This window comes from Gymnoscopelus microlampas (assembly GCF_963454915.1).
Source record: "Gymnoscopelus microlampas genome assembly, chromosome: 21".
Lineage (NCBI taxonomy): Eukaryota > Metazoa > Chordata > Actinopteri > Myctophiformes > Myctophidae > Gymnoscopelus > Gymnoscopelus microlampas.
The window spans coordinates 34,455,431-34,570,573 of record NC_139958.1 but is presented as its reverse complement, the minus strand read 5'-3'; the positions used below and the strand labels follow the sequence as shown (position 1 = coordinate 34,570,573).

General features: G+C 41.4%; 6 protein-coding genes across 7 annotated transcripts; 3 read left to right on the top strand and 3 right to left on the bottom strand.

The window, feature by feature from the left end:
• Positions 1-4,941: 4,941 nt before the first annotated feature.
• Positions 4,942-6,128, top strand: LOC311037569 (growth arrest and DNA damage-inducible protein GADD45 gamma-like). The gene is made up of 3 exons (XM_084046783.1): positions 4,942-5,195; positions 5,319-5,526; positions 5,737-6,128. Exons 1-3 carry the CDS (start codon positions 5,047-5,049, stop codon positions 5,848-5,850), a joined length of 471 nt encoding a protein of 156 aa, XP_083902909.1. The 5' UTR covers positions 4,942-5,046; the 3' UTR covers positions 5,851-6,128.
• A 2,233-nt stretch (positions 6,129-8,361) lies between these two features.
• Positions 8,362-11,307, bottom strand: nim1kb (NIM1 serine/threonine protein kinase; the record flags this gene model as incomplete). The annotated part of the gene is made up of 3 exons (XM_084046316.1): positions 8,362-9,120; positions 10,147-10,415; positions 11,043-11,307. The coding sequence occupies 3 exons, from the start codon at positions 11,305-11,307 to the stop codon at positions 8,362-8,364; spliced, it is 1,293 nt and encodes a 430-aa protein (XP_083902442.1).
• Positions 11,308-21,197: 9,890 nt separating this feature from the next.
• LOC311038070 (growth hormone receptor-like) lies at positions 21,198-49,461 on the bottom strand. Of its 2 annotated transcripts, XR_014600011.1 has the most exons (10): positions 49,306-49,461; positions 39,124-39,214; positions 31,095-31,230; positions 28,951-29,138; positions 27,629-27,807; positions 24,711-24,858; positions 23,799-23,889; positions 23,391-23,460; positions 21,415-23,189; positions 21,198-21,334 (listed from the first exon to the last, which is right to left on the bottom strand). XR_014600011.1 is itself a non-coding variant. In XM_084047381.1 (9 exons), exons 2-9 carry the CDS (start codon positions 39,212-39,214, stop codon positions 22,287-22,289), a joined length of 1,806 nt encoding a protein of 601 aa, XP_083903507.1. In that variant the 5' UTR covers positions 49,306-49,461; the 3' UTR covers positions 21,198-22,286. The 2 variants fall into 2 exon arrangements, 1 of the variants encoding a protein (XP_083903507.1); XM_084047381.1 differs by having other exon boundaries at positions 21,198-23,189.
• On the top strand, positions 48,315-76,166 carry LOC311037928 (complement component C7-like; the record flags this gene model as incomplete). The annotated part of the gene is made up of 19 exons (XM_084047224.1): positions 48,315-48,376; positions 51,189-51,234; positions 53,295-53,359; positions 53,619-53,694; positions 59,073-59,214; positions 59,685-59,829; positions 66,335-66,473; positions 67,527-67,655; positions 68,459-68,702; positions 69,564-69,677; positions 69,863-70,029; positions 70,780-71,008; positions 71,662-71,833; positions 72,075-72,162; positions 73,380-73,512; positions 73,769-73,960; positions 74,506-74,608; positions 75,244-75,422; positions 76,069-76,166. The coding sequence occupies 19 exons, from the start codon at positions 48,315-48,317 to the stop codon at positions 76,164-76,166; spliced, it is 2,523 nt and encodes an 840-aa protein (XP_083903350.1).
• On the bottom strand, positions 55,086-58,499 carry LOC311037273 (uncharacterized protein; the record flags this gene model as incomplete). Its single annotated transcript, XM_084046395.1, has 4 exons — positions 58,182-58,499; positions 56,494-56,607; positions 56,103-56,207; positions 55,086-55,774 (listed from the first exon to the last, which is right to left on the bottom strand). Exons 1-4 carry the CDS (start codon positions 58,384-58,386, stop codon positions 55,086-55,088), a joined length of 1,113 nt encoding a protein of 370 aa, XP_083902521.1. The 5' UTR covers positions 58,387-58,499.
• A 5,086-nt stretch (positions 76,167-81,252) lies between the features above and the next one.
• LOC311037927 (complement component C7-like) lies at positions 81,253-96,267 on the top strand (the record flags this gene model as incomplete). The annotated part of the gene is made up of 15 exons (XM_084047223.1): positions 81,253-81,277; positions 83,070-83,214; positions 87,484-87,622; positions 88,685-88,813; positions 89,271-89,514; positions 90,137-90,250; positions 90,436-90,602; positions 91,166-91,394; positions 92,040-92,211; positions 92,427-92,514; positions 93,617-93,749; positions 93,987-94,178; positions 94,635-94,737; positions 95,227-95,405; positions 96,008-96,267. 15 exons carry the CDS (start codon positions 81,253-81,255, stop codon positions 96,181-96,183), a joined length of 2,235 nt encoding a protein of 744 aa, XP_083903349.1. The 3' UTR covers positions 96,184-96,267.
• Positions 96,268-115,143: the final 18,876 nt, after the last annotated feature.

Here is a 115,143-nt window from a genome sequence, read left to right as displayed (position 1 = left end):
AGGATAGCACAAGTTGGCTCTGAATGCTCTCCAATGGGACTCAGCCGGTATTTATACGGAAGACCCGGCACGCGCGTTCTGTGATTGGCTGTCGTTCAGGGACAAAAGTGACCCCTCCCCCTCCCCCCACAAGCACACCTCCTAGGACGCGTGCCTATAGAGAAGCTGTCCGAGGGAAGGATGGGCCAGTTCTGACTGAATGGATAAGATGCTGAAACTCCGTGACCTTTAATTGATGCCCTCTCAACTTCAGGAATAATTAATCCCGACACTTGGCCCAGACTCGTGCCATCAAAAGTTCATGTAGATTCGCAAGTCTGCCTAATTATTCCACGGAAACTGCACACTTGTCACAGTAAAGTCCTCAGTGTTCACTTTAAATCCTAGACAGCAGCCATTATGGCAGTAGGTCTACGTGGTTCCCAAACTTTTTAGCTCAAGAACCAAGAGAGAAATTAGACGTTGGTACCCAAACTAGTGAAAATAGCACAAGTGCACAACGCCATGCTTTGCTGCCTTTTCAGCTTGCAGATCGGCTATTTTCGGCTAAATTTCATTTATTCATGAAATTCTTTGGAAAAATAATTTATTTATTATATAATTCATGAAAAATGTTGCTTTTTTTGGGATTATTTGTTTTTATTTTTATGTTTTTACATTTACTCCTGACCCATAAAAATGTGTATGCGACTCACAAATGGGTCCCGAACCAGTGTTTGGGAAACAGTGCATTATGGAACCAAATGAACCCGGAGGATTTGAGTAAGATGGGAAACGTACAGACATTTTGCAGCGCAATCCCACCTGAATCATGCACAATATATATCACAGTATGCACAAACAAACTGCTCTTTGACATGATACATTTGACTCCACTTATTATGGTTGGCGTAGACCTACCTATATATATTATTATTGTTCTTATACAAAATATGCTATAAGTGTCAAGGATATTCCTCTTCGTTGTGTTCAGGTTGAACTCTATGGAACAATGACGCTGAATCTTTACTCAAGTAGCCTGCTGTAGCTACTTAAGTAGAATTTTGAGGGATTTTTACTTAACTGGAGTATTTCCATGTGTCTATACTTTTCTATACGTTTACTTATAGTCCACTACATTTCAGAGAATTAATTGAAAACTTTAGTCACTAGTTGCTTTGTAGATTTATTACAATGCCTCTCAATGCCATGCATTGTGAGACTGTAGATCAGCAATTTTTGTTGCGAGCTTATTTTAAACATTTGATAACTTGTGAAACATTCTGCATAATCATTATGCAGATTTCAGAATGTTTCACAAGTTATCAAATGTCTAAAAGTAAAAGTCCGGAATTAAAAATGTACTTGAGTAAAAGTAGCCTACAACATTATTTGTATCAACATTTAGCTACTTAAAGTAGGCTACCGAAAGTAATAGTAGGCTTTAATGAGTAGCTTACTTTTGGTACTTTAAGTACATTTTGATACCAACACTTTTGTAAATTTTGAATTCCGGACTTTTACTTGTAATGAGTAGGCTATTTCTACATTGCAGTATTTCTACTTTTACTCAAGTAAAACATGCAAGTACTTCTTCCACCACTGCGCTGAATAGGGCAATTTTTATGCAACAGATTATAGATAGTGGCACGCGCCGCTACTTTGCATGCGTAAAGACAGGAGCCAGACCTCACTGGAGGAGGCGCGTGGCAGCTGGAGGCGCGTGCGTGTCCTCCTTATCTCTGTGCCTGCATCACACTCTTCCATAGCAACCCGTGGAAGATACCATCTGTCGCTGGAAGGGGGGACGGGGACGGGGGGACACAAAGGAAACTCATGCCTGAAGATAAGTCAGCACCTGCTGTGCGTAATGGCCGCAGGTGATGCAGCCTGCAGTCCAGACCACCTCAAATAAAATATGTTTCTCTCACTTCAACAGAATATTGATACAGACAAATGTGCACTTATACTTTTTGACTATATGTAGCCTATTGGGCCTTTGTTTCTCAAAGTGGGGACCCCAAGGGTCCTTAGGTGGGGTACCAGGGGTCCCAAAATGTGTTAATAAAGCGTCACAATCATTTTAACCCCTTTAACCATATTTCATACCGTGGCTATATTAAAAAAATAGCAGATATACAAGCTCATAGCGTGGCACCGAGTGCTGCACTATGAGCTTGTAGATCTGCTATTTTTTAAAAATCGTGAAAATGTGCTCAAATCTTTGAGTATTTATATATTTAACATTTGTAACTACAATCTTTGCTTCTGGGGGTCCCTGGAACAAAATATTTTGAGATGGGGGTCCCGCAGCCAAATATATATCCTTTTGGGTGTCCTTGACATGCAAACGTTTGAGAACCAGGCAGCTGTATTAAGCTACTTATATTTTCTTCACAAAACTAAAATCAAAGATCGCATTATCATCCAAAGTGCATAGTAGGACTACTATAGACTTTGTGTGCTTTTTTAGCCAACAATTTGTTGTAAACGCACACTGTCCTGTGGCAACCCTAGGCTGCATATGGACGCGCACGCGTGGCTTGCCATTACAAACGCACACTTGAAGAATGGGCTACGGCTTTTAACTAATTTGCATCTGCACAAAGCCTCAGTCTCAGCCCATAGTGTGCTGCAGGTCAGCCAGACAAAAAGAGGCACACTGCTCCACCAACACCTGTCGCACACCGCGGGGAGGTGGGGCTCCGTGCCGGCAGATGTGCCCTCAGCAACAATACGGCCGTATCGACTTGCACGCGCCCTGCCTGTTGCCATGCATGCTGATCGAGAGCCTATATCAGCTGTGATCAAAGTTTGATTCAAAGGTTCTTTAGACATGTGATGTGTGTGTGTGTGAGTGACTCACTCCTTGATGGCTCAATGTTTGCAAACTTTGCAGCATGCAGACGTGGAGACAGAGAAAGCACTATCAACTGTGCACAAGGAATATAATGACCCAAAAATAAACAAATAGACTATCAGTGATTCTATGTGCCTCCACAACACATCTTAAAGATAAGGGGGTTTCTGTTGCATAATGACACACTTCTTTGATTGTTAGTAAACGTGTTTACAAGTCAGACTGAGGTGATTTGTATCTCTCCCTCCTTTGCAAGTCTGCATATGCCTGCAGTGTGGCGTGTGTTTGAGATAAGACTTTGTAGCCAGAGAGATCACTTGCTCACTAATAGACCACACAGTAAAATCCTCAGTGATACTTTATCATTATGGAGTACAAATGTAACCCAGCGGACCCTTTACGGGTCCATTTGGGTTACGTTTGTACACTCTCGGGGTTAAATTAACACTCGGGATTCGTGCTGTGCTAATAAAGCCCTCTTCTTTGGCATTCAGATTGAATTAAAACGCAGACAACAGATGAGAGAATGTAGAGACACGTAGACAATGAAGCGGCGCGCCCTGTGGGTCGGGGTTGACCTGGGTTGGTTGGTGGTGGATCGGGAGGGGGGGGGGGGGGGGGGGGGTCATAGCGACAGTCCTCCATCTGTCCCTCTGCTTTCTACACAGAACAATGGTGCTGAATCAATCACCGCCAACCTGTGTTGCCCTGTCACACTCTGGCCCCCTTTAATTACGCAGCAGCAGCAGACCTGTTTGTTGTTATGCAACGATATATATATATATATATATATATATATATATATATATATATATATATATATATATATATATATATATATATATATATATATATATAATGCGTGCGTGCGTGCACAAAACTTAACAGAAAATAGGATTGTGTTGCCAAACATTTACTTTCAATTATTACACTTTTGTAACATATTTAAAAACAAAAATGTGTAACAACAGCATAATATTGGGTTGGGATGTGCAGGTGAGATTTAGAGTTTATAAAGTTAATCTCACCCGCACAACAAAATATACAAAAAAAAACAAAACAATAGATACATAGTAGCTTTGAAAGAGAAAAAAGAAATATAGCCCGAACATGGAGGATATAGATTAAGCGCAGTAGAGATCTGACCGACTAAAGAAGACCAAATGCAACCAAACTATAAAGGGTCTTGTGTTGCAACGCTGGGGAATCTCTGGAAGTTTTGTTGATGTTTTACCAAATTAGGTCCATGTGGCCCCTCTATAGTCTCTGGGGTAAATAAATAAACCCATTCGAGGACAGCTGATGGCCACGTGGTCAGCATGGGCCAGCAGTGCAGCTTGTGCGGCAGCACGCACAGCGTCCTGGCACGCGCTGGTCATTTGCATTTGTATGGGGACTGTGATAATGGGGGTCTCTGCGCGCACAATAGGGTCCGTTTTTAGCCAGGCCTCTAGTCCTACAGATGGCATCTTCCACCTGCCCTCTCTCTCCAGCATGGGGCTGGCTGCATGGGGGATGGGGCGCCTTCTGCAGTGTTTCTGCAAAAAGCACTTATACTTTCACCAACAACTTTTTGAGTTTTAGTTTCATCCTGAGATTAAATTAGATTTAATACTTTATTTGCAGTTTGCAAAAGCACAGCATGAAGGTCTGCAAGGATTTTATTTTGAGGTGATATATTTCTTCATGGGTCAAATTTGAAGCATATTCATAGGACTATTAGGGCTACAAATAAACATAATATGCTTGGGTCTCAAAAAAAAAGAAAAAGAAAGAAAGAAAAAAAATGCACTATTTCATGCATGTGTGTTGATAGAATCATAGCAAGAGACTGCATAAAAACAAAGCAGTGAATTCATATAATTTCTAGACGAAACTATATTCTTTTTAGTTGTGCAGAAGACCTATTATGCCAGAACGTGGCTCGGTGACCCCTATCAATCTGCCACGAGCCAAAGTGTGACAATGACATTAGCATACCAATACACCATTCAGGCTGACCAATCAGAGTGCAGCTTCTTTCATGGAGCCACACGAGAGCCAATGTATAAAAGCGCAACACACAGGGACTAGAGACACTGCTTTCTCGGATTTGCTTTCCGACAACACACACCATCTCTCTCTCTCTACAACTTCTTCCCTTGTGGAATACTTTTGAAACTCTCAACTTCTTCTTCCCTTTGTGGAATACTTTTTGACTGATCATCATGACTCTTGAGGAGGTTCTCATCCAGGCCACCGAAGCCGATCGTGCCCAGTGCAGCGGCCAAGCCCTGGAGGACGTTCTCGTCTCCGCCAAGGACAACGACTGCTTGACCGTCGGTGTCTACGAATCCGCCAAAATTATGAACACTATGTAAGTATGAGCTTCTCGAACACTATGCTATTGATGCACAGAAACAATGACCGTTTTCACGATTTCCTAATTCGAATCCCATTTGAATTTGTGCTCATTGCTTTTATTTTTTTGTCTCCACAGTGATCCGGACAACGTGTCTTTCTGTGTCCTGGCCATCGATGAGGAGTATGAGTGCGACATCGCCCTCCAGATCCACTTCACCCTCATCCAGTCCTTCTGCTTTGACAACGACATCAGCATCGTCAGAGTCAGCGACGTGCAGCGCCTGGTCGAGATCGTTGGCGACAAGGACAAACAGCTAGAAGATGCTCACTGTGTCCTTATCACGGTATGTGTTTGAACGACAAAGTATACTCGAATGTTTTACTTCAATATCTGTGCAGTAGAAGTATTGGAAAGACTCCAGTAAAGTAAAAGTACCTCAAAATTGTATTTAGTTACAGTAGGCTACTTGAGTAAATGTACTTAGTTACTTTACACCACTGCTCTTTGGAAGTGTTTTGTTGCTAACCAAGCTTTCCTCTTTTTCTTTCAACAGAACCCAGCTGATGGTTCTTGGGAGGACCCAGCCATGGAGAAGCTGCACCTGTTCTGTGAGGAGAGCCGCAGTCTGAACGACTGGGTGCCTGAGATCACCCTCCCTGAGCGCTGATCGGGGAGTTCACACTCTCTCTTCGTTTTAAAATGGAAATACTCATCCTACTGAGCAGGATGACACTGTTTTCTACACATCCCTGGATGGATACTCCTGAGGAGGATTCAAAATCCATGGGCAAAGCTGACCGGCGCCGGCCCCGAGGAGGGCCGCCCCGCTGGCAGCGAACCGTCGCCTCTTGTCCCGTCCATACCAAGATGACTCTCATTCTTTATGTGAATGAGGTCAGGTATGCCACGAGAGCGACACATCGACCCTCATTCTTTGTGTGGATGAGGTCTGGAGAGAAAGGAGAAAGTGATGAGCTCTGCGTCCCTGTGTGTCGTTCACACACAGAGCGGAGGCATCACACGCATATCTGACGCACGCGCAGCAGGAGAAGAAGCGGTGCTGAGAAAGAGACATTCTTTAAAAAGAGACTTTTTGAGATGTTCTCTCTCGCTGATCAACAACCATGCAGCGACATGTTTCCCACTTTCCAGAATTGTCTTAATTCTCTAAAGGTTTCACTTTAGAAATTTAATGATGACAAAATTAATGAAAATATTAAACTGAAGAAGAAAAAAAAAAGATTTAGCTCTAAAGGTTTCACTTTAGATGTCTAATGACTAATGTCCAATATCTTGAGAAAAAAAAAACGTTTAAAAAAAAGATAATTTATAATGCTCTAAAGGTTTAACTTTAGAAGGATTCACTGTACTTATAAAAAAAGAAAAAAAGCCAACTAATTTATATAAATTCTTGTACGAATTTGACATTGATTATTTTTGGAAAAATGTGACAAGCGACAAATGTATAACTTTTCACTTTAGAATTGTTGACATGTAATCGAATATCCAACAGAAATGAAAATGAATATTAATTCAATAATAAAACTACGAAAAGAAAAAAAAAGTTTTGTGTCATGTGTTGTGTTCAATGTTTGAGCGGACTGACTTATTAGTTGAAAAGGATTTCTCTTTTCTTTGGACAGTGTGTTTGGGGACCTGAGGCAGCAAATTTGCATTAAGGCAGCGCGCATGCGCTTCATGTGCAATGAAAACAGCCGATCGGCAAGCTCACAACGCCTTGCTTGGCAAGGCGTTGTGAGCTTGCAGATCGGCTGTTTTCCTAGCCCATGCAGCCAGCCAGCCAGCCAGCCAACACACTCATCTGCATGTGTATAGCCTAATTAAATCCTCTGTGTGTAGGGGCCATAGAACCACGGGCTGGCGGGGGCAGCACAATAGCAGCGCGCGTCCAGGCTGTCAAATGCAGCGGTCATCCGCACAGAGCGCCTATTGTCTGTCCCCACTCCCCCGGCAGATGTCTCCGTACCCACGCCGCACCATCTGCCACTTTCCTGCAGGTGGGGGTCGGGGGAGGGGAGGTCCTGGACTTTTTCAGTGCCAAAAGGGGGCCGGGGGTTGGGCTGGTTTGGTCCGGTTGTACTATAGAGAGGTCCCCGGGCCAGCTGCTGTTCTTCTCCCCCCTATTGTCTACTACTGGGACGGGGGTCTTGTCAGGCACTAGTGAAAAACCATGTGTTGCCATCTCGGCTTATTATAAGCGAATTTGGGTTTCTTTGACTGTGAAGCTGCTTGTACAAATTGGCAGTTGTGTTTCAAAAATATTCCAAATATTACACACCTTATTGCAAGAGTTTTTGAAAATAGCCAATGCATATATAGGTTTAAAGTGCTCATGAGGCCTAGCTGCTTCTTTTGGGCTTGTTTTCCTAGACCTGGTTGCTTATTTCTATCATACAATTTGGCAACACTGAGTGAAACTTTTAGTAAACAAATCCCCAGGGAGAGTCTGCTGCAGGCACAGTGCTGCCAAGTCAGCTCTGTTTGAGTGCAGACAGTATAGTAGTGCATGTTCATCATGAGTTAAACCATGAAGTTCTTACCAAAAAAATATGTAAAGTTAATGTTAAGTTTGAGCTTAAGGTTTTTTTTTCAGGGACCTGGCTTACTAATGACTAATTAGGCCTATCCACACCATGATAAAACATTAAAATACAGGTTTTGAGAAAAGCACATTTCATGCATATGCTTTCTAAAGGTAGCTACTTTACTTTGGTATGGAGTCCATAATGTGTCCAATCAATAGGCACGTTCTACCTCGCGCACACACACACACACACACACACACACACACACACACACACACACACACACACACACACACACACACACACACACACACACACACACACACACACACACACACACACACACACACACACACACACACACACACACACACAATTTGTGATACATTGATAGAAACATTGATAGAAACATTGCATAATTTATCAATTTATTTTTAATATAAAAAAATATGAAAATCATCACAAAATATTTGATAGGCTACTCAGATAATGATCACTTAATGCAGAATATAAAAAAGTATTTATTTTCATCAGCCAAGGTAGAATAATTTATTCTATAAGTATTAAAGCATAAAATACTTTAAAAAGTGCAATGCAAAGAAAGCTGTGATGGCGCCTCACTGAAGCGTCTCTCATGAAAGCACACACAACTTGGAGGAGTGTCTCAGCCCTCTGTAGGCCTTGAGGCTCTCCCTCTTGGGGTCTCGCACCATGCCTCGGACCACGGGGGTGGTCTCGCAGCCCCTCCTCTTCTGGGCCCGGTGCAGGAGGACGCGGTAGACCCCGGTCACGGGGCTCCGGCTGTTACCGGGGTCTTTGTCGCGCACGAGCTCCGCCGTCAGACCCAGCTCCTCCAGGCAGGCCCTCACCTCGTCGTCCAGCTCGCCGGGCTCCGAGTCCAGCAGGCGGCGGGGGCTCGGGGGGTCCGAAGAACCCTCCGGACCGCCCCACGACCAGGGGAACTCCACGGGCAGCAGCCACTCGCAGCCCAGCATCTGGTCCAGGGCGTAGCGGTCCGGCGGCGCCGGCCTCAGCGCCCCCTTGATCAGCCTCTGGCACGGGCCGGGCACCCAGGGCGGCACGGCGTAGTCGCCGTTGAGGATGCAGCGCCGCAGCGTGCCCATGGTGACGGCGCGGAACGGCATGGCCCCCGTCACCATGAAGAAGAGCAGGACGCCCATGGCCCACACGTCCACCGGCGGGCCCACGTAGGAGTCGTCCCGGAAGAGCTCCGGGGCGGCGTAAGGGGGCGAGCCGCAGAAGGTGTCCAGGATCTCGTCGCGGCGGGAGACGCGCGTGCTGAAGCCGAAGTCGGCCACCTTCACGCAGCCGGAGCTGGTGAAGAGGACGTTCTCCGCCTTCAGGTCCCGGTGGATGATGTGGTTGTTGTGCTGCACGCAGAAAAAAAAACATTTGGCTTGGTGTTTAATACGTGCCGAGGTAACTACAACTAAACAGATAACTCTTCAGAAACTTTATGTATTTCAAACATTTTAGTACTTTTACTTTTGGTACTTTAAGTATATTTCGATGCCAATACTTTTGTAATTTTACTCAACATTTTGAACACAGGCCTTTTACTTGTAACAGAGTAGTTTTTATATTGTGGTATTGCTACTTTTACATACAGTAGGTAAAGTACTTCTTCCACCACTGCAGTTAACACACATGAGGTGATGATTAGTCCTGAATAATGCATGCATAGAGATGTTAAGCGTACGATTTAGTATCCCATCCATAGAAATCACTCGTATATCTTTATATTTTTTAATTATGCTTTTCACAACAGAGTTAGCCCCCAAATCCAAATGGCAATGTAATGCTTGTTATGCCAAAATGCCTTCTCTACTAGCCTTTCTGCTTTGGGCCACATGAGAACCTAAGAGTGCAGAGTGAAGACGTCAAGATGGATTGCTGCTGACCCTGCCATTCCAGATGACCTACACTACTTCTACCAGTGATGGAAGAAGTACTCGAAGAAGTACTAGATTTGGGACTTCAGTAAAAGTAGCAATACCAGAGTGCAATAAAAATATGACTTAAGTAAAAGTACATGCAGAATGCCCATTTCAGAATAATATATTATGTCATGTTATTGGACACTAATTATTGATCTGTAATGCACTTAAGCCCTACGTTATACTTTGGTTGTTCGAGAATAGCCGATCTACAAGCTCACAATGCATTGCATCGTGACACATTGTGTAAATCTGCTATTTTAAATCATTTGATAAATTAATCAATAATCAAAATCTGCAAAGTAACTAGTAACTAAACCTGTAGTGGAGTAGAAGTAAAGTATCAACAAATGGAAATACTCAGGTAAAGTTGTACTTAAGTACAATACTTGAGTAAAGGTACAGTTACTATCCACCACTGACTACTACTTTTTTGCAACTTTTCTATTACACACTAACCAAATGCCTCATGGCACACAGGATCTGGGCGAAGACGATCTTGCAGTCGGTGTCGGACATCTTGCCCTCGTCGCAGATCCTGGTGTGGAGGTCCCCGCCTCCGGCGTACTCCATCACCAGGAAGAGGCGGGCGGGGGTCTCCACCACCTCGTACAGACGCACCACGTTGGGGTGCTGCAGGCTCTCCATGCTGCAGATCTCCCTCGGCAGCAGACGCTGGGCCTCCGGGTTCAACCCGGTCTTCTCCAGCACCTTCAGGGCCACCTTGTCTGATGCGACAAAAACGGCGACACATGCGGTAGAAGAAGAGTGCACGGTTTATGTGTCGTTTCGTTCATTATGCTCGTACAGTACACCGAACTCTCATTGACTTCAATGCATTCCGTCAAACTTCCAAGTTCTGGCTTCAGTTGTGCCTGGAACAGTGGTTCTCAAACTTTTTCATGCATGTCAAGGACCCCCAAAATGCTATGTATTTGGCCGCGGGACCCCCATCTCAAAATATTTTGTTCCAGGGACCCCCAGAAGCACAGATTTGAGCTACAAATGATCACTTTATAAATTAGTATATTCAAAGGTTTGCATAAACTTTCATGGTTTTTCAAAAATAGCAGATCTACATAATGCGCATTGTGAGCTTGTAGATCTGCTATTTTCAAAAGATTTGTATACATTTTAAAACTTGAAATGGGACATTCTGCATAATGAGTACTCTTACTTTTGGTACTTTAAGTACATTTTGATGCCAATGCTTTTGTACTTTTACTCAAGTACATTTTGAATTCCGGACTTTTACTTGTAACAGAGTATTTCTATATTGCAGTATTGATACTTGTAAAACATTTGAGTACTTTTTAAGTACAACAAGGATAACGTTCATGGTGATTATTAATTACCTCTGGTAAGGGCGTGGAATGCCAGTTTGACCTTGGAGAAGGTCCCATAGCCAATCTCCCCTCGCACCTTGTAGAAGCCCACCCTGCGGCCAATGATCAGCTCCTTGATGGTCTTCTGGTCTTTGCACATGTCTGTGGTGAGCTTCTGCAGGGGAGTGAGCTTCACCGTCTGCTCTGCCTCCTCATCCTCGATGGAGCTGTCACTCAGACTGTAGAGGCTGTGGCGCCTCCTCCTGGTCATTACCTGGTACTCCTTCCCAGGCATTTTTCTCCCTTCTTCTATTTACAGCAGTGGAGCGACCAGGGCATCCTAAAACAGAGGTTTGACAGGTTGTTATATTCAGTGGTGGAAAAACGTACTCAAATGTTTTACTTACAATGGGGGAAATAAGTATTGAACGCGTCATCTTTTTTCTCAGTATGTATTACCAAAGATTCAATTCATAGGATATTTCTACCAGACATTAACTCAAGTAATCCACACATGAAAAGAAATCACAACATACAAGTCCATAAATAATAATTATGTGTAATTAAGTGCCATAACACCGGAAAAAAGGATTGAACACGCTAACTGAAATTAATGTAATACTTGTGGAGAAGCCTTTGTTTGTAATGACAGCTTCAAGACACTTCTTGTATGTAGTAACTAATCGCCCACACTGCTCAGGTGTGATTTTGGCCCATTCCGCCACACAGATTGTCTTTAAATCTCAGAGATTATTTAGTGCCATCTGGTGAAAAAAAAAATCTGGCTGCGAATGTCTTGAGAGACCTATTTGCTTTTATCCATCATCAGATGTTTCTTGTGTGACTGCTTGTCACACAAGAAACAAAACAACCTTTTATAGCCCATCAATTTGCACTAACCCAGCTAATGTGTTTTTCTTGCACAAATTGGAGGTAGAAATACTAATTACTTATGGAAATTAGATGGCCAATTGCCTTTCGTTGCCTAAGTATACTGCTTTTTTGTGGTGTGTTCAACACTTTTTTCATGTGCCATTCCACTTTATGCCACATACAATTATTTGTGGACTTTACTTTTGTAATGTTTTTACATGTGTGGAATTCTTGAGTTCATACCAATGTCTGGTAAAACAAATGATGTGAATAGTGTCATTGGAAATATATTTACTGGGAAAAAAGTTGATGCGTTCAATACTTCATTTACCCATTGTAAGTAAAAGTATCAATACTGCAAATAAACAAGTATAATACTGTTACAAGTAAAAGTCCGGAATTCAACATTTACTTGAGTGAAAGTACAAAAGTATTGGTATCAAAATGCACTTAAAGCACCAAAAGTAGGAAGTACTCTTTATGCAGAATGTCCCATTTCACAAGTTATCAATTTGATTAAAATCCTTTGAAAATAGCAGATCTACAAGCTCACAATGCATCGCATGAGTTAAATTTTTTATGACCTACTCTGTAAATCACTTTGAGCTGCATTCATGTCATGAAAGGTGCTATATAAATAAAGTTTATTATTATTATTATTATGGAAACAGTAGAGGTTAGAGGTACAGTCATAGCTTTACCTGAAAAGTCAGATATGATGTAAACATTATAAAGATACATGCTCTGAGAATGCAAGAAAAATAAATGCTCGCAAGAATACCAAATAAGTACTATTACATCTATAAACAAAAACAACATGCATGAGATTTGTTTGTGAAACTCAAAATAATACACAGTAATAAGTGTACAAAGTTACCATACACGGTCATATTGTACACTGCATTTTACTTTAATGCCTAAACCTTATGTGAAGTATAATTTAAGCAAAAGACAACGATCTTTCTGTGCACAAATACGGTCAGGAACATTACCATTAGCTCTGGAGACTGGCAGGTTTAATGCCACTCCAGAGGAAGAGAGATACTGTTTGTTTTGTGAACTTGGTGAAATTGAAAATGAGTTTTTTTTCAAGCATAAAACCGGAAGGGTCGAAACGTTGTATACTACCTGTTTGTAATAAATAAATAACCTTTGGAGCATAAAAAAGTGAGATGCGAGCCCCGCTTTGTTCTCACTTTGTGTGCAGGACACGGAAATAAAATGATCTATCTACTGCATGTACAGTATTTTTATTTTTTTTACTTTAATTTTTTATCCCACGATTTTGTAACCCCATTTTTTACACCCAGTGCCAATTGTCTATGTAATCCTGGGCACTACCTTCCCTCTGCCAACCTAGGGAGGCCAGGGCCGAGCTCATGCCTCCTTCAATGCATGAGAGCCAACTGACCTTCTTATCACCCGACAGGGGAGAGTTTCCCTGGTTGGACATAGCGCGTGGAAGGAACACGTTATTCCAACCAGTTCCTTTCCCCTCCATCAGGCGCCCCGGCTGGCCAGGGGGAGGCAGTATAGTGACCAGGATTACTGCATGTTTTTGTGAGGGTATCTACCCTAGGAGACACGGGGAGAACTGCATACAGTATTTTCTAACTAAACTTATTTTTCTGGGTATTCTGCAGAAATAGGCAAACATTTAATGAAAATAGACGAAAATTCAGCAAAAATAGCAGATCCACAAGCTCACGCGTAGTGAGCTTGTAGATCGTCTCTTTTCTCTATTTGATGTACAACAAAGTATATAGGCTTTAGGTCTCACCAAGGCTCCACAGTTGTTGCATCCAAACACATCCGTAGTATCCATGGCAACAAAAAGGCTCAGTACATCCCTTGACTCAGTAGGACATTGAAAATGACATCCATCAACCCTGGCTCCTCTTCTTCGATGACATGCTGATGCCCAGAATCCATTTGCGTTACTATTCTCTGATTATGTGAGAACGCTGTATTCCAGAGAGAAGTAACGTATTGTTATGTTTTCAGCCCCAGATCTCCTCTTGTTACTCCACACACACACACACTGGCTGGCAGGCAGGCATCACCCGGTCCTCTCTCTATGCCTTCACCTGAGACAAGGCAGACACTCACCAGTCAACTCTATCTCTGTGCAGTAGGCCTCCTCCTCCACCTCCGTCAGATTAGGGATTAAAGGTGGTTTCATGAATTCTAATCCTGGCTTTATTTAGGTCTTCCCCCGATCCCTTTAAATGGCTAACGTTTGGTGCCGAGAGCTTGAGAACAAATGTGCTCACACACAAACTAATTGTCTTGCTGTTCAACGTGGCTCAATAGAATAGAATAGAAATATTTAGTCGATTGGTGGTATGGTAGATGCCACCGTAATGGCGTGGGTACTCTGACAACGGGTGGGTACTTCTGCCTTCCTCAGTAGCTGCATTCATGCAGGCATTGAGTACATGGGGCAAAACATGTGATATACAGTATAACACACATATGCGGGTGGTTGATGATACTTTACATTTGATGATCTTTTATATTTATTGTAGTTTATGATGCACAAGGGGAAATAACTACTAACTATATAACTAAAAGTGCTGCTCCTATGTAGCGCGAAATCCACGTTCCTAGAATCAGGATGACCTCTTGGTTGATATGGTCAGAGATCAGTCCTTATGCAATAGCATTACCTGATGTACCCAGAGAGAGAGAGATTAGCTTGTCTGCCCGCTAGACACACTTGGAGCAGCAGAAATAAAAGGATTATGGAGCGGGAGCAGCAATCCTACAAACTGTCACTCCTATTCAGGTGTGCTTTCCTTATAAGCTTAGGAAACTAAGTAAGCCTTGCCGAGCCATGCGGGCCCATACATACGGCACATCTATCTCCTGTTTCTGTAGCGTGAGGTGGCTTGATGTACAAGTACACCCCCTGGACATGGCGCTAGTGTGTCGCGGCGATTTATCCCAAATCCAACCCTTGACGCAGAGTGCCAAGCAGGAAAGCATTGGGTACCATTTTTTATAGTCTTTGGTATGACACGGCCGGGGAATCAAACCCGACCTCCCAATCTCAGGGCGGACCATGAATAGGAATACACATAGAAAAGTGGTTTTAAAAGTGAGGTCCGGGGACCCCCAAGGTAACTGAGGAGGTACCAATATCAACGCTAGGAATCTATTTATCATTTACGATTGTGACGTTTGCAGAAACATCAGGGACCCAATAGGACAGAAGTGTACTGGGATATTCTTCTAAGCAGGGACAACCCAGTTAGTACCTTTCTACACCTGACAGATTGAAAGTACATGCCTCATTTACTCAAAGTTATTATCATCAAGGAAAAATGGTTGATCAATAAAATGATAGAGGTAAAGGAACAAAGTGTGCTAATTTGACACAGACTTCATGATAGCAATTGCTGTATTATACACACCAAACGTATTTTGGCATTGCCTTTGTGAAAATATCTCACAACCGACTGAAAGTATCACTTGTGGTGCAGGACCGTATATAAAGCCTGTAGGCCTACATATTATTTTTTACATAACCACTTTTAAAAACAAAAAAGTCACATAGTCGACGAACATTCCTCAAACGTTGTGCAAGTACAATTAAAGGAGCACTTTCAAAATTATTTAAATATTCATTTACTAATGATGCAAGAATGGGTTCTATTTCTCCTGGAATCCCCACCTATGATGTCATAGGCAGGTTTCAGAACTGTCCACAGCCCACTTCTGAGATGCAGAGGAAGGAGGCAGAAAATGGTGCCGTCATGAACAGTGAGGACCAATTATATAAGATACGGTTGAAAATGGGTGAAGCACTCGTTTAACTGTACAGATGATTAAATCACAACTGCTACAGTTAATTCAGCTTCCTCTCCAAAAGAATAAACTATGGGATGTTCTGGCCGCACATATGAACACAGTAAAATCCTGATAGTGTGTACACAATAACTGGTCCATTTGGTTACATTTGATTCCCTGAAAATGTAATGAGGATTTTACATTATTCTACCTCAACTAATTTTAAGACGCAGCGTCACTGTGTCTCTCAATTGCACTGTAAGTCGCTTATAATTCATTAACTGTCAATCGGGACAGGTTAAATAGATTTAATTGAATGAGTTGATCTTGCGCTGCCTCAAGCTGCTGTCTGGCCTCAGTGGCCTGTCATGCCTCACAGCGCCCTGTAAGTGGAAAATCAGTCTGAGCTCATTGGATTAAAAGTCCTCCAGCAGGAACATTGGGTGAAGCGCCTGCATGACTCTGCTGTAATCTGTACACTAGTCACCTGCAGCAGTCCCCAGATCTCCTATCCACGGCGCGTGACACGGGCAAGTGTTACACGTTATTGCAGTAATAATGTATTATTTAAAGCTACAATCTATTTGTTTTGTGTCCTCAAAACGTATAGATTGAGGTAATTGCAACTCTATCACCCAGGAATGAAAAAAATCAAACAAACATCTACCTCTCATTCAAGATGAATCCCTGTTGGCCAGCTGGGCCCAGGGGAGACATTTGACTAAGGAGCTTCATGCACAGTAGTTGGTGTCCTACCTGACCACTGCAGATGTGCTAATTATATTGTGTTAGCATACTCTACAACAGTGGTTCTCAAACCGTTTCATGCCAGGGACCCCCAAATTGATATATATTTGGCCACGGACCCCCATCTGAAAATATGTTGTGCCAGGGACTCCCAGATGCAAAGATCTGTGTTAAAATGTTCGCTTTAAAAGAAATACATTCAAAGATTTGCACAAATCTTCAAGATTTTTCAAAAATAGCAGATCTAAGCTTGTATATCTGCTATTTTTGAATAGCCAAAGTATAAAAGGTTAAAATTATTGTGACGCTATACTAACACATTTTGCTGGGGACCCTCTGGAACCCCCCCAAGGACCCCTGGGGGTCCCCGGACCCCACTTTGAGAACCAATGCTCTACAATGCATATTGATTAAAATAACGTTTCATTCATTCAAATAGGTTCTGGAGTGACGGCGACGCCACGTATTATAAAATACATTGCGTGTGAACGCCTGTTAACTATAAGAACAACAAAACAACAACACATCTCACACCTCAACAGCCATTATCACTGCATAATGCAAACAAACACAGAACAAGTTCATCAGAACCAACAATTAACAAACCAAAAGAATGACACACTCACACTGGCCTACAAAGACTAATTCATATGTTCTCAAACGAAAACAACGCAACACATTTTTGTTTTCAGAATCCATTGCCGTTGTACCAGACACGGCCACTCGATTAAGTATTTAATTAGCCCAAAGGATGACATTAGCTACTAAGACCAGGAGAGGCTGAATTACAGCTAAATCTTATATCCTCTTAAAATGGTTGTCATTGAATGCCCTGGCACACTGGTATGTCCCAATCTCCCAGTTCTCCTCTAGTAAGCACTGTAGTATCTGAGGACACACATGGCGTGCATCTCAGATCCTTAAATCAAATCCTCATTTCCTACACTTGCATCCTTTCCTTGCGTGTTAGTCCCTCCCACTAAGGAAGCATGTAGGAAATAAGAAGAGGAGAGGGGAAAGGAGGACATTTTGTTTAGAGAAGTGGGACGTAAATTCCACTGAAATGTCAGTTCCTTGTTGCTTGACTACTAGTGATGTTTCCTATTAATCCTATTTCCTATGTCCTATGTCCTATGTCCTTCGAGCAGGAATAAAAGACTTGACAAAATGGCCGAATGACTTCAACTTAGTGTAGGAGCTAGGATGTAGGAGATAGGACAGATCAGAATAAGGAACTGAGATGCACCCATGCAGTTAATCCATTCATGGCATGCACAATGCGTGCATGTGTATTGCCCCAGACAAGACACAGCCCCAACAGCTCTGCCAGTAGAGCTTAGCTCTATTGGCACGGTGAGTTGGGCGTCGGGTTGCCGAGTGGGAGACTGCATGGGGCTTGATCCCAGCTCGGTGCAAATCTCCACACACACACACACAGACACACACACACACACACACACACACACACACACACACACACACACACACACACACAATCTCCAACTGATACTGCTAAAAGAGTAGCATGTTCAATCAAGCTGTCGTACCTTTTTGAGGTTTGGCACTATTGTAATGAATGGATAGCATTCTAATGACATATACGCAAGCTTTGGGTCACATGTAAGCCTGCCTCCGTGCAGACGTGAGAAAAAGTATAAGTCTGTCACAATCCACAGTGTCAAATTTCTTTTGATGAATCAGAATCTTAACGTGGAAAGGTGCATAAATGCCGGAAAGTACAAAATATGTGTGGATCTTAGTGAATGAGGCCAGTGTAGCTAGCCGCCTCTTTTCACCTGACAGTGAGGAGTTTCCCTGGGTGGGCGCAATTCATGCAGAGGAACACACTATTCCTTCCAGTTCACCAGCCTGTAGGAGTCACTATAGTCGGCTTCTCACTGCACACATGGTCAACTGCCCCAGTCTCCAATATGGTTTTCGCCATTTTGTTTAAATATTTTCTTTTTTTATTGTAACCATGCGTCACTTTGAGAGACATTTTACATGTGAAATGTGCTTTCTTTGGGAAATGCAGCTCTCTAGTTATTATGACTATTATTATCTTGTGATGTGAATCTCTTGATTACTGAATCACATCACAATATAATGACAGTAAGAACAATAAGAATGGATGTAAAACCTTTACCTATAACTGCAGTTTCAGGTGTTCACTCTGACTCTCCTTCTCTTGACTTCAGCTCTTCCATGTCCGTCACCATAATCTCCATTTCCTGTAGCTCTGCCACAGCAGAGAACAAACAACAGTTAAATCCTTGACAGTAGCTGGTAAGGCCTGTGTTTACCAGGAACTAAAAAGACAGTTGAAGGTTATTATATAACAGCCTAGGATAGGCTATTATAAATAACTAACTCTAACCCTAAATAAAATAAAAGTTAGCTTCTTAATCTCTACTGTCAATAGGCTTTCAATAGGATCTTTTTATTTTTCATTTGCATTAATGTAAGCATCACAGTCATCGAATGTGAGCTGTCAACCACAATTTCCAACTCTATTTACTGATGTCTTCCCATAGATGGAAATACTTATGCAATGCAATATAGTCCTGCCCATCCATGCCCCAATAATGCATATTCTTTTCATAATTCAACAACTTTTTCTCTTGCCATTTTGATTAAAAATGGGGGTCAACTAGGCTTGCGCAGCATTTAAAGCCTACATGCCACAGAGCAAGAAGAATGTGATTTGCCTACTTGTATTGTGCAGTCCAGAGTTATTCAGGTTTGTCCTTTAATTTGTCAATGTATCACCTAAACTAACTCCAATCAGACCTAACCCTAACCCAGGATTAACAATGTGATTCCTCTTTAATAAGTGATTTAAAAGAATTCCTCCATACTGAGCACAGTCAAACCACACAAAGCCAATGGTCCTGCAGGGTGACTCTAAAATCATTTCATAGTGATCACCTCTCTCTCCTCCAGCATGGTGTCAGAGAGATTGGATCCACTCCAGTTTGCATAAGGCAATACTTTTCCGCTTAATCAAATAATTGCAAAGTGTTTTACAAAATATATCAACGAATAGATGCAACATTTGAATTGATTTTTATAATTGACTAAATCGATTAGGCCTACCACATGTCAGTGAAGTTAGCCCCCCATATGATGAAAACTTGAATAAAAATGGTGTCATTCTTTAGTGCTGGATTTGTGCTGAATTGTGCCGTAAATTTTAGAATGTGTGCTTATTTCCGATGTTATACTTACAAAAATAGTTAAAGTAGCCGATCTACAAGCTCGTCATAACACGTCAAGGCTTTGAGCTTGTAGATCTGCTATTTTAACTATTTTGGCGTAAATCAGACTATCATAGTCTGTTGTCCATTCTTAGATTGAATAAAGACATATAAACACTTTAGACTAAACAAACAAAAAACAAACAAACCCTGCAGCGTCTGACGTCACGTGACCCTGCTGCTTTCTTCCATTGAGCTATTTCTTCTATTATGCTTTCTTGAACAGCTGTCTGAGGGCGTCCAGCTCCCCCTAGTGTCTCCTGTGTTCCTCTGCTCTCATCTCAGCAACCAGCTTTAAGCCACTTTAGCCCTGTTTTATACATAGGCTATTTGAAAATAGCAGATCTGCAAGCTCACAAAGGCAATTAAGTGATTTTAAGTGAAAGGTGAACTTGAGTTATAGCCTCAGGGTTAAAATGCAGTCAAATATACTCACAGGGATCAATAAAGATTAGACTACTAGCTTTGGTGGATGACCTGTATCCTTTACCAGATACAGATAGGCCTGCTCTGGTTGCAACCCAACTTGTTTAAATATATTCTTTATTTGTGGGGAATAGTTAAAGGGGCTGGTGTATGTGTTGTAAGTGTAATACTCATAAATGACCACAAGAGGGCGTCCAAGACCCAGACAAATAGTACGATGGCGTCACTCAGGCAATACAAAATAAGTATAAGCCTACTGACTAAAAATGAGGAAAAAGTCGTTAGATTAAGACAAATTAATTAGGAAACTTAAAAAGGATGAAGATGGTTCAATTAGGAAACTCAAAAGGATGTTGTAATAATTCGGGACTGGAAAAAAGTAAAACAGGACTGGAAATCCTGACAATTTTATAATTTAAATTATGTATTGTTAACCAGAATTTAAACGATAAATACATTTTAAATATGGATTCATAATTTAAATACTAGTTAAAAGAAGAAAAAAAGTTGTGTGACCTCAAACGATTCTACAAGCTCACAACACATCACGCGTTGTGAACTTGTAGATCAGCTATTTCTGAAAATGTCTGAAAACGTGCCCAAAATAGCTCCACCATGCATGGGGTTAATGTGGTTAATTTGCCTATTTTAATCGCTCATCTTTTCCAACTTCCAACAAGTTCAGCTGATATGCTCTCGATGGTCTGTGTGCAAACAGGAGTTTGCACACAGACTCCTGTTTGCACACAGACCCATTAAGGGGTCCAGCCCAGGGGGTCCCCAGTAAATGGCTGATAGGTAATCATCAACATTATGTATGTAGCCTAAGTAAATAGCTACATGAATGGTTATTTTGATCAAATTGCACTGTTAATATCTATACATACAGTATAAAGACCAAATGACAGACCATATCAGACCAAGTCAAGAAATAAAAAATGTGGAGAATAAAAGGACTTAAACACCTAGAAAATGAATCGTTTGGTGTGCAATCAGCACAATGTGTCATTGCTGGACACTACTCATGTATTTTAAATAGTTTAGTGCTGATTCATTACACAGGGGATAGACATTAAGTATGAAAGTGGTTTATTTGTAACACAATATTGTAATACAAAGACTGTACAAATTCAATATTCACCTCTCAGGCAAGTTTTAAGCGTATTATATACATTGCATGCACCATTAGCTTGAAGAAAAAGAAAAGGTTATTGGCTTTGTATCGGCCTACACACACACACACACACACACACACACACACACACACACACACACACACACACACACACACACACACACACACACACACACACACACACACACACACACACACACACACACACAGATAACATTCACTAAGCATTCAAATACCAGTTCTGCGACATTGCAGAGTCAACACACATTTATTTGTCAAAGTCAGCTCTGTAACCTCACAGTTGAGAACAATGATGTAAACAACACAGTGCTAAATAGCACCAAGTAAGACACGCCCCATACTGAATAGGCTACACTAAGTTCCTCTCACACGCCCAAACATGCTTTATTTGACCAAAAACCCAGCTATAAACAACCACAACACTTAATATACGCTCCATAACAGGTTACTGTGTAAAAGGGCTCCGCTTCAAATCTAGCGTGATCTGTTGTTACCAAAATAACGTTTGGTATCAATATTGCCTTTTTTTCTTTTTCTTTTTAAACATGAAATTGTCACAGTGGGATACGCTGTCAGCTTGTAGATCATTAAGTGAGCTTATCTCTCTTTTGGCACTAGGAGAAGAGCCTCATACCTCGTCTCTCCCTTCTTGTCCATCTTTCTGTAAGCTATCCGTCCGGCTAGCAGCGGAGGTGACGGTCAGGGGAGGTAGAGAGGTGGTGGGAGGTCGCCCTGCGGAGAGGGTCCTCCTCTATTTTAAGAGGGATGACATTCGACACTTCATGTCACAAACCGCCTACCATGTCACTCTCGGTCTCACTCGGTTTCCCTATTCCAGTGGTTTTCAAAGTGGGGTCCAGGGGACCCCAAAATGAACCCTTACAGCTCTGTAACTCTGAGAGTTATGGGGGGGGGGGGGGGTCCTTGAAATTAAAAGGTTTGAGAACCACTGCCCTATTCTACTCCCCCCCCCCTCGAACAATCCTCGAAGCAACGTGGACTATCCACGTTGCGTCACTGGCCCTACGGTGTTACGTTTCCCAAAAGGTCAGGCGTCAGGTAACCCTCCGGTGTGGGCATGGCTTTCGGCGCGACTCGCTGCGGGCCGGGGGTCAGGTTGGGTGTCAGCAGGAGACTGTTCTGCGTGTTCACGCCCTCCACCACGGTGTAGACGGGGGCCGGGGGGAGCGGGGGCACGGAGGAGGCCGAACCCGATTCGAGATAAGGAGGCTGGTAGTCCCCAAAGGCTCGCGACGCCGCCAAACTCGCGTCTTCCCTCCGAAAGGGTTCGCCGGTGTCCCCCGCGGACAGCCTGGCGTTCATCTTCCCCGCGTCCAGCTCCGAGGTGTAACCCGACGCGTTCGCGTTGACCCGCCGGAACTCTTTCTTGACGCGCTCTTTCTCCGTCTCCGTCTTGATTTTCCCGCCAGAGACTTTGCCGGCGGCGTCGTCCGCCGCCGCCTCGCTCTCTTCCTCGTGCGCGAGCAGCAGCTCGCCGGACGGCTTCACCTCGCTCACCTGGGTGTACAGCTCCTCTCTGCCGGGAACGGCGACCAGAGGGCGCTCCCCAGAGGCAGGGTTCTGGGCCGGGGAGCTCGGGACCGCGACGAGGCCAGAGGGCTCTTGGCTGGACCTGCGGTTGGAGAGAAGCGAGTGAAAGGGCAACGTCTCCGCGTCACAGGAGATGTCCGGGTCACAGCAGCTGGCGCGGCCCGAGTCGTCGTCCCTGAACCCGACAGACAGGGGTGAGCAGTCGGAGGGCGGCGAGCGGTCCATGAGACAGTCGGTGTCCATGTCTGTGAGCTGGTCGTTTGGCTCCTCCATGTCCAGCTCGATGAACTCCACCCAGTAGTCGTTGTTGTATAACTCCGGCCTCAGGTCGGGGTGGTCGCCCAAGATCGAGGTCAAGTCTACCAACTTGCCTTTCTGTAAGATAAAAAGAAAAACATTTTCTTTTTTTTACAATTATTCTCTCTGAAATGGGCCATGTTTGTGCTCAAATGACCAGTGCAAAAATGATCACATTTGTAAATGCCTCATTCATACATACAGACATATTATACATATACATGTATACACAGATACAGTAAATCCATGGAATTTATAAATAGATAGTCTGTAAAATACCTTGAGCAGTTCTGGGTCAATTCCTCTGATTTTAGGTCCAGGAATCGGAGGCAAAAGAATAACCATCAACCTGTGGAGACAGTTATATCTATACATTTATACTTTGTCCCATCAACACGTTTTCGTTGTACGACATTGTTGTGCGTCAAAGTATGCCTTTAATCACTTTACAAAGCAAATAAACCAACATTAATGGAATATGTCTAAGACAACAAAGCTAATGGTGACGCATCTCTTCTTTGAAAATAATATTGATCTTTTACCAAGGCTATGCCAACTATATGGGATATTAACATTACTAATTAAAGAAGCACACAAAGCGAAGAAGCAATATTGTCAGACTCCCTTTCTGTCCTTATCAGTACTTGCACAGAGGTACGTTGTGCGTCAACAATAGAAGTGTCTTACTTTCGTTGCTGGGAGACAACAATCAGCATTAGGATGGCCACTAAACACAAGGCAGCAAAGACCAGCAAGATCGCCACCGGAAATCTAGACACTGGGGTTAGACACACACACACACACACACACACACACACACACACACACACACACACACACACACACACACACACACACACACACACACACACACACACACACACACACACACACACACACACACACACACACACACACACACACACACACACACACACACACACACACACACACACACACACACACACACGTGTTGACAAGGGTTTTCACGTTTCCTAGCAACATGTAGAATTTTGAAACCACCTACAACACATTATCAGACAATCCTGAAAGAAACACAGTAAAATCCTCAGTGCTGATTTATAACTCTGACAGTGTACAAATGGACACTCTCAGTGTTAAGAGCTACTGTAAGGGATATGTTTTTGTAAAAAAAAATAAAGTTAAAGCTCTATTTTGAAAGCAATCACTGCTGAGTGTTTGTTTACACACCTCTTTAGGAAACAGAAAATACATGTTCAGTGAGGGATACCACTTTTATCCATTCAGGAAAGAGAACGCCACAAAGATAATTTATCAGCTTCAAAGTTATAGTGTTCCACTTTCCATTTTGTCTACTCCGATTCTTTTTGTTTCGTCACTTCCAATTTCACTTGTTTATCCTGTATCTGTAAGTTCTCTCTCCTGATTGGATCAAACTGGTATCCTGACATGAAAATGTAGTTCCTGATATATTAAAGAGCTGGCGAGAAAGAGAGACTCCTGTTGCTGAACAAACATATAGATCGATTTAACACTCATTTTAACACTAATTTGTCACTTGCACCTTTAAATGAACACTGAGGATTTTGCTGTGATGTGATATGCTGTGTAGTTCACCTCTAGAAGGGACGGTGATGAATACGGACTCGCAGAAAGCTCCAAAGTATTTGCCCGCCAGCATCTTGCATCTCACCCTGACCTCGTGGCTTACATTGGTCTCAAGGCCATAAATCGAACGCTCTGTCGTTTTGTCAAGGTCTGGGACCTGGGGAGTAGAAAATAGAGTTCTCATATCACTCTGAGAAGTCCTTGACACTCGGATTACCAACAACAAAGACAGCAAGCAGTGGTGGAAAGTAACTAAGTACATTTACTTAAGTACTGTACTTAAGTGCAATTTTGAGGTATTTGTACTTTACTTGAGTATTTCCAATTTCCAATACTTTATACTTCTACTCCACTACATCTCAGAGGCAAATATTGTGCTTTTACTCCACTACAATTATTTGAAAACTTTAGTTACTTTTCAGATATAAATTATGATATAATGAAACACACATTAGCCACTTTAGCCCTATTTTATACTTAGGCTATTTGGAAATAGCCGATCTACAAGCTCACAACGCGTCGGATCGCGACACGTTGTGAGCTTGTAGATCTGCTATTTTCAAATATTTTAGTACTTTTACTTTTTGTACTTTAAGTACATCCTAATGCCAATACAATCTGTATGATACAATAATGTAAGTAAATCGAGTGAATGACGCCTTGTATAATACACCAGGTTAGAATAAAAAAGAAGAAAGAAAACAACTCAAACAAACAAACAAGGATTTCTGTTGAAATTGATGTAAGTTAATAAGAATAAGAATTCTTCTATCGAATTTACCTTACCTTACCTATTTAACCAGGTTAAAGTTATCTTTACTTTGCACTGAAAAAGAAAAGCAAACAACCTTTATCTTTACCTGGAAAAAGATGAACAAAAGCAAATAAAAGCAAAGCTGTAGTAATGCAGACCTGGGGGTTATGTAGGTGTTCTTTGAGGTTTACCTTATTGATATTGATGTATTAGGTCGTATAATGTTTGTTAACCCATTAAGACCTGGAACTGTGTCATTTTTAGATTTGAGCTAAAAAGCATTATTTTACACTTTGGGCTATTCAAAAATAGCAGATCTACAAGCTCACAGCGCGGCACCGAGTGCCGCGCTATGAGCTTGTAGATCTGCTATTTTTGAAACATCGTGAAAATGTGTGCAAATCTTTGAATATACATATATTTTTTAAGTGAACATTTTTAACTCAAATCTGTGCTTCTGGGGGGTCCCTGGAACAAAATATTTTGATGGGGGTCTGCGGCCAAATACATATAATTTTGGGGGTCCTTGACATGAAAAAGATTGAGCACCACTGATATAGAAACATACGTTTTTCAGAATACTGTTTAGGAGACATGTAGAATTGGCTTCAGGTCTCAATGGGTTAAATAAATATGTTTTAGTATGTTATTGTATTTCATGTGAAATTTCTTCAATGAATGAATTGCGATGATCTTACACAAAAAAAAATGTTGGAAAAGCTGTTAATTTAAAAAGGAAACTATGTGGATGCTTAGATGTTCTAACTTGATCTCTGCAATGTCTAATCATACTTTGAATGTTTAACGAACAGATTATGTTTCCTAGTTGCAGACTCTGGGAGTTGCTTTGGTAGAGAAGACACCAGAGTTTATCTGGGTGCAGAGGAACCAAAACACAGAGCAGAAACCGACCTTTTGCCGTTTCACAGAATGTGTGCGTATCAACAAATGATAAGCACGTCAGCCACACACACACACACACACGCACACGCACGGCGTTCTGAACCAACTCTCTACCCATGAAAAAATGTAATGGAGCACACAGGCAGTTAACCCATTAATACCTGAGGCGATTCTTTAAAAAAATCTAAATCTCAACAGTTTTTTGAAAAAAATCTGGAAAATATTTTTTCCATTTTTTTCAAAAATAGCAGATCTACAAGCTCATAGCGCGGCACTCGGTGCCGCGCTATGAGCTTGTAGATCTGCTATTTTTGAATAGCCCAAATAAATCTTAAAATGAGACGCAGATGCGTCCCCGGTCTTAATGGGTTAAAGCCTTTTTATTGCAGCTGCAGAACAACGCTTCAATTGTAAAAAACTTAATCAGAGTCAAAGAGACTCTGAAATGTATGATCTGCAAGCTGTACACGCGCATAACGCGTTGCATCGTAGATACTTATAGAGCTGCTATTTGTGTCGCATATATAATGTATAAAAATAATTTGAAAATAGCAGATCTACAAGCTCACAATGCGTCGCTGTGAGATTGTAGATCGGCTATTTTCAAATGGCCACAATGTATATATTAGGGCATTAACAGAATAATCGAATATTCGAATATTCGACTATCAAACCGACTATTCGACTATCAAACCACTATTCGATTATTCGATAAAAAAAAAAAAAAATTAAAAAAGTTTTTTTTTTTTTTTTTTTTAGATTTTATTTTTTTTAAGTGGCTTTTCTGCAGCAGACACGCAGCTGTGAGCTCTGGTGTGACGTCAACTCGCATTCCTTGAGTCCAGTCATCAATGTCATTGAAAAAAAAAAAAAAAAAAAAAACTTTTTATTTTTTTTATTTTTTATTTTTTTATTATTTTATTTTTTATAATCAAATCGATTAATCGAATATTCGAATACTTATAGGTCGAATAATTCGAATACTAAAAATCACTATTCGTGAATGCCCTAGTATATATATAGGGCTGAAGTGAGTAATGTATGTTTTGCAATAAAAATCGAAATCTACAAAGCAACTTGTAACTGAAGTCTTCCAATAATTGTAGTGGAGTAAAAGTACAATATTTGCCTCTGAGATGTAGTGGAGTAGAAGTAAAAGCACAGAAAAGTGGATAATACTCCAGTGAAGTAAAACAAAAATACCCAAAAACTCAAGTACAGTACTTGAGTAAATGTACTTGGTTACTTTACACATCTGAAAGTCACCCACCACTGTCCAGCGGGTGGCGTTGATCCCGCGGTGCTGGACCTCGTACTGCAGGGTCATCCAGCCCATCTGCACGTCTGCAGACTCTGGGGGCTTCCAGTTCACCATGATGTCAAAGTGAGAGCCAGTCAGACCCACGTTCAGCAAGGTCCAGTTCAAACCCGTAGGAGGGTCCGGCTGCACTAGAAGGACCAACAGATAAAAAACAAGATAATTAAAAAAACATTATATCAGGTTGCTTATTTCTCTCACTAAACATGGCAACGTTTTTAGATCGCATATGGTTGCTTATCTCTCTCACAAAACATGGCAACGTTGAAAGGCCAAATGAGGAATAGCACCACAGTTCATAGAGATACATACAGTGGCCGAACACAGTATTGCGGGTTGTCTTTAGATCCCATATTCTGAGAGGACATTGAGCCCTCATTTGCTGAGGGACCAGCCAATGAGGAAAAAGTCACTACTAGCAAAGAAAGTCAGGACTAGCGAGTGTAGATGTAGACTAGGTTTGCAACCTGGTAACATTATACTGGTAACTCAGTATAATGATGATGGATTTAGTGATTTTCAAACGGTGGGCCCGGAGGCCAGTTAACCCATTAAGACCTGAGGCAGATTCTACAAATCTCTTCTAAATCCTAACAGTTTTCCGAAACACTTATGTTGCTATAATGTCAGTGGTTCTCAAAACTTTTCATGTCAAGGACCCCCCAAATGATATGTTTTTGGCCAAGGACCCCCATCTCAAAATATTTAGTTCCAGGGACCTCCCAGAAGCAAAGATTTGAGTTACAAATGTTCACTTTAAAAATACATATACAGTATATTCAAAGATTTGCATGATGAGCTTGTATTTCTGCTATTTTTGAATTAACCACTTAAGCCCTATATACTTCATTATACGACGAATAGCGTAAATCTACAATCTCTCAAGATCTACAAGCTGACAAAGTTTCAATGTGTTGTGAGCTTGCAGATTTAATATTTTCATTATATTTGTTGACATTGTTTGCCCAAAATAGAGAAGCCAGGGAACAACAACAAGCAAAGTAGTAATCAAAATTGTTTGCATTCCAGGTGAACTTCCAGGGGTTTTGTGTTGTAAACGTATTCCTTGTCATGTGGTTCGAGGATATAAACAACTTTACAGTTAACAAACCGAGAAGTTACTGAGGTCGCTGGATCAAAATAACGGATGAAATTCGGTTCGCTGGGCAAGATTTACAGTGTTTGGTGGTTCGGGATATAAACAACTTTACAGTAACAAACCGAGCAGACTGTGGTCGCAGGATGAAAATAAACGCAACGTCACGCCTTCTCACCAATTTCCTCGACGTGGAAATAATCCTCGTCGTACAGGGTGGTCTCATCTTGTGAACGGAGCTGGACGCAGTATTTTGTCCAAACTTTTGTGCGGTTCTCATTGAAGAAGCACTCGTGTGGCCGTTCAGCAGTGTAGTGAGGACATTCAGACATTTCAGTCCATTCGATGGTACCATTAGATGGTATCCTGAAAGAGCAGGAAAGACAAACATGGTCTAAAACATTGGTTCTCAAAGTGGGGTCCGTGGCCAAATACATATCATTTTGGGGGTCGTTGACCACTTGTCCTTGAGAACCACTGGTCTAAAACAGTGGTCCTCAAACATTTTCATGTCAAGGGCGCCCACATTTTGATGTATTTGGCTGCAGATCTAAAAGGATGTTGTGCCAGGGACATCCGTAAACATTTGTGGTGTTTTTTTAAATTATTCTAAAAGATTTTCACAATTCGTTTTTTTTATGTATTTGGCTGCGGACCGTGATCTGAAAGATTTGTGCCAGGGAACTCCATAGCAGAATATTTGTGTTGTTTGTGTTTTTGCATTAAAACATAAATAATACAAAATTCCAAACTAGCCCTAAAATAAAATAGGGTTTCAGGGTTTAAACTGTTTTTCATTTTGCTGGGGAACACCTGGAACCCCCTCAAGGACCCCTGGGGGTCCCCGTCGGACCCCACTTTGAGAAAGCACTTCAGTCACTGAGTTCATTTAATATCATAGTTGTGATATCTCTGCTAGTCCCCTAGTGTAGAGGGGGGAAAAGATAGGCTTAGTATAGATTACTGGGGGATTCTGGTCAACGAAGTATGTAGGGTAATGGATAACTGCAAAAAATATATCAATACCAATTTCATAAGCAAGAAACCCTGCTCTCTAATAGTGGCTTTTGATCAAATTAAGACCACCCAGACATTTACCCATTAGACTAGCTGCTGTAGATTTCATCTTGTGTAGCTGTGACCACTGTTAGATAAGTCTTAATCTCAACAATGCACACACTTGTACTGCAAAAGCAGTTTACGCTGGAATCCATGTGTACTAAATCTGCTCAGTTACTTATTAGGAACACAGTCATTATTATATTTACATTTTTTTCAATGTTTATTCCATTTCAGTTAGAGACTGAGGAAACATTTTTACATTGAGTTAGATAGTAGAACTACATTGTTGAGCTTGTAGGTCGGCTATTTTCACATGATACCGTCATACGACAATTAAAATAGGGCAGGAACAAATGAACAAACATAAGATAAAACATGAAGATACAAGGTTTCTGCCCGACAGCAAAGATATGTCGGCTGTTCTTTAAAATACATGCATTTGTAATAGGCCTATTTTTACGGCACGGTCAAAGCTCAGGCCCAATAGAACAGTGTTTGTATTTATGTGTATGAACCTACAAAAGTAGACCAATCAAAGGTCACTACAGTGCGCGGGGTAGCTCTCTGTAGCAGAGAATAGCCACACCATTAAATGACAGTGGAGTCAAAGATTTATTCACAAACTGAACACCGCAGAGTGATTTGTATAGCTTGATTTACACACTGCACCCTTAGTATCGTTCTACTGATAGCTAAAGATTGGACAGGGAGGGCACGCCATTATTATTAGACTTTATGACTTGTTTTGGTAGCTGTGTGTCTTTCCTGAATAGAGAAAGAATTCTAAACGGACTAGGGAATCTAAAATAATAGACATAATAATCTTGGCTGGGCTGCAGTGAAGCAAAAATAACAATAAAAATGGTGTGCGATTGTAAGGGTCTTTCCTATCATCGTTGAAAAAAGTATTGAACTGCTTAAGCCCTTGTAAATGTCTTTCAAAAATAACCAATCTACAAGTTCAAAACTGTCTCATCGCGATGCATTGTGAACTTGTAGATCTTCTATTTTAGAACATGTTTGACATTTTTTGAAAATTCTAAAATGACATGCCCAAAACAGGGACACCGGGGTGGAAGTGGTTCACACACATTTCTAATCTCAGATCTTTGTTATACAGTATCTCAATGCAGGATCATGGACGCCTTATCCCTGAACAAAATGTGCAATTGTATATTTCATGAATTCAAATTTAAATATTATATCAGGCATCACGTTGAAAAATCTTTCTCTAACTTAAGGCTACTTGGTTACCCTCACTTTTTATTCATGTAGAATAAACGGAGATTGCCTGGCTCCGAGAGGTTCTGGAATGTTCCGACATTCCATGTGCAGCGGAAAGTCTCCATGTTCGTAGAGACACAGCCTGTGAGGTGGGGGCGCTTCTGTGGGACAGCTGTAATGAGATATGGAGAGAGGAAGAGAGAGAGAGAGCAAGAGGAATAGAGAGAGAGAGAGAGAGAGAGAGAGAGAGAGAGATTGTCATTTGTTGACTAGGGTTCATGCTTACTCTGCTTAATCCAATCTCACACTTGTAAATCGCTCTGGATAAGCGCCTAAATTGTAAATTGTAATTGTAGAAAGAGAGAGAGAGAGAGATTTATTTTAATAATAACACACACCCTAACTGTTGTACTGCGATTTCCTGCAAGTCCACCATATCAGTGGTTCTCAAACTTTTACATTTCAAGGTCTCCCCTTAACTCTGACAGTATACAAATGGAACCAAACGGACCCGTAAACGGACCCGTAAGGGTCCGTTTACGGGTCTTGTAAGGGTCAATTTTAGACCCCCATAAAGGAACCCAGAGAGTCCCTGAAATCCACTGCACTATATATACACATGTGCTGTTCACATGTTGCCACATGTACGGCACAAATCAATGTATCTGGCAAGGGAGCATGTATGTATGACGTGTGCACTTCAGGGGCGGGAGCACTGTAACATAACTCAAGAGAGTAGCATTGGCCGAAGGGGCTGAGCAGCTGCCTTTTCCTGGAAGTCCCTTTTACGCCCTTCACATGCACACGCTGCAGCCGTGATGGTGTCAGTTCAGCTCACTACAGCGGCTTTCGTGGAAACAGTTTGTTCTCACTCTGTCCTCAGGAACCCTCCTCGTACATAGAGACCAGCCTTACTGGCTTGCCACAGCACACACACGCTCACCACGTATGCGCAACAGATATCACGACTACTGTTTAAAGTCCAATTTATGCATTGCAGTGCAATCATTAATTTTCACCCCCCCCCCCCAAAAAAAAGCATGACTGAAAATCTGACAAAGGTCTGTCGGCGAGCATCACTGTACTACAAAGGATATATTTGGCTTGCGTGAGAAAGTCGTGGGTTTAAAGCATTGCAACTGCAGCCTTTTTTCTCTTGAGCCAAGAGCTAAGCCTAAATACGCAAAAGGGGAGGCTGAAATAAAACACAAATCCTATATCTAATAATGTTTAAGCTTATGGGTGGTGGGGTGGGGGGGACTTAGTTTGCAACGCTCATTTTTTTCACTGAAGCACACAACACCACCCAATACCCAAACAAACAAGGGAGGGAGGGTACCAAATACCGATCCATCTCCGGCAGCCAAGGGTCTACTGGGAGCAGAAAGAAGGTGTCAAGTCAGCCACATCGACAGAACAACAGCGTAACCTCAGGCTGGCTCAGTACCAGTGCTGTACTTAAGTACATTTACTCAAGTATTGTACTTAAATGCAATTCTGAGGTACTTTTACTTTACTTGAGTATTTCAATTTTTCTAAACTTGATACTTCTACTCCACAGCACCTCAGAGGCAAATAGTGTGCTTATTTACTCCACTACAATTATTTAAAAACTTTAACCAATTGAGCCCTATTTTTATTATAAGAGGGGGGGGGGGGGGCACTTTAACTTACTGTATGCATATTTTCATGCCAATAATTGTGTACTTTGACTCAGGTTACATTTTTAATAAAGACCTTTTACTAGGAAGAGAGTATTTTTTTTACATTGTGGTGTTGCTACTTTGACTTAAGTAAACAAATCAGAGTACTTCTTCCACCACTGCTGAGTACCAAGAACTGAGAGGACAAGATGGCTCCTCCACAGCTGTGAGGCTGTGCTTGGACATGATGAAATACTTCTGGCCTGGTTAGCAGCTCATCAGGGGCTTCAAAAGGTTAAAAATAACCTGTTTACCAGATCCCCGTCTCCTTGAGGAGCCACACTAAACAGAGGATTAAGAGAAAAATCTATCTGACACTTAGCTATGCCTGAGGGGTTTATGGCACCGTTTACAGCTACAAATGAGATGTCAGCACATTTTTTGTAAGGTGTATGTCTTTGCTGTCGGGCAGAAACCTCGTATCGCCATATTTAAACTTTTTTCAGAGTCAGCCACTCTACATGCTCGAGCTTGTAGATCTGCCAGTTTTGCTATTTCTGCTAACGTTTTTCAAGTCAAAGTGGTCTTGTGTGTTTTATAAATATTTAACCAATGAAAAGTGTTAACAACAGCGTGTGACTAACTAATAACTACATTGGATCCATTGGAACACAGGTTATTATTTTTTCCATAGGGATACCGTTTTGGACGTAAATGGTTTCCACCCGACAGCGACGATATGTATGTCTGAGAAAGAAAGAGGCACATTTTTTACTTATTATGAAACCTAATGGGTCTGGAACATGACTTCATGTTGCGCACACCAGTTTATATCCGTAGACTGAGCACAGTCACTGGCCATTGGCAAACGCACTGCTAATTCCTTTGTTTGTTTGTCTTTTTTGTTAAAGTGCTTGTAATGTATGTAAGTGCTGTAAGTGCTGCAGTGTTTGCCTAATGTTAGCCAAGCTGCGTTCACTTAGGTAAACACCTGCCGAGCAGCAGATAATATATCAAGAGCATTATTACGAACACAAGCGCCAGTGTGCCGAAAACTAATTTCCCAATATTGGAAATTTGGAATCATAATGCATACACTACAAGGCACCGCTTCAAGCTAATCACATCAACCTCAATCAATGTGTTTACATCAGCCATCGGGTTGACTTTGTGTCCCCGAACACTGGCAAAACATTCAGTCTATTTCGGGAATAAAAGAAAACAGCCTCTGCAAACCATCCAAATTAATTTCCTTTTAGACGTCATTTCCAAAACATAAAGCAGGATATATTTTTTTATCAGCACTCATTCAATCCAATGATTAACATTAAAAAGTGAATCCTACAAACCACAAAGGATATGACCAGTGGTGTAAAGTAACTAAGTACATTTACTCAAGTACTGTACTTAAGTCCAATTCTGAGGTATTTTTTACTTTACTTGGGTATTTCCGATTTTCTGTACTTACTTCTACTCCACTACATCTCAGAGGCAAAAATTGTAGTTTTACTCCACAACAATTATTTAAAAACTTTAGTTACTAGTTACTTTGTAGAATTAGATCATTAATACAAAACATACATTAACCACTTCAGCTCTGTTTACATTTTGGCCATTTTCAAAGGATTTTTATACATTTAGAAACTTGTGAAATGGGACATTCTGTGTAATAATTACTTTCTACTTTTGCTACTTTAAGTACATTTTGATACCAATACTTTTGTACTTTTCAAGTAAATATTGAATTAAATATTGAATTTACTTATAACAGAGTATTTCTACATTGCAGTATTGATACTTTGATACTTCATTTTTTTTACTTTTTCCACCACTGGATATGACTAATTATGTCTAACAGCTCGAGGTAAAGTGCGTCAACCACTCGTCCTGTTATGAAATAATGTTTGTTCAATGTATGGCAGAAGGTCTTCCATTAACGCCCCCTGTGAGAACACAGGGTTCACACACAGAGGGTGAATGGGTATTATTTATAGAGTAGAGTGCTTGGTTGGTCTCCATCAATCAGTGTTTGTTTCTCACGGGGAAAAGCCTCTTCCTAGACTGTACATTTAGAGAAGCCATTTCCTCCCTCGGTAGAAGGCCAGACCCCTCACATCCGTGGGTCAGGACAGAATGTTTGCTTTCCTATAATAGCAGAGAACCACATGTACTGTAAGCGATTAGATAAGGGGTCTTCAATAGGGGGTCCGGGACCCCTAGGGGGTCCTCAGAGCTACTATAGAGGGTGCGCCAAATCTTTCTGTGATAGGATCTTTTTTTTTTGCCTCCCTGTTTTGAGGAGAACCTTAGCCGAAAATAGCAGCTCTACAAGCTCACAACGCCTCGCGCTGCGAGGCGTTGTGAGCTTGTAGAGCTGCTATTTTTGCTATCTATGAAAAAGTTGAATCTGCAACACAATCGTAAACAATGTAGTGCTAAGGGGTCCTTGGCCTGAAAAACGTTGAAGACCCCTGGATTAGATCATCAAGAAAGTTTACGCCATCAGCATGGCACAGTAATAGAGCATGAATGCAAATGAATATCGTCGCTGCTCGGCTGTTGGGTACTAATGGATCCAGTATAGTTATTATTTAGTCACAATCTGTCGTTAATACTTTTCATCGGTTAAATATTCATAAAACTCCACTGACAGACTTTCCAACCTGGGATCCTTAGTTTGGCCATGTCATTATAGGCGAAAATGTTAACTTTTTTTTCCACAATGTTCTATTTCTATTCTAAATAGCAAGCTTTTTGAGCCTGTAGATTTACATTTTTGCATCATCTTACAATAAATCCACAAAATCTCTGTCCGTGTGTCTGTAGTTAACTCATTCCCTGCCTAGAACGACTAAAACGACTTCTGTCCCATAAGCAATGCCTGCCTAGAACAACTAAAACGACTTTAAAAAAATATATATATATATTATTATTTATTTTTTTACATTTAAAAAAAAACTTTTGACCCAAAGACCAAGGAGATATGATTTTTCGAAGATCTAGACTCCCATCCACTTCCTTGTTAACTTGAAACTTTAAAATTCTGTATCTCGGCTCCTGAGTACTCTTTTTTTTCAATGAAAAATCTTGGCAGTGGGCAAACGCGGCCAGAAATTATTCAGGCAGTGAATGAGTTAAGGTATCCCGAGAGCCGTCGGACCGACCTACTTCAAACATCATCGCCGACAACCCGAGGGAGTGCCCATATATGGGCCCGACCAACCAAACTCAGCATCCGTATCGGCGAGGAGCCAGAGACCCGAGGGCGTGATGCGCCGGATTGGATCAGCGAATATCCAAAAAATATTGATACATCCGCAAATCCCCATATATGGGTTACAGAAATTTCCATATATGGGCATAAAATGGACACGGGTGGAGACGGGTACGCAGGTACTCTGAAATTGGCTACAACGAGTATTGCATTTCTAACTTTCATCGTTCCCGACTTGCATCATTCAAGAGTAGGGCATACTCGGGCATTCATTTATGGAGAAAAAAAAACATAGAAAGACTAGAAAAGGTGCTCCTTAGAGCACAGGTCTCCGCCAGATCAGGTAGGTTAGTGTGGGACAGCAATGTTCGGAATTCGCCAATCAGGCTGGAATGCGGATGGATACGGATCCATCTTGATCACTTGACTAAAGAGGTAATATGTACCGATTTGCGTGATATTTGGACAACATTTGTCAAATTGTTTTGCAAAAATCGGCCTACTGGTGGCGCAATAAAAAGGCAGATGTGAAAAATGCAGGCCAAAGGATTGTCCTTGGCCTCTAGGGAGTGCACATACAAAGTTTTACACTGATCGGTGCAGTTACAGGTAAAAAAACGAATCGGCCTGTTATAGCGCCACCATGAGGCTGATTAGAACATTTTCAAGTGGTATTTCTTACTTGGCCTAGTGAGAATGTGCGTGCAAAATTTCACGGAAATTGCATGCTGTGTTCATGATATGAAGCATTTTGTTCGAAACGGAGCACTCCCGCAAACTTTGGAAGCTAATCTTAGCCAATAAGGATGGAATATGAAAAATCTGAAAGACATGTTTCGTTTAATGACTATAGAGATACTGAGTACCGATTTACGTGATGTTTGAACAAAATCTGTAGGAGTACTGTCAAAAAAATGGTTTAGCAAAAAGCGGCCTTCTGGTGGAGCTAGAACAGGCCCATGTGAAACATTTGGGGCCGAGGTTCTGAATTGGCATCCAGGGAGTGTGTATGCACAGTTTCGCTGCGATCAAGCCAACAGTGCCGGAAATTAGCTGCAGACGGACGGACACACACACACACACACACACACGGACGGACGGACGGACGGACGGACGGACAGACAGGGTGCAAAATAATAGTCTCTGCCATGCCTTTCGGCCTGGCGGAGACAATGAAATGAGAGATGGAGATACAAGGTTTCTGCCCGACATGGACAATATGGAACAGCGAAATGCCTGACGAGTACTGGCCCTTGCTGGATGTGTATATTATGTAGGCATGTCAAGTCAGGTCAGTCTAAGAGCACTAGAGACCTGTGAAGTATATGAGAGGGAAATAAATTACCCCACTTCCAGGAATGAATCATTCAGAATGTTTTGCTGTTTGTTATAAATGAATCATTCAGAATGTTTTGCTGTTATAAGCAGACTCTTTCTCTTGTGGTTAAATTAGCTAGCTTCTGGTTCTCCTGGACAATTCAATTCTCGCTGCTAGTAAACCACAACTGGCTGAGGGCACCAATCGATTAGGGCAAATGATTTCTGTGAACAATCTGGCACAGATTTGTGGGCTCTCGCTTCCACGAGTTTCAATGTGGTACGAAGACGGGCTTAAACAATGTGGGCTTGTGATGACCACATAAAACTGTGAGGATAGACAGATATACACAGACCTTTATTGATACCCAAGGGGATATTTAGCTGTTGTAGCAGCAAGAACAGTAAGCATGAAAAACAGGATAGATGTAGGTGAAAGTAGAGAGATACAAACAGCATTACAAAATAAAATAAAAAATAGCCTTAGTCTTAGAGTCTGAAAGCAGCCTTCATGCACTTGGTCTGACTGGGTTAAAATAATGTTGGCTATTTTCTATTAATAAAGCTTAAGTATAATATATACAATCTATGGTATCACCAGGAAATATGAGCATAACAAACAAGATAGCTAAAGTAACTAGAGAGCAAAAGGTAAAGGGGGGCTTCTTCACTCACTCCAGTACCACACTGTGTAAGAGGGTTAGAGAGGGTTATGCAACAAGATGCGATTTAAGCACGGACTGTGCACGTGAACCGTGCGTGTGAATTCATTGCCTATGAATGGACCCAACCTACTGTCAGTGAATGACCGTGTATGCAAATAAACAGCGCGGCTGAGTGGCCGAAAAAGAGAGGCCTCTGAATGATTAAACAGCTCCTCATTGTTCTGGTGGATGGCTCTGACCATTCTCCAGAATTCCTGGGAAGCCACTTCAGCGAAAATCCCCTTGGCTTCCTTTCCGTGGATTACCGTGTAGTGTTTTGGTGTCATGCAATTTGGGCATGAGAGTGGGAGCAAATAACAATAATGTGTTGACATCGTTTGCCAGTAATCAGTTCCATCTGGTGGTGCATTTATTTATTTATTTTAACCACATTAACCCTATAGCATCAATTCTGGGCATGACATTATAGGTGAAAATAAAATCAATTCTAACAATTTTGAATTCAGCTGTATAAGATTGTAGATTGGCTATTTTCATATATATATATGTTTTGTAGTGAAGTGGCTCTGTGGTTATAGAAACCTTGATGTTATATTTATCCAATGTCTTTTTCCATAAAATTATTCAGTTTTCCAGGAACATCATCACAGACAAACTGTGTTGCTAATATAATGTGACTATCAATAACATGCCCAAGAGCAATTCCATGTGTAAATGTTTATCATTTTGTGGAATTCACATTAATAAACATTTCAAGCCTCTGCTGTGCCTGGAATTCTCTTGCCTTCCCTTCACACTGCATTTATGCATTTAGAACTATAATAAAGCTAAAATAAGCGTATCACACTAAAGCATCAATCTAATATACTACACTTGTTAACTTCAAGTCCTCCATAAAGAGATGGCTGAATAGCAGCTGGACCACATAATAACCATCAATTATTAGTTCTTACAGTACCCATGTTTTGGTTTGGTGCTATTTTAGTAGTAGTACATTGAAATTGTATCCATGTACCCCTCCTCCCCCAAACACATGACACTCAGTTTACACACACATTTGCACTCAACACGATCACAATGGAAATAAGCTCTCAAAAACGTTTTGATGTTTTATCCTATTGACAGATATGTACACATATATGTTCATGTATTATGACGCTTTTTCCAGTAAAAAACATCAATCAATCAATAATAAAATCAACAATTCAATTGATTGAAAAAGGCACCTTGGTTAGAGGAAGTTTCCAGCGCTGAAATCATCCAGATGTGAATGAAGAAGAGGAACATATTGGTGAGGTTGGTGGCCATGGTGTTCATCTGTGGAGGGAACAAACATGTGGTGAATGTTACTCTCAGTGCAGTCCATCCAACTGAGCCAGCCCAGCCCAACCCACCACAGCACCAATGAACAGCTCTGACTGACCACTCCTTCACTCTGCGGGAGCATACAAACACACCATCTTAATTAGCTGGCCGACCCATGCCATATTTGTGGGTCTGATGCCGAATTTGGAAAGTCTGACCTTGACCACCCATTTACCAATGTTTTGACTGATACTTTGTAAAAATAAAATAAAAAAAACGCTACATTTTTCTAATCAATTTGTTAATAATTAATTACAAAACTAAAATAATAATAATAATTTTTGATAGATGAAACACAAACATATAAACTGAACTTTATTTAATCACTTAAGCCCTATTCGAAAATATTAGCTCACAACACGTCGCAACGCCAGACCAATATATCGGTCAGGCTCAGATTATAATGGCAAGTCACAGGAAAGTCTCTGCCATGTGTAACTCCAGGCTCATAAAGCATGGCAACAGTAACCTCAGAAGTAGGAGTTCATTTCACACTGGCACCTCAAACGTAACCACTTTCAACCTGGCATTCCATTTTGGGCATGTTATTTTGGGGCGGAAATCTTCAATACATTTCTAAAAATAGTGGAAATAGCCAATCTACAAGCTCACGTTAAAAGGTTATGCACTTGTGGTACAGCTTTTTTTTATTGATTGAATACTTTATTAACAGTTTGCAAAAAAAGGCACGGCCACGGTGGCAGATTTATACAAAATAATGCTAAAGGGATAACCCAAATAAGCCCAGGACTCGTTTCCATAAGGCTCCTGTGTATTCAATTCATTGAGACATTTAAAGACAAACAATAGTAATCTAACTGACAAACAACAGTAATCTGCAAAATTTGGCAACCTTTGGGGGGGTCATTTCCGGTGATAAGCTTAGACTATTTACTTTTTACAGGGGCCAATTACAAATTACGGCTGTTGTATCTTCCCTAGTGACGCAGCAGCTGACTTATCAGCACAGTTAACCCATTCAAACCGGGAACAAAATATTTTGAGATGGGGGTCAGTGGCCAAATACATATAATTTTGGGGGTCCTTTTTTACGTCAGTGGCAGTGAATGAGTTAATGGACTAAGTTCAACAGTGAGCAATGTGAACCGAACTGCCAACATGAGTGGCCTTGCTACAGACACAGTCCCGTGATTTCGATAAATGTTTCTGTTTTACATTCGTCTATGGCAGGGGTGAGCAACCACCTCTTTTTGATCTACCTGGTGATCAGGTTGAGCTTATTGAGGTGATCAATCTCGTTCATCAAAAATAATCATTAACAAATCGATCTTTCCTTTATTATTCATATAAAATGATTGTCTTTACTAGGTTTTATTATGAAATTATTGATACCTCTAGAGTCTAGACGACTCAGTGTGGCTAAGATGAGTGAGGATGTCTTGCCTGTGTATTTTCGCTTTCAAGCTTGCAGAATGGACTACTGACGTATCCTAATACCATGTACCTCCCATCACATTGACTAAACATTGAATTGCATTGCTCAACGAAATATTCTGTTGTGCCCAATGTGAATGAAACCCGTCAACCAGGAAATGTGAAAGCAGTCAACGTTCCAGAATGTGGAACTTCTTGATAATCTATGTAAACCACCCATCGCAGTCAATGTCTTAGCAGCATTGTTGTTAGGAAGATCACAAGTGGGCAGTGACAAAGTATAGTTGTATTTTTATGAGCTGTTGGATGCATCCACAGAAATACAGTTTTTGAAGAAAGAAAATAAATTGGTACAAGTATGACAGTAATACCCAATGATCATTACCAAGAAGGAAATAGGCGTGTGGCACGCCAACTTTAAAGAACTCTCTATGTGAAACTCTCTATGTATGGGCCAAACTCGGTTGCCTAACATGTTTTATCCGAGTTCATCCATCCGCAGCAAGCATATCTGCCATCACCTAGGGTTGATATGCATGTCCTCATTTCTCAGGCAACAACAAAGGCCCGGGGGAGGCGCTTGGATGGCGCAGTGTAAAAAGTGCCTGCCCACCACCACCATGGAGGTCGTGGGTTCGAATCCACCGTGGTACGTCCGGCTTTGTCGAGCATCTATACGAACACAATTGGCCCGTACTCAGGGGAGGGAAGCCGGACGGGGAGGGTGATATTTGACATTGCACGTAATCCTACGGGCTGGGGTGGTATCTGTTGGGCGGGAGGAGTAGGACGAAGGCTCCATGTCCTCCCGGTGGGGGCTCCTCACTCGCAGGTGAGTCAGTAGGATACAACAGCAGTGACAACATTAAAATGTGTGTGGGAAGGAATCAGTTGGCATAATGACTACATTTTGGAGAAAAAGGGGTACAAAAATATGTCATTTTTAATAAATAAATAAAATAACAAATGTCGGGGTGATAGTCTACATTTACAGTATATCTTTTCACAATTATTCAGGTAAGCTCAGTAGTGTCCATGTGTCCATGACTTTGGACAAAATGCCATATAAAAATGAAGCAAGAGACTGATATTTGACTTAAAGGATATCATTTCAACTTGATGCCGTTTAAAGTAACAGATCACGTTGATCACCACAATATATAGCATTTAGAAGTAAGCATGAGGTTGAGTATAACCACATTAAGCCTGTCGTCCCTATATTGGTCATTATACACAGAAGAAAAGCAGATCTACAAGCTCACAATGCGTCTGCAATACGTTGTGACTGTGAGCTTGTAGAGGGAGAAAAGGAAGGGACCAAGCACAGAACCCCGGGGATCTTTATACTACAGGTCCACATTGGCACACAGACTTAAAAAGGTGCTGCACGTGATATTTTGTGGGGGTTAAAACAAAAAGTTGTTTTGTTAAATCTATCTATCTGTTTATCTATCCATCTATCCATCCATACATATATATAATTACTGAGTTTTCTCAGGGGTCTCCCATATCTTCAGCTCTTCCATAAACATAATACAATTTGAGGTGGGAGTCGTGGGACACCAGTTTAATTCAATAAGGAGAGAAAACCCATTTATCAGCTTCAATATTATAGTGTTACAGTTCCAATTTTGTCTGCTGATTTATTTTTTGCTTCAGCACTTCCAATTTCACTTGTTTACCGTGTATCCTGTACGAGTTCTCTCTCCTGATTGGATGCAATTGGTATCCCAACCTGAAAATGTATTTTCAACATGACCATAAAACATTTGATAAAAAAATATTTGAAAACTGAAAAAATAAGGCTATTTATTAAAAATAGTAAATATAATATAATTTAATATTCAAATATTTTTAAATATAGAATAAAATGTTTTATGGTCATGATTCACCAGGAACCTGGCTTGGTTCTATGGGAAGAATTATGGGTTTTCTATCTGTGGCACCACAAAAGGGCTGCCACTGCTATGCCCTATAGACCAGGAGAGACGGGGAGAGAGTTTAGAGCGATGATTGTGCGTGCGTGTGTGTGCACGACAGATGTGGGCGCTGACAGTAAATCTAGCCAAGACAAAATTATGATATTCCAAAAAAAGTCATAACCACCTAAAGTTTAGGTGGTTATGACTTTTTTTGGTCCTAAACCAACAATTCTTTCTAAATACGATGGCACTGGAACAAACAAAAAAACGATACTTACCTCGGCCTAAACATCAGTAGCACATGAAACTTCAACAAAGCTGCGAACGATCTGAGAGAAAAGGCAAGAAGGGCTTTCTATGCCATCAAAAGGAACTTTAAGCTAAGACATCCCAATAAATATCTGGTTAAAGATATTAGACTCATCTCCTTCTATGGTTGTGAGATCTGGGGTCCCCTTGCCAACTAAGAACTTGAGAAATAGGACAAACACCAAACCGAGACTCTGCAAGCAGAACTCTGCAAATCCATCCTCCTTACCCAACGGAAAACAACAAACGATGCGATACCCACTCATTACCAAAGTAAAGAAGAGAGCACTTAAACGCTATAACCACCTAAAAGAAAGCCACCCATACACGCTCCATAACATAGCATAACATAGAAAGAGACAACCCAAAACCAAAGCAAAATGGAATGCTATCCAGCCCTAAATAGAGAATATACATTGACAGACTACCTGAGCACGGTGAATGACCCAAAACTAAGGAAAGCCTTGACTAGATACAGACTCTGTGAACACAGCCTTGCAAAGGCTTCCACAGACAGATCCCGCTCCCAAGGGAAGACAGACTATCCACCCACTGCACACAAAATGTTGTGGAAACAGAGCTACGCTTTGTAGCCACCTGCGCACTATACCAAGACATCAGAGACACATACTATGTACACAGATTACATAGTGAGTTTGAAAACATGACCCATACCTACTGGGAGAAAAACAACAATGTACGAACACAGCAGCAAGATTTGTGAACTGCTGCGAGGTCAGCCAATGGAATACAACCACCCTAAGGACTAATAACCATTGAGTGTCCCGAGTAGACCTCTAAACCTTTAAACGCATTTTAATTCTGAGGCTTTTTTTGTATACCATTTAAATAGTTTGGAGAAGAAATACTGCTATTTGTCCGAAAGTGACTGCAAAAGATTGCTATTTGTCAAAAAAATCTTTACATGTTAACATGTATCTAACGACACAATGTGACATAGCTTTGTTTACACAATACTGTCTGTACCCCCTCTAACTGTATTTACTTTCCCCATTTTCAACAGTTTTTATTATATTTTGACACTTGCTTTGGCAATGTAAGCGTATGTTTTCTCATGCCAATAAAGCTCCGTTTGAATTGAAAATTTGTGTGTGTGTTTGTGTGTGTGTGTATGTATGTATGCGTGTATACATATACATATACATATACATATACATAGTACACTGTATACTTCCAGCACCTTTAAACACGCACTGGGGGTTTTGGGTTTGTGCATGTGAATACAGTGCACTTGGTTCATTACTCTCTAGGGGATCTTGGGGCTATTGGGTTTGCTGTGTGTCGAAACATGTCAGAGCAAACATTGGTGCACTGAACATGACTTCAACCCACAGCCAGTAACACCGGGCTTTAGCCTGCTCTTGTGAAATACATCCCTTCTCCATTGTGACTCCCAGAACCTGATCCTTCTACGCAGTAAAATCCTCAGTGTTCATTCAACTACACGTGTGTGTACACATGTGTCCATACGCTTAGAGGTCATTTCGCTGTGTGTTGATAATATATAGGACATCAACTAAACAGGTCAAGAGGACAGTACTTGAGTTAATCTAGTGGGAGCGAGGATATTGAAGAGGATATAGGGCAGGGGCTCAGGTGGTTCTGTGGGACCGAGATTATGTGTCAGGTCTAAATATTTTACAATTTTACTCGTTTACTTATCTTCTTTTTCCACACAAATTATAAAGTAGACTGTGTTTTTTTGTGCTACATAATGCATAGAGCTACACTCTACACCATGTAAACAGCAGTAATATATTTTCCATAATCCATTTCATGCCTTAAATTAAGACTCAATTTTACAGTGAACTGAAATGTCATTTTGTTTTATTTATAGAATTTACATTTAATTCCAATTTGTTAAAGCTGCAATCCGCACCTTATTTTAATGAATAAAATAGCCGATCTACAAGCTCACAAGTTATGAGCTTGTAGATCGGCTATTTTCACAATTTTTGCCTCTTTCTTAAATGATTTGACAATTTGGCCAATGGTTAACCAGTTTTTTTAGTATAGTTTGTTGATTACTTTTGATGAATCTTTTTAGATATAAAAATGTCTTAAAAGTCCTTAAATTGTAATTTCCCTCTGGGGACCCCCCAAAAACTCATGCACCATGAAAGTGGTTGAGAATCACTACTTACAGTAACTGTTCAGCATAATGTTGCGTATATAGAATAGAATAGTCCCCACTCCTTGGGGTGTTTCTTTTGTCACTGTATATTTGCACATACGTGACATTTATCCTCTGCATTTACCCATCCTATAATCACTAGGAGCAGTGAGCTGCCATGCTGTGGTGCTCGGGAACAGTAAGGGGTTAAGAGTCTTGCTCAGGGACACACATCGACACATTGCTGGCCTGGCCTGGAATCGAATAAAGAATTCTATGTTTCCTCTGCTAAATGGGCTTCAATTGAGCAATCAGTGCTAATCCAATTCCTTTATTATCCCTAATTGTTCATTCATGCGTTTGATTTGGTTACAGCAACGTTTAACTTCCAAAGCAAATGTTACCATACAATTCAGCAAATATATATTATGCAAGCAGTACTTTGTGAAGCTAAATTGTTTTTATGAAAGGAGAGGAGAGTGGGGACATGCCATGGCCAGGCAATATAAACAAGCAAATCATGGCTCTCCAGCTTCCCTTAAATTCTGGGGAATAGAAAAAAATCTCAGCCTCACCACGGGGTGGTGACATAATTAATTAACTAAAGTGTCATAATTGACACTTTAGAACCCAATGGTCTAAATGAAGAGCTGAGCCTTTCATGTTTTCTGTAGACGGTCACTGAGGCTTCCTGATTTATTTTGTGTGCTTCTTATTCTTGAGAGTGTTCCCCCTTTTTGCATTATGTCTTAACAAAAAAAAATGTCTAAAATGTTTTTGTATTGGCCTCATATTCTCTGGCCCTTATCTCTATATGTACACTGTTTTTAAACGTATTTATTATGGCATTATATGGTTACATCTGTTTGTATATTCTGCAATATGCTACAGTAAATGGTCCATATACTCAAAGCCAACCTCAATCACCACTGATTGTTGCAACCTTGAGACTGACGTGTAGTACTAGGTAACTACCACGAAATAGAGGGCCATCTACCAATGTTTTATTGAGAGCACAGCCCATGCCTACCTCTGTGTGTGTATATATATATATATATGCCTTCCTAGGCGCTGCCACCCATGACCCTGAGGAAGGTCGAAAGACCGAAACGTCAGTCTATCTATGTATACTTGCACCTAAATAAATAAAAGGTTTAAAATGTCCGTGCTGCTCCAGCGTTGATCTCTTCTGGAGAGTGGGGACACTTTGCCATTGTGGTCGCAGCTGTGGTGGTACATTATGGCAGAATGACACCTTATATTGTTATTGTGTTAACCTTTGTCCTTATGATATGTTCTGGCCATCTGAATTTCAAATATGCCGCCACATTGCCTGCAAATCTGAACAGGGCTTGTTAAGATGACATGAAGATGTTAATAGGCTCTATGCACAGCAGCCATATTGTGAAGACATTCACAGGTGTTACTAATGATACTAATGAAGGCTCTGTTCCATTCTGGTCAAACAGAGTCAGGGTGCTGATATTATGCATGTCGACTCACTGGAAACTCTGCTACACCAGTGGGACAGAAAATTGGGTCCAGCTACCCTCATGGTTCCTTGAGGGGTTTCCAAATGGCCCCTTACGGGTGTGTAACTCTGAGAGTGTACAAATGGAACCAAATGGACCCGTAAGGGTCCATTTGGTTCCATTTGAACACTCTCAGAGTTACGGGGGTCGTGGAAATTGAAACATTTGAGAACCACTGTGCTACACTAAATGGAACAGAGCCTTCATTAGTATCATTGGTACTGTAACACCTGTGAATGTCTTCACAATATGGCTGCTGTGCATAGAGCCTATTGTCCTTCTCCTTGAAATGGCCTAGCAGTCTGAATATTCCAAGACACTATACTATACTGTGTGTGTTGGCTTAATTGTATTTATTGTTATGGCTGCAGCTTGGCTCTGTCATGGGCCTCTTTTATCTGTATAAATATGGTCTCATCCCTGCTGTTCTCTGCTGCTATCCCTGCAGAGAACAACTTACCCACCAACCTGACTGTTTTAATATATTTCTCCCATGAGCTCATGTATCTTACTTCTATCTTGTAATGCAAAGTGCCCCGACAATTACAGAACTCCTTGACACAGCTTAGTTTTAACACATTATTCTAATCTGTACAGTCTCAATTTGATCACCGACATGTAAATACCTCTGTCAGTCTATATAGCCTGCGATAAAACAATTCAGTCAGAGTTAAAACTTTACAAACAGACCTTACGGGTCCATTGGTTACATTTGTACACCCCCAGAGTTATACGTTGATAGATTAACACTGTGAATATAACTATGTAGTAGGCTAGGTCAGTGGTTCTCAACCTGTGGGTCGGGACCTCCAGGGGGGTCCCCACATGATTTTTTTTGGGGTGGGGGGGTTCCCAGAGGGAAAAGACAATTTAAGGACTTTTAAGACATTTTTAATACCTAAAAAAAAGAAAGAAAGTAAAGAAAAAAGACCATTACTGGATCAAAAGTAATCAACAAACTACAGGCTACTATAAAAACTGGTCAAACATTGGCCAAATTATATAAGAAAGAAGCAAGAATTGTGGAAATAGTCTATAGGCTATTTTCACAATATTTATCTCTGGAACAGAGTCGAACCAAATGTAACGCCTCAACTCCTACAATTCCAAGAGCTTGTCAGGGTTCCCCAGAGGATTCTTTTGGGGGGTCGCGGCCTGAAAAGGTTGAGAACCATTGGGCAATAGGTTATAGTAGGCCATCTGCACCCAATTTCAACCCCCATGTGGGGCCATTTTCTTGACTGCGCTGCTCCTGCGGAAAAAACAAACATGCCCTTTTCACATCCTCTGTCTGGGACTGGAGAGGATGTGCCATCATGCTGATAAAACACAGCAAAGCAGGGTGGGCTTCCACCCGTCTTCACACATCAGCACATGGCAACAACACTTTTGATAAGAGGGTGCGACCGTGAGCTCCAGACGGCCCAGACAGCCACACACAAGGCCAACTGTCTGCATTCATTGTACGCGTGGGAAAGAAAAAGGATACGGCATTCTTGTACAGAGTGTACATTTTCATTTTCTAAAATGTACACTCATTTTATGCGTACTGTGTACTGTGCGTACTGTGTACTGTGCGTACTGTGCGTACAATGCACAGTACTGTGCGTACAATGCGTACTGTGTACGCATTGTACACAGTACAATGCGTGTTGTACTGTGAACAACACGCAATAAGACATTCCAAGCCCTCCAACAGAGGCTCCCCTAAATCTATTATTATGTGTGCCTTCATTTCAGAATTCCATTGGAATTACACCATGGCTCAGGGCTTGTATCATACTCTGCCCACCCAGTACCAGACCAGGGTGCATAGTACAGCGTAAAGGAAAGGAACTATTTATTATGATAGGCTATAATCATATAATACTGATTCCACGGTCCACCTATAGGCCTACCATGTATTTGCTCTGACATAGACTTAGTTTTTCTTCACTCATTCATAGCAAAGTTTGCCCAAGTAGTAAGGAACTTGACACGCAAGAATATGCTTATATAATGTCAATTGCATACATACATACATACATACATACATTACATACATATACATACATACATACATACATACATACATACATGATAAACTTCGAAAGTGCAGGTTGTCCCAGACCAGGTTGAAAAGAAAACACAGTAAAACCCTCACTGTTAATGTATCCAACTCTGAGACAAACTCTGTACAAACCTAAATGGACATGTACAGTAGGGTCCATTTGGTTACATATAACTGTACAGTCGAGTAATGAACAACACTGATATGTTACTGTTAAGTTCTGTTGAATATTTACAAAATGCTTACAGTGCAGATGAAAACTAATAACACCCCAGCCCAGCAGCATTGATTTTCATGCTTATGACACAAATACACAAGTTCTGATTGAAGCTCAGAGTCAGACAGTGGCACTGTAGATGGTGAACCACAATGTGAGCAACATGCAATCAGTGGTGGAAAGTAACTAAGTACATTTACTCAAGTACTGTACTGTACAGTACAATTATTTGAAAACTTTAGTAACTAGTTACTGGACATCCTGCATAATGAGTAGCTTACATTTTTTAAGTACATTTTGATACGAACACTTTTGTACTTTTACTCAAGTACATTTTGAATTCCGGACTTTTACTTGTAACAGAGTATTTCTACATTGCAGTATTGATACTTCTACATTAGTAAAATATCTGAGCACTTCTTCCACCACTGAATGTGAGCAACAACAATTCAATACATCGCAAAAAAACCCATACAACTCTTACCTCTCAAGTTGAAACTCCGACTGTTTCTTCTTTTCTTCTGGGAATTTAGTCTTTCTTGCTAAAACACAACACGATCACACACATAGGATTGCCTATGATCCGCATATCCCCGCCAGGACACCAACAAACAAAGTTTCATGGAGTGAGACGCTGTCCAAGAACACAATCTGTCTGGGCGTCGCGTGTCAGATCACTGCTGCTCTCTAGGACAGCCACGCCCCCCGCGTTGCCAGAGTCTGCGAAAGAAACAAGCAGCCAGGTCTACGAAAACAAGCCCAAAAGAAGAGACTAATGGGCCAGCAGGCCATAGGAGCACGCACGCACGCACACACACACACACACACACACACACACACACACACACACACACACACACACACACACACACACACACACACACACGCACCCGCACACGCACACGCACACGCAACTATTTGAAAATAGCAGATCTACAAGCTCACGAGTCACAACTTGTAGATCTGCTATTAAAATAATAAAAAAATCTATCTATAAATTTGTGATTGCCTATTTTTTTTTACATTTTAAATACACACTCAATCCAAATCTGAAAAGATGTTGTGCCAGGGACTTCCTGGCACAACATCTTTTCAGATTGGGATCTGTGGGCAAATACAAATTAATCTGGGGGTCCTTGACATGAAAATGTTTGAGAACCAATGTTTTAAACAATATGTAGGAAGCACGCCCAAAATAAGCAACTACACTTTAGAAACAATTAAGCCCAAAAAAAACGCAACCCGCAACTATATTTACAAGCAACTTCACAGAAAAACAAGCCCAAAGTTGTTTATGATAAGCAGACATGGCAACCCTGAACTGCCCCTAGCTGTCCCATTTATACTTCGCCGTACGAGTGTCGCGCGTAGAAAATAGCACAGACCCACACGCTCACGGCTCGTCGCGGACGCGATGCATTGTGACTTGTGAGCTTGTAGATCTACTATTTTGGGCGCGCGACACCGTACTGCTGCCAAATCATAATATTATGAATAATGATAAACACATCGTTAGTTAAAATATAGGCTACTGTAGCCAACAATAAGTATAGTATATAGAAATTATAAGACACGCAAAAATGTAAGTAGGCTAACATAGTGTGGACTATTTTATCTTGCATATTCATTCATAGCAGCATTATGAAAATTGTCAGTGGTGGTTGACACCAGTCACCTTATAGACAGGGCATGTCATAGCCATCAACTGCAATGAACTAAACTAAACTGATTTCAAAATAAGCCTCTTTGTTTTAAATTATAGGATGTATTCTGTCTTCAAATGTTCACGAGCATATGATCTATAAACCATAGATATATGGCTCTCAAATTCCATGTATTGTGGTTAACTTGAGGCTCATTGATGCACTGCTGAGTGCTGTCTGTCAGCAGACAGTCTGGTGGTGACATCTATGGGCGCACTTTGGCTACGACCTAAAGTACCACAACAGGCACACACACACGCACACACACACACACACACACACACACACACACACACACACACACACACACACACACACACACACACACACACACACACACACACACACACACACACACACACACACACACACACACACACACACACACACACACACACACACACACACACACACACACACACAGATATATGCAGGAGAGGAGACAAGATTAGGCAACACCCCAAAATTAAAGAAATAAATATGTGTGATGTTTTGTTTATTTTGGTTTTTATTTGTATTATTTTTATTAAGAATACCGGCTACTTGGACAGACCACAACTACAGTGAAAGAGCCTGTGAGATGCCAATGCCACCTGTCTTCAGTCACATATGGGCCACAGAGACTCTTATAGGCCCTACTTATACTCTTATACTGCCCTTATAGCAAAAAGGGCACCAGGCAGGAGCTGAAGGTGAACGAGATGGCACAGGTAATCATGATAATTAATTATATTTGTATTGTAAATGGTGAACCACAATGTGAGCAACATGCAATCAGTGGTGGAAAGTAACTATAAGTGCATTTACTCAAGTACTGTAGCCTACTTAAGTACAATTTTGAGGTATTACTTTACTGGAGTATTTCCAATTGTCTGTACTTTTACTTCTATTCCACTATATGATACCGTGTGAAACGGGGCATTCTGCATAACAAGTACTTTTACTTTTGGTACTTTAAGTATATTTTGATGCCAATACTTTTGTACTTTTACTCAAATAAATATTCAATCAATCAATCAAATAAAGTTTTTATTACCCGTTCTTTTACTTGTAACAGACATCACTAACACCACTGCTGGTTCCAAACCTTTTCCCTCAATCATAGGTTCATAGGTTCGGTATTTAAAGCGCATCCCACATCCAGTTATTACACTGGCCCGGGGAAGAGAAAGAGAAAACATAGGAGAAAATAAAGAAGACATGGAAACCGATAAAAAATATAACATTTGGTTTCTGTCAGGCAGTAGGACCAGTCAAAGATGCATTCTAGTTATAATGCATCCGTGGAAAATACAATGACAAGTCAGATCTAAACAGCAAACACACACTTTTAAGTTAAAAGAGACAATAAAGTGAGTTTTATTCAATATTTCCACTTGTGTGGATAAAGGCATTATCACAAAATGCAAGTTAATTATTCTGTGACATTTATTGCACAAATAGTGCAAACTCGACTACAGAACAAACATGGAAAGCAGCTGTTGCATAACTAGTCGCAACACGAAAAAAAAAACAATTTCAACATAACTCCATAGACATGCATTACACACTACAAACAGTGATACGCATGTTGTTCCCCAGTGTTGTTGGGGGAAATGACTGATTATGGAACGCAAATATAATGACTGGCTTTGAAACGGAGTAGGGGAAAGGCACATAAGACCTCTATTCATGACTCAGATTGTGAATGGAGGCATTAGGTCTTTGTTTTTTTTGTCCAACTGGGACAGAAAAGTACAGAATTTCTGCACTGAGGACATTCCGAATCCTAAACACTGAACACAGAGTATGGAGCAATCACTCTCCATTGGTTATATTAACCAGACTTGATAGTGCAAGACAAGAAGACAAGATCTGTTTCTGAGGTGCACAAAATGAAGGTAAATTCCATTGATTGTAAACCTGTGCATTTGGGAATTTAGAAGATTTGGTGTTGAAAAGGTTATTGTTGTTCATATTTTGACAATGGGTTGTTTATTTTGATCGGTGTTAGAAAGGTTTACGCTGAAGCCAGTTGAAGTACTACTGTCCTCAATATGTCTGTGTAGGAACAGGTAAAAGAGTTGAGAGTCTAGTGTGTAATCTTTAATTTTTTTACTGTATATCTTTATTCAATACAAAATCAGGACGTGTCAGCCCAGACACCCCATACGCCAGCATCTTGTCAGTGAATGAAGATATGATTTTAATGGAGCGAGTGTTTCATAAATACTCTGTTACAAGTAAAAGTCCGGAATTCAAAATGTACTTGAATAAAAGTACAAAAGTATTGGCATCAAAACGTACTTAAAGTACCAAAAAGTAAAAGTACTCATTATGCAGAATGTCTCATTTCAAGTTTTGCAAATGTATAGAAATCCTTTGAAAATAGCAGATCTACAAGCTCACAATGCGTCATATCGTAACGCATTGTGAGCTTGTAGATTGGCTATTTTCAAATGGCTGAAATGTATAGGGCTAATATATGTTTTGTAATAATAAACACAATCTACAAAGTAACTGGTAACTAAAGTTTTCAAATAATTGTAGAGGAGTAAAAATACAATATTTCCTCTGAGATGTAGTGGAGTAAAAGTAAAAGTATTGGAAATTGGAAATACTCAAGTAAAGTACAAGTACCTCAAAATTGTACTTAAGTAGGCCTACAGTACTTGAGTACATGTACTTAGTTACTTTCCACCAATGGAATTGGAATTATCTATGGTAGAATCTGAGATAAAGTAACACAAATTTCCCTAAGTGTCATCCCATCCCTGATGTTTGCTGATAGGTGGACTTGGCTGTACCCCTGTCCTCGATCATTGCGCTGCTCTCCATCTGTTTCCCTCTAACTCGGTAGGTGCATTGCAAACATACATGAGTGATGTCATGTTATTCATTCAGTTTTTGCTGTCAATGTTTTGGCATATGAAGTCTTAAATCACATTTCCACACACAGATGCTTGATCATGAGATACAGTAATACTTCTCCTTTTTTAATCACACACATACAAGTAATATTATTTATAAACTACAGTATTTAAGGTAATGATTAGTGCAACAATAAAATCTAAATGTACTGTTTGTTGTTTGCCTGTACGTCAATTCTTTTCAGCTGTCAGACACCGGTGAACTGCAGATGGGGGCCATATGGAGAGTGGTCTGAATGTGACGGCTGCAGTCAAACAAAGGTACACACAGACATACACACACACACACACACACACACACACACACACACACACACACACACACACACACACACACACACACACACACACACACACACACACACACACACACACACACACACACACACACACAGACACAGACATACACACGCACGCGCGCGCGCACACACACACGCACACACTCTTGCACCAACACAAACACATAGCCTATTGAATTTGTATATCATTCCTCCAGTGTATTATCTATTGCACCTATGTCTTCCTTGAACAATCCCATTACACTATATGCAAGGTGTTTTACTGTGTTGAATCAACATGTATTACATGCCCTACTGTTGTGGAAATTGAACTTGAATTTCCTCGGTGAGAGAATGAACAGTTGATACTAATATACATTTTAGAAGATGTATTCAATACAAAAGATGACAATAATGTGACAATAATTCCTATGTAATATAATAATGAGAAATATATATAATGTATTTATTTAATATAAAGTGTCATGCCACGAGGTGGCATGACACTTAAATAAAATATTCATTCATGCATAAAAGGTAGGATAAGCCTTAATAAACAGAAAGCATTTTCAGGTGGGTTGCAATTTTTCAGCCAATCAGGAGAGATCAGCTTAAATATTATACTGTTCCAGTTCCAATTTTGTCTCCTCATTTCTTTGTGTCACCACTTCCAATTTCACATATTTATTTAATCAGTATAATTGTTAATTCAAGAGTTGAATAATGCTATTATCAAGTAAAGCTGTATTGAAAGCTTTCATTGCTCAGTGTAAAAGTTCATAATACAAATGTGGGTTACAATACAGCTTAAATGCGGCTGCAGCATCATTGCAGTTAGTGACATTATTGCACTTAACTACTTTCCCTTTACACCAAATTGCATCATCAAAAATAGCAGATCTACAAGCTCATCACCTTGTGACGCGTTGTGAACTTTTCTCAGACCATTTCTCAGACCATTCACCTATTATGATGACATGAGAAGTGGAAAACTGTGAAAACTGCAATTTTAAGAACAAAAAGAAAATGATTTATTTACATTATGATTACATTTTATTTACATCTTTATGGCAAATGATGAATCAGCAATGATGAGGGTTTACTCAGATTGTTTTTCTACCAATACAGCTCTGAAAATAATTAAAATATCAATAATAATACACAAATTAATATTCCTTCAAAAAGGATTGTAACCTCTCCAGTTGTTGTTTTCAGTCTTCAGCATGGTCTTTCTCCAACATCAGGGTATCATACTTGATTGTCAGCTGGTTCTTCTCCCGGTTCAGGGTATTATACTTGGTTGTCAGCTGGTTCTTCTCCTGGATCAGGCTATCGTAGTCAGTCTTTAGCCAGGTATTCTCCCGGTTCAGGGTATTATACTTGGTTGTCAGCTGGTTCTTCTCCTGCATCAGGGTATGTGGTCTTTAGGTAGGTATACAGGTTATCATAGCTGGTCTTTAGCCGGGTATTCTCCACCTTCAGGTAAGCGTTGTTGGTCTTTAGCCAGGTATTCTCCCCCTTCAGGTTATCGTTGTTGGTCTTTAGCTGGGTTTTCTCCAGGTTCAGGTCATCGTTGTTGGTCTTTAGCTGGGTTTTCTCCAGGTTCAGGTTATCGTTGTTGGTCTTTAGCCGGGTATTCTCCCGGTTCAGGTTATCGTTGTTGGTCTTTAGCTGGGTTTTCTCCCGGTTCAGGTTATCGTCGTTGGTCTTTAGCTGGGTTTTCTCCAGGTTCAGGTTATCGTTGTTGGTCTTTAGCTGGGTTTTCTCCAGGTTCAGGTTATCGTTGTTGGTCTTTAGCCGGGTATTCTCCCGGTTCAGGGTATCGTAGTTGGTCTTTAGCCGGGTATTCTCCCGGTCCAGGGTATCGGAGTTGGTCTTTAGCCGGGTATTCTCCTTGGTCAGGGTATCGTAGTTGGTCTTTAGCCGGGTATTCTCCCGGTCCAGGGTATCGGAGTTGGTCTTTAGCCGGGTATTCTCCAGGGTCAGGGTATCGTTGATGGACTTCAGCAGGTTATAATCATGTACCAGATTGTCGTTGGTCATGCTGTTACTGGGTGAATGATCTGCAAAGGACAGAAATGGTGATGATAAAGACAGTTGTTGCTACTGTTCATGATAAGGTCAAGCATCGGTGTGTGGAAATTTGATTGAAGAAGAAGAAAACTCAATGTTGTTATTCCTATTTACGTGCATTAAAGTCAACACCACTTTATTCATCATAATTTGCAGATGCATGCAATAATACACACAAAATGAAACAATGAGAATTCGATAAAAGAATAAGTCACAGGTTTTGGGTAATATACTTTGGTGGCCTTAATAGTTGTCACAGCTAGAAAATGTCAAGCAAACTCCCTGTGATGTGGTAGTTTTGTGACATGGAATACTCACAGTATACGACCAGGCCTGTGATCACACCCAGCAGCATAAGACACAGCATCCCCAGACACCCAGCAACAACTCTACGAGGCCTTCTCTCTCTTTTAGAGCACTGTCCTGTAACAGAAAGTACAGCTACTAGATGTGCAGCAACTGAGAGAGAGAGAGAACAAGACTAGAGTCTAAAAGCCCTTCTAGAAGTGAACAACATCTCTCTAAAAACTTTTACACATCAAAGGAATGATAGTGAAGGATATGCACTTGTTAAGTTTTGTTCTGCAAGAAATTCTGAATGAAATCTGAGTAATCTTTTCTTGAAGGAAAGACAATGCCTACCGTAGTATTTTAAAGTTTTAAACAGAGAAATCACCTTGACAATGATTCACAACTTTATCAAACTCACCCTGAGTCTGTCTTCCTGCTGCGTTGTCCCTCATGTCCTCCTGTGGTCCAGAGACGATGTCATCCACACTCTGATAGATGTCATTGTCCACCATATCACCATTGGTATAAATATCTGTAGACATCGTAAGTATGAGAGGCTTGAAATGTAACTAGTGTTAACTTTGTTGTATTTGCCGATCCTGAATTGATTAGCTATATCAAACTCATTACATGAGCTAGATAAACATAATGATACTGGTTTAGAAAAATATGACCATGTCTGCCTGTGGCTTGTTTGACACAATGCTGCAGCATTAAGGAAGTACAAAACTTTCTCAGACCTTATGTTATGCACCCCCACACGCACGCACGCACGCACACACACACACACACACACACACACACACACACACACACACACACACACACACACACACACACACACACACACACACACACACACACACACACACACACACACACACACACACACACACACACACACAAATGCATCAGGCGCCACAGCCAGAGCCAACCTACATGATGCACGCACGTTGAATGAGCACACACTCTGGTTCTACACAACTGTCTATTTGCATTTATAGGAAACCAACACACGGCATACTTTATTTAACTGAGAAGATATCAGCTCTTAAAGTATTTCCAAAACAGTATTTTAGGTTGTATCAGCCAAAGGCATAATATTGTGATAGACATTGTCATGGAAAAACACGTTATAACTGCCAAATTGCCAATACATATGGCTTATGGAATAATGACAAAACAACTGGCTGCAAACAACCAACAGAAAGTGTAACAGAAAGTACAGCTACTAGATGTGCAGCGACTGAGAGAGAGAGAGAAAAACAAGACTAGAGTCTAAAAGCCCTTCTAGAAGTGAGCAACATCTCTCTAAAAACTTTTACACATCAAAGGAATGATAGTGAAGGATATGCACTTGTTAAAGGGATATTTCACTTTCAAAAAAACTTTGGGTCATTTTATCATCTACTGAGGCTTTTGTGAGCCCCCCAGACCGTTTTTAAGTTGCTTGATTCAGTATTTAGATATTTGATATTCATTTTATCAGACACGTCCCCTTCCTATACAAACCCATTATAACTTCAAACTCCATTTTTAACATGTTAGATTCATCAAAAACACCCGTCATTGGTTCTGGTGACTCACCCTGCCCTCCTAATACGCGAGGGGCCCGTGTTTTTCCGATTACTTTTTTCATTTATTTTATATATATTCTCTTATTGTTTTTTTTTTTTCATTTTCCACAAAAATATTTAAAATAAGTGAAAAAAGTAATCGAAAAAACATGGCCCCCTTACGTATTAGGAGGGTAGTAGGGTGAGTCACCAGAACCAAGGACGGGTGTTTTTGATGAATCTACAGTAACATGGAGTTTGAAGTTATAATGGGTTTGTATAGGAAGGGGGCGTGTCTGATAAAATGAATATCAAATATCTAAATACTGAATCAAGCAACTTAAAAACTGTCTGGGGGGCTCACAAAAGCCGATAAAATGACCGAAAGTTTTTTTTTAAAGTGAAATATCCCTTAAGTTTTGTGCTGCAAGAAATTCGGAATGAAATCTGAGTAATCTTTTCTTGAAGGAAAGACAATGCCTACTGTATATTTATCCAGTTTAAACAGAGAAATCACCTTGACAACGATTCACAACTTTATCAAACTCACCCTGAGTCTGTCTTCCTGCTGCGTTGTCCCTCATGTCCTCCTGTGGTCCAGAGACGATGTCATCCACACTCTCATAGATGTCATTGTCCACCATTCTCTCCTCCAACTCTACACTGTCCTCAGTGTGCCCCCTCTTTCCTCTGTCTCCATCCCTCTTTCTCACCTTCTTTGTCAAGTCTGGCTTGGCATAAATATCCGTAGACATCGTAAGTATGAGAGGCTTGAAAAGTAACTGTTGTTGAGTACAAATAGTAACTTTGTTGTATTTGCCGATCCTGTATTGATTAGCTATATCAAACTCATTACATGAGCTAGATAACCATAATGATACTGGTTTAGCAAAATATGACCATGTCTGCCTGTGGCTCGTTTGACACAATGCTGCAGCATTAAGGAAGTACAAAACTTTCTCAGACCTTATGTTATGCAAACGTGCAGATGCACCCACCCACAAACACGCACGCACGCACGCACACAAACACATTAAACGTGTGATGACATCGACCATGCAGAGCACAGTGACCACAGAAGGGACCACAAAGGAAGTTTGGCAACATTATATATACTGACCAAAAAGTTCAGCAAATTACACAAAATTTAGATTCACCATCAGAACCGATGCAATTGTTGACCAAATATGAGTCCACAGACCCCATCAAAAATACTATTTTCTTTCTTTTAATAGGGGTGTATAGGGGTGACCATTTGGACCCTGGGCAAAAACCCCATTGGGTCACAAGTTCTGACTGACTTGAATGAGCCCTTGTGGAGTCTTAATGCTCTGAGCCCTTCTCGCCTACTTTGCCTGTTCGTAAAATGTGTGTGTGTGTGTGTGTGTGTGTGTGTGTGTGTGTGTGTGTGTGTGTGTGTGTGTGTGTGTGTCCTGTCTAGGTTCGCACTCGGCGAGTGCAGGTGTATGCTCAGTATAATGGCATGCCATGCCCAGGAGCCGCCACTGAAATTATGCCATGTGTTGCTGAAAGAGGATGTCCCCTGGACACCGGTTGTAGAGAACGGTTCCGCTGCACTTCAGGTAGGGCCAGAACACGTTCAGTCTTATTTATACTTCTCTACAAGCTGCCCAAACTCAGTCTACAAGCTCAAGCTATGTGCGTTGTGAGCTTCTAGATGTGCTATTTTGGGCAGAGATGGGAATATACAGTTTGTGTCATCGAGCTTATGGCCTGTGAGTACATCTTGGTTGTAGGGATGAATGAACTGAATTAGTTTAAATATCAAAACGCTGATGCAGGGGTCAGGCTATTCCAATAACATTTATGAAGATAAATGTCACAAATGCAAAATGCCTGAAAAGGACCATTCATACTTGTGTATATACAGTATACTTTATATGTCCGTGGCTTAAGTTTATCATTCAGTAGCTCATTAAATACCTTTTTCATTGTCAGGCAATCACTATATTTTTAAAAGTGTCAATAGTTGTTTTAGCAGTGGATATCGATCTTGCTGGGACCATTTTGACAGTGATGACTCTTGCTGCAGGCCGGTGTATCAGCCCGTATCTAGTGTGTAATGGGGACCAAGACTGTGAGGACGGCCTGGACGAGAGAAGCTGTGATGTGGACACCAGCCACCATGTGTGTGACATGGACCAAACCCCACCGAACTCTGATTTCACAGGCAGAGGGTACAGTACACTACATTGCCTATGCCTAATATAATGGTTTCCCAAACACAGGGACTAGCTGGCTTTTATTGGTCACAAGTAAATATCCTGCTTTTATTCCGTGAACCTTTGCACGCACATTTCCACTAGGCCGAGGAAGAAATGCCACTCAAAAAAATTCACATCAGCCTCATGGTGGTGACACTTCATAGAGAATCACTTCATAACTGGCACTGTAGCCCATACACATACCCCCCCCCCCCTATACTGTAAGTGCAACATGCAAAGGCTATTTTTCTATGTATTGAAACTAATGTTGACCACAGACTACCACGACCACTGTTCATGTGTTTCGTGAGAACAAGGTCTTACTGCCAGTAAGTTGACTGATCTCTACATAGGTATTGCTTTGTGCAAAGATGATGTGGTTTAATGTGTGAAAAAACAGTTTCTGTCTCTGCTGCAGAACTCACCATGTTAACTGTTTGATGTCTGGAAGTACATACAGGACATAATGAAAGACCTTATATTACATTATAATGTATTGCATTATATTATATTAAGTAGTAAGTACACTCAAAACTCACGTCTGCTCGGGAGCAGACTGACAGTATATGCCTCAAACATTGCGTATGTTATCAGAATGCCGTATTCTTCATGCAAGATCAATTGCAATAGTGGCAAACTTCAAATAAAATATTTGTCATCACATATAAGAGAAAACAAAAACTATGTCTGTTAAACGATTCATTGCTTGGATGCATATTATAGACATGATGCAAATTCAAACCCATTTTAATTTATTGTTCAGTAAGATGAATTATTAGGTCCGTCAGCGTCTGCCGTTAATGGAAGTCTGGCCACAATTGTGCATATTTAGACTATCATGCTTTATGTCTCAGGAGGCAGCAGATGAACCTCCTTATTTACATTAATACATGAAACTGTGGCCACACTGGCAAACATGCAGAGGAACCTAATTCAGCTCTGTGTCAACTGAAAAAAATATAATAATAATACAATCTGTTTGTATTTGCATCATGTCTATAATATGTATCCAAGCAATAGATCGTTTTTAAACATCTTTTTTATTTTATTTTATATGTGATGACAAATGTTGGGCAAATAAATATTTTACTTGATGTTTGCCCACTATTGTAATTGATTTTGCATGAAGAATAAGGCATTCTAATAACATACGCAATGTTTGAAGCATATAAGACTGCCTCCGAGCAGACGTGAGTTTGAGTGTCCTTCCGCCAAAACCCACAGCCAAAGAAATGAAAAAAAGAATCAGTCTCTGTTCGTATAAACTCTGTGTGTACCCAAGCTTAGTGAATCAGGATCATTGTATTGGATTCAGGGTTCACTCATCAGCCTGGTTTACATAAAGGAGAACAGTGTATTCAGCTGATGCTTTAAAAACTAAAACCATCTATTTAACAGGTAGTCAGTGCAGATTCTGCAGAAAGGTCAGAGGTCAGAGTAGAGGAAACATGCTTCCTGTTCCTAGCATCAGTCAGACTATCAGCTGCTTTCTGAACTAACTGCTGCTGTCCACATGCACAGTTAAATAACTGGAACCTCATCAAATACTGTGTGTGCGTGCGTGCGTATGCCTGCCTGATGGTGTCTGTGTAGCTTATGCTTTCTGTTTAACAGTAAACTGTAAAATCATTACAGTAACAGTTGTGTTGCTTGTCTTAAGCAGGCAAAACTTGCAGCTAGATGACACCATCAATGTATTGATATTAATTTCATTTCAAATACAGAAATACTACAATTAATCTAAAAATAAACTGTAAATATAGTTTTTAATACAGAGTGGTTCTTCTAACTGTGGCAGAGTCACTTCATAACTGTAGCCCAGGACATACACATATCCCCCCCACAAGTGCAACATGCAAAGGCCAGTTTTTCTATGTATTGAAAGTGAAACTAATGTTGACCACAGATGTTCATGTGTTTCGTGAGAACAAGGTAGTACTACTGCTGCTCGCTACCCTCCACAGGGGGTCATGCTTATGTCCCCTCAGCCCTATGTTCCCCCATCCCAAATTAGACCCTATGTTCCCTCAGCTTTACGTTCCCTCAACCCAACGTTCTTTCAGGATCACATATAGCCCTTTGATTGCTATCTTTATTGATCAAGAAATAAAACATATGTCACATGTAACATACATCTGACCCCTACCATAATCAAAAGGATGACGCAAAAAAGCTTACAGCTTGTTTCCATTGCAGTCCCTTCCATAATGTGTTGGTGAGGTCACCTGTTGGGGTCCTCTGAAAGGGGGTGCAATGGTGCCTCTGATGTCCACCCACCATTCACCGTACGGCGCATTAGGCAATTTTAATATAAGATAGGCCACATCAGATTTTATTTAATTTCGTTGGCTTTATGACAAGGGATAGCATAAAAATGTGTAGAATGAATGAAAAGTTTCAACATTTTTGTCAACTAAAATTGACATAAAATTGACAAAAATCATAATCTGAAGACATCTCACCCTGCGTTTTAACAGCGGGCAACTCTCGGGCGATGCCGGGCAACATCGCCCAAAATATAATGAAAGTCTATGAGAGCCGGCGATCGGGCGAAGTGGGCGGGGGGGCGATGAAAGATGGATTTTCTTTATCTTTTTCGGCGATATCGCCCGGCATCGCCCAGAGTTGCCCGCTGTTAAAACGCACCGTCAGACTCCACTTTAGCCTGTAGCACTTGACCTAGCCTTGATGACCATGGGATCTTATGCAAAGGTTAAAATGTAATTTCCTATAGTTTGTATAGTTTTGATTTACAGATCATTTATTTTTTGATATTGCACTGTTTAGACTGATGCTAGGTTCTTGGTTGACCTATGATCCTATTACTGAGGCACTGCACTGTCTCTATGCATTTGATGTACGTGTTTACCTTGTTTATTGTAAATCACTCTGGATTTAGAGCATCTGCTAAATGCCTAAATTGTAAATTATACATTTTAGGTCTGTTTTGCAAACCATACAGTATGGTACTGCACCGGCTTATGAAACATATTTATTTCACTTTATGGGAGCAAACTGAAGACAAAAGATAAAAAAGAGAAGTATGACTAAGTTACAGAAGTGGTAAATTTTATCACCAAATTCATGTCGTGGGTGGACTGGAAACAAAAGTCAGCCTCCGCTAAACTAGCGAGACTTCCTGTGGGGTGCATTCAAGACAATCACGTTCCATAGTGTTCTGTCACTATGAACGTCAGAGCTCAGAAAAAAAAAAAAAAAAAAGCTATCAAAATATGCAATCTAGCGCAAGGCCTATTGGCGTACGTTTTTAGCTGTGGCGGACCCGGGATGGAGTTATGACATTTATCTACTGTACCATTCATCCTATGATATCATAACATCATAGAAAAGGTAAGAAAACAGTGGTCCAAAATTCCCCTTTAATTACAGCGGCCCTCATATTTGTGATTAAAGAAATAATAATAATGATAAGTGGCCTAGTGAAAGCTCAATCAAATAAATACAATACAATGTATAGGCAAGACCCCTACGGTCTTTTTTACAAACCAGTATTGTACTGCACATGGCTTATGAAACTCTCTCATATTTTGACACTACTTGCCTTTTTTTATGTTATGGGAGGAAACTGAATACAAAAAGACAAAATAAGAGAGAAGTGAGCAGTTACAGAAGTGGTCAATTTCATCATCAACTTTAGGTTGAATTTTGTGGACCAGTAGATCATTTATCAATGTACTATACCCTTTATCATAGGTATATACTTTTATATTTTCTTTTTTGTTTTTTTTTCTGTCTTTGTTTTTAATATTAAATAACTCTCATTATATGTAATGTAAACGGTGAGGTTCTTACATAAGCCCCCCAGGGTTTCTTACCTCACCGGCACAACAACTATCACGTAATGTTTCCCTTGGAAATAACTAACATGTCCTGTAAATGTATACAAAATGTTGTGCAAATAAATCAAATCAAATCAAATATCTGTAAATACTGTAAATGGTGCTAAATAGTAGTAAAAGTGGATCTGTGTGTGTGTGTGTGTGTGTGTGTGTGTGTGTGTGTGTGTGTGTGTGTGTGTGTGTGTGTGTGTGTGTGTGCGCGCGCGCGTGTGTGTGCGTGTGCGTGGGTGCGCACAGTCGCACACACTATCCACTATGCAGAAATAAGAAGATACGTAGTTGGAGGCATGGTTGGTACAGTATCAATAGTGCAGCAAATATTCAGATGGATTGAAAAACGTATATATTTGTGACAACACTAAAACTGCAGAGTAGAAACAAATGTATGTTTTCCACTGAAAAAACATGGGGGTTACGGGACGTCAGAATAATGGGCTGTCTAAATAATGACATGGCACCGTCAGCACTCACTATGCAACACTTTTAATAACATGCAGCAGCAGGAATTGGACACATGTATCAGACATGTGGGTGTGAACTGTGGTTTACAATATAGTTATTATTAATATTCAAATCAAAAGTCCACTCAAAAGTGTGGACTTGGTACTGCAGTAGGTTCTGCTGATGGGCTTTTTAATGGGTTAAACTGTAAAAATGCTTAGGGCTTATCAGTATGTGTTTACCTTGTTTATTGTAAATCACTCTGGATTTGGAGCATCTGCTAAATGCCTAAATTGTAAATTATACATTTTAGGTCTGTTTTTCAAACCATACAGTATGGTACTGCACAGGCTTATGAAACATATTATTTCACTTTATGGGAGAAAACTGAAGACAAAAGATAAAAAAGAGAAGTATGACTAAGTTACAGAAGTGGTACATTTTATCACCAACTTCATGTCAGCCTCATAGACGAGATCTCAATCTCGTCTAGTGAGACTTCCGGTGGGGCGCATTCAAGACAATCATGTTCCATAGTGTTCTGTCACTATGAACGTCAGATCGTCAGATGGATATCATAACATTATAGAAAAGGTAAGAAAACAGTGGTCCAAAATTCCCCTTTAATTACAGCGGCCCTCATATTTGCGATTAAAGAAATAATAATAATGATAAGTAGGCCTAGTGAAAGCTCAATCAAATAAATACAATACAATCTATAGACCCCTTAACAGAGGACGTCATACTGGCTGCGTGCAGCCAGTATGCGCGCAACGAAACCCATTATATCAGGTCTCGTTAGGACGCGTCTCACTAGCCAACACACACAAGAGGGGGTTGGGGTGTGCTGAAACCAGTGCACCCCGAAACAGGTTGGGAATTGATTGCGTGAAACAATCACCTGTGCGTCCAGGCTCAATGTTAGTAAACAAATAATTGGTCTATTGGCAAGACCCCTACGGTCTTTTTTACAAACCAGTATTGTACTGCACATGGCTTATGAAACTCTCTCATATTTTGACACTACTTGCCTTTTTTTACGTTATGGGAGGAAACTGAATACAAAAAGACAAAATAAGAGAGAAGTGAGCAGTTACAGAAGTGGTCAATTTCATCATCAACTTTAGGTTGAACTTTGTGGACCAGTAGATCATATCTGTAAATACTGTAAATGGTGCTAAATAGCAGTAAAAGTGGATCTGTGCGTGTGTGTGTGTGTGTGTGTGTGTGTGTGTGTGCGCGCGCGCGCGCAGTCGCACACACTATCCACTATGCAGAAACAAGAAGATACATAGATGGAGGCAGGCATGACAGTATCAATAGTGCAGCAAATATTCACATGGATTGAAAAACGTATATATTTGTGACAACACTAAAACACTAATAACTGCGTAGAGTAGAAACAAATGTATGTTTTCCACTGAAAAAAATATACATTGATATTCTTTTTATGATTATTATTGTATGATAAATGGACTGCATTTAAAGGTTTGTTTTTGTCTGTCTGGCCATTCAAATGTGCATGTATTGTAACCTGTGTAGCATGCAGTGTAACATGGGGGTTACGGGACATCAGAATAATGGGCTGTCTAAATAATGACATGGCACCGTCAGCACTCGCTATGCAACCCTTTTAATAACACACAGCAGCAGAAGGATCATGTATCAGACATGCGGGTGTGAACTGTGGTTTACAATATAGTTATTATTATTATTATTATTATTCGAGTCAAAAGTCCACTCAAAAGTGTGGACTTGGTACTGCAGTAGGTTCTGCTGACGGGCTTTTTAATGGGTTAAACTGTAAAAATGCTTAGGGCTTATCAATAAATCATTATCATTCATTTTTGTGACTTCTATAAAGTAGGTACTGGACTGGGTCTATATGTGGTGGAGACCTGTGCTCCAAGGAGCACTTTTTCTAGTTTCTAGTCTGTATTATTTACAGAAATTATCCGTAAAATGTTTAAATATTATACTGTACAAAACTATTCAATATGTTTACATATTAGCACGATAGATTTGTTTTCATACATTGTTTTTGTTATGCTATTATTGTTTATCGTTACTGTATGTTAAGTTGTGTTATTGTATGTTTGTATTTTATTATGTTATACTCACGTCATTTCACGTTATCGCCTTTCTCCTCTCCTCTCCTCTCCTCTCCTCTCATACAGATATGATGTGTTAACTGGAAAGTTGAAGTTGGGGGTCATTGACACGCTAAGATTTGGAGGCCAGTGCAGAAAGGTGTTCAGTGGAGACCATAGAGTATTTTACAGACTGCCACAGAGTATCCTCAGATACAACTTTGAGGTAAGTGACACCCTGCGTCTTTTAACCACATGGACCCAACTGTATTCTGAGGCGAACATTCTGCAGCTCTACAAACTCACAACGCGGTTGTGAGCTTGTAGAGAGAACTATTTTCCGCAAAGAGATTTGGTGTAGAGGGGAAACAGGAGGGGACCAACAGAAGAGCCCTGGGGAACCCTGGTCAACTAATGTAAGGTTTAAGTGGTTAATCACTGCCCACAGCTCAGTTAGAAAGGTTGACTTCTCCACAGAAAGTATATGGATTTTTACTTTAAATTACACTGTACAGGGTGAATTAGATACCGTACATATATAAATCTTGATTGATTGCAGTTACTTGAAGTCAAATTTGAGCCCTGCAGCAAGGCTCCTTTTTGCATTGTACATGGCAATGTATAAAAGTTAAAACATTCTGGTATGATTTCTGTGACACGCTGGCTAAAATTACAGAGGCTCCCTTCCCGTTAGACCCTGAAGTTTGCCTCTTAGGCAACTTCACTGCTATCAGTGCAAATCTCAGAAAACACAAAATTAAATTTATAGAGGTGGCACTTGGAGTTGCTAGGAAATGTATTACAATAACATGGAAGTCTGACTCCCCCCTCCTCATTGCGAGATGGTTCTCAGAAATGAACAGTTGTGTTCCTCTTGAGATTTCTTATAGTTTAAGAAATAGGTTGGACTCTTTTTTGAAGATTTGGCAACCTTATTTGGATTATATGGAAACGTTGTCCCTACCTGTATCAGAGATGTTATAGGTTGTTATCTACAGCTATCTCGTCTAGAGCTATAATTTCTCAAAGCAGATTTGTCTCTTCTTGTTGTTCTGTTTCTTTTCTTTTTATACCTTTATATTTGATTATGTTTTATCTGTGCTGTCCTTTGTATGTGGGGTTGTATGTGGGGAGGGAGGAGGGATGTGGGGGGGTGGTATGTGTACTTTTGTGAACATTTTTAAATGAAAAATTAAATATAAAAAAAAACTAGAGCCCTGCAGCAGTGAATGGTCTGAACAGAATGCAGACAGTTGAAGTGTGTTCATAATACTCACAGGTGCAAGTAAACAATGAGGAGAGCGATGAGACCTATGACAGCTCCTGGTCCTACATGCAGCACATCCAGTCCAATGCTCTGTTCATACACGACCGACGCACCTTCCACAACGAGCTCTCTGAAACCAAGGTGAGGCAGCACACATTACTGTGAGCTTGTAGATCAGCTGTGGTGAAGTAGTGGCTTAGTAGTTAAAGGACGGCGTCACCCATTTTCAACCTATATAATTGGTCCTCCTCACTAATGCTCATGACAATAAGGTACCATTTTTGTCTATTCAGTCTGTGTCTCAGAGGAGGGCTGTGGCCAGTTCAGAAACCCGCCTACCAGTGACATCATCGATGGGGAATCCAAGCTAATAGAAACGGCAGGCTTTCTTTTCCTGGAAAGTTAGCAAGCTATAATGGAAGCCATTGTTTTCCCGTTAATTAAAAAAATACATTTTAAATATTATTTGAAAAAAAAGAGGGGAAAAAACATTCCTAATGATGATGTCACTGGTAAGCGGCTTTCTGAAGTGTCCACAGCCCTCCTATGAGAGACAGACCGAGTATCATGAGCATTAGTGAGGACAAATTATATGAAGATAGGTGAAATCGACTTTTAAGAATTCAACAGTTGTGAGCTATTTTCAAATGGCCGAAATGTAAATAGGGCTGAAGTAGTTAATATATGTTTTGTAATTATAATCAAAATCTACGAAGTAACTAGTAACTGATAATTGTAGTGTAGTAAAAGTACAATATTTGCCACTGAGATGTAGTGGAGTAGAAGTAAAAGTACAGACAATTGGAAGTACTCCAGTAAAGTAAAAAATACCTCAAAATTGTACTTAAGTACAGTACTTGAGTGAATGTACTTAGTTACTTTACACCACTGGAATTCTATTCACTTGGAAATTACCATACAGTGTGTCTATCCATCCCAATAAGGCTCACAAGCTTCTGATCCTGAAGAACCGAGTGCAGCTCGCCCAGTTCCAGAACTCCGCTCCACAGTACCTTCCACTGGCTGAGGGCTTCTGGAAAGGCCTGGCCGCGTTGCCACTGACCTACGACTACTCAGCCTACCGGCAGATCCTACAGACCTACGGCACCCACTACATGTCAGAGGGCTCTCTGGGAGGGGAGTACCAAGCCCTGCTGGAGTTTGACCTGAATGCAATGAAGCAATCCAGTAAGTAGATGGAAGAATGTTCTCTTTCACACCATGAGCAAACTGCACCCACATCGGTCTGGTCGATTTATCAGGCATTATTCGATTCTACAACGTCGGCAGCGGCAATAAAGCATCTGATAATTTTTTGGGGCTTTTTAGGCCTTTATTAATTGTACAGTGGGTAGACAGGAAACAGGGAGAGAGATGGGGAGTGACACGTAGCAAAGGCCGCCGGGATCGGGACTCGAACCGCTGTCAGGCTACATTGGAGCATATAGGTGCCCGGACCGCTAGGCCAGCAGTCCGGGACAAAGCAGCTGATTTTTAGACAGTTGCAGCCCGGCCTCCCTATTTTGGGCATGTCATAATAGGCGGAATGTTTGAAAAGTTTTCAAACATTTTCAAAAACTAGCAGATCTCACAACGCCTCGCCACGTGGTTCGTTGGGAGCTTGTAGATCACATTATGCAAAGTTCTTCAAATTGATTACAACAGATTTTGTGCTTTTTGACAAAATGGTCAAAAACTAGACATGATCAGACCTAAACATCTGGCGTTGGCTCAAAGAGATACATTATTCAACTTATTTTGGAGAGTTCTGACAAGACGCTGTAGTTATGCAGAGCGACTAGTCAATGTGAATTGACTCCAGTTTGGTGCTCGGACAGGTATAGAGTACGTAGGTGAAGACCATTTGCGGTCGAAACGTTGCCTAACTATGTAATAAAAACATTCTACTGGGAGCTAAAACGGTGTGCGGCCTTCCCTCTTTCCCTGATATTGTTGTCCAGCACCCGATAAATTGTTTTGGGATGTGCGTGCTTACCCCTCGTTAAGTACGTAGGTGTCACTTCAAATTGCCTCCTCTCTTGTACATAGGTACAACAGACATAGATTACCAACGGTGCTGGAGGAAGGTGAAACGTCGTTTACTCTGGAAGAAAGTCAAAACTACATGTGAAAAACTTACTCAGGCCCTAAAATCAAGCAGTGGTAAGTTTTAAATTTAACACAGTAACTTACAGTAAAATCTTCTGAATAATATATTGTACGTACACAATGTATGCTGCAATTGTTCAGTAAAATCTTTACGTTGAATACAATTCAGCGACTTTGGGATTACATTTAATCTAAAACCGATCTGAAAACCAAACAGTCAACTGGCATCTTTCTTGCAGGGCATGACTTACAACATCTGTCTGTGAAGACCAACACCATCGGCGGGGACCCGGCCTTCTCGGGAGCCCTGGGCGTTCTGGATCTGGAGAACCCAGAAGCTAACGGAGACTCTTACGCCACGTGGGCCTCCTCTGTCAAAGACTTCCCTGATGTCATCGACCAGAAGGTACCATGGATGGACACTTTAAAACCTACAGTACCTACTAAGTCCTGACATTGTTCATTTATCCATTTGTAACTCTGAGAGTGTACAAAGGGTCCATTTGGTTACATTTGTACTCTCTCGAGGCCCTGACCCGCTGAAAGTGTCATTTGTGTGAGCGTCATGCTAGTCCGCCTGTTCACAAATTCTATTTCAGTGGTTCTCAAACATTTTCATGTCAAGGGCCCCCAAATTTGAACAGAACAGACTTGTGTTTGTAGAACGGTCAAACAAGTGAAACCTTTACCCGTTACCTTTCTGCGTTGTAACTCATTTTGGATGGTCTGTTGATCGTGTACAGTAGGCCTACCACTCGAGCTCTGAAAGAAGCGTCAACAGGTTTTTTTTGTCATAATAATAATGTTGACAGTAATAGTAATAATATGTATTTATATACTGTAGCCCCTTTCCTAAGAAGGTTACAAAGTGCTTTTACATAGAAAGGAAATAAAAGAAACATGAAAAAATAGACTAGACTAGAATAGCTATTGATTTGATTTTTTGTTTCATTGCTTTCACAAAATCCATTTATGCCAGCTGTATTTTCTTTTCTTAATCAATATAAAACTACAGACACACGCACACACGGACAGAGATTTTGCACATTTATAGTAGGATCATTATTACCCTTATTATAATTATTATCATCATCATCCAACATGTTACTGTATGTCTAAATGTTGTCACTCACAGCCTACATGTTGTCACTCACAGCTGCGTCCTGTGTATGAGCTGGTGAAGGAGGTGCGTTGTGCTGGCCTGAAGAAGATGCACCTGAAGAGGGCGCTAGAGGAGCTTCTGGCTGAGGAGCACCCCTGTCACTGTGGTCCCTGTGGCAACAACGGCCAGCCTCTCCTGACGGGCACACAGTGTTCCTGTGTCTGTAGGCCTGGCAGCTCAGGGCTGGCCTGTGAGAGAGGGACAGTCACTGGTGAACCCCCAGGTAATATACAGTGATTCTCCTTTTTTATTCTTTTCCAGGGACAGTGGGCAGTTTGACATGCATTTGGCCACGGACCCCTATGACAAATGTTATTTCTGGGAACCCAACGTACTGTATAAACTGTTTATTTAACTCTGAGAGTGTACAATTGGAACCAAATGGGACCTTAGCTTCCATGAGACCCCCAGGAGTCCTTGAAGGGGGGTTCCAGGGGGTCCCCAGCAAAATGAGGCCACATTTTATTTTTTGGCTATTTGAAAATCACTCATCTACAAGCTCACAACGTGTCACGATGCAAGGCATTATGAGCTTGTTAATTGGCTATAGTTTTGAAAGATGTTGACAAATGTTGATAAATATCTTACGGGGGTCCCTGGCACAAAATCTTTTGGGGTTTGAGGCAAAATAATATATCACTTAAGGAGTCCATGACATGTTTGATAACCACTGATATACACCATTCACAGTCACGCAATAAACTAGTACTGAAGTCTGATTGACCTGCTTTGGACCCACTGACACCACACAAAAGACTGATTTATACTTTGTCAAATGATGGTGTTTCGAGCCAAAAATAGACAATCTACAAGCTCACAACTAGTATATAATCTTGTAAAATGGTTGTAAAATTAACGTGGATATTGTTCTTTTAGGAGTAATCCATGGAAGCTGGAGCTGTTGGTCGTCATGGAGCTCCTGCTCTGGAGGTCAAAGGTCGAGAACCCGTAGCTGCAATAACCCCGCCCCCAGCAGAGGAGGACAGCATTGTATCGGCCTGGAAAATGAAACCTCGCCATGTGAAGACCCAGATATACACTACTTACAGTAAGGAAACACACTCTCAAATGCGCACGTGCACACACAAAATAAAACCACTTCATTCACAGAAGAGTATCTGCATTCATAGGATTACATCAAAATTGTCAGAGACAAGTATATACTACATAACATGGAATTGTATGGCCACTGAAAATCTGTGTGTGTGTGTGTGTGTGTGTGTGTGTGTGTGTGTGTGTGTGTGTGTGTGTGTGTGTGTGTGTGTGTGTGTGTGTGTGTGTGTGTGTAGGATGATGGAACCACAGTGCTTTGGTCTTTCCGTAGGCCCGCAAAAGACATGTGGAGCGCCTCCAGCCCTGAGGAATGGATATGTTGTGGTAAGGAAGGATTTTCCTGGGTTGTCATTACTGTCACTGCACTACTGTACACAGTACGTGATTCATGACAATGTTGGAAACCATTAAGAAAAATCACAAAAGACCCCAGTGTAATTGAACCAAATGTAGCAGTAGTCTAATGTATTATCAATGTATGTCAGCAGCATTGTACTGTATAGCATTGCATGTAGATAACAAATAAAGGACCATCGCTAGAGGAAGAATATATAAAAGAATATGAAAGAAGGTTAAACACCCAGAGCAGTGCACACCAACATACCTACAGTAGGGGGCGTCCATCTTGTTTGAGTGAGGAGTGTCATGGGGCAGCAGAGGCTCAGGAGGTAGAGAGGCCGTCTTGGAATCGGAATCGAAGTGTTCTTGAGCAAGACAATTAACCTCTTAAACTGTCAAGGGTCGGCAATCATCAGCACTAACCATCTGGGTGGGGACTAAAGTGTAGAGACAACTGCAGTTCAATTAAAGAAAAGTTTATTACAGCAAAATGAAAACCCATTGAAGTCCCAAAGAAGCCCAGAAGATGAATCCAAAATCAAACGCTCAGAAGTCCTCACCAAAAGTTCCAAAATACAGGAGAACAAAACACAACTAAGTAATCCAAGTGAAAGCAATGTCCCAAAAAAAACACGATTTCTCAGGTTACGGCTAAAGTCGTACTTGGTGTACCATTCTTTAGAGACAAGAGTCGAACACAACACTGAAGCCTGAGAGACAAACGTCATACACACCAGGTGTGCAAGTTATCAAGAAGTCCACCAGAGAGTGATAAAAGTCCAAAATAATGACTGGAAGTCAAATTGACATAAACTTGATATACTTAATTGACTGGAGTCCCCCAGAGGTCTATTAGGCCCTCCTGTTTTCGCTCTACACTTAATATCATTGGCAAAAATAGCCGATCTACAAGCTCAGTATCACTATAATCAGTAGAATAATTTTCTTCAAATTTTCGCCACCAAAATAGGGATGCTAGGATTCACATGGTTTCTTGCTCCTGAGCAGACTGGTGCCTTTCATGGTGGCTGTTAGTGTGCGAGTGTGTGTGTGTGTGTGTGTGTGTGAATGGGTGAATGTAATGAGCATTGTAAAGCGCTTTGGAGAGAGGCGCTACATCTATGCACCATTTTATCATTTCATGACCGATTGTGTGTGTTTCTGTATTCTGTTGTCTTGCGCTTTGTTGTGTTTTGGCTCAGAACCCCAGAGATTTCTACCTGGTGGGGAATAGAATTGAATACAGCTGCATAGACGGCCACTTCCTCAGTGGAGATGCTGTGGCTGAATGCACTGACAATCAGAAATGGACGACTGGACAAATGGTTTGCAAGAGTACGTGTTGCCACCTTCTCTCTCTCTCTCTCTCTGTCTCTCTGTCTTCATTAACCACTTAAACCCTATATAATTCATGAACGGGGGACAGTCAATACTAAGTACAGTCCCCCAGGGGTCTGTATTTAGCCCTTTTACTGTTTGCAGAAAATAGGCAACCTACAAGCTCACGCGTCCTGTTGCGATGCGTTGTATTTAAATGCCCAGAATAGGGATGCTGTGGTTAATTTATTAATTCCAAACTGTGTCCTAATAGGTGCAACATGTGGGGTTCCTCCACTCAGCAGTGATGTCACATTCACACCCACCAAGGCAGCCTATCAGATCGGAGACAGGGTGACCCTGTCCTGCCCGGCGGGAGGAGCTTTACAGGGTCACGTGACAGAGAGCATTTGCAACCCCAGCCTCCAGTGGTCCCCCTCTCTAGAGGAGGCCAGGTGCATGGAAGGTACACCTGAAAAGTCTGTATGGTGCTTCACTTCACTTCTGACGGGCAGAAACCTCTTATCTCCATATTTTTACTTTTTGTATTTTGTTCGTAAATTAATGCCCTACTTGATCATACTACAGCGTTACACAAAAGCATCTAAAGTAGCAGATCCACAAGCTTGAAACGCAGCGCGTTTTGAGCTTGTCGGTCTGTCCAATTTTGGACATATGAGGTTTCCACCCGACAGAGACGATATGTATCTTCAAACAAGTGAATTTAGAAAGAAATATATTCAAAAATCTACCAGCGGATTTCATGGACCTTTGGGGGTCTTAAAAGTTCTTTGAAAATCGAATAAACGTTGAGTGCAAGTAAATACATGACATTTTTCAACTTGAAAATGTCTAAAATAATGGTTAAGAATTACAGTAGAATCAGAATAATTTTCAAAATCTTTTCAAATGGCGGTATACATCCAAATACATATCAATGTGTGGGTCCTTGACATGAAAATGTTATTAAACCACTAACATTATTATCACTCCTGTTGTCTTTTTCTCTAGCAGTGCCAAACGTTGTTGCCACCACTCCCCCTGGTCTTAACTGTAAACCATGGCAGACTGCAGGAAAGGCTCAGTGTGTATGCAAAATGCCATTCCAGTGCGAGTGAGTATGCTCATGTTGTTGTTTCTATATATAAGGAGGTGTAAATAAAGAAATAATATGTTGTTGCTGTCAGGCAGTAACCTTGTATCTCATATTTCATTGTATCACCGCTGTCGGGCAGAAACCTAGTTACAAAATATCAAAAATAGCAGCTCTGCTTATATAAAGTATAGAATAGGGCATTGATGTATGGAAAAACATTAAAAGATTAAATATATATGTCTGACAGCGAAACTATGCTTTAGTTCTTTTTTTCTTAAATTTCTGTATACATTTTTTCATAAATTAAAAGGGATATTTCACTTTCAAATAAAATATAAAAATGTTATGAAAAAGTAATGGAAAAATCAGAGCCCCCTCACACATTAGAAGGACATTCTAATGCGTGAGGGGGCTGTGATTTTTCCATTACTTTTTTCAGTAAAATATCCCTTTAACAGCCTATTTTATGCTTTGTTGTATGGGAATGTCACACAAAAGTAGTGAAAGTAGATGCTCTACAAGCTGAACACCTTGTTATTTATGAATGTATGTGTGTGTGTGTGTGTGTGTGTGTGTGTGTGTGTGTGTGTGTGTGTGTGTGTGTGTGTGTGTGTGTGTGTGTGTGTGTGTGTGTGTGTGTGTGTGTCTTGCAGGCCATCAGTGAAGCTGTGTGCTAGACTGGGCTCCAGCACACGCCTCCTGGGCTCCTGTCAGCTGGGAGCTCTGCAGTGTTTAGGGCGGAGCTTCACTCTAGCCAAGGACACCGACTGTGATTGGCCAACAGAAACGTTCACTTCCTGCCAAAACTGCAATCCAGGGGAAAAGTGTAATGGTTAGTGTGTGTGTGTGTGTGTGTGTGTGTGTGTGTGTGTGTGTGTGTGTGTGTGTGTGTGTGTGTGTGTGTGTGTGTGTGTGTGTGTGTGTGTGTGTGTGTGTGTGTGTTTACTTCTATTATTTTATTATTCTGCCTGTCTGTCTGTCTATATAAACAAATACATTTAAATATATAAATACCTAAATACATACTGTAGACATGCAACTTACACATCTGATTGGCTGAGAGTCATGTGTTATTTGCAATAACTTTAGCCTTGGATCAAGACTATCGTAGATGTATTTTATCGATTCTGACATTTGCTCATAGATACGAAAGTAAAAATCACACTCGATAAAATACATATATTATAGTCTTTATCCAAGGCTACAATAACATCATAGCTAGTGCAACACGTACAATACATACACATAGCAATTAACAGAGCAATTAGATCTCCAATCTTAATTCACAATATGAAATTAGACATTCTATTAAAACTGCTTAAAAGCAGGACACTAGGGGCTCTATACTTTGTGTTTAATTGTAGAATCAGCTATGTTTTTTTAACTGTGTTTAATTGTAGAATCAGCGACAAACTGCGCATGCCGGGACCCCACGGAATGCCCCGAAGATTCCACCCAAATGTGTGTCACCCCGGCAGATGGGAGCGTTGCCGTGACGATGACAGAGTGCGAGGTGGGGGCAAGGAGGTGTGCTGGGGAGCAGGTTACCGTGGTCAACCTGGAGGCCTGCCAGTAATAAGGATTTTGTTCTGACTTTTGTTCCATTTACACCTTTACACATATGGTAAAAGCCTCAGTATTCATTGATTCATACTGTCACTTTTCTAATTAAAAACAAAGTTATTTCTGATATCATCTTTCACTGGTATACGTTTCATAATAACCATTCCACATACATGTGTCTGCCCCCGACACTCACATGTTGTATAGGCACCAGAAATGTATCAGAACTAAAATGAACATTACACACAGTATGACCTTAACTCTGAAGAGTGCAGATATACAGTATGTAATGTACAATGGAGTGTACGTTTGTACACTCCTCTGAGTTATATTAACTCTAGATTTTGCTGAGTATATGTACAAGGGGACTTTGACTGTTTTCAATTAAATGTATATAGAGAGAAAACATAAATAAAGTATAAGTTGTCTATTGTCAAGTAAAGTTTTATTGAAAAAGCTTTCACTGCTCAGTGTACAAGCTATTTTTGAATAATGTTCACCTATTTTCTCAGAACATTCACCTATGATGACATGATGAGATAGCCTGATTATCAGACTGAAGCTTCCAGAAGCAGTCCACTCAGTGGAGTGGGCGGGGTTTATGGTCTGGAGCCATGCAGGCTAGACATCTGAATAATAATGTGTTATAAAGACTCAACAGTGTGACAACAATAAAAATATAAGAAGATCAAAAAGCCATAATATAATTTAACAAGCAAAAACAAATGGCACATATTGCAAAATAGAAGAAAAGAAAGTAAAATGTAATTAAATTACATCTACACAACCATAGATTGTGACCTAGGGTTTGTGTGTCAGAAGTCCAGGATTCAGTTGTACAGGGTGGTGTTGAATCCTGGATCTTTACTTTACTTTACTTTATTATGGATCCCCATTAGCACTTGCCTAAACATGGCTATTCTTCCTGGGGTCCATCACACCCCAAAACACATCATACACAACAATCATACTACAAATACAAACACAGACAAAGACAATAGTTCACCTACAAAAGTTCAGAAATACATTCATCAATTTTACAATATTGTACCTTTCATGATCAAAGGGAGAAAAGGGTTACCCATACCTCTTACATTTTTTTCAACAAATCATACATTTCGTATTAATAATAAAATAAACAAGTCAATAACAAGACATAAGATGATAATGGTTAAACACAAATCAGTAAAGTTCATGAAATATTGGAAGATACTGTTTTACCATAATTTTGAATCCTTCCTTTGTATTTGCTTGAATAATATAACCTGGCAATGAATTCCACCTTACAATAGCTCTATACATAACAGTTTTCTGTATAACAGATGTTTTAACTTTGGGAAAATTCAACCTTCCTTCAATTGCATGTCTTGTTTGATATTCATGATTAGCAAAATGTTTTAATAATATAATATCTCTGGAGATTGTGTGACTTTTATGTTTCTGATGAAATGTACAAAACAATAATTGGTCCTTTGACTAACAGACAACCATCTCAGAATGTCATGCATGTCTTTTACATTAGTTCTGTAGGAACAATTTAACACACAAAGTGCAGCTCTATTTTGAACAACTTGTAATTTCTTCATATCCATCATTGAGGCACTAGACCAAATAATAAAACAATAATCAAGCTGTGACAGAACTAAAGCATTTAAGACCTCTGGTGACGACATCTGGTGGCAGTCCCTTAGAAATTCTTCTTGTAACTGAAACAGCCCTTCCCATTTTGCTCACAGTATTATCAACATGATGGGACCATGATAGAGTGTGGTTGACCATCACCAATCTTTGAACTTGGTGATGAACTTCTGCAACCAAACTTCTTCCATCCACTGGGACATTAATTGTCTAAAAACCAAACAGGAGTTTTAATTACAGATTTTCAATACATTGATAATCAATTCCATTTCAGTAGTAGTCAAATACTAAACAAAATTACCTTACTCAGTATTAGGTGTGTGTGTGTGTGTGTGTGTGTGTGTGTGTGTGTGTGTGTGTGTGTGTGTGTGTGTGTGTGTGTGTGTGTGTGTGTGTGCGTGCGTGTGCGTGCGTGTGTGCGTGCGTGTGCGTGCGTGCGTGCGTGCGTGCGTGCGTGCGTGCGTGCGTGCATGAAAACTGCAATTTTAAGAACAAAAATAAAATGATGAGGTTTACTCAGATTGTTCTTTTATCATACATACAATACATCTCCGAAATAAATTAAAACATAAAAAATAATACACAAATTAATATTCCTTCAAAAAGGTTTGTAACCTCACCTTTTTTTTTTTTCAATTTTTCCTTCAGCTGCTTGTTCTCCCGCATCAGCGTAGTGTAGTCGGTTGTCAGCTGGTTCTTCTCCTGGTTCAGGGTAGCATAATCGGTTGTCAGCTGGTTCTTCTCCCGGTTCAGGGTAGCATAATTGGTTGCCAGCTGGTTCTTCTCCTGGTTCAGGGTAGCATAATTGGTTGCCAGCTGGTTCTTCTCCTGGTTCAGGGTAGCATAATTGGTTGCCAGCTGGTTCTTCTCCTGGTTCAGGGTAGCATAATTGGTTGCCAGCTGGTTCTTCTCCCGGTTCAGGGTAGCATAATCGGTTGTCAGCTGGTTCTTCTCCCGGTTCAGGTTATTACAAATGGTTGTTAGCTGGTTCTTCTCCCGGTTCAGGGTAGCATAATTGGTTGTCAGCTGGTTCTTCTCCCAGTTCAGGGTAGCATAATTGGTTATCAGCTGGTTCTTCTCCCGGTTCAGGGTAGCATAATTGGTTGTCAGCTGGTTCTTCTCCCAGTTCAGGGTAGCATAATTGGTTATCAGCTGGTTCTTCTCCCGGTTCAGGGTAGCATAATTGGTTATCAGCTGGTTCTTCTCCCGGTTCAGGGTATCATACTTGGTTGTCAGCTGGTTCTTCTCCCGGTTCAGGGTATTACAATTGGTTGTCAGCTGGTTCTTCTCCCGGTTCAGGGTATCATAATTGGTTGTCAACTGGTTCTTTTCTCGCATCAGGGTAGTGTAGTTGGTCTTTAGTCGGGTATTCTCCAGGGTCAGGGTATCGTTGATGGACTTCAGCTGGTTATTATAATCATGTACCAGACTGGGTGAATGATCTGCAAAGGACAGAAATGGTGATGATAAAGACAGTTGTTGCTATTGTTCATGATGAGGTCAATCATCTGTGTTTGGAAAATTATAAATATTTCTATTTACGTGCATTAAAGTCAACACCACTTTATTCATCATAATTTGATTGACAGATGCATGCAATAATACACAAAAAAAGAAACAATGAGAATTCGGTAAAAAAAATAAGTCACAAGTTTTGGGTTAATATACTTTGGTGGCCTTAATAGTTGTCACAGCTAGAAAATGTCAGGCAACAAACTCCCTGTGATGTGGTAGTTTTGTGACATGGAATACTCACAGTATACGACCAGGCCTGTGATCACACCCAGCAGCATTAGACACAGCATCCCCAGACACCCAGCAACAACTCTAAGAGGCCTTCTCTCTCTTTTAGAGTGCTGTCCTATAACAGAAAGTACAGCTACTAGATGTGCAGCGACTGAGAAAGAGAGAATAACAAGACTAGAGAGTCTATAAGCCCTTCTTGAAGTGAACAGCATCTCTCTAAAAACATTTACCATCAGAACCTATCAAATGTTTGACCAAATATGAGTCCATAGCACATAAAAGTATCTGACCCCCCAAAAAATACTATGTTCTTTCTTTAAGTAGGGCTGTATAGTTTTAACAGACCACATCTTTAACATTAGGGGAAGAGATAAAGAGACACACGCAAGCACGCAGGCAGGCAGGCACGCAGGCAGACAGACAGACAGACAGACAGGCAGGCAGACAGACAGAGACACACACACACACACACACACACACACACACACACACACACACACACACACACACACACACACACACACACACACACACACACACACACACACACACACACACACACACACACACACACACACACACACACACACACACACACACACACACACAAATGCATCAGGCACCACAGCCAGAGCCAAAATACATGATGCACGCACGTTGAATGAGCACACACTCTGGTTCTGCACAACTGTCTATTTGCATTTATAAGAAACCAACACACAGCATAATTTATTTAACTGAGAAGATATCAGCTCTTAAAGTATTTCCAAAACAGTATTTTAGGTTGTATGAGCCAAAGGGATAATATTGTGATAGACATTGTCATGGAAAAACACGTTAAAACTGCCACTACATATGGCTTATGGAATAATGACAAAACAACTGGTTGCAACCAATCAACAGAAAGTGTAACAGAAAGTACAGTTACTAGATGTGCAGTGACTGACAGAGAGAGAAAAACAAGACTACTAGAGGGTCTAAAAGCCCTTCTAGAAGTGAACATCATCTCTCTAAAAATGTTTACACATCAAAGGAATGATAGTGAAGGATATGCACTTGTTAAGTTTTGTGCTGCAAGAAATTCTGAATTAAATAATGAGTAATTATTTTTTGAAAGAAAGACAATGCCTACTGTAGTATTTTTCCAGTTTAAACAGAGAAATCATCTTGACAACGATTCACAACTTTATCAAACTCACCCTGAGTCTGTCTTCCTGCTGCGTTATCCCTCATGTCCTCCTGTGGTCCAGAGACGATGTCATCCCCACTCTGATAGATGTCATTGTCCACCATTCTCTCCTCCAACTCTACACTGTCCTCAGTGTCCCCCCTCTTTCCTCTGTCTCCATCCCTCTTTCTCACCTTCTTTGTCAAGTCTGGCTTGGCATAAATATCTGTAGACATCGTAAGTATGAGAGGCTTGAAAAGTAACTGTTGTTGAGTACAAATAAACTTTGTTGTATTTGCCGATCCTCTATTGATTAGCTATATCGAACTCATTACATGAGCTAGATAACCATAATGATACTGGTTTAGCAAAATATCACCATGTCTGCCTGTGGCTCGTTTGGCACAATGCTGCAGCATTAAGGAAGAACAAAACTTACTCAGACCTTATGTTATGCAAACGTGCACACACGTACGCGTACAGATGCACCCACCCACCCACACACACACACGCACACAAACACATTAAACGAGTGATGACATCGACCATGCAGAGCACAGTGACCACAGAAGGCAAAATAAGGAAGTCTGGCAACTTAATATATACTGACAAAATGTTCAGCAAATTACACAAAATTTAGATTCACCATCAGAACCTATTAAATGTTTGACCAAATATGAGTCCACAGCACACAAAAAATACTCTTTTCTTCCTTTAAATCGGGGTGTATAGGGGTGTATAGTTTTAACAGACCACAGACCACATCTTTAACATAAAGGGAAGAGATAAAGTGTGTGAGCTGATTGTTATGACCATTTGGACCCTGGGCAAAAAATCCCATTGGGTCACAAGTTCTGACTGACTTGAATGAGCCCTTGTGGAGTCTTAATGATCTGAGCCCTACTCGCCTACATTGCCTGTACGTAAAATGTGCGGGAACAGTGGGTGTACGGGCCAATTTCATAGACCCCGCTCACCTTTGGGCCCCTGGGATCCAGCTCTGATTAGTTAGGTCATCAACGATGTGACACCTGTCCTCCATCTTACTTGTGTATTGTTTATAATTGGGCCTACCTATGAGAAGCAATATGACTGACCTGTGTAGCACTTTCTTACTAAGTAGGTTTGTCGGAGTGGTTTATTGTCTATGTGTGTGTGTGTGTGTGTGTGTGTGTGTGTGTGTGTGTGTGTGTGTGTGTGTGTGTGTGTGTGTGTGTGTGTGTGTGTGTGTGTGTGTGTGTGTGTGTGTGTGTGTGTCAACGCTGATCTGTCCGATTTTTCATAATCCATCCTGTATGGCTAAGATTGGCATCTAAAGTTTGCAGGAGTGGCTTGTTTTGAACAAAATGCCTCAAATCATAAACGCAGCGTCCGATTGCCATGAAACTTTGCACGCACATTCCCACAAGGCTGATGAACACATGCCACCCTTTTCACGTTGTCCTGTTATAGTGCCACCAGATTTTTGACACATTTTAACACATTTTTTGATATCACTCCAACAGATTTTGACCAAACATCATGCAAAACAGTACACATTTTCTATAATAGTCATGTGATCAAGTCGGATCTGTCCGACTTTTCATATTCCATCCTGATTGGTGAATTTCGTACAGTGCTGCCCCACAATAACCTAACTAACCTGGTGGATACCTGTGCTCCGAGAAGCACTTTTTCTAGTTCTGTTTCATTTGTTCCTGTCCAGGTTCGCACTCGACGAGTGCAGGTGTATGCTCAGTATAATGGTATGCCATGCCCAGGAGCCGCCACTGAAATTATGCCATGTGTTGCTGAAAGAGGATGTCCCCTGGACACCGGTTGTAGAGAACGGTTCCGCTATCAGGTAGGACCAGAACACATTCGGCCTTACTTATACTTCTCTACAAGCTGCACAAGCTCAGTCTACAAGCTCAAGCTATGCGTTGTGAGCTTGTAGATTTGCTATTTTGGGCAGAGATGGAATATACAGTTTGTGTCATCGAGCTTATGGCCTGTGAGTACATCTTGGTTGTAGGGATGAATGAACAGAAAGTGAAGTCTCCTGAACTTTCAGCATTCACCATTAGTTTAAATATAAAAACGCTGATGCAGGGGTCAGGATATTCCATTAACATTTATGAAGATAAATGTCACAAATGCCAAATCATAAAAAACAAATGCCAAATGTCTGAAAAGGACCATTCATACTTGTGTATGCAGTATACTTTATATGTCCGTGGCTTAAGTTTATCATTCAGTATCTCATTAAATACCTTTTTCATTGTCAGGCAATCACTATATTTTTAAAAGTGTCAATATTTGTTTTAGTAGTGGATATCTGTCTTGCTGGGACCATATTTTGACAGTGAAGATCTCTTGCTGCAGGTCGGTGTATAAGCCCATATCTAGTGTGTAATGGGGACCAAGACTGTGAGGACGGCCTGGACGAGAGAAGCTGTGATGTGGACACCAGCCACCATGTGTGTGACATGGACCAAACCCCACCGAACTCTCATTTCACAGGCAGAGGGTAAGTACACTACATTGCCTATGCCTAATATAATGGTTTTCCAAACACAGGGACTAGCTGGCTTTTATTGGGCACAAGTAAATATCCTGCTTTTATTCCGTGAACCTTTGCACGCACATTTCCACTAGGCCGAGGAAGAAATGCCACTCAAAAAAAATCACATCAGCCTCATGGTGGTTCTTCTAACTGTGGCATGCAGAGTCACTTCATAACTGGCACTGTAGCCCAAGACATACACATACCCCCCTCCCCCATACCCCCCCCCCCCCCCCAACAACATGCAAAGGCTATTTTTGCAAAGTGCAACATGCAAAGGCTATTCTTCTATGTATTGAAACTAATGTTGACCACAGATGTCTTACTAGGTCTTACTGCCAGTAAGTTGACTGATCTCTACATAGGTGTTGCTTTTGCAAAGATGATGTGGTTAATGTGTGAAAAAACTGTTTCTGTCTCTGCTGCAGAACTCACCATGTTTGATGCCTGGAAGTACATACAGGACATAATGAAAGACCTTATATTACATTATAATGTATTATATTATATTATATGATATTATATCATAATGTATTATATTATATTATATTATATGAACCTAACTTTATACAAGTATTAGTGGAGTCTGATCACCAGATTCATCAAGTTGAATCTGTGATCAGACTAATTGGAAAGACAGTTTACAGTTTACAATTTAGGCATTTAGCAGACGCTCTTAATCCTGAGCGACTTACAGTAAGCAAGGACACAAGATAATACATCATAATACATCAAATGCATAGAAATAGTAATCTAATAATAAAGTAGTACTTAAGTAAACCAATAATCTAATCATAACTAATACATACGTAAACCATGCATTTCACTCACTTTTTTGGCCAGAGTGAAGCAGAAAAATAGAATAGATGGAGATGCAACATTAATATAGCATTTTCTGAGGGTCTGGTATGTGTGTTTATCAGTGAGAGGGGCGGACAGAGGCAGACAGACAGACCGGCCCGAAGCCCGACACCTTTTTATCTATTTATTATTATTAATTAATTATTTTCGAGCGTGCGCTTTCACTGGTCAGTGCAGCAGCTGTAGGGCCTACTCTCTCAGCTGCTCTGATAAAAAACAACCCCACAAGAAGTCAACAACACACATCACACTAAAGAGTAAGAATTCCTCCTCTAGCTGCTGTTTGGAATGATCTTATGTCCTAGCAGGAGAATTACACACACTTCTAGGTGATTTGGGATTTTGCATTAGCTGGCACTGGCTTGGAAAGAAAATCAGGCATTGATAACTGTCGGCTTGCGCCAAAAGCACTACTGCTGCTCACTGCCCCGCAGGGGGTCATATGTTCCCTCAGCCTATGTTCCCCAATCCCAAATTAGACCCTATGTTCCCTCAACCAATGTTCTTTCAGGATATAGCCCTTTGATTGATTGATTGATATCTTTATTGATCAAGAAATAAAACATATGTCAGCTTACAGCTTGTTTCCACTGCAGTCCCTTCCATAATGTGTTTGTGAGGTCACCTGTTGGGGTCCTCTGAAAGGGGGTACAATGGCGCGCATCGCCAGTCCGGATTTTACGTTTGTGATGTCGACCCACCATTCACCGTACGGCGCATTAGGCAATTTTAATATAGGATAGGTCACATTCGATTTTATTTAATTTTGTTGGCTTTATGACAAGGGATAGCATAACAATTGTAGAATAAATAAAAAGTTTCAACATTTTTGTCAACTAAAATTTGCGTTAGAGCCTGCGACATTTATTAGCAAGGCGCCAGACAGGTGGCTTGTGTAAACAAACTGGTGTGTGAATCCAAATGCAAAAAAACAAAGATGGGAATTATGTGAAAAATCATTACGCGGTGGATACAGGCATGACATTTGGCACACATGTAAACTGCAAACATAGCAACATCCTTTGGTGCAAATGTGAGTGCATGTCTGTGTGTAGGGGACACAGAGTAACTGTCAGAACCTTGCCTAAAACATCCGGGACAGGACAACACTCAGACTTCCAAACTGTGGAACAAACTCCCCTTTGCAGTTAGAACTACAGACTCACTCCCAATTTACGGCCATAATCTGAAGACACCACAGACTCCACTTTAGCCTGTAGCACTTGACCTAGCCTTGACGACCATGCAATCTTATGCAAAGGTTAAAATGTAATTTCCTATAGTTTGTATGGTTTCAATGTACAGATAATTTATTTTTTGATAATGCACTGTTTAGACTGATACTAGGTTCTTGGTTGACCTATGATCCTATTAAGGCACTACACTGTCTCTATGCATTTGATGTACGTGTTTACCTTGTTTATTGTAAATCACTTTGGATTTAGAGCATCTGCTAAATGCCTAAATTGTAAATTATACATTTTAGGTCTGTTTTGCAAACCATACAGTATGGTACTTCACAGGCTTATGAAACATATTTGTTCACTTTATGGGAGAAAACTGAAGACAAAAGATAAAAAAGAGAAGTATGACTAAGTTACAGAAGTGGTACATTTTATCACCAACTTCATGTCATGGGTGGACTGGAAACAAGGAACAACAACAACAGGAAGACTCGCTAGTCAGCCTTCGCTAGACTAGCGAGACTTCCTGTGGGGTGCATTCAAGACAATCACGTTCTATAGTGTTCTGTCACTATGAACGTCAGATCTCAGAAAAGAAAAAAAAAAAAAGCTATCAAAATATGCAATCTAGCGCAAGGCCTATTGGCGCACGTTTTTAGCTGTGGCGGACCCGGGATGGAGTTATGTCATTTTTCTACTGTACCATTCATCCTATGATATCATAACATCATAGAAAAGGTAAGAAAACAGTGGTCCAAAATTCCCCTTTAATTACACCGCTGTAACTGATATTTGTGATTAAAGAAATAATAATAATGATAAATAGTGAAAGCTCAATCAAACAAATACAATACAATCTATATAGGGCAAGACCCCTACAGTCTTTTTTTACAAACCAGTATTGTACTGCACATGGCTTATGAAACTCTCTCATATTTTGACACTACTTGCCTTTTTTATGTTATGGGAGTAAACTGAGTACAAAAAGATAAAATAAGAGAGAAGTGATCAGTTACAGAAGTGGTCAATTTCATCATCAACTTTATGTTGAAATGTATGGACCAGTAGATCATATCTCACACTAGATATACTGTAAATGGTGCTAAATAGCGGTAAAAGTGGTTCTCTGGCTGTGTGTGTGTGTGTGTGTGTGTGTGTGTGTGTGTGTGTGTGTGTGTGTGTGTGTGTGTGTGTGTGTGTGTGTGTGTGTGTGTGTGTGTGTGTGTGTGTGTGTGTGTGTGTGTGTGTGTGCGTGCGTGCGTGCGTGCGTGCGCACAGTCGCACACACTATCCACTATGCAGAAACAAGAAGATATGTAGTTGGAAGCATGGTTGGTACAGTATCAATAGTGCAGCAAATATTCAGATGGATTGAAAAACGTATATATTTGTGACAACACTAAAACTGCAGACTAGAAACAAATGTATGTTTTCCACTGAAAAAATAATACATTCATATTATTTTTATGATTATTATTGTATGATAAATGGACTGCATTTAAAGGTTTGTTTTTGTCTGTCTGGCCATTCAAATGTGCATGCAGTGTAACCTGTGTAGCATGCAGTGTAACCTGTGTAGCATGCAGTGTAACATGGGGGTTACGGGACATCAGAATAATGGGCTGTCTAAATAATGACATGGCACCATCAGCACTCACTATGCAACACGTTTAATAACACACAGCAGCAGAAGGAATTGGACACATGTATCAGACATGTGGGTGTGAACTGCGGTTTACAATATAGGACATTATTCTTGCCAAAAGTCCACTCAAAAGTGTGGACTTGGTACTGCAGTAGGTTCTGCTGACAGGCTTTTTAATGGGTTAAACTGTAAAAATGCTCATTATCATTCATTTTCGTAACTTCTATAAAGTAGGTACTGGACTGGGTCTATATGTGGTGGAGACCTGTGCTCCAAGGAGCACTTTTTCTCGTTGTCTGTATTATTTACAGAAATTATCCGTAAAATGTTTAAATATTATACTGTACAAAACTATTCAATATGTTTACATATTAGCACGATAGATTTGTTTTCATACATTGTTTGTTATGCTATTATTGTTTATCGTTACTGTATGTTAAGTTGTGTTATTGTATGTTTGTATTTTATTATGTTATACTCACGTCATTTCACGTTATCGCCTTTTTCCTCTCCTCTCCTCTCCTCTCCTCTCCTCTCATACAGATATGATGTGTTAACTGGAAAGTTGAAGTTGGGGGTCATTGACACGCTAAGATTTGGAGGCCAGTGCAGAAAGGTGTTCAGTGGAGACCATAGAGTATTTTACAGACTGCCACAGAGTATCCTCAGATACAACTTTGAGGTAAGTGACACCCTGCGTCTTTTAACCACATGGACCCAACTGTATTCTGAGGCGAACATTCTGCAGCTCTACAAACTTACAACGCGGTTGTGAGCTTGTAGAGAGAACTATTTTCCGCAAAGAGATTTGGTGTAGAGGGGAAACAGGAGGGGACCAACAGAAGAGCCCTGGGGAACCCCGGTCAACTAATGTAAGGTTTAAGTTGTTAATCACTGCCCACAGCTCAGTTAGAAAAGGTTGACTTCTCCACAGAAAGTATATGGATTTTTACTTTAAATTACACTGTACAGGGTGAATTAGATACCGTACATATATAAATCTTGATTGATTGCAGTTACTTGAAGTCAAATTTGAGCCCTGCAGCAAGGCTCCTTTTTGCATTGTACATGGCAATGTATAAAAGTTAAAACATTCTGGTATGATTTATGTGACACGCTGGCTAAAATTACAGAGGCTCCCTTCCCGTTAGACCCTGAAGTTTGCCTCTTAGGCAACTTCACTGCTATCAGTGCAAATCTCAGAAAACACAAAATTAAATTTATAGAGGTGGCACTTGGGAGTTGCTAGGAAATGTATTACAATAACATGGAAGTCTGACTCCCCCCTCCTCATTGCGAGATGGTTCTCAGAAATGAACAGTTGTGTTCCTCTTGAGATTACTTATAGTTTAAGAAATAGGTTGGACACTTTTTTGAAGATTTGGCAACCTTATTTGGATTATATGGAAACGTTGTCCCTACCTGTATCAGAGATGTTATAGGTTGTTATCTACAGCTATCTCGTCTAGATCTATTATTTCTCAAAGCAGATTTGTCTCTTCTTGTTGTTCTGTTTCTTTTCTTTTTATACCTTTATATTTGATTATGTTTTATCTGTGCTGTCCTTTGTATGTGGGGTTGTATGTGGGGAGGGAGGACGGATGTGGGGGGGGGTGGTATGTGTACTTTTGTGAACATTTTTAAATGAAAAATTAAATATAAAAAAAAACTAGAGCCCTGCAGCAGTGAATGGTCTGAACAGAATGCAGACAAGACAGTTGAAGTGTGTTCATAATACTCACAGGTGCAAGTAAACAATGAGGAGAGCGATGAGACCTATGACAGCTCCTGGTCCTACATGCAGCACATCCAGTCCAATGCTCTGTTCATACACGACCGACGCACCTTCCACAACGAGCTCTCTGAAACCAAGGTGAGCAAAAACACATTACTGTGAGTAATGCTCATTATACTGTAATATGGTACCATTTTAGTCTATTCACTCTGTGTCTCAGAGGAGGGCTGTGGACAGCTCAGAAACCCGCCTACCAGTGACATCATCGATGGGGAATCCAAGCTAATAGAAACTGCAGGCTTTCTGTTCATGGAAAGTTAGCATGCTATAATGGAAGCCATTGTTTTCCTGTTAAAAAAATACATTTTAATATCTTTTTTTTTTTAAAGAGGGAAAAAAAAACTTCCTAATGAAGATGTCACTGGTAAGCGGAGTAGAAGTGAAAGTACAGAAAATTGGAAATACTCCAGTAAAGTAAAAAATACCTCAAAATTGTACTTAAGTACAGTACTTGAGTAAATGTACTTAGTTACATTACACCACTGGAATTCTATTCACTTGGAAATGACCATACAGTGTGTCTATCCATCCCAAGGCTCACAAGCTTCTAATCCTGAAGAACCGAGTGCAGCTCGCCCAGTTCCAGAACTCCGCTCCGCAGTACCTCCCACTGGCTGAGGGCTTCTGGAAAGGCCTGGCCGCGTTGCCACTGACCTACGACTACTCAGCCTACCGACAGATCCTACAGACCTTCGGCACCCACTACATGTCAGAGGGCTCTCTGGGAGGGGAGTACCGAGCCCTGCTGGAGTTTGACCTGAATGCGATGAAGCAATCCAGTAAGTAGATGGAAGAATGTTCTCTTTCACATCATGAGCAAACTGCACCCACATCGGCACTCCCCATCTCTCTGAGGGAGAGATGGGGAGTGACACGCGGCAAAGGCCGTCGGGATCGGGACTTGAACCCACGACGTGCTGGCAGGCTAAATTGGAGCATATAGGTGCCTGTACCGCTAGGCCAGCAGTCCGGGCCAAAGCAGCTGATTTTTAACCACTTTCAACCTGACCTCCCTATTTTGGGCATGTCATAATAGGAGGATTAAATGAAAACGTTTTCAAGCATTTAAAAAAACTAGCAGATCTAAAAGCACACACCGCCCCGCAATGAGGTGCATTGGGAGATTGTAGATCTGCTGTTTAGCCTAGTTCTTCAAAGTGATTAGAATAGATTTTGTGCTTTTTGACAAAATGGTCAAAAACTAAACATGATCAGACCTAAACATCTGGCATTGGTACCAGTGGACCTCAAAGAGATACATTATTCAACTTATTTTGGAGAGTTCTGACAAGACGCTGTAGTTATGCAGAGCGACTAGTGGAATGTGATTTGACTCCAGTTTGGTGCTTTGACAGGTATATACAAGGTGTCACTTCAAATTGCCTCCTCTCTTGTCCATAGGTACAACAGACATAGATTACCAACGGTGCTGGAGGAAGGTGAAACGTCGTTTATTCTGGAAGAAAGTCAAAACTACATGTGAAAAACTTACTCAGGCTCTAAAATCAAGCAGTGGTAAGTTTTAAATTTAACACAGTAACTTACAGTAAAATCCTCTGAATTGTATACTGTACATACACAATGTATGCTGCAATTGTTCAGTAAAATCTTTACGTTGAATACAATTCAGCGACTTTGGGATTACATTTAATCTAAAACCGATCTGAAAACCAAACAGTCAACTGGCATCTTTCTTGCAGGGCATGACTTACAACATCTGTCTGTGAAGACCAACACCATCGGCGGGGACCCGGCCTTCTCGGGAGCCCTGGGCGTTCTGGATCTGGAGAACCCAGAAGCTAACGCAGACTCTTACGCCACGTGGGCCTCCTCTGTCAAAGACTTCCCTGATGTCATCGACCAGAAGGTACCATGGATGAACACTTTAAAACCTACCTACTGTAAAGTCCTGACAGTGTTTGTTTATCCATTTGTTACTCTGAGAGTGTACAAAGGGTCCATTTGGTTACATTCGTACTCTCTCAAGGCCCTGACCAGCTGAAAGTGTCATTCATGTGAGCGTCAACTAGTCCGAATGTTCACAAATTATATTTCAGTGGTTCTCTTTTTTTTTTCTTGGGCGCAATTGCAGATATTTCTTTTTTTTTGTTCAATTGTGTGTGTGTTTTTTGGCATAATAATATTTGTTACATAGTAATTATATGTATTTATATACTGTAGCACCTTTCCTAGAAAGTTACAAAGTGCTTTTACATATAAAGGAAATAAAAGAAACATATGAAAAAGAAACAATAGACTAGACTAGAATAGCTATTGATTTGATATTTTGTTTCATTGCATTCATAAAATCCATTTATGCCAGCTGTATTTTCTTTATCATTATAAAACTACAGACACACGCATACACAGACAGAGATTTTGCACATGTCTAAATGGTGTCACTCACAGCCTACATGTTGTCACTCACAGCTGCGTCCTGTGTATGAGCTGGTGAAGGAGGTGCGTTGTGCTGGCCTGAAGAAGATGCACCTGAAGAGGGCGCTAGAGGAGCTTCTGGCTGAGGAGCACCCCTGTCACTGTGGTCCCTGTGGCAACAACGGCCAGCCTCTCCTGACGGGCACACTGTGTTCCTGTGTCTGTAGGCCTGGCAGCTCAGGACTGGCCTGTGAGAGAGGGACAGTCAGTGGTGAACAGCCAGGTAATATACAGTGATTCTCTTTTTTTATTCTTTTCAAGGGACCCCCAGTTTGACATGCATTAGGCCACGGACCCCTATGACAAATGTTATCTCTGGGAACCCAACGAATACACTGTTTATTTAACTCTGAGAGTGTGCAATTGGAACCAAATGGGACCTTAGCTTCCATGAGACCCCCAGGCGTCCTTGAAGGGGGGTTCCAGGGGGTCCCTAGCAAAGTGAGGCCACATTTTATTTTTTGGCTATTTGAAAATCACTCATCTACAAGCTCACAACGTGTCACGATGCAAGGCATTGTGAGCTTGTAGATTGGCTATAGTTTTGAAAGATGTTTACAAATGTTGATAAATATCTTATGGGGGTCCCTGGCACAAAATCTTTTGGGGTTTGAGGCAAAATAATATATCACTTAAGGAGTCCATGACATGTTTGATAACCACTGATATACACCATTCACAGTCACACAATAAACTAGTACTGAAGTCTGATTGACCTGCTTTGGACCCACTGACACCACACAAAAGACTGATTTATACTTTGTCAAATGATGGTGTTTCGAGCCAAAAAGAGACAATCTACAAGCTCACAACTAGTATATAATCTTGTAAAATGGTTGTAGGATGAACGTGGATATTGTTCTTTTAGGAGTAATCCATGGAAGCTGGAGCTGTTGGTCGTCATGGAGCTCCTGCTCTGGAGGTCAAAGGTCGAGAACCCGTAGCTGCAATAACCCCGCCCCCAGCAGAGGAGGACAGCATTGTATCGGCCTGGAAAATGAAACCTCGCCATGTGAAGACCCAGATATACACTACTTACAGTAAGGAAACACACTCTCAAATGCGCACGTGCACACACAAAATAAAACCACTTCATTCACAGAAGAGTATCTGCATTCATAGGATTACATCAAAATTGTTAGAGACAAGTATATACTACATAACATGGAATTGTATGGCCACTGAATCTGTGTGTGTGTGTGTGTGTGTGTGTGTGTGTGTGTGTGTGTGTGTGTGTGTGTGTGTGTGTGTGTAGGATGATGGAACCACAGTGCTTTGGTCTTTCCCTAGGCCCGCAAAAGACATGTGGAGCGCCTCCAGCCCTGAGGAATGGATATGTTGTGGTAAGGAAGGATTTTCCTGGGTTGTCATTACTGTCACTGCACTACTGTACACAGTACGTGATTCATGACAATGTTGGAAACCATTAAGAAAAATCACAAAAGACCCCAGTGTAAATGAACCATACGTAGCAGTAGTCTAATGTTTTATCAATGTATGTCAGCATTGTACTGTATAGCATTGCATGTAGATAACAAATAAAGGACCATCGCTAGAGGAAGAATATATAAAAGAATATGAAAGAAGGTTAAACACACAGTGCCAACATACCTACAGTAGGGGGGCGTCCATCTTGTTTGAGTGAGGAGTGTCATGGGGCAGCGGTGGCTCAGGAGAGAGGCTGTCTTGGAATCGGAACGTTCCCGGTTCGAAGTGTTCTTGAGCAAGACAATTAACCTCTTAAACTGTCAAGGGTCGGGAACCGAACCCGGGTCTCAGCACTAACCATCTGGGTGGGGACTCAAGTGTAGAGACAACTCAGTTCAATTAAAGAAAAGTTTATCACAGCAAAATGAAAACCCATTGAAGTCCCAAAGAAGCAAAGACCAGAAGATGAATCCAAAATAAAACGCTCACAAGTCCTCACCAAAAGTTCCAAAATACATGAGAACAAAACACAAGTAATCCAGGTGAAAAGCAATGTCCAAAAAAACACCACGATTTCTCAGGTTGCGGCTAAAGTCGTACTCGGTGTACCATTCTTTAGAGACAAGAGTCGAACACAACAGTGAAGCCTGAGGGACAAAAGTCATACACACCAGGTGTGGAAGTTATCAAGAAGGCACAAATAAAAGCTGAATGTGACCAGAAAAGGCCACCAGAAGGTGACAAAACTCCAAAATAATGACTGGAAGTCCTCAAACGATGACATAAACCTTGTATACTTAATTGACTGGAGTCCCCCAGGGGTCTATTAGGCCTCCTCCTGTTTTCGCTCTACACTTAATATCATCGGCGACAATTGCCAATGAAAGTGTGTGAATGGGTGAATGTAATGAACATCGTAAAGCGCTTTGGAGAGAGGCGCTACATCTATGCACCATTTATCATTTCATGACCGATGTGTGTTTCTGTTGTCTTGTGTTTTGTTGTGTTTTGGCTCAGAACCCCAGAGATTTCTACCTGGTGGGGAATAGAATTGAATACAGCTGCATAGGCGGCCACTTCCTCAGTGGAGATGCTGTGGCTGAATGCAATGACAATCATAAATGGACGACTGGACAAATGGTTTGCAAGAGTACGTGTTGCCACCTTCTGTCTCTCTCTCTCTCTCTGTCTTCATTAACCACTTATATAATTCATTGAAAAATCTGCTTGCAGAAAATAGGCAACCTACAAGCTCACGTGTGCTGTTGCAATGCGTTGTGAGCTTATACATCGGCGCACAGAATGTTCGCCTATTTTCACATGCCCAGAATAGGGATGCTGTGGATAATGTATTCATTCCAAACATACTCTTCCTGTGTCCTAATAGGTGCAACATGTGGGGTTCCTCCACTCAGCAGTGATGTCACATTCACACCCACCAAGGCAGCCTATCAGATCGGAGACAGGGTGACCCTGTCCTGCCCGGCGGGAGGAGCTTTACAGGGTCACGTGACAGAGAGCATTTGCAACCCCAGCCTCCAGTGGTCCCCCTCTCTAGAGGAGGCCAGGTGCATGGAAGGTACACATGAAGTCTGTATGGTGCTTCACTTCACTTCTGACGGGCAGAAACTTCTTATCTCCTTCTTATCCACAAGATCGAAACGCAGCGCGTTTTGAGCTTGTAGATCTGCTACTTTTGCCATTTTTGAATTTGAATCTGGAAAAGTACCAATTTTGGATGAGATTTCCAACCGACAGAGACGATATGTATCTTCAAACAAGTGAATTTAGAAAAAAACACATTTGAAAATCTACCAGTGGATTTCATGGACCTTTGGGGGTCTTAACAGTTCTTCCAAAATCTAATAAACGTTGAGTGCAAGTAAATACATGACATTTTTCAACTTGAAAATGTCAAAATCTTTTCAAATGACGGTATACGTCCAAATACATATCAATTTGGGGGTCCTTGACATGATTTTTTTTTAAACCACTGACATTATTATCACTCCTGTCCTGTTGTCTTTTTCTCTAGCAGTGCCAAACGTTGTTGCCACCACACCATCTGGTCTTAACTGTAAACCATGGCAGACTGCAGGAAAGGCTCAGTGTGTATGCAAAATGCCATTCCAGTGCGAGTGAGTATATGCTCCTGTTGTTGTTGTTTCAATATACATGGAGGTGTAAATAAATAAATAATATGTTGTTACTGTCAGGCAGTAACCTTGTATTTCATATTTAATTTTATCACCGTTGTCGGGCGGAAACCTTGTTACAAAATAGCAAAAATAGCAGCTCGGCTTATTATAGAATATGGCATTGATGTATGGAAAAACATTAAAAGATTAAATATATGTCTTCTCTTTTTCTTCATAAATTCAATTTCACTTTCTAATAAAATATTTAAAAAAATATGAAAAAGTAATGGAAAAATCACGGCCCACTCACGCATTAGAAGGACATTCTGATTTTTCCATTACTTTTTTTCAGTGAAATATCCCTTTAACAGCCTATTTTAACAGTATTTTATACTTTGTTGTATGGGAATCTCACACAAAAGTAGTGAAAGTAGAAGCTCTACAAGCTGAACACCTTGTTATTTATGAATGTATGTGTGTGTCTTGCAGGCCATCAGTGAAGCTGTGTGCTAGACTGGGCTCCAGCACGCGCCTCCTGGGCTCCTGTCAGCTGGGAGCTCTGCGGTGTTTAGGGCGGAGCTTCACTCTAGCCAAGGACACTGACTGTGATTGGCCAACAGAAACGTTCACTTCCTGCCAAAACTGCAATCCAGGGGAAAAGTGTAACGGTTAGTGTGTGTATGTGTGTGTGTGTGTGTGTGTGTGTGTGTGTGTGTGTGTGTGTGTGTGTGTGTGTGTGTGTGTGTGTGTGTGTGTGTGTGTGTGTGTGTGTGTGTGTGTGTGTGTGTGTGTGTGTGTGTGGGGGGGTGTTTACTTCTATCATTTTATTATTCTGCCTGTCTGTCTGTCTATATAAACAAATACATTTAAATATATAAATACCTAAATACATACTGTAGTCATGCAACGTACACATCTGATTGGTTGAGAGTCATGTGTTATTTGCAATAACATTAGCCTTGGATCAAGACTATCATAGATGTATTTTATCGATTCTGACATTTGCTCATAGATACGAAAGTAGAAATCAGACTCGATAAAATACATCTATTATAGTCTTGATCCAAGGCTACAATAACATCATAGCTAGTGCAGCACATACAATACATACACATAGCAATTAACAGAGCAATTAGATCTCCAATCTTAATTCACAATATGAAATTAGAAATAGACAACACAACTGTTGCTAAAAGCAGGACACTAGGATCTCTATACGTTGTGTTTAATCGTAGAATCAGCTAGGTTTTTTTAATGTGTTTAACTGTAGAATCAGCGACAAACTGCGTATGCCGGGACCCCACGGAATGCCCCGAAGATTCCACCCAAATGTGCGTCACCCCGGCGGATGGGAGCGTTGCCGTGACGATGACAGAGTGCGAGGTGGGGGCAAGGAGGTGTGCTGGGGAGCCGGTTACAGTGGTCAGCCTGGAGGCCTGCCAGTAATAAGGATTTTGTTCTGACTTTTATTATAGAAATGCATCAGAACTAAAATGAACATTACACACAGTATGACCTTAACTCTGAAGAGTGCAGATATACGGCATGTAATGTACAATGGAGTGTGCATTTGTACACTCCTCTGAGTTATATTAACTCTAGATTTTGCTGAGTATATGTACAAGGGGACTTTGACTGTTTTCAATTAAGTGTATATAGAGAGAAAAAAACACTTTCTGCTTTTAGTCTTTGTTCTGAAATGTCAATGATGGATGATAGTCGATGAGAAGATACTATGTAAGTTGATGTTTAACTGACAAGTTTAGACGCTTTGTTTGATGCTGTTGGCAAAATCTGACAGACATTTTTTAAATTTTTATTACAGCATAACAAAACAGCAACAAAGTCTCAAGCTATTTCAAAAGAGAGCACTCAATGAGATAATGCAAAGTACAATACAGAATAGTGATTACTCCCATGTTTTGGAAGTAGCTAGAACTGGTCAACCTAGCACACAATAAAATTATGTCTTATGTATATTATATTTTGCGTGTGGTTTTCTTTTCTGAATATTGTTGATGGAAGCAACCAAACCCATTTGAAAAATGTACATTTTCTATTGCAGCACCAGTACCTGTGCAGTAACGCAGTACCATACTGGTACACGATAGGTTATTATATTATATAATATTGTTGTTTACATTGTATTGGTCCAACCTCTGGACCAATACCACTGGACCCACTGCATAAAGATCACAGTTATCATCTAGCCTCACAGTTACCTTCGTTGAGGACCTCAAACACATAGTTTGAGCATTTGAGCGTGGCCATTTTACACAGGTTCATACTCTTGTTTTTGTTGTGTATATTCAGGCAGTACATACTGTCTGTACCTCCGTGGCAGTCTCGTGTAGCTATGCACTCGCACCTTTCGAGCGCTGAGAAAAGAGAGTAAATAAAAATATAGAAATGAGTCGGAAGCTCAATGCAGCAAAAATATGTATTACTGCTACTGAGTTAAAGCAGCGCTTTAAACACATGAACCCGTCATAGCGTCCCTATTCTGGGGCAAACATTTGGACAAAATTGAGGATCTACAAGCTCACATAGATCGGCAATTTTCGGCGAAGAGATGGTGTACAGCGGAAAAAAGTGGACCAAATACAGAGCCCTGGGGCCCCGGTCAACAATGTATTGTTGGCTTTGTACTCGGTCCGCACTGTTTTCCCTCTACACACCAAATCTCTTTGGCGAAAAATAGCCTATCTACAAGCTCACAACGTGTCGCTGAGCTTGTAGATAGACTATTTTTGGTTCCCCCATAACAGGGATGCTAGGGTTCAAGTGATTAAACTCCTCTGATGAATTATTGTATTAGTTACATAAGTGACTTGAATAGACAACAGCAGGTGAACCAACTAACTAACTCAGTGATACCCAACCTGTACCTGGACTTTAACCGGGAACGCATCTGTGTAACCACTTAAACCATTATCTTATACTTTAGCTATTTTTAGAAAACGTGAAAATGTGTGCAAATCTTTGAATATATATATTTTTTACATTTGTAACTCAAATCTTTGCTTCGGGGGATTCTACAAATGTCTTCTAAATCCTCACAGTTTTCTGAAAAAGAAAACATATGTTGTTATAATATCAGTGGTTCTCAAACTTTTTCATGTCAAGGACCCACAAAATTATATGTATTTGGCCGCCAGATATTTTGTTCCAGGGACCCCCCAGAAGCAAAGATTTGAGTTACAAATGTTCGCTTTAAAAAGTATATATTCAAAGATTTGCACCAAATTGTCACGACAAAAAAATATATAGCAGATCTACAAGCTCATAGCGCGGCGGAAGCGACGCGTTTCAAGCTTGCTGAACTGCTACTTTTGATACTTTTGTGTGACACTGTAGTATGATCAAATAGGGCATTCATTTACGAAAAAAACGTAAAAGGTTAGAATATGGAGATAAGAGGTTTCTGCCCGACAACAGCGATATAGAAGCAGTGTCAAGTGATTTACATATAGGGTTTCATGGTAGTCATACTGTAGGTCACTGCCTGTGGGGCGGCAGTGGCTCAGGAGGTATAGGCCACTTGGGAAACGGGAGGTTCCCGGTTCGATCCCCGACTCCCCCTGAGTTAGTGTCGAAGTGTCCTTGAGCAATACACCGAACCCCTAACTCCCCCCCGATGAGCAACCAGGTTGGTGTGTGAATGTGTGTGTGAATGAGTGAATGCAACGCACACTGTAAAGCGCTTTGGATGAAGGCGTTATATAAATGCACCACGTACTACTGTATGCATTTACCATTCAATCGTCCAAATAAAATGGTGAAATTGATGCACTGTTCTTGTCCTTTTTTGACACGTTGGCGAGTGCTACATGTACTGTATACATGTTTTTGGGGGTTTAGCACCACAGAAGGCTTTCATTCTGGGAAGGCGCATGGCGCGCACCATCCTCTCTTTGCATAGGCGGCGGGTGAGCCTGACAATTGGGAAGGCTAGGAGATCTGGCTTGAGGCTGGGGGGGTCGCCGAAATTATTTTTTGGGTGGATTTTGTTAGTTTCTTTTCGTTTTTTGGTAACTTTATTTCGGTTTTAGGGTTAGGGTTAGGGTTAGGTTAGGGTTATGTTATTTAATTCTTATTTTTGCCTGATTTTAATGATTTATTAATCAAAAAATTAACTAATTAATGCTGCGCACATATATTATTTATCATTTGCACAATTCCCAGAATTTCCCAGTATAGCATTTGGGAAGGCTTAGCCCACCCTAGCCTTCATTACCCGCCGCCTATGTCTCTTTGCAAAGGATCAAGGGCTTATAGTCCAGTACCTTAACCCTGTTTTTTAACATTATCAATACGAAGCGGATAAAAGCGCCAAATTTTGCATGAGGCTTCTTTAGGACCTACTGATGGATTCTAGGCTTGGGATCTCAACTTTATTTTGAATATTTTCCATACAATTAGCCATATCAATATCCATTAAAAAAACAGTCCAATTCACTTTTTGCCCTGTTTTTTTTTCCTGCATCAGGGTTTGTTTGATTGATTGATTTTTGATTGATTCGTATCGAGTTCAGAGCTGAGAGATTTTTCAAACTGCAGCCTGTCCCTGTCCGAGACACCGAGTCATCTGCGAACAGGAACAGGTTGCAGTCGCAAGCTGATGACATATATCAGGAATAGTAAAGGTCCTAGTATACTTCCTTGCGGAACGCCACAACTCACTGGGAGCGGGGGGGCAGGGTTCCGTTTACTTCGACCACCTGTTCCCTCCCCTCCAGATAGGATCTCATCCAGCTAGCCGAGGTATCATCAAAACCTATTGCTTTTAGCTTATCATGCAGAATTGGGTGATTAACGGTGTCAAAGGCCTTCTGGAGGTCCAGCATGACCATGCCGCAATATTTGCCCTTGTCGACCTCTTGTTTGATGTAGTCGTTCTGATTCAGGCGTGTTTTTTTCTGAAGCCAGATTGGAATTTGTAATTTGGTGATTTGTTGTCAGCTGGTTCTTTTCCTGCATCAGTCTATCATGATTGGTTGTCAGCTGGACATTCTCCTGCATCAGGGTATCGTAGTTGTCTTTAAATGGTAAAATGGTAAATGGTGCATTTATATAGCGCTTTTATCCAAAGCGATTTCATTGATTGTGCCATTCACCCACACATTCATACACCGATGGCGGAGGAAACCATGCAAGGCACCAACCTGCTCATTGGGAGCAATTAGGGGTTCAGCGTCTTGCCCCCCAGCCCGGGATTGTACTGGGAACCTTACAGTTTCAAGTCCCCTGTATCCGAACACTCTACCCCAGAGCCACAGCCGCCCCCCTTTAGCTGGGGATTCTCCAGGGTCAGGGTATCGCAGTTAGTCTTTAGACGGGTATTCTCCAGGGTCAGGGTATCGTAGTTGGTCTTTAGCCGGGTATTCTCCAGGGTCAGGGTATTGTAGTTGGACTTCAGCTGGTTATAATCATGTACCAGAGTGTCGTTGGTCATGCTGTTACTGGGTGAATGATCTGCAAAGGACAGAAATGGTGATGATAAAGGCAGTTGTTGCTACTGTTCATGAGGAGGTCAAGCATCTGTGTGTGGAAATTTTTATTTGAGAAGAAGAAAACTCAATGTTGTTATTCCTATTTACGTGATTAAAGTCAACACCACTTTATTCATCATAATTTGCAGACGCATGCAATAATACACACAAAAAGAAACAATGAGAATTCGATAAAAGAATAAGTCACAAGTTTTGGGTAATATACTTTGGTGGCCTTAATAGTTGTCACAGCTAGAAAATGTCAGGCAACAAACTCCCTGTGATGTGGTAGTTTTGTGACATGTAATACTCACAGTATACGACCAGGCCTGTGATCACACCCAGCAGCATAAGACACAGCATCCCCAGACACCCAGCAACAACTCTAAAAGGCCTTCTCTCTCTTTTAGAGCGCTGTCCTGTAACATAAAGTACAGCTACTTGATGTGCAGCGACTGAGAGAGAGAGAAACACAAGACTAGAGAGTCTAAAAGCCCTTCTACAAGTGAACAACATCTCTCTAAAAACTTTTACACATCAAATGATAGTGAAGGATATGCACTGTGCTGCAAGAAATTCTGAATGAAATCTGAGTAATCTTTTCTTGAAGGAAAGACAATACCTATACTGTAGTATTTTTCCAGTTTAAACAGAGAAATCACCTTGACAATGATTCACAACTTTATCAAACTCACCCTTGGTCTGTCTTCCTGCTGCGTTGTCCCTCATGTCCTCCTGTGGTCCAGGGACGATGTCATCCACACTCTGATAGATGTCATTGTCCACCATTCTCTCCTCCAACTCTAAACTGTCTACAGTGTCTCTGTCCCTCTTTCTCACCTTCTTTGTCAACTGGCTTGGCATAAATATCTGTAGACATCGTAATTATGAGAGGCTTGAAAAGTAACTGTTGTTGAGTTCAAATAGTAACTGTGTTGTATTTGCTGATCCTGTATTGAGTAGCTATATCAAACTCATTACATGAGCTAGATAACCATAATGATACTGTTTTAGAAAAATATGACCATGTCTGCCTGTGGCTCGTTTGGCACAATGCTGCAGCATTAAGGAAGTACAAAACTTTCTCAGACCTTATGTTATGCAGATGCACCCCCCCCCCCCCCCCCCCCCCCACACACACACACACACACACACACACACACACACACACACACACACACACACACACACACACACACACACACACACACACACACACACACACACACACACACACACACAAATGCATCAGGCACCACAGAGCCAACCTAGATGATGCACGCACGTTGAATGAACACACACTCTGGTTCTACACAACTGTCTATTTGCATTTATAAGAAACCAACACACAGCATCATTTATTTAACTGAGAAGAAGATATCAGCTCTTAAAGTATTTCCAAAACAGTATTTTAGGTTGTATCAGCCAAAGGGATAATATTGTGACAGACATTGTCATGGAAAAACACGTTAAAACTGCCAATACATATGGCTTATGGAATAATGACAAAACAACTGGCTGCAAACAACCAACAGAAAGTGTAACAGAAAGTACAGCTACTAGATGTGCAGTGACTGAGAGAGAAAAACAAAACAAGACTAGAGAGTCTATAAAAGCCCTTCTAGAAGTGAACAACATCTCTCTAAACACGTTTACACATCAAAGGAATGATAGTGAAGGATATGCACTTGTTAAGTTTTGTGCTGCAAGAAATTCTGAATGAAATCTGAGTAATCTTTTCTTGAAGGAAAGACAATGCCTACTATAGTATTGCTCCAGTTTAAACAGAGAATTCTCCTTGACAACGATTCACAACTTTATCAAACTCACCCTGAGTCTGTCTTCCTCCTGCGTTGTCCCTCATGCCCTCCTGTGGTCCAGAGACGATGTCATCAACATTCTCATAGTCATTGTCCACCATTCTCTCCTCCAACTCTACACTGTCCTCAGTGTGCCCCCTCTTTCCTCTGTCTCCATCCCTCTTTCTCACCTTCTTTGTCAACTCTGGCTTGGCATAAATATCTGTAGACATCGTAAGTTTGAGGCTTGAAGAGTAACTGTTGTTGAGTACAAATAGTAACTTTGTTGTATTTGCTGATCCTGTATTGATTAGCTATATCAAACTCATTACATGAGCTAGATAACCATAATGATACTGGTTTAGAAAAATATGACCATGTCTGTGTGAACAGGGCCGAAATTGTATCACATTTGACTTGCAATTTGTTTGTACTATTGCACTCTTCTCCTTTAATAAATAATCCAGAATAAAACTCACAACAATAAAATATAAATGCACAATAAAGTGCTGGGTGCGTAATTACTGTGAGTCCTATCTGAACTAATTGTTTGTCGACTACGCCACTTTTGTTATAGAGGGAAGTCCCCTTTGAATACACTTTAACTTCTTCTTCAGGCTTTCACAGGTTCGAGGTTAACTGGTAAGTTTCAATACTTTTGGTTTTGAGAATACAACACTGGCATGAGAATATCCCTTTAAGAAACTGGACACGAATACAGTGTATCAAAAAAAGTAAGTCGTATTTATTGGGTCCCTAATACATTGGCTTCTGTGCCTTAAAAACAATCAAATAAACACTATACTAATAAAACCTATATAAACATACAAAACACAATTAATCTACACAACAACTATAAAATAAATTATAAAGTTGTGCAAATTACGCGGGGCTTAATCACAAGGGTTCCTTAGCATGGGGGGTTTCTGTGCAACAAATACTTTTCAAGTAAAGTGCTGTGCCAATAAAGTGCTTCAAGATACTCAACACGGTTTGTTCAGGGGTAATGCTGCATGTCCATATATGGGGGTAAGATGGGAAAGGGTTTGAGGCCAGTCGTCTTCGTCTTCTCTCTTCTTTCTCTCCGCCTGCAATTATAGAGATCTAGACCAGTTCACTGTGCATTTACACGATACATTTGCGTTGTCTCAGGCAGTGGTTATACAGGGATTCAACGTTGCTTGTTCGAATACTCACTCGCCAGCCAGGTTTTTACACCTGGCGCTGAGTTGGTTGCGTATGCAACGTTATCGCCACTTTCCAGTCTCAGCGCTTCTTATATGGTCTGGTCTCACTCGTCTCTCATATGGTCTGGTCTCACTCGCCTCTTCCTCCCCTTCGGTTCGATCGCTTTCTCCTCTTGGTTTCTCCTTTGAATGTAGGCACACCTCGGCTTCCAAACTCCTAGGTGGCTGGTATGTCTACTTCATCTATGCACTCCTCTACTCCGTGTCTCGGCACAACCTTCCCCTCTGCTGTCCTTCTCCTCACTGACGCCTCTGTCACTTGGGTGCTCTGTTCTCTTCTTTCAAACGGTCCCGCCTCCGCTTTTGTACCTGCCAAACCACACCTCCCTCTTCTTTCATTTGTCCGTGGTGACAGTCTGTCTGGGGACATTGGCCATGACCGTGGCCTTGGGCGTGACCGCGTGACTGCCGCTCTACCACTCAATGTCTCTCAATACATGTGACCAGGGGATCATGGGGAAAACAATTATAAACAATACAGTGCGTAATAATAATTGGTACAAAAATAATAAGATGGTGGGGTTAAATGAGGCAATTATACACATTAAGCACCAATAAAAACAAATTACAAAAGTTTTAAGAACCCCTCATTTCACCCTTGTCACATTCCCCCCTACTTTTTCGTTGGCAGTCCCTGGCAACTGGTTCTAAACGTCATGCCCGTACCTCTCAGGTGGCTGTCCTTGGTTCGCTCTTCCAGAGCGCCGCGGACCTTCAGGTTCCCTAGGACCGGGGAAAAACCCTACATAAGGCGGCCATATTGGTCCCACCGGTTCGGCTACTGGGGCAGGTTCGGGGCTCTCCATCGGTGACCTGGGGGCTATACACACTTTTAATGCATTCCTATGGATCGTTCTATCTCGCCCTCCTTTTTCAGGTCGGATCCTGTATACTAGGCCCGCATCCCCCACCCTCTCCAATACCACAAAAGGTTCTGGGTCCCACCATGGGCCCAGTTTACCTTGTCCCTGTCGGTTCCGGTTTCGTACCCACACCCTCTCTCCAGGTAACAATGGTGGCATACCGGCTCGGCGGTCATAGACCTGTTTACGCTGTCCTGCTATATGCACCATTTTTTTCTCGGCTGTCCTATACGCTGTGGCCATTCGTTTCTGGTGATCTTGCACCCAATCTCCCACTCCCATTCGATTTTGTGACAACGGTACTCCTAATGCTACATCTACCGGACGCCTCAGGTGGCGACCAAACATTAAGTACGCAGGCGCATAACCTGTCGCACCATGTTCAGTATTGTTATAAGCGTGTACTAACTCAGGTAAGTGTTCATTCCATCTGCCTTGGCGATCAGTATCTAGAGAGCGCAACATGTTTAACAGTGTTTGATTAAACCTCTCCACCCCCCCATTACCAGCTGGGTGGTAAGGGGTGGTGCGACTCTTAGTAATACCGTATGTATGACACAATTGCTGCATTAATTCGGATTCAAAATTCGGGCCTCGGTCCGAATGGAAACGAGCCGGGCAACCGAATGGCTGAATAATATGTGTCCAAAGCGCACGGACAGTCGTGGGCGCAGTTTGGTCACGCGTTGGAATAGCCCAACTGTACCTGGTGAATAAATCGGTTGCTACAAGAATATTCTGCCATGCGTCATTCGGCCTACCTAATGTGAGAAAATCAATAGCCACTACCTCCATAGGATACGATACTTCGAATGGCTGTAAGGGGGCCCTGGGCTCTATCCTGTCTTTCAGTAGGCTGCAGGCAACACAACCTCGCTGGAACTGTCGCACCGCCCCCTCCATGCCCGGCCAGTAGAACCGGCGCCGAAGCTGCGCCAAAGTCCGGTCCACTCCGGCGTGTGCCGAGGCCTCATGGAGTCCTTTCCACACCTCCTCTCGTCGCGCCCCTGGACAAACAAGCTGTAAGTAACATTCTTGTGTATGCTGATCAATCACTTGCCTATACAACACATTGTCTCTGATGCGCAACCGGTCCCACTGTCGTAACATTTGCCTGGCTTCCCGTGACCAACTCCTCTTCTCCATAAGGGTAGGCAGTTTCCTCCGCTCTACGCAACTCTTCACCATCTGGATGTCCGGATCTCGATCCTGTGTTCCCCGCCACTCAGCTCCAGCCCACCCGTCCTCTCTCTCCACCGGTGCCAACTCCACTACGGCCACTCCTACAGGTTGAACAGGGAACCTAGACAGGGCATCTGCGTTCGCATTGCTTTTTCCAGGTCGGTACTTTATATCATAGGTGAATGATGCTAGCTGGGCTGCCCAGCGCTGTCCCACCGCGCCTAGTCGAGCTGTTTGAAGATGCGCAACAGGATTGTTATCTGTATAAATCGTAAAATGAGCGCCAGTTAAGTAATCTTTAAATTTTTCGGTCACTGCCCATTTAAGTGCCAAGAGTTCTAATTTAAAGGAGCTATAATTTGCATCATTTTGTTCGGTAGGGTGTAGACTTCGGCTGGCGTAGGCGATTACTCGCTCCTGGCCATCTTGGACCTGTGCCAGAACGGCGCCGAGCCCGCGGCCACTCGCATCAGTATACACTACAAACGGTCGGTCATAATCTGCATAAGCCAGTATTGGAGCCTGCGTAAGGGCAGTTTTAAGAGCATCAAACGAGTTTTGGCATTCAGGGGACCACTCTATTTTACACTGATGGGACTTCACATCATTCGGGACTCCGATCAACAAACTATTTAACGGCCTAGCTATGGCAGCAAATGAGGACACGAAGCGGCGATAATAACCAGCCAGACCTAGAAAAGCGCGGACCTCGCGGACAGTCGAGGGTGGGGTCCAGTCTCTTACCGCAGCCAACTTTTCAGGGTCCGGGCGCACTCCCTCTTTGTCTACAACGTGGCCCAAGAACTTTACCTCCGGTTGGAGAAGCTTGCATTTATCGAGGCGCAGTTTCAATCCGTGTCTCCACAGCCGCTCGAAAACCTGGTCAAGGTGCTGCATGTGAGAGGAAAAGTCAGGTGAATATACAATAATGTCATCGAGGTACACTAATAATGACTCTGTCACCTGGCCACTCAAGCATCGCTGCATTAATCTTTGGAAGGTCGCGGGGGCGTTACATAAACCGAACGGCATACGTTGGAACTCGAACAGTCCTAAAGGGGTGGTAAACGCTGTCTTTTCTCGATCCCGAGGGTCCATACCCACCTGCCAATAACCGCTGGCCAGGTCGAGTGTGGAGAACCACTGAGCCTTGGTCAGGCTTGTTAAAGTCTCTTCAATCCGAGGTAAAGGGAAGGCATCTTTGTGCGTCACGGCATTCAGTTTACGGTAGTCGACACAGAAACGCCAGCTGCCATCTTTCTTCTTCACCAGGACAATGGGCGCTGCCCAGGGACTGCAACTCTCTTTTATCACTCCCTTGTCCAGCATGTCACTCAATAAGGTCTTCATTTCTCTATACATGGAGGGCGGCAGCGGTCGGTGCCTCTCGCGGATGGGTGCCGCGTCTCCAGTTGGTATTTGGTGTTGCACCACGTCCGTCTGCCCAAAATCTTCATTATGGACTGCAAACACCTTCTTCCATTTACACATCATCGCATGCAGCTCTTCTCTCTGCTGGTCAGGTAGGTCATCTCGCCGGGTCAACGCCTCCATCTCCTCAGGTAAGGTCTTCACGGGTCCCTCGTCTTCGATGCTCACCAGGGACACTTCCACGGCTCCGTCGGTTCCTAGGGACAGGTTCAGGTCTCGTCGTCCACGGACGTCGGCCTCCTCCACTGGATATAGCTTCCCTAACTTTTGATGTCTGCCCACGGTCACGCTATACGCGTGGGGGTTGCAGATGCGCACGGGGACTCGGCCATTACGCACGGTGACCAACGCTCGGGCCACTCCCAGATCAGTTCCTTCCGGCATGGCCTCCATCAGGGCCTCGTATTCGGCTCCATTTGGACCTTTCCAGGCACGGCCCCATACTACTAACTCACTGCGGGCGGGGACTCGGATTCTCCGTCGGCCGACAGGCCACACATAGCCCAATGCTCCGTCTTCGTGGGTCACTGCCTCCACTCTCCTACAGGCGGCGAATGCTTTTTCCCATGGTGTCCTCTCCTGTTGGCATGGAAACACAGACCTCCCAGAGAGTTTAAATAATGCATGCCACACTGCGTGGACTACGTTCATCCCAATGATCAGCGGCTCAATACAATGTTCATCTTTTACAATTACGATTCCTCTTCCCGGTATTTTCAGTCCTTCTAATTCTAAATCGAATATGGCATAGCCAGAATAGGGTAGATCAAGGCCGTTTGCTGCCCGTAGGCTAAACACCAGAGGCCCATTTTCCATTTTATCTTGCGAGAACTTTTCGTTAAACAAACTCTGCTGCATCAATGTGACTTGAGACCCCGTATCTAATAAACCCCTCATTTGGACTCCCCCCATTGTTATCCCAATTGTCGGACATTCCCCCACAAACACTTCATTGGCCCTTAACTTTTTTTGTGAACGTTGCACCTCTGCCCCCCGGACCTCGGCGACAGGGCGTACTAGTTTAACTGACTTCGGTCGGATCTACAGAATCTCGCTATATGACCCGCCTGTCTACACTGGCTACATATCGGCCTACCTCCTTCATCCCATTCGTAGCGCTGAGAGGCCGTATACCGTCGCTCAGGTGGCGGTGGAGTGCGCGCTCGTGCGTCATTGGTGCCAGTGCGGAGGAGCGGTCTGATTTCCTTCATGAGTTCCTGCGTGAATCCTTGCATTTGAGTTTTTACGTCGTCCATGATTTCCTGTTTTAATTTTTCTCTCCAAGCAGGGTCCTGAGAAGGGTAGGGGACAGAAATAGGATTAACAGCGTGGCACGTTATTTCAGTAGTTCCATGTTCAGCAGCTAACAGGTAGGCTTCTTCGCGTAAAGCAGCAAAATCTTCATCTGGGTGTCGTCGAGCATATATTTTTAAGGCTTGGCCCAGGGGGCCCTCAGCTAAACCCATAACAAACTGATCACGAAGAATGGCTTCGGAGGGAGCGGTGCTTGGGTCGTGCTGCCGCAGCCCACAAAACAGCTCTCTAAGTCTCAGGGTGTAAGTTTGTACATTCTCTCCTGCGCGCTGTGCGCACCGATAGAATAGTGAGCGCATTTCTGCGACAGAGACAGTTTCTTTATATACAGCATCTAAGTATTTAAAAACTTTTGCCACTGTGTCGCGTTCGCCCTCCTCAACCACACTAATCTGCCGTTTAGCTTCGTTGGTTAGCGTTTTAATTATAATAGCAACTTTCCTGATTTCTGGTAGTTCCTGGGTACTTAATAATCCTCTAATCTGGTCTTTCCATTCCCTATATTTACTCTCGCCTTCTGTTCCACCAAAGGTGGGTAACCATGGGGCACCGGGATACACCGCCATCATCATCATTCTGAATCCGTAAAGCAAAAAACAAAAAGCAACAAAAACAACAAAACAGTACAGTTTCTTTTAAGGGTATTCTCATGTGTTTGTTCTCAACCAGTCCTGCCGCCAACGCCAAATATGTGAACAGGGCCGAAATTGTATCACATTTGACTTGCAATTTGTTTGTACTATTGCACTCTTCTCCTTTAATAAATAATCCAGAATAAAACTCACAACAATAAAATATAAATGCACAATAAAGTGCTGGGTGCGTAATTACTGTGAGTCCTATCTGAACTAATTGTTTGTCGACTACGCCACTTTTGTTATAGAGGGAAGTCCCCTTTGAATACACTTTAACTTCTTCTTCAGGCTTTCACAGGTTCGAGGTTAACTGGTAAGTTTCAATACTTTTGGTTTTGAGAATACAACACTGGCATGAGAATATCCCTTTAAGAAACTGGACACGAATACAGTGTATCAAAAAAAGTAAGTCGTATTTATTGGGTCCCTAATACATTGGCTTCTGTGCCTTAAAAACAATCAAATAAACACTATACTAATAAAACCTATATAAACATACAAAACACAATTAATCTACACAACAACTATAAAATAAATTATAAAGTTGTGCAAATTACGCGGGGCTTAATCACAAGGGTTCCTTAGCATGGGGGGTTTCTGTGCAACAAATACTTTTCAAGTAAAGTGCTGTGCCAATAAAGTGCTTCAAGATACTCAACACGGTTTGTTCAGGGGTAATGCTGCATGTCCATATATGGGGGTAAGATGGGAAAGGGTTTGAGGCCAGTCGTCTTCGTCTTCTCTCTTCTTTCTCTCCGCCTGCAATTATAGAGATCTAGACCAGTTCACTGTGCATTTACACGATACATTTGCGTTGTCTCAGGCAGTGGTTATACAGGGATTCAACGTTGCTTGTTCGAATACTCACTCGCCAGCCAGGTTTTTACACCTGGCGCTGAGTTGGTTGCGTATGCAACGTTATCGCCACTTTCCAGTCTCAGCGCTTCTTATATGGTCTGGTCTCACTCGTCTCTCATATGGTCTGGTCTCACTCGCCTCTTCCTCCCCTTCGGTTCGATCGCTTTCTCCTCTTGGTTTCTCCTTTGAATGTAGGCACACCTCGGCTTCCAAACTCCTAGGTGGCTGGTATGTCTACTTCATCTATGCACTCCTCTACTCCGTGTCTCGGCACAACCTTCCCCTCTGCTGTCCTTCTCCTCACTGACGCCTCTGTCACTTGGGTGCTCTGTTCTCTTCTTTCAAACGGTCCCGCCTCCGCTTTTGTACCTGCCAAACCACACCTCCCTCTTCTTTCATTTGTCCGTGGTGACAGTCTGTCTGGGGACATTGGCCATGACCGTGGCCTTGGGCGTGACCGCGTGACTGCCGCTCTACCACTCAATGTCTCTCAATACATGTGACCAGGGGATCATGGGGAAAACAATTATAAACAATACAGTGCGTAATAATAATTGGTACAAAAATAATAAGATGGTGGGGTTAAATGAGGCAATTATACACATTAAGCACCAATAAAAACAAATTACAAAAGTTTTAAGAACCCCTCATTTCACCCTTGTCACATCTGCCTGTGGCTCGTTTGACACAATGCTGCAGCATTAAGGAAGTACAAAACTTTCTCAGACCTTATGTTATGCAAATGTGCACACGAGTGCAGATGCACCCACCCACCCATCCACACCCAAAATAATGACAAAATAATCATATTTGAACTGCGTCCCACCCTTATAAGCACTTGGAACATAGGAGGCATTACATTTAGTTTGACTTGGTTCCACAGATGAAAATAGCCGATCTACAAGCTTACAACGCGCTGCAAGGCGTTGTAAGCTTGTAGATGCTTGTAGATGCTTGCAATGATGTGAGCTTGCAATGATGTGACCTTCTGCAATTATGTATCTCCATTTTCCCACACTGGCATACCCAAAGAATGAGTATAGGGCAAGGTTGGAGAGAGAAAATGATATAAGATAGACAGGAAACAGTGTTTTTTTTTTAAACGCAGCTCTACACTTTCTGTCTTCTATTATATACTCATATCCTTCAACAGCAGTGGTGTTTGTATCATTGACTCCGCCATGCCAAAGGCATGCCAAAGGCATGGCTGGGACTATGTTTTGCTCCCTTTTGCGTGTGTGCGTGTGTGTGTGCATGTGTGTGTCTGTGAACAGCTAATCTCCGGCACCGCTGGCCCGATCGCAGCGAAACTGTGCACGTGCACTAACTGGATGCCAGAGCAGAACCTCTGCCCCGAAATCTTCAGATCGGCCTGTTATAGCGCCACCAGGAGGCCGATTTTTGCAAAAAAAAAAAATGTATATTACTTCTACAGATTTTGTCCAAATATCACGCAAATCGCTACACATTATCTCTAGTCATGTGATCAATGCTAATCTGTCCGATTTTTCATAATCCATCCTGATTGGCTAAAATTGGCATCTAATGTTTGCAGGGGTGGCTTGTTTTGAACAAAATGCCTCAAATCATAAACGCAGCGTCCGATTGCCGTGAAACTTTGCACGCACATTCCCACTAGGCTGATGAACACATGCCACCCTTTTCACGTTGTCCTGTTATAGTGCCATCAGGAGGCCGATTTTTGCACACATTTTAACAAAAAAAATTATATTACCTAATATAATGGTTTCCCAAACATAGGGACTAGCTGGCTTTCATTGGTCACAAGTAAATATCCTGCTTTTATTCTGTGAATTTTAGCATGCACATTTCCACTAGGCCGAGGAAGAAATGCCACTCAAAAAAATTCACATCAGCCTCATGGTGGTTCTTCTAACTGTGGCAGAGTCACTTCATAACTGGCACTTTATGAAGTGCCAGTTAGCCCAAGACATACACATATCCCCCCCCTATAAGTGCAACATGCAAAGCCTATTTTTCTATGAATTGAAACTAATGTTGACCACAGATGTTCATGTGTTTCGTGAGAATAAGGTCTTACTGCCAGTAAGTTGACTGATCTCTACATACTTTGTGCAAAGATGTGGTTTAATGTGTGAAAAAAATGTTTCTGTCTGCAGCAGAACTCACCATGTTAACTGTTTGATGTCTGGAAGTACATACAGGACATAATGAAAGACCTTATATTACATTATATTGTATTGCTTTATATTATATTATATTATAAGTACACTCAAAACTCACGTCTGCTCGGGAGCAGACTGACAGTATATGTCAGTATATGTCAGCACAAGTAAAAAAGTGAAAAGCAATGTCCAAAAAAAACCCACGATTTCTCAGATTACGGCTAAAGTCGTACTTGGTGTACCATTCTTTAGAGACAAGAGTCGAACACAACAGTGAAGCCTGAGAGACAAAAGTCATACAGGTGTGGAAGTTATCAAGAAGGCACAAATAAAAGCTGAATGTGACCAGAAAAGGCCACCAGAGAGTGACAAAAGTCCAAAATAATGACTGGAAGTCATGATGACATAAACCTGATATACTTAAAGGGGGAGACCACTCATTTTCAACATTGAACTATGTCTTTAATACACCTTAGAGCTGTTGTGTGGAAATAAGAAAAAAGTCCCCCCCCCTTCTATGTTGCCTAGAAAAGGATAATTGATTGTGATCAGTGACATACGCACGGTGTACTTTTGGCTCCGCCCCCTCAGCCAAAAGTACTGAGGGGGCGGAGCCAAAAGTCTTCCCCTTTAATTGAGGGGTCTTCCCCTTTAATTGACTGGAGTCCCCTAGAGGTCTATTAGCCCCCCCCTGTTTTCGCTCTACACTTAATATCATCGGCAAAAATAGCCGATCTACAAGCTCAGTATCACTAGAATGTGTAGAATCATTTTCGTCAAATTTTCGCCACCAAAATAGGGATGCTCGGATTGACGTGGTTTCTTGCTCCTGAACAGACTGGTTTCTTTCATGGTGGCTGTTAGTGTGTGAAAGTGTGTGTGAATAGGTGAATGTAATGAACATTGTAAAGCGCTTTGGAGAGAGGTGCTATACATCTATGCACCATTTATCATTTCATGACCGTGTGTTTCTGTTGTCTTGCCTTTTGTTGTGTTTTGGCTCAGAACCCCCAGAGATTTCTACCTGGTGGGGAGTAGAGAGATTCTGTGGCTGAATACACTGACAATCAGAAATGGACGACTGGACAAATGGTTTGCAAGAGTACGTGTTGTCATCCTCTCTCTCTCTCTCTGTCTCTCTGTCTTCATTAACCTCTTAAACCCTATATAATTCATTGACGGGACGGGACGGGGTCAATACTAAGTACAGTTCCCCAGGGGTCTGTATTTAGCCCCCTTGTCCCCCTCTACACCAAATCTGTTTGCAGAAAATAGGCAACCTACAAGCTCACACGTCCTGTTGCGATGTGTTGTATTTAAATGCCCAGAATAGGGATGCTGTGGTTAATTTAATAATTCCAAACTGTGTCCTAATAGGTGCAACATGTGGGTTTCCTCCACTCAGCAGTGATGTCACATACACACCCAACAAGGCAGCCTATCAGATTGGAGACAGGGTGACCCTGTCCTGCCCGGTGGGAGGAGCTTTACAGGGTCACATGACAGAGCATTTGCAACCCCTGCCTCCAGTGGTCCCCCTCTCTAGAGGAGGCCAGGTGCATGGAAGGTACACATGAAGTCTGTATGGTGATTCACTTCACTTCTGACGGGCAGAAACCTCTTATCTCCATATTTTAACTTTTTGTGTTTTGTTCGTAAATTAATGCCCTACTTGATCACACTACAGCGTCAAGCAAAAGCATCAAAAGTAGCAGATCCACAAGATCGAAAAGCGCGTTTTGAGCTTGTAGATCTGCTACTTTTGCTAATTTTGAATTTGAATCCGGAAAAGTACCAATTTTGGACATATGAGATTTCCAACCGACAGAGACGATATGTATCTTCAAACAAGTGAATTTAGAAAAAAACATATTTGAAAATCTACCAATGTATTTCATGGACCTTTGGGGGTCTTAACAGTTCTTCCAAAATCTAATAAACGTTGAGTGCAAGTAAATACATGACATTTGTCAACTTGAAAATGTCAAAATCTTTTCAAATGACGGTATACGTCCAAATACATATCAATTTGGGGGTCCTTGACATGAACATGTTTTAAAACCACTGACATTATTATCACTCCTGTTGTCTTTTTCTCTAACAGTGCCAAACGTTGCTGCCACCACTCCCCCTGGTCTTAACTGTAAACCATGGCAGACTGCAGGAAAGGCTCAGTGTGTATGTAAAATGCCATTCCAGTGTGAGTATATATATGCTCCTGTTGTTGTTTCAATATACATGGAGGTGTAAATAAATAAATAATATGTTGTTGCTGTCAGGCAGTAACCTTGTATTTCATATTTGATTTTATAACCGTTGTCGGGCGGAAACCTTGTTTCAAAATAGCAATAGCAGATATGCTCATATAAAGTATAGAATAGAATAGGGCATTGATGTATGGAAAAACATTAAAAGATTAAATATATATGGTAGTGAAAGTAGATGCTCTACAAGCTGAACACCTTGTTATTTATGAATGTACTGTGCATGTGTCTTGCAGGCCCAACCCGATCGCCAGAGGAAACGTTCTCATTGAACGTTTTTCAACGTTTCTCAAAATCCGTGCATAGACTACTGGAAAACCACAAATTCCGTGCATAGCCGCCTCGCATCTCCCCCATTGTGACTAAACCATTTCGGAGGCGCGCAGTCTCAAGGGAATTGTCGCCGTGTGAAGGACCACCGAGCGAGCTAAAGCGAGCGAGTTGCCGTCCTGAACATTGCGACATTCCCTTGAGCCTACTCAGCGCCGTTTGAGTTACGTACCGATAGGCACAGAATCGTAAATTTTGTTGTGGGGACTGCTCTACTTCCTGTTTTTTCCGGGTTGCGACTGGTTACGCCCACCGTGGGACTCCCCGTACATATGCACGGAATTTGGGTGTTTCTAGGCGACTATGCACGGAATGACGTGCACAAATCCGTGCAATGTATACTAATTCTCTGGCGATCAGGCTGGCAGGCCATCAGTGAAGCTGTGTTCTAGACTGGGCTCCAGCACACGCCTCCTGGGCTCCTGTCAGCTGGGAGCTCTGCAGTGTTTAGGGCGGAGCTTCACTCTAGCTAAGGACACTGACTGTGATTGTCCAAGAGAAACGTTCACTTCCTGCCAAAACTGCAATCCAGGGGAAAAGTGTAATGGTTAGAGTGTGTGTGTATGTGTGTGTGTGTGTGTGTGTGTGTGTGTGTGTGTGTGTGTGTGTGTGTGTGTGTGTGTGTGTGTGTGTGTGTGTGTGTGTGTGTGTGTGTGTGGGTGTTTAGTTCTATTATTTTATTATTCTGCCTGTCTGTCTGTCTATATAAACAAATACATTTAAATATATAAATACCTAAATACTAGGGCTTGGACTCGATTAAAAAAATTAATCGAATTAATTAGAGGCTTTGTAATTAATTAATCGAAATTAATCGCATGTTTAATCTCATATCAATATATGG

Excerpts from the sequence above, each read along its gene's own strand:
- LOC311037569 (XM_084046783.1), top strand. The coding sequence starts at position 5,047 with ATGACTCTTGAGGAGGTTCTCATCCAGGCCACCGAAGCCGATCGTGCC. Across the intron at positions 5,196-5,318 it reads GCCAAAATTATGAACACTAT|TGATCCGGACAACGTGTCTT; the intron begins GTAAGTATGAGC and ends TTGTCTCCACAG. Across the intron at positions 5,527-5,736 it reads CTCACTGTGTCCTTATCACG|AACCCAGCTGATGGTTCTTG; the intron begins GTATGTGTTTGA and ends TTCTTTCAACAG.
- LOC311038070 (XM_084047381.1), bottom strand. The coding sequence starts at position 39,214 with ATGAACACCATGGCCACCAACCTCACCAATATGTTCCTCTTCTTCATT. Across the intron at positions 31,231-39,123 it reads GGAAACTTCCTCTAACCAAG|CTGTCCCACAGAAGCGCCCC; the intron begins GTGCCTTTTTCA and ends ATCTCATTACAG. Across the intron at positions 27,808-28,950 it reads TTTCCACGTCGAGGAAATTG|TGCAGCCGGACCCTCCTACG; the intron begins GTGAGAAGGCGT and ends TGGTCCTTCTAG.